Source organism: Macaca thibetana, chromosome 12 (genome assembly GCF_024542745.1).
Source record: "Macaca thibetana thibetana isolate TM-01 chromosome 12, ASM2454274v1, whole genome shotgun sequence".
Lineage (NCBI taxonomy): Eukaryota > Metazoa > Chordata > Mammalia > Primates > Cercopithecidae > Macaca > Macaca thibetana.
The window spans coordinates 56,884,608-57,023,627 of NC_065589.1; the positions used below are offsets into that span (position 1 = coordinate 56,884,608).

At 35.0% G+C, this 139,020-nt stretch overlaps 1 long non-coding RNA gene across 1 annotated transcript; it reads left to right on the plus strand.

Annotated features, from left to right (window-relative positions):
• Nucleotides 1-42,422: 42,422 nt before the first annotated feature.
• Nucleotides 42,423-121,625, plus strand: LOC126932673 (uncharacterized). The gene is made up of 3 exons (XR_007718274.1): nt 42,423-46,353; nt 52,434-52,694; nt 121,271-121,625. It is a non-coding gene; the product is annotated as an uncharacterized LOC126932673 (long non-coding RNA).
• The last annotated feature ends 17,395 nt before the right edge of the window (nt 121,626-139,020 follow it).

Genomic DNA, 139,020 nt, shown 5'->3' on the forward strand with positions numbered 1-139,020 from the left:
TGTAACGTTTAATAAAATTGTTAGCTTCTTTTAAATAAATTTGTTATTATCCACCTTCTGTAACTTACTTCTGTCAATTCATCCATCTCAGCCTCCACCCACTTCTGTGCCCTTCCTGGAAAGGTGTTGCAATTACTTGGAGGAAAAGAAACACTCTGTTCTTTTGCGTTTTCAGTGTTTTTTCATTGATTCATTCTCATCTTAATGAATTTATCTAGCTTAATCTTTGAGGTTGCTAACCTTCGGATGGGGTTTTTGTGGGGACATTTTTGTTGATGCTTGTTGTTGTTGCTTTTTGTTTGTTTGTTTTTCCTTTAACACTCAGGCCCCTCTTCCACAGGGCTGCTGAAGTTTGCTGGGGGTCCACTCCAGAACCTATTCACCTGGGTTCATCCTGCACCTGAAGGTACAATGCATTGTTATTCAATCTTTGTGTCCAGGAATTCCTTCTTTTCTTTTTGTCTGCATTTCCTGCTTCTCCCTTCTGTCTCTTCCCCACCATCCCTGTAGCCAATGGAGGACTGTATTAGTCAGCTTCGACTTCATACCAAAATATCAGAGTCTGGGTGGCTTATACAACAGATATTTGTTTCTCACAATTTTGGATGCTGGGAAGGTCAAGGTCAATGTGCCAGCCAGGTAGGTTTCATTCTGAGGCCTCTTTTTTTGCGTTACAGACTGCTGCCATATTGCTGTGTGCTTGCAAAACTTCTTTTACTGCTTGCTGAGAGTGAGCATGCCCTTTGATGTCTCTTCCTTATTATAAGGACATTAATCCTATTGGATCCGAGCCTCAACCTTATGATCTCATTTAACTTTAATTATTCCTATAGAGGCCTCTTCTCCAAATACAGTCAACTGGAGTTTAGAATTTAAACATTTGAATTTAGGGGAACACAAACATTCAGTCTGTGATGGGAACCAGGTCTAGGAATATTGGTAAAGATAATATTGCTATTGCTACTATCTTATTTAAGATTATTTCTGTCTCTTGCTTTAATAATGTCAAAGTTTATAAAGTGATCTACAATCTTTATTTCTTTCATTCTATCCTCATAAGTGCCTTGGATTGATCATAATATTAAAACTTGATAATTTACATCCATGCCAAACACTTCAATAGTTCTTCTCAATAAAGTAGAAATTGCATAGCATGGTACATAAAGACCTTCATCATCAATTTGGTTTTTTTTGGTTTTTTTTGTTTTTGCTTAACTGTATGGCATAACACATAGAATGCCCCTCATGTGACATATGACACAATTCATTGATAAATGAATAATTCCTCAAAGTACCTTGGTTTTATTTCTTTTTTTTTTTTATACTTTAACTTCTAGGGTACATGTGCACAACGTGCAGGTTTGTTACATATGTATACATGTGCCGTGTTGGTGTGCTGCACCCAACAACCCGTCATTTACATTAGGTATATCTCCCAATGATATCCCTCCACCCACACCACAACAGGACCCGGTGTGTGATGTTCCCCTTTCTGTGTCCAAGTGATCTCATTGTTCAATTCCCACCCATGAGGGAGAACATGCAGTATTTGGTTTTCTGTTCCTGCAATAGTTTGCTGAAAATGATGGTTTCCAGCTGCATCCATGTCCCTACAAAGGACACAAACTCATCCTTTTTTATGGCTGCATAGTATTCCATGGCATATATGTGCCACATTTTCTTAATCCAGTCTGTCACTGATGGACATTTGGGTTGATTCCAAGTCTTTGCTATTGTGAATAGTGCCGCAATAAACGTACGTGTGCATGTGTCTTTATAGCAGCGTGATTTATAATCCTTTGGGATATCCCCAGTAATGGGATGGCTGGGTCAAATGGTATTTCTAGTTCTAGATCCTTGAGGAATCGCCATACTGTTTTCCACAATGGTTGAACTAGTTTACAGTCCCACCAACAGTGTAAAAGTGTTCCTATTTCTCCACATCCTCTCCAGCACCTGTTGTTTCCTGATTTTTTAATGATTGCCATTCTAACTGGTGTGAGATGGTATCTCATTGTCGTTTTGATTTGCATTTCTCTGATGGCGAGTGAGGATGAGCATTTTTTCATGTGTCTGTTGGCTATAGAATGTCTTCTTTTGAGAAGTGTCTGTTCATATCCTTTACCCACTTTTTGATAGGGTTGTTTGTTTTTTCTTGTAAATTTGATTGAGTTCTTTATAGGTTCTGGATATTAGCCCTTTGTCAGACGAGTAGATTGCAAAAATTTTCTCCCATTGTGTAGGTTGCCTGTTCACTCTGATGGTAGTTTCTTTTGCTGTGCAGATGCTCTTTAGTTTAATGAGATCCCATTTGTCAATTTTGGCTTTTCTTGCCATTGCTTTTGGTGTTTTACACATGAAATCCTTGACCATGCCTATGTCCTGAATGGTATTACCTAGGTTTTCTTCTAGGGTTTTTATGGTTTTAGGTCTAACATTTAAGTCTCTAATCCATCTTGAATTAATTTTCGTATAAGGAGTAATGAAAGGATCCAGTTTCAGCTTTCTACTTATGGCTAGCCAATTTTCCCAGCACCATTTATTAAATAGGGAATCCTTTCCCCATTTCTTGTTTTTCTCCGGTTTGTCAAAGATCAGATGGCTGTAGATGTGTGGTATTATTTCTGAGGGCTCTGTTCTGTTCCATTGGTCTATATCTCTGTTTTGGTACCAGTACCATGCTATTTTGGTTACTGTAGCCTTGTAGTATAGTTTGAAGTCAGGTAGCCTGATACCTCCAGCTTTGTTCTTTTGGTTTAGGATTGTCTTGGCAATGTGGGGTCTTTTTTGGTTCCATATGAACTTTAAAGCAGTTTTTTCCAATTCTGTGAAGAAACTCATTGGTAGCTTGATGGGAAAGGCATCTAATCTATAAATTACCTTGGGCAGTATGGCCATTTTCACAATATTGATTCTTCCTATCCATGAGCATGGTATGTTCTTCAATTTGTTTGTGTCCTCTTTTATTTCACTGAGCAGTGGTTTGTAGTTCTCCTTGAAGAGGTCCTTTACATCCCTTGTAAATTGGATTCCCAGGTATTTTATTCTCTTTGAAGGAATTGTGAATGGAAGTTCATTCATGATTTGGCTGTCTGTTTGTCTGTTATTGGTGTATAGGAATGCTTGTGATTTTTGCACATTGATTTTGTGTCCTGAGACTTTGCTGAAGTTGCTTATCAACTTAAGGAGATTCTGGGCTGAGATAATGAGGTTTTCTAAATATACACTCATGTCATCTGCAAACAGGGGCAATTTGACTTCTTCTTTTCCTAACTGAATACCCTTGATTTCTTTCTCTTGCCCGATTGCCCTAGCCAGAACTTCCAACACTATGTTGAATAGGAGTGGGGAGAGAGGGCATCCCTGTCTTGTGCCAGTTTTCAAAGGGAATGCTTCCAGTTTTTGCCCAATCAGTATGATATTGGCTGTGGGTTTGTCATAAATAGCTTTTAATATTTTGATATACATTCCTTCAATACTGAATTTATTGAGGGTTTTTAGCATGAAGGGCTGCTGAATTTTGTCAAAGGCCTTTTCTGCATCTATTGAGATAATCATGTGGTTTTGGTCTTTGGTTCTGTTTATATGCTGGATTACATTTATTGATTTGCATATGTTGAACCAGCCTTGCATCCCAGGGATGAAGCCCACTTAATCATGGCAGATAAACTTTTTGATGTGTTGCTGGATTCGGTTTGCCAGTATTTTATTGAGGATTTTTGCATCGATGTTCATCAGGGATATTGGTCTAAAATTCTCTCTTTTAGTTGTATCTCTGTCAGGCTTTGGTATCAGGATGATGCTGGCCTCATAAAATGAGTTAGGGAGGATTCCCTCTTTTTCTATTGATTGGAATCGTTTCAAAAGGAATGATACCACCTCCTCCTTGTACCTCTGGTGGAATTCAGCTGTGAATCCATCTGGTCCTGGACTTTTGTTGGTTGGTAGGCTATTTATTATTGCCTCAATTTCAGAGTCTTGTATTGGTCTATTCAGTGATTCAACTTCTTCCTGGTTTAGTCTTGGGAGAGTGTAAGTGTCCAGGAAATTATCCATTTCTTCTAGGTTTTCTAGTTTATTTGCGTAGAGGTGTTTATAGTATTCTCTGATGGTAATTTGTATTTCTGTGGGGTCAGTGGTGATATCCCCTTTATCATTTTTTCTTGCTTCTCTTTGATTCTTCTCTTTTTTTCTTCTTTATTAGTCTTGCTAGCAGTCTATCAATATTGTTGATCTTTTCAAAAACCCAGCTCCTGGATTCATTGGTTTTTTGGAGAGTTTTTTGTATCTCTATCTCCTTCAGTTCTGCTCTGATGTTAGTTGTTTCTTGCCTTCTGCTAGCTTGTGAACGTGTTTGCTCTTGCTTCTCTAGTTCTTTTAATTGTGATATTAGGGTGTCAATTTTAGATCTCTCCAGCTTTCTCTTGTGGGCATTTAGTGTTATAAATTTACCTCTACCCACTGCTTTAAATGTGTCCCAGAGATTCTGGTATGTTGTATCTTTGTTCTCATTGGTTTCAAAGAACATCTTTATTTCTGCTTTCATTTTGTTATGTACCCAGTAGTCGTTCAGGAGCAGGTTGTTTTGATTCCATGTAGTTGAGCGGTTTTGATTGAGTTTCTTAGTCCTGAGTTCTAGTTTGATTGCACTGTGGTCTGAGAGACAGTTTGTTATAATTTCTGTTCTTGTAAATTTGCTGAGGAGTGCTTTACTTCTAACTATATTTTCAATTTTGGAATAAGTGTGATGTGGTGCTGAGAAGAATGTATATTCTGTTGATTTGGGGTGGAGAGTTCTGTAGATGTCTATTAGGTCCACTTGGTGCAGAGTTGAGTTCAATTCCTGGATATTCTTGTTAACTTTCTATCTCATCTGTCTAATGTTGACAGTGGAATGTTAAAGTCTCCCATTATTATTGTATGGGAGTCTAACTCTCTTTGTAAGTCTCTAAGGACTTGCTTTATGAATCTGGGTGCTCCTGTATTGGGTGCATATATATTTAGGATAGTTAGCTCTTCCTGTTGAATTGATCCCTTTACCATTATGTAATGGCCTTCTTTGTCTCTTTTGATCTTTGATGGTTTAAAGTCTGTTTTATCACAGACTAGGATTGTAACCCCTGCCTTTTTTTTATTTTTCATTTGCTTGGTAGATCTTCCTCCATCCCTTTATTTTGAGCCTATGTATGTCTCTGCATGTGAGATGGGTCTCCTGAATACAGCAAACTGATGGGTCTTGACTCTTTATCCAATTTACCAGTCTGTGTCTTTTAATTGGACCATTTAGTCCATTTACATTTAAGGTTAATATTATGTGTGAACTTGATCCTGCCATTATGACATTAGCTGGTTATTTTGCTCGCTAGTTGATGCAGTTTCTTCCTACCATTGATGGACTTTACATTTTGACATGTTTTTGCAATGGCTGGTACCTGTTGTTCCTTTCCATGTTTAGTACTTCCTTCAGGATCTCTTGTAGGGCAGGCCTGGTGGTGACAAAATCTCTAAGCATTTGCTTCTCTGTAAAGGATTTTATTTCTCCTTCACTTATGAAACTTAGTTTGGCTGGATATGAAATTCTGGGTTGAAAATTCTTTTCCTTAAGAATGTTGAATATTGACCCCCAGTCTCTTCTGGCTTGGAGAGTTTCTGTCGAGAGATCTGCTGTTATTCTGATGGGCTTCCCTTTGTGGGTAACCCGACCTTTCTCTCTGGCTGCCCTTAACATTTTTTTCTTCATTTCAACTTTGGTGAATCTGACAATTATGTGTCTTGGAGTTGCTCTTCTCGAGGAGTATCTTTGTGGTGTTCTCTATATATCCTGAATTTGAGTGTTGGCCTGCCTTACTAGGTTGGAGAAGTTCTCCTGGATGATATCCTGCAGAGTGTTTTCCAACTTGATTCCATTTTCCTGATCACTTTCAGTCAGACCAATCAGACATAAATTTGGTCTTTTCACATATTTCCATATTTCTCGGAGGCTTTGTTCATTTCTTTTTCCTCTTTTTTCTCTACACTTCTCTTCTCACTTCATTTCATTCATTTGATCTTCAATCACTGATATTCTTTCTTCCAGTTTATCAAGTTGGTTACTGAAGCTTGTGCATTTGTCACATAGTTCTCGTGTTATGATTTTCATCTCTGTCAGTTCTTTTAAAGTCTTCTCTGCATTGATTATTCTAGTTATCCATTCATCCATTCTTTTTTCAAGGTTTTTAGTTTCTTTGCGCTGGTTACGTAGTTCGTCCTTTAGCTCTGAGAGTTTGATTGACTAAAGCCTTCTTCTCTCAACTCGTCAAAGTCATCCTCCATCCAGCTTTGTTCCATTGCTGGCGATGAGTTGGTTCCTTTGGAGGGGTAGATGCGCTCTGATTTTTTGAATTTCCAGCTTTTCTGCCCTGCTTTTTCCCCATCTTTGTGGTTTTATCTGCCTCTGGTCTTTGGTGATGGTGATGTACTGATGGGGTTTTGGTGTGGGTGTCCTTTCTGCTTGTTAGTTTTCCTTCTAACAGTTAGGACCCTCAGCTGTAGGTCTGTTGGAGTTTGCTTGAGGTCCACTCCAGACCCTGTTTGCCTGGGTATCTGCAGTGGAGGCTGCAGAAGATAGAATATTGCTGAAGAGCAAGTGTTGCTGTCTGATTCTTGTTCTGGAAGCTTCATCTCAGGGGTGTACCCTGCCGTGTGAGGTGTGAGGTGTCAGTCTGCACCTAGTGAAGGATGTCTCCCAGTTAGGCTACTCAGTGGTCAGGGACCCACTTGAGCAGGCTGTCTGTCCATTCTCAGATCTCAACCTCCATGCTGGGAGATCCACTGCTCTCTTCAAAACTGTCAGACAGGGGCATTTACCTCTGCTGAGGTTTCTGCTGCTCTTTGTTTAGCTATGCCCTGTCCCCAGAGGAGGAGTCTACAGAAGCAGGCTGGCCTCCTTGAGCTGTGATGGGCTCCACCCAATTTGAGCTTCCCAGAGGCTTCGTTTACCTTCTTAAGCCTCAGCAATGGTGGGCACCCCTCCCCCAGCCTCACTGCCACCTTGCAGTTAGATCTCAAACTGCTGTGCTAGCAATGAGGGAGGCTCCATGGGCATGGGACCCTCTGGACCAGGTGTGGGATATAATCTCCTGGTGTGCAATTTGCTAAGACCCTTGGTAAAGTGCAGTATTAGGGTGGGAGTTACCCGATTTTCTAGGTGTTGTGTGTCTCAATTTCCTATGGCTAGGAAAAGGTATTTCCTTCCCCCTTGCGCTTTCCAGGTGAGGTGATGCCTTGCCCTGCTTCATCTCTTGCTCATCGGACTGCTCCCTCAGACCAGCGCCAACTGTCTGATATGCCCCAATGAGATGAACCAAGTACCTCAGTTGAAAATGCAGAAATCGCCTGTCTTCTCTGGCACTCACTCTGGGAGCTGGAAGCTGGAGCTGTTCCTATTTGACCATCTTGGGTGCAAGCCCTCCAGTTTTATTTCTTTATTTTTGTTTTGTCTTTGGAAAACCTCTTTATTGAAAGATATCTACATGTCATTATGTTCTTAGCTCATGTGTCACATCTATGAAGTCTCATCTCTTGTTCCTATAGAGCTTGACAGTTTTTTTCTGTCTCTAACTTTTTAATTTCTTAATTTTTAATATTTTACAATATGTAGAGTCTCATTCCATCACCTAGACTGGGGTACAATGGTGAAATCATAGCTTGCTCTGGTCTTGAACATCTGGGCTCAAGTGATCCTCCTGCCTCAGCCTCCTAAGTAGCTAGGACTACAGGCATGCACCACCTCTCCTGGCTACATTTTGTTTTTTGAGAGAAAGGGTCTCACTATGTTGCCCTGGCTGGTATAGAACTCTTGGACTCAAGTAATCCTCCTGCCTTGGACTCCAAAAATGCTGGGATTATAAGCATGAGTCACCACACCTGTCCCACCTGTCTGCCACTTTTCTTTGAAGACCTATTCTATTTCATATATGCATCTTTCATAGCATCTAAAATATTGTATCACACTTTTAATATGCTTGTTATTTTGTTAGACTATGTTCTTTAAAGATGGAGGCATGTCTACTTCGTTTTGTTATTTATAGGATCCAGCACAGTGTCTGACACTTATTAAACATTTGCTGAATTGGTGATGAAATTAATTAATTTAGGGGAGCTTACTTAGTTCCAGCTGCTATCCTGACTATATAAATGGATATGGAGAGAATATTATATAAATATTAAACAAAAGGTCTCTGCTTTCAAGGTGGTTATTGTTCAGTGGAGAAGAGGACATGTATATGAATAAATAGAGTAACAGTAAACATTAGTTTGCTATATAGAACATGTTATGGTAGTTGAAAGGAAGGAGAAATTACTCAAGTGTTTCCTAGGACTGTCAGGTTTTACATGGTGTTATAAAGATGAAGTTACATACTTCACTAAAAAAGAAAAAAGATTCCTGTTCAAAAGAAAACAAAAGAATAAAGTACAGAAGTCAAACTATCCCTTCCACAAGACTAATAAGTACCTGTAACTGTGAAAACAGACAGAGGGAGGGAGGGAGGGGGAGAGAAAGAGGGAGAGAGAGAGCAAGAGAAACAGAGAGACAGAGACCGTTACAGAAATGATCAAAGAATTATAGATACAGTGAAAACATAGTAAAGATGCAACAACTACCAAATATACTCATGTAGTCTAACAAAATTCTTCTCATTAATCATTGTAGCAAGGAAGTATATGCACACAACTGGAAAGACTGGAGAAACTCAGAAAGGAATGAGGTGTGTGTAGGGGTACTTGTTATAGAATTTGGGCTCATGTTCAGTGATTTTAGAGAGAGTTCCTGGAGGCTCAGTTGTTCTGGGTTTTGGTACTACCAGATAGTAATATATCTTAATTTTTTATTTAGGGGATGGAAGAAAGGAAGTGAGGCCAGAGTTGTCATTAGTAGTGTAGCAGTTGTCACTCAGTTTACCCAGGAGAGAGAGCTATTTGGCTTTTTTGTCTTGTTTTGGGAAGGATCATCATTCATTTCTTGTGGTTGCTGCAACAAATTTGTTAGTTCAAACCAACAGAAATTTACTTTCCCACAGTTCTAGTAGCCACAAATCCAAAATCAGTTTCACTGAGCTAAAATCTAGACGTCAGTAGAATTGTGCTTCCTCTCTCCCGAGGCCTCTTCTAACTTATGGTGGCTACTGGAGTCCTTGGCTTGTGGCCACATCACTCAAATATCTGCCAAATATCATCCTCACACTGCCTTCTCCTCTGTGTTCCTTTGTCAAATCTCCTTCTCTATCTCTCTTATACAAATATACGAGATGACATTTTAACTCATCTGGATAGTCTATGGTAATTTTCTCATCTCAAGATCCTTATCTTAATCTCATCTGCAAAGACCTTTTCCTTTTCCAAATAAAGTAACATTTACAGGTTATAGGGATTAGAATAAGAGGGTACTATTTAGTCCACTGGAGAGTCCTTTTGTTTTCTTGGCATTCAGATATAATTATGAAATAGTATTGATTTTATCTTTTTCTATCATAGTCACTGTCATGGCCATTTTTTATGTTGCATGAGGAAGACCATATTTAGTTATCTGTTACTAGCTGTCAGTTATCAGAACCAGTTTTTTTCATTCTCAGGACAGAACACAGGACTGATAAATTCAAGCACAATGAAATAAAAGAGAACATATGTTTAACACAATAAAAGAGATTAAGAGCAAAGGAAAATATACAATGACCACCTAACAGGAAAAATCGATATCTCTGAGCAAGTAATAAAATAAGAAAAATAAAAAAGTATTGTAAGTTATAACTCAAGAAAAATATGCAAGAATAAAATAAGACTTGAATCAAAAAATACTAACAAAATAATTGACATCTAGTGGTCAATGCGAAAATTTTATTGGACACTACAGATAAAAAAAACGAGGTATACATAAAAAATATGCAAAGTCACTTATAAATGAAAATGTCAAGCTGAACTTATACTTTCTAAGAATAATTTTCAAAGCTAGAGAAAAGTGGACAAATACGTGTATAATCCTGTAGGAACTACAGTGCAATCCAAGAATGTTCAAATGCAGCAAAAATAAAATTTGAACAGGAAAAATTTCAGAAAATGTAGTATTATGATGGTTTACTTTATATGTCACTTGACTGGGCCATAGGATGCCCCAATATTTAGACTAACATAATTCTGAGTGTTTCAGTTTGGGTAATTTTGAATGAGATTAACATTTATTTTATTAAAAGAGCTATTACAAAAAATTAGAAAGTAGAGCTTTATTTCCCTTAAAGGGTTACAGCCTGCAGGGTGGCCATTCTGACAGGCTGGAAAGCATAGCCTCTAGCCAGAAAACAGAAACAGACACTTCAATAGAGGGGCAAAGGGGATTGGGAATTTATCTCAGAATGGGGTGCCCAAATATACATATGTAATAAGCTATAGGAGGAACCGTGAATATCTATGAAAAAGGAAAGGTTCATGTGCAATTGAGCTTCATACCCCTTCATGAGTCCCATGTAATGGTAGTTAGCATGATCCCAGCATGGAGTTTTGGGTTCTCTGATGTCAAAAGATTAAGCAGAGGACATGAAAATCCTTATTGTGCATTATGCATAGACTGGCCAGAAGCACTCTGTGTCTAGTAGTCTTTTATCAGGCAAAAATGCTGTGCAGTTGTTGTAACAAAGCTACAAAAGAGAGGAGCAGCATCAGGTAGTTAGTTGAAATCAGCAGTGCAGAAAGTCTTTTGAAAGGGATGGTTTCTCTTTAGCCCTTAGAGAAGAAAGTCTAATGGCAGTTAGTGAGGGAGGGGATATAATGAGGCATGTCTGACCTGCTATCTTATCATGGCTGAGAACTTAGTTTTCAAAATCTCTCAGTTCCCTTTGGCCAAAGGATCATTTTTTCAGTCAGTTGGGGGGCTTAATTTTATTAATATTTTCATTTGTCATTTTCCTCCTTTTGGCCTAGATTTGTTAGAGGCAGCATCAATGACCAAACTTGTATTTTGTCCCATATTTTGGTTGAGGTAGTGTGGCTACCTTCCCTGGGTCCATCCTGTTCCCCAGTGGGACCCGTATGGCCACGGGATTTAGAGTCAAAACACTTACAACCAATTAAATATTCCAGACCTGGCAGGAATGGAATTGAGCAGGCACCAATCAACCCTTAAAATCTGTTAAGCAACATAGCAGCCAAAACCCAAAACCAAAAAGCAAGGTTACAAGATTGAGTTACCTATAAATTCTATGCAGTAACTTACTGCAGTCTTGGTCTTAGGTATATATTCGAAGTGATTAGCTATATAAAACATAAGAATTTTGCTAAAACTATTTAAGCTAAGGAATTTAGAGACTTTCGTTGTGCCTCAATGCTTTTTGTGATCTCTTTATTAATTTGCCCTAAGGTAGACAATAAATGTTTTCATCCTATCCCTATTTGCATAAGAGATTAACATTTAAATTAATTGACTGAATAAAACAAAGTGTCCTCTACAATGTGGGTGTGTCTCAACGTATCAAAGGCCTAAACAGAACAAAAATTTGACTCACCTCCTAGTAAGAGAGAATTCTCCTCTCTGAACGCCTTTGCACCAGAATGTCAGCTTCTCCTGGTTCTACAGCAACCTTCATACTTAAATGGGTCATTAGCTCTGCAGATCTTAGACTTGTCATCTACTATAATCATGTGAGCCAATTTCCTGTAATGTCTACCTATCATCTATCTATCTATCTATCTATCTATCTATCATCTATCTTTCTGTTGTCTATTTTTCTAGAGAATCCTAATGAATACATAAAGATTCCATAATCCTGTCTTAAATTAGCAGGAGGGGAGGTTCAGGCAGGAAATGGTTTGAGAAACTACACTGAAGGGTCTGAGGGTGATAATCTAACTCATTTAACTATAGGACAAGGCTAAAACTAATGTAAGTATTATGATTATAATATAGATGCATATTTTAAACTGTGCCGAGTAAAAAAGATAAAAAGAACAAAAATCAACAGGAGGAGAAAGAAAGAACCAGGGAGACAGTGTAAATATGCTAATTTCTGCATGTTTTAGAAGGAGAAACTAGAAGATATTTATTAAAACTCACACATCAAATAATAGAAATTTGTCTGTATTTATAGTATAACCACTAAAATAAAAAATAAACTAAAACTGAGTGGTAGAGAGAATAATAATATATAGAATGTGGAAATATATGCATTTTATCTTTGTTCTTCATAAATTAATATATGTTACTAAAATAACAAAATAATATATTCTAAAAAGTTATACTTAAATGTAGCCACTAGAACAAAAATATAAATATATCAACAGAAACACAGAATATGTCAAACATTTAGTGGAAAGTTTTTAAAAAATCAATAAAAAATGAAGTACAATATAAAATATGATGACAGAACTGAAACCGAATATATTTTATATTTATAAATCAAAATTGGTGAAATAAATCTATTTAAAAAGTACTATTATAATGAAACACAAAGCAAAACCCAACTAATATGCTAAAAGAAGATAAATACCTAAAACAAAATTATCTACAAAGTTAATTAAAAAAAAGTTGTCTCAGAGCAAGACCGACTCTCTGCATGCTACTTTTTGCAGAAGTCAAAAGAAGGCCCTGTTTTAGGAGTAAGGCCCCGCTATCCTATACCCACAGGACAACAAATCTCAACTAGCATCATTAACCCCAGAAGGCTTGACATACCTGCCAAACTCTTGTCACATTTCCTAGCTTCCATCCTCATAGCCATGTCACCTCTACCTAGCTTTGAATCACCAGGGCTAATTTTGTTGTACCATTAGTCACCCCTATTTATGTTAGCTCCAGGCAGTGGTATGCTGGTAAATGCTTCATAATAGCTCTCTGAAATGAAGTATGTATATATATACTTTATTATATATACACATATGTGTGTGTGTATATATATCTGATATGTATACATATCCCAGAGTTTATAAAAATTTTACTAATAAGAAAGAACTGCAATATACGATTTAAAAATAATTATAAAAACACAATATTTTTTATTTTAAGTTCCACATACTTAATTGATTTTCATAGAATGCTTTTGTCAATTATTGCCAAATGTTTTCATATAGTCTATCTCTGTTTGAAATTCAAACATGATTTCACAAATGGAATTGATTCCCAATCCTTTAACTCATTATCCAATAAATTTGTTTTCTTTATATTTCATATGTGTTCTACTGTTAAACTAATTCTCACCCTCAACAATATTTTGTTGATTAAACTGAAACCTCTTTCACTTCAGCACCAGACAAGACACCTGTATTAAATTTTACTCCATATTTTTATGTCTAGAAAATCAACAAAACAATGAATAAAGTCTTATCTGTTGCACTTATCAATTTCTTGCTATTGTCTGTTTTAATCAACCAAACTGACATCACTGAACACAGAGTTTGGAAGAAGTGTGCAGTAGCTCACCACTGTATAATATTCCTATTATACAGATCAAATAGATGTAAATAACCCTCAAGAGCATAGATAACAGTAAAATGTAGTAAAATTATTCAAAAGTAATTACTTTTGAATATTTATTCTTTCCCATCTTAACATGGTTTATTTAATTATAAATTTATACAAGTTAACATTGAATAATGACCACATTTAGTAACTGGTTCATGAGATTCCTGAAAATTGTAGACTTGGCTCTTGTGAGCTGCTAGAGTATCAGCCTTTTATGAGCTTACTCCAGCTTGCCACTGAACTCCAAAGTTGCTCCTCAAACTTAGGCACTCATTCCCATATGGCTCTTGTACATAATCTTTTCTGATCCATCCTGCATCCTGATCCATTGCTTAACTCTCTTTCATTCTGCCATCTGAAACTCAAGTTAAGTCATCAGTAAAATCTCCTATATCACCAGTCACTTTGGGATAGTATTTTTAAAAATTCATTCTCTGACACCCAGCATTTTCATGATGCCATTGTTTGTCCTGCAGCTCTCTCAGGTGGTGAATAATTTTCTCCTTCTTTTCTCCTTCTGCTACTAGGTCTAAACATATGGTAGATAACTGCTCTTTACTGTTACTTCCATAACATATTTTCATCTTCCTGAAATGTTCAGCTTTAAATCTCGTATCATCAAACTACACCGAAATAATCTCACTTGTAAATCCCAAAGCACTCCCAATAATTTCTTGAAAATAATAGTTTCCAATTCACTGTCGTTCTTCAACATGGAAGGAACACACAAACATGCTGTGTAGTTCTGATTCATGACCATAAAGTTCAAGTGAACTTCTAATGCTACTCAGAAATCAGACTATAATTTCCTAGATTATTAATTCTACCACTCTCCAAGAGGCCTGCTTCTCACCTTTACCTCCTCAAACTTCCAACACTATCTCCCCCATGCTTACTCTCTGCTAATGACCATGCTTCCTACCTAGAAGGCAGAGGAAAAAGAGGAGAATGAGGAGGAGGAAAAGAAGAAGAAGGAATCAGAAAGTGTCTCCTATAAGCTGCCAGCACCAAAACTGCCCATCTACCTGTATCTGTGTTCCTGCTCTTACCACAGATACATTTTTCCTGTTCCAATCTACAATTTAAAGTTAAACACTCCACTTGTGTACTGGATCTCATCCTGTCTTGCCTACTCAAAGTCATTACCCCAAGAATTTTCTTCTCTTTCTGTCCTACATCATTAATTTTTCCTTTTATTTTGAGTCATTCCAATAAACATATAATAGTAATGATATTTCTTCCTTCTTAAAAACTTTATAAATTACTTTACTTTGCCTCCAATTATGGTTCAATTTCCCTCTTGTCCATTACAGAAAATGTTTTGAAAGAATTTTATCTGCTTACAGAGTTTTATTTCCTCCTTACTCTCACTAATCTCTCGAATACACGTAAGTCAGAAAATGACCTTCATATCTCTATGAAATTACTCTTATTAGGGATACCAATGGCTCCTATATTGACAATTCCTATGGAAAATTCACAGTCCTCCTTTTCCTTGACCTTTCAGTAGCTCTTGGCACTATTGGTAATTCTTTCTTGGCTTTGATAATACTGACCTCATTTCCCTGCCTTTTTTTTTTTTTTTTTTTTTTTTTTTGTCAACTATTCTGTGTCTCCTTTGTTTGTATGCTTTCATCTTCCTCATCTATTACTTCTGGAGTGTTCGGGGCTTTGTTTCAAACTTAGTCTTTCTATCTATTCTCACTCTCTATATGAACTTATCCAGTCTTAAAATTTTAAATATTATCTATGCTGATCCTAACCAAAATTATGTTACTAGCTCAGGATTGATACCTTGAACCTTAAATGTGGCTTATGATCTTTGGGTATCAAAAGACAAATAAGGCTTATCATCTTTCACACTAAGATGCTGATATTGATCCTCCCTCACCCAAACTTATATCTCCCATACCCATCCCCAATTCAGTTGACAGTTGCTCATATCTTAAAGCTAGGTCATTTTTTACTCCTTTTTTCTTCTCATACCTCAACTCCATTGTCCAAATTCACCTTTAGCTCTACTTTCAAAATATTGCTAAAATAAAATGTCTTCTCATTACTTCCAGTGCTATCACTTTGGTCTAAAGGCATCATCCTGAACTATTGTAGAAGACTCTCCTTAACTAGTCTAAATTCTCTACCCTTGATCCATTTCCTTCTCTTCTGAACATAGCTACTATTAAAGATAAATTATTCACCAGACACATGTTGAAAACACCAAGATAGATCTTATTCTGAAATAATAAGAATTGAAATTTGAAATTACTCCTTCATCTATGCAGAATAAATGTGTTAGCAAGCATAAAAACAACATTAATCTTCTTGTACATCCCCATCAAAACTCTTGAAAGACTAGGTTCATAATCAATGAACAGTAATATTTTGAAAGGAATACTTTTTTCTGAGCAGTAAGTCTCAATAGAAGGGTTAAAATATTTGTTAAATCATGCTATAAACAGACATGCTCTCCTCCAGCCTTTGTTGTTTCATTTGTAGAGCACAGGCTGGGTAGATTTAGCATAATTCTTAAGAACCCTAGGATTTCTGGAGTAGTAAATGAATATTGGATTCAACTTAAAATCACCACCTGCATTAGCACCTAACAAGAGTCAGCCTGTCCTTTGAAGCTTTAAAGCCAGGCATTGACTTCTCTCTACCTATTAAAGTCTTAAGTGGCATCTTCTAATGTAAGTCTGTTTTGTCCACATGGAAAATTTGTTATTGAGTGTAGCCACTGTTATCAGTGATCTTAGCTGGATCTTCTGAATAACTTGCTGCAGCTTCTACATCAGCAGTTATTTCTGTGCTCTACACTTTTCTGTTATGGAGAAAGCCTCTTTTCTTAAACATAATGAACCAACCTCTGCTAGCTTCAAACTTTCTTCTGAAGTTTCCTCAGCCTTCATAGAATTGAAGAGTTAGGGCCTTGCTCTAGATTAGGCTTTGGCTTAAGGGAATATTGTGACTGGTTTGATAATCTGTTCATACCACTAAAACTTTCTCCATATCAACAATAAGGCTGTTCTACTTTTTTTCATTCATGTGTTCACTGGAGTAGCTCTCTTATTTTCCTTCAAGAACTTTTCCTTTGCCTTCATAACTTGCCTAACTCTTTGGCACAAAAGGCCTAGCTTTCAGCCTATCTTGGCTTTCATATGCCTCTCTAGAGCTAGAAAAGCTAGCTTCAAAAAGCTAGAAACTATTAAGCTTAATCTACTTCTAGCTTTTGATTTAAAATGAAAGATGTGAGACTCTTCCTTTTACTTGACCACTTAGAGGATATTGTAGGGTTATTAATTGCCCTAATTTAAATATGGTTGTATTACAGGGAATAGGGAGAGCCAAAAAGAGAAAGAGAGACATGGGGATGACTGGCTGGTAGAGCAGTCAGAACACACAAAATGTTTATCAATTAAGTTTGCTATCTTACATGAACAGTGTGTGACATTCCAAAACAACTACAATAGTAACATCAAATATCATCTATCACAGATCTCCATAACAGATATAACAATAGTGAAAATGTATGAAAAAATTGCGAGAATTTCCATAATGTGACACAGAAACATGAAATGAGCACATACTATTGGATAAATGGTACAATAGACTTGCTCAATGCATTGTTGCTACAGCCTGTCAATTTGTAACAACCACAATATCTGTGAAATACAATAAAGTAAAGCACTATAACATGAGGTATGCCTGTATAAAGATGTGCCATTTAATAGAGAGAGAGAAAAAAAAGCCAAGTGAGGCTCATGCTCATTCCACTGTGTGTAAATTGGTTATCTTAGTCCTGCTATTGAAATCAGAGTTTATAAGGAACCACATGATATTCCATGTATTTGTGTAATTTCTGGAGTATATTATAGAGCCACATTGTAGGTGTGAATGTCTTAGTTTTGCATATTCAAGCAATATTTTAGATTCTTACCCTTTTTATTTCCTTTGCAATATTTCAACCTACATTCCTTTTGATTTGGAATGATTTTCCTGTATTAAATGACTTTAATTCAGTTACTATATTATAATTTATGAATCCAGAGACTAGAATTTTAAAAGAAGATCATTGGAAATTTCATAAAGTAGATACATTGCAGGTAGATAATTGAGTTTTTTGTTACTCTTTCTGTAAACCGTGAGACACAATAAAACCAAGTTTAGATAATGGTATAAGAATTTATAATTGTGTATCCAATCAAGCCTGGATTTCAATGGAGGAATTATAAACAGAGATTTGAACACATTGCTTTGCCAGAATTTTCTCCTTGGTGCATTAATCATAGAGTTCTTTAGCTAGATATAAGAGAATACCTGTAGTTTAGCAATATTCTGTCATATCATATATTAATACTTCATTACATTTTCAAATTGTCATTTTAAACAGTATTTTCATAGGACATAATTTATACTTTGTACTACTATATGAGATTATGCACTAATATCAGATTTCAGAAACAGAACGTTTCTATCTACAAGAATATGAAGTACCTTTGATTTTTTTTCAAAGTTCAGAGAACATTTTTCTCATTAGATGCTCTCCAGTGTCCTTAACTTTGTCATGCTTTCAATTTTCTTTGCATGCTGAGAAGGATCACAGCCAATCTTTTTATCACTCTGGTATGTGTCCTGAGTTTCTGTTCCTAAAAAAAGTAAAATTCCCTTAAAATCAAAATGTCACAATGAAGTTGGTTAAAATTGTAGGGTTTTAATTTTAAGGCAACTAATTTTCACCAAAGTCCTGTACAAATTTTTTTCTTACTTTTTCTAGGTTCTCTCTGCTGAAACATAATAGAAACCTTGCCATTTGTGTGTACATATTTTAAATTAATCTATATTGTATTTCTGTGAAAAATTATTACCTTTTAGTCTTTTTATACTATTCACATTCTTAATTTTTTAAAAAGTTTACAAAGTACCTTTTCTTTAGTTTTAATAGAGCAAATATTTTCTCCGATTTGGTGGTTGTCTATACCCTTTCATGATGATGTACTTTAAAGTCCAAAACATTTTAATTTTGATGAAGTTCAATTTACCTATCTTTTTATTTTGTAGCTTGTCTTTTTTGTGTTGTTTCTAAGGATACATCATTGTTGAATCCAACGTTATGAAATTTACTCTTCTGCTTTCTTTTATGAGTTTTTATGGTTTTAGCACTTAAATTTAGCCTCTGATCCATTTTGATTTAGTTTTGTATATAAAGTGAGCTAGGAGACCATCTTCTTTCTTTTGCATGTAGATATGCAATTGTGTCAGAACCATTTGTTCTCAACTGAATGGTGTTGGTACATTAACAATGAAAAAAATCCCTGCACTTTCTCGTCTTTCGATTGTAAACATTGAATTATTCTGAATATATCTAGTGAAACTGAAATATGTGATTCATATGCTGTTTCAAAACCACTTTACTCCTTAACATATTATTTTGCCTTTGCAATATAATGGCAATTTTATATAATACGTATAGATAGGATTGTTTTGATGGTGACAAATTCAGAATCAGTAAGTCATATTTATAAAGGAAAGATAAGTGAATAGTGATGGAATAGACTGAATTGCATTTATTTTTTGTATTATAATTGCTTTGCTAAGTAATCAGTTATAAAGTTTTTGAATTAACTATAGAAATATTAAAAAATTGTTCTTTTGGGGATCAACTGATTAATCACAAATTGCATCATTTATCAGTTTGATTTTTAAAAGGTTGCTGCTAAGTAGAGACAATAAAATAATTTATCTTAGTATATATGAGAAATATTTTAAACTTACATGAATTCAGAAATAGTTTCTAATCTAGAAAGAAAAAATACCAACCCCTGAATTTCATTTTGTTATTTATTCATCCAGTTTTATGACTATATTAGTGGATAAACTAGAAAAATTAACAAACTGTAGTTTTCTTTGTGAGAAGCAGAACCAGATGAGTTCCTCTTTGATTGTCACTATACGCTCACAACTGCCGAATGTATTGGTGTTTTCTCAGACTTTATTTCAGGCTGGGTTCCTGAGATAAGAGACTCCAAAATGGAAATTTGTGTGTATGACTTTACTGGGTAGTTCTCCAGGGAATGATCTCTGTTAGGAAGTAAGGAAAGTAAGATTAGGCAGAGGAAGAAGTTTAACTGCTGTACTGTTACTACAAAGGCCTCAGCCAATTTCACAGCAAGCTCTGAAGCTGGAGCCAGGGTTTGTACTCACTTATTAGCAAGTCCTTGGATGTGAGATGCCTCTGCAGAAAGGGCATAACCTTGGGCAAAGCAGCAATCTTTGGGCAAGGACAATTCTTTGGGGATGCAGTTAGGTATTAGCCATTGGAAAACAATCCTTCTAGCAGCTGGGGGGATTAGGACCTTGATTCTCAGAGATACCAAGCAGCATACCACCTCAGCAATATACATTTCCAATCCCGCTTTGCACTACTCAGATCTAGATACTAACTTCACTCTTTCTGGAAATATCTCCTTTATCATTCTGGTTTCTTAGAAAAACACACAGAAATAATATTAGTGGGAGTAACTACAGCCCTGTCACTGCCAATTGGTTTCTGGGCCATGATGACACTTATTATCTTCTTCCACTACTACTTTCCACATGCTAACAGCTCTGCTGGTATACTTGTCTGACCTGGCAGGGTAATACATACCCTCATCCTTGAAAGCTTTGAGCTACCATATATTTGTGTTGTGTTATAAGCTGTAGCAAGATCTGTAATTCTGGAAAGAATCTCCAATTGAGAATTCTTCTTGGATGAACTTGTGATCATCCATTGTTATCCTTCAGGATCTCTCTGAGCTTTTGTTGTAGACAAATTCATGAATTCACTAGGAATAAAAATGGGGGCAACTACCACTGCACCCTTTTAGATCTTTAAGAGTTGCATTAATTTCTGCTATTTTCTCCAGGAAGTGATATTGTTTTTAGCTTGCTGACTCGACAAGTGGGCAGTTTCAAAGCTGCAGATTCACCTTCTGCACTATGAGAGAACTTACCCCATAATCCAGGTAACAATATGGGGGTTCTGCCAAGCACCAAGTATATCTATTTCAATTACACATTTGTAAATTGATTATATGTCTACTGGGTGAGTCCTAAGACCTGGTGGTTCCACTCTGCACTGATCCTGGCTCAGGATTACCTTTAGTACTTGCCCACCATAAGTTTCCATTGTAACTGAAATTTGTGTTCTAGATATTAATGTTGACTTGGACTCAAACAGTCCTTAGGATCTTTAAATACTGCTAGTACATTTCTTCTCAGTACATTTACCCTTTGGAGAAGAATGGGGAAATATTTATCAAATATACTTTTTTATGGTTTTGTAAGATTCTTCCTACTTTGGGACTTGAAAGCTAGCTTAGATACAGAAATTAGGCAAAGAATACTGACTTCTTTTGTGGTGGCTACCCTAAGCCTTTGATCTTTCATCCTGCATTTATTTTGGTTGTACACAGTGAAAATTATATCTGTTGATTTCCATCTGTATTTTCTCCAGAGATGCTGTGTTCTATGTTAACTGTCTCCATAGTGCTGTACCAATGAGATCCCCTTGTTGCCATTCAAAACTTTGATGCTATTATGGTAATTATGCCCAACTTGTTTCTGAATTTTAGATACTGTTACCTGATTTCTGTTATTTCAGGATTTTATTCCTTCCATTGCTTTCAGGTAGGCTAGTCTGGTAACAGCATCTTTCATGGTCATCCCTTGTCCAAAGAGTGTACAACTGACCTTCTTGACAGTACTGATGACTTGTTCACCAGCACATTCTTTATTACTTTGATAAATAAGTTTTTTCTTGAATTTCTAATTCTCTTGAAGAACATAAACATCTTACCAGGTTTCCAGTCTTATTTAGTTTATCCTCTTCTCTGAATCTTTTCATGCATTCTTCCACCATCTCTTATGACTACACTGGCATTTCCAAGTCACCTGTGGACCATCACTTTGTCCAACCTTCCAAGATCCATCCTAGCAGCGTGCTAGCACTTTTCAGGATGTTTACATTTGTATCATGGAAGAGTGCCTCCACATCAATAGACTCTCCCTAATCAGGGTTTTAGAGCTTTATGTTCTATTCTCCTTGATCAGCACTCTCAGGATCCAGTCCCACACATGCTCTGCCAGCTTCTTCTGGTACATTTTGGCTGGATCCTTCAGTTCCTCAGATATATAATTCATTATCTCCTTTAGAAAGTCTAGCACTCCCATGGATTGGTTAATTTGTGATTTCATTCTCTTATTTCTGTGGTGACCAGGAGAGGAGGGATGGGGGAGGATCCTAAGAAGGTGCAGCATTGAACATCAGATCATTTTCTATGACACTAAAGAGGTCTGCTAGCTTTCACACTCTGTCCTACATAGGTAATTAATTACCCTTTGCCACTCACTGACTTCCTTTGGAGCCTCCATGACATTTAGCAATCATCATATTCTGACTGTATTAAGTAATGTATACGAGAAATATGAATAGGTCAGGTATTTAAATTGTAGCCAGTCTTATACAGTTAAGGCATAAGCAGATAACAAAAGCTCTGTTACAGTTGAGGATTAAACCCAAAACTTGACTACTACATATAGAATTTAAGTATCATTGAAATCATCTTAATTTGAAAGGAGTGGTTGTTTATTTCAATTAAATAAACACTTGGCCTAGTTAAGGTATTGCTTCTTTGGGTTACCATGCTTCTTCCAGCTACTTGATAACTTATAAAATATTTATTCACTACCATGTTGCCTCATACAACTTTGCTTCTGAACATGGTTATTATATTATAGCAAAGTACACCAAATAATTAGTTTATGCTAATTGAGTTCACTGGTCCTGCCCTATACTCTATCACTTTAAAGCAGCTGGCATTGCATAACATAAGAGTGGCCAACTGAAGATATTTATTATGCCATTCAGAGACAGTATCGTGCAAAGTTGAGCTTCTGTCCTACAGGTTGTAGTATTTATATTTGACTGGATACATTTGACTGGATAAATCTAGTCAGAATATATGGGTCTGAAATCAAGGGTTGGAAGTGGGAGAGATTCCTTTTACTGTTTCACTTAATAAAGCACTTGAACAATTTTATTCCCTTTCTTGAAGCTTGATTAACAGTGTTATTTTGCAAGGGTTGAATGCTTTTATCAGGGAACACAATGGTTGGCATGAACTTGAAGGTATTTGGCTCTCTGGCTATTTGGGGCTCTCATGTCACTGAATCAACAAAGTAAGGAGTGATTAAATAAACTGGAGTGGAAGTTAGGTCTCTGCTAAATAATGCAAGCAGGGAAAGCCATGACTAGAACTCAAGACATTCTTTTATGTACCACTTAATGTTTCCATATTCAGCAGTAAAATTAGTGAAAGACAAAATGATCTGGCAGTACCTACTAATACAAAACATGTGCATTTCCTAGAATACAGCAATTCTACTTCTTATTCTGTGTTGAAGTCAGTCAAGAAATTTCCATCATTATGAAGATAAGTGAAAAAGTCTCTTCCTCATTCACACATGAAATATGATAATATAAAAATCTATATTTTCTCAGAGATATTCCCAAGCTTAGTTAGACTATTTAATTTACTAAGTGATAAAAGTATAATTTTATTATACCAAAATTGATAACCTTAGTGTGGCATAATTTTTCATTCCCAATTGACATACATTTGTCAATGTCAAGGGTAAACTTATAGGAAATTAAGTAAGGTATGTCTTTTGAATTTGTGATGTACTTATTAACAGTAGATTAAATTGAAATAATAAAATCTGTATTATTTATAATTTATCAGTAATATGATGAGTAGATTATCATCTATAGTGGTCAGTGTTTATATATAACATAAATAATATATTAATCCAATTTTATGTGAAAATTATTTTGAGACCTAGTAGCTTTCTTGGTCATAACCTTTCAAACAAAAAAATTTTTTAAATTAATTTTTTCTCTTAATTAAGAAAACATTTCCTTAATGTGTAATAGCAAATACCTTTGAATGGGTCATAGGTAATCAATGCTTTCTTTAAATAAAGTACTGGGGTGGGGGAGCAGAGCAAGATGGCCAAATAGGAACAGCTCTAGTATACAGCTCCCAGCGCGAGCGACACAGAAGACAGGTGATTTCTGCATTTTCAGCTGAGGTACTGGGTTCATCTCACTAGGGAGTGCCGGACAATTGGTGCTGGTCAGCTGCTGCAGCCCGACCAGCGAGGGCTGAAGCAGGGTGAGGCATCGCCTCACCTGGGAAGCACAAGGGGGAAGGGAATCCCTTTTCCAAGCTAGGGGAACTGAGACACACAACACCTGGAAAATTGGGTAACTCCCACCCCAATACTGTGCTTTACCAAGGGTCTTAGCAAATGGGCACACGAGGAGATTATATCCCACACCTGGCCGGGAGGGTCCCACGCCCACGGAGCCTCCCTCATTGCTAGCACAGTGGTTTCCAATCTAAGGGCAAGACAGCAGCGAGGCTGGGGGAGGGGCGCCCGCCATTGCTGAGGCTTAAGTAGGTAAGCAAAGCCGCTGGGAAGCTCGAACTGGGTGGAGCTCACAGCAGCTCAAGGAGGCCTGCCTGTGTCTGTAGACTCCACCTCTGGGGACAGGGCACAGTTAAGCAACAACAACAACAACAAAAGCAGCAGAAACCTCTGCAGATGCAAACGACTCTTTCTGACAGCTTTGAAGAGAGCAGTGGATCTCCCAACATGGAGGTTGAAATCTGAGAATGGACAGACTGCCTGCTCAAGTGGGTCCCTGACCCCTGAGTAGCCTAACTCGGAGACATCCCCAACTAGGGGCAGACCGACACCCCACAACCCCATACCTCACACGGTGGAGTACACCACTGAGAGGAAGCTTCCAAAGCAAGAATCAGACAGGTACACTCGCTGTTCAGAAATATTCTATCTTCTGCAGCCTCTGCTGCTGATACCCAGGCAAACAGGGTCTGGAGTGGACCTCAAGCAATCTCCAACAGACCTACAGCTGAGGGTCCTGACTGTTAGAAGGAAAACTAACAAACAGGAAGGACACCCACACCAAAACCCCATCAGTACATCATCATCAAAGACCAGAGGCAGATAAAACCACAAAGATGGGGAAAAAGCAGGGCAGAAAAGCTGGAAATTCAAAAAATAAGAGCACATCTCCCCCTCCAAAGGAATGCAGTTCATCGCCAGCAACGGATCAAAGGTGGACGGAGAATGACTTTGATGAGATGAGAGAAGAAGGCTTCAGTCCATCAAACTACTCAGAGCTAAAGGAGGAATTATGTACCCAGTGTAAAGAAACTAAAAATCTTGAAAAAAGAGTGGAAGAATTGAAAACTAGGATAATTAATGCAGAGAAGGCCATAAACAAACGGACAGAGATGAAAAACATGACACGAGAAATACATGACAAATGCACACGCTTCAGTAACCGACTCGATCAACTGGAAGAAAGAGTATCAGCGACTGAGGATCAAATGAACGAAATGAAGCGAGAAGAGAAATCTAAAGAAAAAAGAAGAAAAAGAAATGAACAAAGCATGCAAGAAGTATGGGATTATGTAAAAAGACCAAATCTACGTCTGATTGGGGTGCCTGAAACTGAGGGGGAAAATGGAACCAAGTTGGAAAACACTCTTCAGGATATCTTCCAGGAGAACTTCCCCAACCTAGCAGGGCAGGCCAACATTCAAATTCAGGAAATACAGAGAACACCACAAAGATACTCCTCGAGAAGAGCAACTCCAAGACACATAATTGTCAGATTCACCAAAGTTGAAATGAAGGAAAAAATCTTAAGGGCAGCCAGAGAGAAACGTCGGGTTACCCACAAAGGGAAGCCCATCAGACTAACAGCAGATCTCTCAGCAGAAACTCTACAAGCCAGAAGAGAGTGGGGCCAATATTCAACATTCTTAAAGAAAAGAATTTTCAACCCAGAATTTCATATCCAGCCAAACTAAGTTTGAAAAGTGAAGGAGAAATAAAATCCTTTACAGAGAAGCAAATGTTTAGAGATTTTGTCACCACCAGGCCTGCCTTACAAGAGACCCTGAAGGAAGCACTAAACATGCAAAGGAACAATCGGTACCAGCCATTGCAAAAACATGCCAAAATGTAAAGACCATCAATGATAGGAAGAAACTGCATCAACTAATGAGCAAAATAACCAGTTAATATCATAATGGCAGGATCAAGTTCACACATAACAATATTAACCTTAAATGTAAATGGACTAAATGCTCCAATTAAAGACACAGACTGGCAAACTGGATAAAGAGACAAGACCCATCAGTTTGCGGTATTCAGGAGACCCATCTCACACGCAGAGACATACATAGGCTCAACATAAAGAGATGAAGGAAGATCTGCCAAGCAAATGGAGAACAAAAAAAAGCAGGGATTGCAATACTAGTCTCTGATAAAACAGACTTTAAACCATCAAAGATTAAAAGAGACCAAGAAGGCCATTACATAATGGTAAAGGGATCAATTCAACAGGAAGAGCTAACTATCCTAAATATATATGCACCCAATACAGGAGCACCCAGATTCATAAAGCAAGTCCTTAGAGACTTACAAAGAGACTGAGACTCCCATACAATAATAACGGGAGACTTCAACACCCCACTGACAACATTAGATAGACCAATGAGACAATAAGGATATCCAGGACTTGAACTCATCTCTGCAGCAAGCAGACCTAATAGACATCTACAGAACTCTCCACCCCAAATCAACAGAATATACATTTTCTCAGCACCACATCGTACTTAATCCAAAATTGACCATGTAATTGGAAGTAAAGCACTCCTCAGCAAATTTACAAGAACAGAAATTATAACAAACTGTCTCTCAGACCACAGTGCAATCAAACTAGAACTCAGGACTAAGAAACTCAATCAAAACCGCTCAACTACATGGAAACTGAACAACCTGCTCCTGAATGACTACTGGGTACATAACGAAATGAAGGCAGAAATAAAGATGTTCTTTGAAACCAATGAGAACAAAGATACAACATACCAGAATCTCTGGGACACATTTAAAGCAGTGTGTAGAGGGAAATTTATAGCACTAAATGCCCACAAGAGAAAGCTAGAAAGATCTAAAATTGATACTCTAACATCACAATTAAAAGACCTAGAGAAGCAAGAGCAAACACATTCAAAAGCTAGCAGAAGGCAAGAAATAACAAGATCAGAGCAGAACTGAAGGAGATAGAGACACAAAAAACCCTCCAAAAAACAATGAATCCACAAGTTGGTTTTTTGAAAAGATCAAAAAAATTGATAGACTGCTAGCAAGACTAATAAGAAAAGAGAGAAGAATCAAATAGAAGCAAGAAAAAATGATAAAGGGATATCACCACTGACTCCACATAAATACAAACTACCATCAGAGAATACTATAAACACCTCTACGCAAATGAACTAGAAAATCTAGATGAAATTGATAATTTCCTGAACACTTACACTCTCCCAAGACTAAACCAGGAAGAAGCTGAATCCCTGAAAAGACCAATAGCAGGCTCTGAAATTGCAGCAATAATTAACATCATACCAACCAAAAAAAGTCCAGGACCAGATGGATTCACAGCTGAATTCTACCAGAGGTACAAGGAGGAGTTGGTACCATTCCTTCTGAAACTATTCCAATCAATAGAAAAAGAGGGAATCCTCCCTAACTCATTTTATGAGGCCAACATCATCCTGATACCAAAGCCTGGCAGAGATACAATAAAGAAAGAGAATTTTAGACCAATATCCCTGATGAACATCGATGCAAAAATCCTCAATAAAATACTGGCAAACCGAATCCAGAAGCATATCAAAAAGCTTATCCACCATGATCAAGTGGGCTTCATCCCTGGAATGCAAGGCTGGTTCAACATATGCAAATCAATAAACGTAATCCAGCATATAAACAGAACCAAAGACAAAAACCACATGATTATCTCAATAGATACAAAGGCCTTTGACAAAATTCAATAGTCTTTCATGCTAAAAACTCTCAATAAATTCGATATTCATGAAACGTATCTAAAAATAATAAGAGCTATTTATGACAAACCCACAGCCAATATCATACTGAATGGGCAAAAACTGGAAGCATTCCCTTTGAAAACTGGCACAAGACAGGGATGCCCTCTCTCCCCACTCCTATTCAACATAGTGTTGGAAGTTCTGGCTAGGGCAATTAGGCAAGAGAAAGAAATCAAGGGTATTCAGTTAGGAAAAGAAGAAGTCAAATTGCCCCTGTTTGCAGATGACATGATTGTATATTCAGAAAACCCCATTGTCTCAGCCCAAAATCTCCTTAAGCTGATAAGCAACTTCAGCAAAGTCTCAGGATACAAAATTAATGTGCAAAAATCGCAAGCATTCTTATACAACAGTAACAGACAAACAGAGAGCCAAATCATGAATGAACTTATATTCACAATTGCTTCAAAGAGAATAAAATACCTAGGAATCCAACTTACAAGGGATGTAAAGGACCTCTTCAAGGAGAACTACAAACCACTGCTCAGTGAAATAAAAGAGGACACAAACAAATGGAATAATATACCATGCTCATGGATAGGAAGAATCAATATCGTGAAAATGGCCATACTGCCCAAGGTAATTTATAGATTCAATGCCATCTCCATCAAGCTACCAATGAGTTTCTTCACAGAATTGGAAAAAACTGCTTTAAAATTCATATGGAACCAAAAAAGACCCCACATTGCCAAGACAATCCTAAACCAAAAGAACAAAGCTGGAGGTATCAGGCTACCTGACTTCAAACTATACTACAAGGCTACAGTAACCAAAACAGCATGGTACTTGTACCAAAACAGAGATATAGACCAATGGAACAGAACAGAGTCCTCAGAAATAATACCACACATCTACAGCCATCTGATCTTTGACAAACCGGAGAAAAACAAGAAATGGGGAAAGGATTCCCCATTTAATAAATGGTGCTGGGAAAATTGGCTAGCCATAAGTAGAAAGCTGAAACTGGATCCTTTCCTTATTCCTTATACGAAAATTAATTCAAGATGGATTAGAGACTTAAATGTTAGACCTAAAACCATAAAAACCCTAGAAGAAAACCTAGGTAATACCATTCAGGACATAGGCATGGGCAAGGACTTCATGTCTAAAACACCAAAAGCAACGGCAGCAAAAGCCAAAATTGACAAATGGGATCTAATGAAACTAAAGAGCTTCTGCACAGCAAAAGAAACTGCCATCAGAGTGAACAGGCAACCTACAGAATGGGAGAAAGTTTTTGCCATCTACTCATCTGACAAAGGGCTAATATCCAGAACCTACAAAGAACTCAAACAAATTTACAAGAAAAAAACAAACAACCCCATCAAAAAGTTGGCAAAGGATATGAACAGGCATTTCTCAAAAGAAGACATGCATACAGGCAACAGACACATGAAAAAATGCTCATCATCACTGGCCATCAGAGAAATGCAAATCAAAACCACAATGAGATACCATCTCACACCTGTTAGAATGGCAATCATTAAAAAGTCAGGAAACAACAGGTGCTGGAGAGGATGTGGAGAAATAGGAACACTTTTACACTGTTGGTGGGATTGTAAACTAATTCAACCATTATGGAAAACAGTATGGTGATTCCTCAAGGATCTAGATCTAGAAGTACCATATGACCCAGCCATCCCATTACTGGGTATATACCCAAAGGATTATAAATCATGCTGCTATAAAGACACATGCACACGTATGTTTATTGCGGCACTATTCACAATAGCAAAGACTTGGAATCAACCCAAATGTCCATCAGTGACAGACTGGATTAAGAAAATGTGGCACATATACGCCATGGAATACTATGCAGCCATAAAAAAGGATGAGTTTGTGTCCTTTGTAGGGACATGGATGCAGCTGGAAACCATCATTCTCAGCAAACTATCACAAGAACAGAAAACCAAACACCGCATGTTCTCACTCATAGGTGGGAACTGAACAATGAGATCACTTGGACTCGGGAAGGGGAACATCACACACCGGGGCCTATCATGAGGAGGGGGGAGGGGGGAGGGATTGCATTGGGAGTTATGATGTAAATGACGAGTTGATGGGTGCTGATGAGTTGATGGGTGCTGAGGAGTTGATGGGTGCAGCACACCAACATGGCACAAGTATACATATGTAACAAACCTGCACGTTATGCACATGTACCCTAGAACTTAAAGTACAATAATAAAAATAAATAAATATATAGATATATATAAAATAAACATGTCAGCTTACTGCAAAAAAATAGTAAATAAATAAAGTACTGATACATCCCTGAAGGCTTACAAATATTTTATTTCAAGTAGCTCACCCTCTGATCATTATTCTGTTGTTTGATATCTACTCCCTAGCATTTATCCATGACACATATTATTTGATTGTATTTAATAGTTTATTGGCAAATAGTTTTGGTTTCCTTATAACTTTTTTCCCATTGCATTTTCATTGCAAAACCTGTACCTTGTTTAAATTCAGTAGTTCACTTTTACTGAGCCTACCAACAAGCAACAAAACATGGTTGGAGAAAAACACATTATGATAACTGGTCATACTTTAATTTATGACCAAGAATGAGTGGTCATTCAGCATATTATGGCAATCCTATCACAGATCTTTATTTTCTTCTCAGTCTCTAAGAAGCTTTACGTTTAAACATTCATTCCTTGCCACAAAATTCTAACAAGTGTCTTGCCTTCCTCAGTCTCAGCTGATGACTCTGCTTTATAGTGTAGAAAAAGGTAAACCACCTTTTCATACAACAATATCTACTCTTCTATCTTCGTGGGAACTCATGTATTTTGCTAAGGTAGTTAGCCCCCAAAGATGACCCTCAATAATTCCACCTGTGGGCCTTATACATCATTGTGTAACCCCTGCTCAAATTGTACCAGGGCTGTTCTGTGTGACCCATAGAATACAGGAGTAGTGGTATGTCACTTATAGGATCAAATCATGTAAGTTTTTACTTTCCCCCAGTGTCTTTATCTCTCTCTCTTTCTCCACTTTTCTAGAAGAAGCCAGGTCATGGGCAGTCTTATGAGATGACCCACAGCGTGAGGAAAAATAACTTCCTGCTAAGACCCATGTGAGGGTGCTTAGATTGGATCCTATGGTCCCAGTCTTATTTTCAGAGACCATATTTATGGCTGAGAGCTTAACCACAACCTCATGAGAGATGCCTTCTGTAGCCAAGGCCCAGGCTGTACTTTGGCTCACTTTAGCCACAGCTGGAGTAGCTGGGATGCAGGACACCAAATCCTGAAACTGTGCAAAGCAGCAAGTCTGTGCGCCTGCCTCATGAAACCATCTTTTTTTTTTTCCTCCTTGGCTTCCTGGCTTGTGATGAAATGGGCTGCTTGGAAGTTTTGTGGTCATTAAAGTCTCAGCATTGTAATATTCTAAGCACATGGTAAGACTGTACATTCCAGTGCTCTTTTGTTTGCATAGTATCAAGTGATTAAATCTGACCAATGAGTTATAAACAGAAATGATGTATGTCATGTCATTTCTTGTTTTGAGATTTTTATTACTGGTATTAAATCGTTCAGAGTTTCTTTTCCCTCTCATTTTACCATGACAATCAGCAACATTCCAGATAGATTTTGGTCAGTCAGCCTGGATCCCAGAGGGAGAAGGATGTAGAGCAGAGTCCACAGCCTAATCACATTGGAAATGTACATAGTATGAAAAAGAAATACATTTTTGTTACCTTAACTTCCTGACATTAGGATATTTTTACTGTAACTTAACACTGATTGTTACTGACGTAAGCAACATGTAAGCTAACAGAAAGCAGAAAAAAATCTAAACACCTCAACTGGAGAATAGCTTTTGAGGTGGTATTAGTCTATTCCATCAAATAATATGACACTAAAAACACTGATTATGAAGACTATGTGATAATAGTGTGAACATAGGTAAAATATTGTATACAATTATAGAACAAAATATTAAGTTGAAACTCAAAAAATGATGTAAAATTGTATATGTTCAATCCTATTTGATGATTATTTACTTCCAAAAACATTGTATAGTTATGGTTCCTTTCCCTTCTCACAGTTTGGTGGCCATCACAGGGTTAGTTCTTGCCACAAACTGTAGAAGAAGGTAGCTTTGGACTGCAGTATTTTATAGCTGGTGTAAGACCTTCAGCTTTCTTTCTTCTTCCTGTCACCATGATCATTTAGTGTCTCCTATCCATATTAAAATGGACATGTAATACGACTGGTAAACAAAGATTTAAAAATTATTGTATGGCTCTTCATTATTTAAAAGTACGCTTCATTATACGCTAGTGCACCCAGGCTGATACAGGATGGGAGCTAAGCTATGAAGGTGCAAAGGCATAAGAATGATACAATTGACTTTGAGGACTCAGGGGGAAAGGGTGGGAAGGGGGTGAGGGATAAAAGACTATAAATTGGGTTCAGTGTATACTCCTCGGGTGATGGATGCATCAAAATCTCACAAATTACCGCTAAAGAACTTACTCATGTAACCAAATACCACCTGTTCCTCTAAAACCTATGGAAATAAAAAATGTAAAACAAACAAACAAACAAAGATTGGTCCCAAAATTAAAGTGTAGCACTAACAAAATCCTTAATAATGGGTCAGTTGTTTATTTGGTAAAATAAAGACTGGAAAATTGGTGATTTGTCTTATATAATGGCAAAATATTTTGTAAAGCTTTCATTTGAGGTAACTGAGAATACAGACTTAGAAATCCAGGGCAAGGTTTCTCAATATTCTTAGTACTATTGACATATGGGGCCAGGTAATTCTCTGTTGTTAGGAGTTGTCATTTATTGTAGGATGTTTAGTAGCAAACCTGACTTCTACTCACTACGTATGTTTTTGTTCTCAAAGAACATCAGCATAACTTCTACTCCTATAGTTGTGAAAGCCAAAAATGGCCCCAGAAACTGCCAAACACCTTCTGGGGAGCAAAATTGACTCAAACCTCTAGTGAAGAGGTTAGAAAGGATAAAACTAATAGGGAGGATTGATAATTTTTATTGCCTTTAGCATGTTACAATTAAGAGATAATTAAATATGCTATAAAATTAGAAAGGTAACCAAAGTTAGAGTTCTCACAGAATTAGAAATTCAACCACTATCAACTCCAAACATTGGTTTACATGTGAAAATAGTCACATCTGTAGAGTTCTCTTTAGATATATTTCTTATATTTTTAAATACATCTTTGTATTCTAGCCTTATTGCCCCACCATCATATTTTTTGTTTTGCCTTAATTTTAAATAGATACAGTATTTTAAGAACAGGCTTTTTTTTTTTTTTTTTTTTTTTTTTTTTTTTTTTTTTTTTTTTTTTTTTTTTTTTTTTTGGTTTTTTGGTTTTGTTTTGTTTTGTTTTTTGTATTTTTTAGTAGAGACAGGGTTTCACCGTGTTAGCCAGGATGGTCTCGATCTCCTGACCTCGTGATCCGCCCGTCTTGGCCTCCCAAAGTGCTGGGATTACAGGCTTGAGCCACCACACCCGGCCTTAAGAACAGTTTTAGATTTAAAGGAGAACTGAAAAGATAATACAGAAATTTGCTTATTGTATGTCAGTATGGACTCATGAATATTTAGTTTATACTTTGGGTTATAATCCAATGCTTTACTCCCTTGCTCAACTTATTTCGGCATAACCACTGGGAGCACTTTCAATTGATTCCTGTGTTCCTTTGACATACTCTTATCAATATGGTGGGTTTCTAAAACTTTTTTTTTTTTTGAAATGGAGTCTCGCTCTGTCATCCAGGTTGGAGTGGCACTATCTTGGCTCACTGCAACCTCCGCCTCCTGGGTTCAAGCAATTCTCTGCCTCAGCCTTCCTAGTAGCTGGGATTACAGGCGGTTGCTAGAGTGCCGGGCTAATTTTTGTACTTTGGGTAGAGACAGAGTTTCACCATTTTGGCTAGGCTGGTCTTGAACTCCTGATCTTGTGATCTACCTGCCTTGGCCTCCCAAAGTGCTGGAATTGCAGGCATGAGCCACTGTGCCTGGCCAAAACTTTTTTGAGTACTTTATTATCTAGCACTGATATCAAAACCAGATAAAGACATAAAAGGAAGATTATAAACCAATGCTCTTTGTAAGTCTAAATGCAAAACCCACTAACAATATACTAGCAAACTGAATCCTACAGCATATTAAAAGGATTATACACAAGGATCAAGATGATTTATGCTAGGAATGCAGGGAAGTTCAATATAAGAACATCAATCAATGCAATGTATCACATTAATAGCACTAAGGGGAGAAAACATAATCAGCTCAATCAATGCAGTTGAAAAACTGCCTGATAGTTATCAGGTACCATGTTCACTAACTGAGTGATTGGTCAGTTGTACCCCAAACCACTGCATCACATAATATACCCTTGTAACAAAACTGCACATGTACCCCATGAATATAAAATAAAAGTCAAAATTATTTTAAAAAACACAAGATTAAAGAAAAAGGCAATAAAATTACATTTAAAAAAGAAAAGACATTTGACAAAATCCAACACCTTTTCATGGAAAAAAATTACCTTTCAGAAAACTAGGAAAGAGAAAACTTTCTCAACATGATAAAGGGCATTTATGAGGAGTTACACTTTATCATTACAGAGTTGCTGTTTGGGGTGATAAAAACGTTTTAGAAATAAAGAACAGTGATGGTTGTACAACTTTGTGAATATGATAAATGAACTGTACACTTAAAGATGACTAAAATGGCAACTTTTATATTATATGTATTTTATAAAAATTTAAAATATTATTAATGTAGTAAACTAAAAACTGTTTAATTGAATGGTGTAATAGGTAAATTTTATGGTATGTGAATTATATCTCACTAAAGCTGCTTTAAAAGAACTCCTGGGCTTTGACATTACAAAAAACAGTTTTAGCTCCAAGTTTTATCAATCAATAGCTCAAAGTCTTTGAAAAAATTACCTAAATGCTTTATAGCTTCAGTGTCTCAAGTGTCCAGCAATGACCCAACATTTCCAGAGTTATTATGAGAAACATTGGGATAATCATTGTAAAATAACAAACACAGTGACTGGCACAGAGTTGGAAATGAGTAACTCCTGGCTCAGGTGGTAATCATGATGAGGACAGTGATGATGCGGTCAATAGTGATGATGAAGATGGTGGGGTGGAGTTGAGGGGAGAAGAAGGGCAAGCTGGAGAAAGATGCCCGTCACGATATAAACCAGGATGTGGATTAGGATAGTACACTTACAGATGGAAGATCTGAGATAGAGCCCTAATCTTCCAGATTTTAACTGTGTAGCTGATATTTCTTAAATGTCTCATTTTCTTACCTGGGAAATTACTGAAGGCCTGGAAATGACCACCAGTATCTCATAGGACTTTGTTCCGTCAGTACTGTGGGTAAGCCCATTATAGATCTTTTTTTTTTTTTTTTTTTTTTTTTTTTTTTTTTTTTTTTTTTTGAGACGGAGCCCAGGCTGGAGTGCAGTGGTGCGATCTCGGCTCACTGCAAGCTCCGTCTCCCGGGTTCACGCCATTCTCCTGCCTCAGCCTCCTGAGGTAGCTGGGATTACAGGCGCCCGCCACCAGGCCCGGCTAATTTTTTGTATTTTTAGTAGAGATGGGGTTTCACCGTGGTCTCGATCTCCTGACCTTGTGATCCGCCCGCCTCGGCCTCCCAAAGTGCTGGGATTACAAGCGTGAGCCACCGCGCCCGGCCTCATTATAGATCTTTATCAGTGATAACACACTCACTGAGGCTGTGCAATGTGTACTATGAGGTAAGTACAAGACTGTTTTTGAGCTTTGCGGATGAAGAAATTAAAACACAGAGTTTAAATAACTTATCCACAAACAACCAGCTATAAATGTCAGAGCTAAGATTTAAACCCAAGTATGTGATTCCAAAGCCTCTTATTTAAACACTTGTTAAACCAATGGGCAATGATTTTGTAATGCAACATAGGAACATAACTCTTGGTAATAAAACAACACCATATTGTACTTGTTTGTAATTGAAAACTGATGGTTTTCTAAAATTTGAGATTACTGGTTGCATTAAGCAGCTAATGTCAAACACAAATTACTTCTGTTTAGTCTTTCTTTTTGTGAGGTACAGGGCAGAGGAATTGATTGCATAATTTTATTGTTCTTTTGTTCTCATTAGAAAAATCATTTTAGCTCAGAAAACCAAATCTTCTAGAATTGTCTTCAGGGCAAAGTATAATAAACCAATACTACATATTTAGAATATTATAATAAAATACTAATAATCACTATGATTTTTATGCAATTATTTCATTACTCATTACTTTTATATGATATTCATTTTTATAGATGATTCTTATGACTTAATGGCTGAGTCTACTCAACGCCAGATTATAGAAAATAAAAGGTAAAAGCCAGCATTCTTAGTGTCTTGAAGGTTCAAAGTATAAATTATAGTTAGGGTAACACAAATGTCTGACTTAAAAAGAATTGGAAAGGTGAAAGAAGTTGCTTCCTCTTACTAATTCTTTCATTATGAAAACTACCGTCTGAAGCCCTCTCACTTTTTGAAGATCTTCATTTGATACTAGTGGTTTTTTAAAGAAAGGTGAAGTACACCTATACAAATTACTTCATTTGAAATGTGAGTTTAATTTTGTTCCAGAATTTTAGGTTATTATGTCTCGAAAATCACTTTTTTACTTGTTCTGTTTTTTGATCTTTTATTTCAAGTTACAGTATCTTATCTTCAAATATCATTAAGTAAAAAGCAAAGATTAAAAAGAATAAGATTTCAAGAACATTTTAATAAAATGGATTTATAATAAAACCCATATGGGCTGGGCGTGGGGGCTCACACCTGTAATCCCAGCACTTTGGGAGGCAGGCGGATCAGAGGTCAGAGGTTCAAGACCAGCCTGGCCAACATGATGAAACCCCGTCTTTACTAAAAAAGTACAAAAATTAGCGGGGCAGAGTGGTGGGCACCTGAAATCCCAGCTATGTGGGAGGTTGAGGCAGGATAATCACTTGAACCCAGGAGGCGGAGGTTGCAGTGAGCTGAGATCATGCCACTGTATTCCAGGCCTGGGTGACAGAGCAAGACTCCATCTCGGGAAAACAAATAAACAACAACAACAAAACAAAACAAAACAAAACAATAAAACCATATAAAGAACAGATAAAATTCTAAAAAAAAGAATTCTAACATACTCTTCGAAGGATATACTAATCTTGCATTAGTTCTACAGATTGCTTGTTGCTAAATTATTTGCCCAACAATGTTCCTCTACCTTTACTTCACATAATCTCCCCAATATTATTTATGCATATAGCATTATAAAGTTATTTCCAAAGGAATTAACTCATGCTAACATTTCATTTTAGTTCGTGAAAAACAAGGGAAATTAATTCTACATATATTCTAAATATATTGATTACATACTCCACTATCTATTAATTTGACACATATGTATTTTTGGACACCTACTATTTATTAATTTTCATCCAGATTCACGGTGACATTGGATATAGGCTTTCATCCCTATCTTTGCTAAGTGCTTTATCACACTAAATTGTAGATATTATTATAGCATGTCTTAAAGGCAGAGATCTTATAAATTATCTTTTTATAGTAAAATTTTAGAGCAATACTGGGTATACAGCAAAAGTTAACAAAATATTTATCAAATGACTAAACAGTTGATGTAGGTAATTCAGTTGTTCCGAAGAGGACAGCCCTGAAAAAGACTGCCTGTGAAGTCAGGAAGGCCAGTGGGAGCATGTTGGAAGTAAAATATGACTGGAATACAACATTGAGAGTTCATTTATTCCTCACGCAATTTAGTATTAACCTTCCGTTGATGTTAATTCATTTCAAGAAGAATTTCTAGTTTGTTTTTCTTTTAATAATGATTCAGACTTTTCCAGAAGAACAGATTTAAATTTTGATTTTGATCATCACTGGAAAGATTTAGAGGCACTGATAACTTATTAGAGAAATGGTGTGAAAACTAATACTTTTAGAAAATAAGACCATTTAGAAATTTGAGAGTCCAGGTTTAATGCAAAAGCTTCATTATACCTTCATTGAAGTAGCTTTGAGATTAAAACTCAAATTTATATTAAAACACTTGATTCCAGAACCTATCTTTCAGACCAAGAATGTCAATAAATGTCATATTTTTACAATAAGAATGGGTAAAATTATTTTGTCTTAATATTAAATTATATTTAAAATTACATATGATTTTTAGATTGTAGCACAAAATTATCTACAGAACTGTATCTAAACTAGTTATAAAAGTAATGTATGCTTATTTATAGAAAATGTGAAAAATAAAGCCAAGAAAATGAAATTATCCTATATTCATTTCATCCAAAGATAATCATGTAATTTTAATGTATTTCCTCTAATTTTTTTTTCTCTTTGTCTCTTGCTGAGTGTCTTTCCTCTCATTTTCCTCTGTCTGTTTATTTGTTCATGTCTCTATTCTTCTTTTCCTCTCACAGGTCCTATCTGTATATCTTTACTTTTCTGTCTTTCTTTCTCTACTGTTGTCCCTTTCTACTTTTCAGTTAAAATGTCCATGGTGTTTCACATTTGTCACTTGGCTTTATATTGCATCAAATCACTGAAACTGTTGAAGAGTGACATAAAAAACGGCAAGTCACCCATCCACTGGAAATATTCTGGAATGTATCACATAAGTGAAAAATTCTTTGCACTGTATCAGGAATCTGTAAGGGCAGGAAATATTTTTAAGGTCTGTTTCATTTTTAACAGCCTATGGCAAATTGATGAGATCTCATACTCTATTTCAGTCAGTTTTATTGAAGAATTTTGAGCTGGATAAACTGAAAGTGGCTATTGAAGTGATGATTTATGTCATGGACATTGTTGGAGATAAATGGAGGGATAAGGAATACAGTGGCACTAGGAGAGCAAGAACCACGTGTGAAAATAGGAGTAAGGATAAAAGAGAGAGACTGAATCTATTAATAAGATATCATGGGAGTAAAAGTTGAGAATAAAATTCTGAGGGTGGTGAGAGGGAGGTCATATAAAGAAAAGAGTTCAGTTTGTAAGAAATAATGGGAAAACGAAGGGAAAAATAAAACCAAAGAAGAAGAAAAGAGAAAATAAATTAGATAAAATGGAAAATAAATGAGAATTGCTTGTTGAGTGAGAAATGATGAAAATTTCTAAAAGCCACTTGTGTTTGCCAGGACTGCTTTTTTCTTATTCATTTTTGTTTGTGTGACTGTTAAAAGAATAGTTTTGTTTCCAAGTCATTACAGGAATTAGTTTATATGCATATCCATATTATCTTCACTAGGTAACTTTGTGTAAACTAGCCCGGGTTCCAGAAAAACCATGGAATATTTATTAATTATAAAATTTTAGGCCAGCATTTAGTTCTATAAAATATAATCTGTAGGGAAAATCTACATTTTCAACAAGAAATCCAAATTTTGTTTTGTGACCATGTAACTTGGATATCTAACTAAAGTACCCAATCACTAAGTTAAGACAATCATTTAACTAATATATTCTCATATAAATAATATATTCTCTCTATATATGCCCTTGTAGGTCAGTGACAATGGTTTTGGAAAAATAAAATAAAATAAAAGAAACACACACACACACACATTATGGGTTTTTAGTATTGTTGAATATTGTTGAATAATGTGTCTACTTAAACCTTCTAATTTAGGTATAGGAGAAATTAAACTGGCAAAAGAAGACGACATAGGTTTTGGGTAATATGAATTTGTTTTCACTTTATTCATAGTCTAAGGTTGTTCCGCCCAATAAGATAGCCAACAGATACATGTGGTAATTGAGCATGTGATGTTTGGCTGGTCCAAATTGAGATGTACTATAAAAAGTATAAAACTCACACTACATTTTGAAGTTAGTACAAAAGAAAGAAAAACAAATGTAGAGATTTTTTAAAAGATGGTGTTTAAAATATTTTTAAAGCATGTAAAAGATAGTACTCTTATAGAAAAATTACTATAAAATAACAATTTTATTAATTGAGTACATGTTGAAAAGTTAATATTTTAGATATAGTGGGTTAAAGAAAACAGTCTCAAAATTAATTTTACCTGTTTCTGTTTAGTTTTTAAGTGAGGCCACTATAAAATATAAAGTTAGATATGCAGGATCACATTATACTTGTAGATGACAGTGCTGCTCTAAGTCAGGGGTCTATAAACTACAGTGTGCAGATCAAATCCAGTCTGCATACGATTTCTGTAAAACAACCCGCCCATTTGTTTCCATGTTATTAATGGCTGCTTTCATGTTGCAGTGGTAGAGTTATGTAGTTGCAGTGGACAACATTTGGCCCACCGTCTAAAATATTTACTGTCTGGCTCTTCAGAGAAAAAGTTTGCCAACCAGTGCTTTAGAGTAACTTAGCAGACTTATTTAACCTTTATCTTCAGGTTTTTTTTTTTTTTTTTCTGTATTCTCGATAGGAAAATCAGTGGGTGAGAATGGGAGCTAGAAAGTGGAAAGGAAGCATATCTTAGTAAAGAAGGCCTGCCCATCATTTAAAACGTACAAATTCCACTGCCTAAAATGTTAGTTATATCACTTAAAGAAAAAGAAAATGAAACAAGGGATAACAATATTAACAAAAACTTCAATAATCTATGCTTTGTTAATTCATACTCCCAAACGAGAATGATAACATATAATCCCTTTCTCCTCTAATATGCTCCTGTTACATTTCCTTACTGCTAACTTCACTGCTGCCACTTTTAAGACAGATGGATTAAAAACTCTTATTGGCTAAAGAACAAGTAGGAGAGTGAAGTAGTGTTATACATTGAGAGGAAAAGCCATTATACATTGAGAGGAAAGGTTTAAGACAAAGTAAAACTCAGTTGAGAGTTTTGAAGAGAAAGGGGAAAGAATAAAGCTGAAATAGGAGATAAGGTTTTTCCACATTTAGGGGTGGGCTCTCATCTAGGTTTTGTCATTTTGATTATATTTAACTACTGTTATGTTAAAAGGGAACATTTGCTTTTACACTATTTTTAAACTACGAAAATTGAATAAAACAAAACAGAAACCCTAGTTTTTAATTTTTTTTAAATGATAGTACTTGAGGAGTCTAATATGAATCTCATGGATGGACTTTGAGCCTGAAGCCATTTCTGGCAAGACTTGTCTTGACAGGCGAGAAGGAGTTTATTTTGCATGTGGTAGGGATGTGAATTATTGAGATCACAGAAAAGATTGTGGTAGTTAGTTTTTAAAGATGTTTAAAATGGTTCCTCCCACTGTCCTTTGAGTTGTAATTTTCTGTTCCTTCCATTAAGAGCTGAAATTTATTTCCTCACTCCTTGCACATAAGCTGGCATTCTGGCTTGTTTTGACCAATTGGAGGATGTTATTTGACTTCTGAGTCCAGACCTTAAGAGATCGTGCAGCTTTCAGTTTCATGTCCTTGGAATGCCTCCCTGAGGCCATGCTGTGGGTAAGATAGTATATTATTTATGTATTGCTACATACCAGTATTACTACAAGCTTAGCAGCTTAAAGCAACATGCATTTGTTTTATCACAGTTTTTGAGATCCAGGAGTCCAGGCCTAGCTTATCTCAGTTCTCTGATTAGGATCTCACAGGACTGCAATTAGAGGGTTGGCTGGGGCCGCAGTCTCATCTGAGGTTTGGATGGGTAAAGATGTTCTTCAAGGCTCATTCAGGTTGTTGGAGAAATTCAATGTTTCACTCTCAGAGATTGACTGCTATTCCTTGCTATTTTTTGGCTCCTCAATATGGCTCCTTGCTACCTTAAAGCCAGCCAAGAAGAGACTCAAAAGGTGAATATACAACCTTATGTTATGTATTATATATGTAATCATATACTTTTGCCATATTCTATCAGTTTGAAGCAAGTCACAAGTCCAGCCCATACTCAATAGAGTGGAGGGTATTCCACAAGGGTGTGAACAAAAAGAGGCAGCAATAATGCAGGCCACATTAAGAGTCTGTCGTCACAGCTAGTCTAGTTTATTGGAGGATAAAAATTGTCAAAAATTGTGTAAGGTCTGAAATTTTACCCTACTTGAAATCCAATAAGTAAATTTACCACAATTTCATGGTTGCTGAAAGCAGAGACATGATTTCTGGGTCAGAGATAAAGAATTTTAATTTTTACAGAACTAGCAGTAGCCAGAATATCATTTTTTTCTACTGATTTTCTGAGCCCCAATCTCCCTGTGGAGTGTACCACGTAATGTCTATGCAAACACCAGTTGTGTTACATGAGCGCTCTGAGCTTATGACACCTGAATCTTTCACAGCAGCCAGTAAGTATGCTTACCTTTTGTTCTGGAGAGAGCAAGGATGTTGGTACCACAATTTCTCATACTGGTCTATTGGTAAACAGAAAACAAAAATTGTACTTGGAGAAAATGTGGTTGTAGTACTTAAAAAAGAAAAGGCAATAGAAGTTTCTTTGTTTTGAATTCCATGTGGCAGTTCATTTCCAAACTACTTAAAATATTTCCATAATAAAATATATGTAACATATTTGAATTTTAAAAAGTAAAAAAATGACAAAAGTCATTTATAAGTAGATGTGAGATTCTTAACATAGCTAGCCAGACTTTCCAAAGGACTAAAGTAAAATTTCCTTTTAATTGGAGTCAAGAGAATAATAAGGGTGAAAAGAAGCATCTCCCAAAAGCAAATATTTTTGTAAAAAAATTCAAGACTTTTTTCCCCAGTTAGAAGTAGATTATAATAAAGAAAAATTTTTCTTGTCATGTTATTTTAATTTTTTCAAGGCATATAACTTTAAATAATAATTTTAGGGGAGATTAACTTTGGTAATTTCTTTTCAGAATTATGTATATGCATACATATGTGTTTGTGAGTCTGTGTTATATATTTTGTTTTACTATTTCTATAAAATATTACTGATAATTTGTGATGTGGATGAGGGGGGTAGTTAGAGAAAAGAGAAGTCCTTCATAAGAGGAGTAAGTTTTTATTACAAAACTGAACAAGGATAATGGGAATGTGTAGTAAATTTTACAACATTTATATACAAGTCACAAATTTACATTAATAAGTAAATTAAGGCATTTTCCCTAGTATATAGAAACAACTATAATGACATTAGAAACTAAAACAAAAGAAAAAAAGGAAGAAGAAACAAAACCAGGCAATCATCAAAGGAAACATCTATCTTGTGTTCAAAATTACTTTTAAAATGTGTCACAGTGATGAGAATGCTTTGTGCAAATGTCCAAAATATAACCCATGGTGAGTTCCAACTAGAAAACCACTTTATTCTGCCTCCCCCAAAACTGACCTTTTTAAAACTGTGCTGAAGCTAATTTTTCCTTTTTCTCTGGGTTTAAGTTTGAGAAGCCTATAGCTTATCTCTTAACTTTTCACTTGTGTCTTAGTCTACTCAGGTTTCCATAACAAAATAACATAGACCGAGTGGTCTAAACAACAGAAATTTTATTTTCTCACAATTCTGGAGGCTGAAAGTTCAACATCAAACCAATTTGGTTTCTGGAGAGGGCTCATTTCTTGGCTTGCAGTTGGCTTCCTTTTCACTTATCTTCATATGTTCTTACCTCAGTGTGAAACCACCTCACCTCAGGATTTTATAAAATCGATTAAGAAAAAAAAATCCAGCTAATCACAGCAGCAATCATTATGCCAACTTGCCTTTTGGCTCACTTACTTGTAGAGTCACTACTCCAGTGTAATGTGGCCCTTGTCACAAGACTCTTTTCATTTTCTATTCTATAAAGTCTAAGACATTGTGAGATGATAAGCCTTCTATTGGAGCTTCTTTCCTAAGTTCTTCATACTAAGAAAACTACAGATGCCAGCTGGTCTGGCGGGCCCAGTAAGAAGCTGACTCATGAAGAAATGCAGTTGCTGCATCTTGATGATTTCATGTCCCTTATCCTGACCAATTGATGACCTCAAATTTTCCAGCCCCTCACTCTCCACAAATCCCCTTGAAAACCCTTGCCCACAGCCCCTTGACAAAATGGATTTGAGGCTTGAGAATTCTTCTCATTTCCTCATTGGGTGAGTTGTGATTATTAAACCCTTTCTCTACTGCAACCCTGCTGTCAGTGTATTGGTCTGTGGCTGTGCAGTGGGCATAGAAAACTGGCAGTCCTGTAACAAGTGGGTGTGCAGCTGAGGGTAGAAGTAGGGGTGGCAGGAGAAGACAAAGAGTTAGAAAAAAAGAAAAAGAACGCTTTCTCTGGTGTCTCTTCTTATGAAGACACTTATCCTACTGGATTAAGGTCACACTCTTATAACTTCATTTAACCTTAATTACTTCCTTAGAGGACATGTCTCCAAATTCAACCTCACTGTGGATTAGGGCTTCAACATATGAATTTGTAGAGATGCAAACATTCAGTTTATAGCAGTCAGTAAATAGAAAGTTTTATTCCTCTTTAACCTCAAACATTCTCACTTCAGTAATTTTTATGTCCATTCGAGTACAAAAATTAAAAATCATGAAATTCCTTCAAAATTGTAACATGTGCTTTCTCTGCCCATCTTACTTTTCTTACCCCTCCTGTAGCTTACTGGCAACGATGAGGGAGGATAATGAATTAAAAATAGGCAAGGAGCAAGAGTGGCCCAGTTAGTCTCATCAGTCAAGGGTCGGCAAACTTTCTGTAAAGCGCCAATCAGTTTTGCCAACATAGTCTTTATTGTAGTTACTCAACTCCAACATAGTAGTACAATAGATGAAAAATAGAAACCATAATTGTGTTCCAGTAAAATTTTTATTTACAAATGCAGGCAGGCCAATCTCTTTTCTAGATAATTAAAGAAAAAGGAATCCATTTTTATCATCCTGCTACTTGGTTTGGTATAGCAACAGATGAGAAGCTGCAATCTTTGGGGATGGGATGGGTAGGAATGTACATTTATTCTAAGCGTGTTTTCCTCACTCAGTGAATTTCAACATTTGCTGCATGTTAGAAATCTCTGGGACACTTTAAGAAAATCAGATTTTAAAATGCGATGCCCAGGCTACAAGGAGATAAGTTAAATCAGAAGGTGGCGATTTGATACCTAGTACTAATATTTTTTTAAAGATCCAACATGCCATCAAGAGTAGAAATAACTTTTTTAGCTGTAGCTTACTGAAAATAGTCAAACACCATAAACACATTAGCACCTCGAACATATAAATGTTACCAGAAGCACCTTGGCAGAAGTTCCTCAGCAGTATTTATCCAGGTTTTGTATTATCTGATTCGTTCTTTCTTTTTTTTTTTTTTGGTGCCTGCATTGATTCTGCTCCATGAATTCATCTAGGCAACTTCATTAACTTATTTTTTGAATATTTATCTCAGCTTTTACCTGAAACATTTCTTTCACAACATGTGGAATATTTCTCCTAGGTTCACAGTCTACTGAAGGTGCTTTTGCAAACTTACTACTGAGAGCTATCTCACATAGTTGACTCCGTCTTGCTTCTGACCCCTAAGTCGTCCTTGGTCATTCTTGGGCATAGGCCAAGCTAACTTTGGGAGGAATTTAGTTTACAGTTTAACTTGAACACAACAATAACAACCCCTCCTTAAACTACTCTTCTCTTTGCTCAGAGACCCAAAACCACCCTTGTGAAACTAATGAAAAGTCACAAGAATAGGATTATGGGAGGGGCCTGAACTCTGCTAAGATGTAGGCATAGTGTCTATAATCCTTTACTGCTCAGGAGTTATGTGACCAGAGGTCACAAGATTTGTGACTTGACCAGTTACTACTATAGATAACATCACTATTGTAGAACCTAAGAATGGTTTTTTGAGATACCTTTCAGACTGTTCCCACCCAGACTCATGACTCAACTGATCCTGTAGCCCCACCCAGAGGTGTACTCAGCATATGAGTACCATTTTCCACACCCCTATGATTTCATCCTCAGTCAGTAAAGATCACCCATTCCCTAGCTATGATATGAGTGCTAACTTCAGTTCTCTCATGTGGGCCAGCCTCACATCAATTAAACCACTTCTCTACTGCAATGCTGTAGTCTCAGTGGATTGATTTTTGTCTATGCAGTGGGCAGGAAGAACCCATCTGATGATTACATGACTAAAATAAGTAAAAGGCACTCTGCACTCATGCCTTGCTACAGCCAATACTTAATAGAGCCACAGGCTAAAATGTTCTGAAAGTTGTTACTCTTAATTAGCTCTGTGTGTGGGTGTGTATGTGTCGAGCATAGTTTTGTGTTGACTGGAGGGCAGTCATTCTTTGCTGATACAAAATTAACATTTTTTAAATCAGCATTTATCAGCATTTAATTTTTTAATTAAAATCAGCATTTAATGCTAATTTTTTATCAGCTTTATAATTTTTTATCAGCATTTCTCAGGGTTTACCTATTTATTGTTGTTATTTTTAGGTGCAGATGTTTGCTGACACAGCCTCAGCCTCATGGGAGGGACTCAACAAAATGGAATTTGTGGTCTCTTCATTATAGGCAGAGGGTGAAGAAAAATGGGCAGCTTAATATCAGTCTAAGTTTGTTTAGATTATGTGGACTTCTAGATGGCTTGAGCAATTGGTTCTGGAGTATTTAATGTCATATGATTTACAGCAATGTCATATTCACAGAAGCACTGACAACACCCTAGCTCTTCGTTTCCGAAACCACGAGGTTTCTGGAACACAGGTTAAGATCAGGCTGAGCCCTGTTCTTAGTCATAGAGTGGTGTTTTCTCCTTTTTAATTTTTAGATGAAATAAATCTGTTTTTTCCTATTCAAGGCAATTATAAATTCAAGACATCAGACAGCTTCCAGGACTGAGCCTACCTAGATAAAGTGTGAGGAGGTTAGTGCTGCCCATAATTAAGTTCATTGTTTCCTTCATATATCCCAGCTGAATCACATGACTCTTACACATTTAAGAAAATTAATACTTTTTTTACTTTAGCATTATGTGACCCACACTTTATTATGTTTCACGAGACTCTTTCTGTAGTCTCAACTTTGTATATTGCCTTAAGCCATGAATACAAGTAAACACTGCAGAACGTGTGAGGCATTTGATGTAACTGAGTTTTAGAAGATACCTTATTTGATGTTCTGGATAATTATAAGAATATCGTGTTTCTTTTCAGCAGACTGTCATCTCATATTCACCCTGAATGAAGAATGAGTAAATTTAAGAATGTTCTTTTCCTATCAAATTGAAATGTTGCTTCTTTTCATTTTGCATATTTTTGCTTTTTGTGTTCTTTTGATTAGGTGAACTAATGTTTTTTTTTTAATCTTATGGTTTGCTTTTATTGCCAATAGTCAACATTTGGTTTTATTTATTATTTGTATACTTTTTATTATTTTCTAATGTTTAATGTCTGTATTTCTCTTTAGTAATTACTTTCATCAAATTTTCTTAGGTTCATTTGGTTGTCTTTTTAAAAACTATTTTCTTGAATTAAGTATGTAATTAATTTGTGTTCATTTTTTGTTTTTAGAAATGAAAATATTTAAAGCAGAATTTTCCTCTGCAGTGTTCTAGTTGTATCCCATGTTTTCATAACATTCTCTATAACTTCTGTTTTGTCCTTTCTTTGAACTTATGTAAGTGTATCACTTTAAAAATTATCTCATTTTTAGACAATCCAAAATTCCAATAAATCACAGTGTAGACACTATTCTGACTATAACATAACAAAGCTAGAATGTAGCAAAAGAAAACTAAAAACAAAAGTAGAGACACATAGAATCTCTCTTTCTATCTTCTATCTCTCTCAGATACACACACACAGACACACACATACACACAAAAATACTTACATTAACTCCAAACAAGGACTTAAAAGTATTAAACTAATAAAATGTTACAAATATTTCTTATGAATCAATTAATATTTTAAAAATCCTTTAAAAAGCAAAACCCACATATTTTAATGCAAAAGAAAAAAAGGAACTATATATCTTGTTCCCAATCAATGTTTTGTAAATGTTAGAATAATTGTAGTTGCATATATAAAAAACACCAATACCTCTTCTCTTAATTGTTAACAAGATAAAGAATGGATAATAGGAGTCAAAGAAATGTAGCACATCTTAATAACTAATATTTGTTTACTAAAACAGAAAAAATTTTCAAAGGAACAAAGATACCTACGTGTAACTATTCAGGGATAAATTCAAGTGAAGAATATTTTCAGAAGTTGAGAAAAATACTATAACATAAAGGAAAGGAAATGAGTAATAAACTACAATTAGACTGAAGAAACCCACTCAAAAAATAATATTCAGAAATAATGTAGAAGGATGTATGTTTTTCTCAAGGGGATTTTATAGAGATATTAATTGAAAATAATATAAAATATTATAAAACAATGGATCTAGAAAACCAAGTGGGAATTAGAAATAAACATTTTAAGATATACTGGCAGTATTGAGCTATGTGAGTTAATTAGTTTTACAGTATAACTTAAAAATGATGAATTAACCTCCAGGCTGATTTAAGCTGATCCATTACACAAAGGAAAATATGAGGTAACCTCAGGTGCCTGTTTACCAAAGACTTTTAAAAAGCAATGTAATAAAGATCATCTTAGTCATTCTAAAGTAAGAATAAATGTCATAAAAAAGAGAAAGTGAGAAATTGAATTATGAAAAGAATTATGCTTTTATTTATGAAATTCTAATTTAGCTTGGAATTAATAATTCTTTTTATTCCGATAAATGAGAAAATGACATAATGCTTATGATGTCCAAGAGAAAACAAGGTAGCAATGCATTTAAAATTTTTATTATTTTATCCTCATGCTACAAGAAATTAGAAGTCTTTAAATAATACATCTTGTCTGGAAAAGCACTTATATTTTGGATAAACTTAGTGTTCTGGAAACCATGTAAAATGTCTAGGTACTTAATGTTTATAAAATCTTAGAGAAGTCAAATTTGTGTATATAACAATAATATACACAAATATATTTATACATCTATATCCATCTACTTACCTATCCCTGTGCCTTTATATCTGTATCTATGCCTTCAAAGAGACAAGATAGGATGTAAACATTTGAATAAAATTTGTAATGCATGGAAGCATTTATTTAAAATTGTTATATTTCAATAATAGGCAGAATTATTTTCAAAATATTAACTTGATAAAGGATTTCTTAATATTCTCACTGAATTCATCATGGTTCTCCAGAGAAAAGGAATCAACAGGTTATCTATCTATCTATCTATCTATCTATCTATCTATCATCTATCTATCAAGAGATAAAAATATATTTATTATCAGGAATTGGCTCACATGATTATGGAGGCCAAAAAGTTCCTTCATCTATTGTCTATAACCTGGAAGCCCAGAGAAACCAGCGGTATAATTCTAGTTCATGCTCAAAGGCTTGAGAATTAAGGAAGCCAATGGTGTATGTCCTAGTTCAAGTCTGTGGGCAGGAGAAGATGGATGCCCTTACTCAAATAGAGAAAGTGAATTAAACCTTCTTCCATCATTTTATTCTATTTTATGCCCTCAGCAGATTGACTGATGCTTGTTCACACTAATCAAGGCAATCTTTTTTACTCAAACTACTGATTCAAATGTTAATATCTTCTAAAATCACCCCCATGGATACACTCAGAAATGGTGTTTTGCTGGTTTGGCTCTGTGTTCACACCCAAATCTGATGTTATATTGTAATCCCCAAGTATTGAAGAAGGGCCTGGTGGAAATGATTGAGTCATGGGGACAGACTTCTTCCTTGTTGTGCTCATGATGGAGTTCTTATGAGATCTGATTGTTTGAAAGTATGTAGCACTTCTCCCTTTCTCTCTCTCTCTCTCTTTCTCTCCTGCTTCACCATGGTAAGATGTGCTTGCTTTCCCTTCACCCTCTGCCATGACTGTAGGTTTCCTAAGGCCTTCCAGACATAGTTCCTGTATAGCCTGTGGAACTGTGAGTCAATTAAACCACTTTTCTTCATCAATTACCTAATCTAAACTAGTTCTTTATAGCGGTGTTGGGATGGACAAATCCATCGGCTATCTGGGCATCCCTTAGTTCAGTCAAATTCATACATAATGTTAGCAATCACATTATCACATTCACCCATGGTGTTTTTTGTGTATTGTGTTTTAAAATTTAATTTTGGATGTCTCTAAAACCATATTTATAATTTTATTTAAAATATCAACAGTTTTCTAAATTCAAATGAAATTCAAATGAAAAATGCATAAATAAATGTTCGTTTTTTGATATTTATAAAAATACATTTTCAAAGCCCATAGCAATTGAAGGACAGTAAAACCATTGCACACACAAACAAACACACAGAGGAATGTCTGGCACACTTATATTAAATGAGTTTCAGTTCACGACACAGGAGCTTAAAATTTTAAATGCTATCTATGTTTTTACACTTCTCTCAGTCCTAATTGTCACAATTTTGAAAGTCAATATAAAATCTGTCATAATTGAGGGAGATAATGAGAAAAAAATATACACTCAAGAGACTTTTCTAAAATTCTGGAACTTAATTTGAAACAGTAAGAAAATATTCATGTAACTATATAGAAAAGGATATATGAACACTGCAATCATTTAATTTACTAAATAATTGACGCTTATAAATTTCTTATACTTGAGACTAAGGCAAAGTTTTAGGTATGATCGAACTAGTCTGATGTTCAAAACTCATTTTCTAATAATTTTTTCCTTCGAATAAACAATTAGGGTCATCTAGTCTTTGCTATAGCCTAAGATTATTTTTAGATATGTTTTGACATTTTCAAATTCACAGGCTCCAAATGCCTTAAGTAATGAATCCATTATACCATTTTTTTCATTTATTTAGAACCAGTCTTATATCTAAGTCAATTGAAAGTCAATTTCTTAAATGATTTGAGAAGTGTCAGAAATGTCTACCTGTCAAAAGAGTAATTTTTCCACCATTTCTACAATACTTAAATATTTCAAATTAGAGAATAATTTAAATGACACGTAATTATTCCTGGAAATGTAGTAAATTTTGACATCACTAGTTCAAGTAGAAAAGAAAAATAGAAAATATTTTAAAAAATTTAAAACAATTTTACTTAGAATTATACCTAAATGTATTAGAAGTATATATTTATATTAGTCCATTCTCACACTGCTATAAAGAACTACCTAAGACTGGGTAATTTATAAAGAAAGGAGATTTCATTCACTCACAGTTCCACAGTCTGTACAGGAAACATGAGTGGGGAGACCTCAGGAAATTTACAATCATGGCAGAAGGGCAAAGGAGAAGCAGGCACATCTTCACCTGGGGGGAGGAGAGAAAGAGAACGTGAAGGGGGAAATGCTACACACGTTTAAACCAAAAGATCGCATGCGAACTCACTCATAATCACAAGAACAGAAAGGGAGAAATCCACCTCCATAATCCAATCACCTCCCACCAGAACCCTCCTCCAACTTTGGGAATTACAATTTGGGATGAGATTTGAATGGGGACCCAGAGCAAAACCATATCATTTTGCCCCTGGCCCCTCTCAAATTTTATGTCCTTCTCATATTTCAAAACACAATCATGCCTTTCCAATAGTCCCCCAAATTCTTAACTCATTCCAGCATTAACTCAAAAGTCCAAGTCCAAAGTCTCATCTGAGACAAGGTAAGTCCCTTCCACCAATGAGACTGTAAAATCGAAAACAAGCTAGTTACTTCCAAGATAAAATGGGGATGTAGGCATTGGGTAAATACTTCCATTTCAAATGGGAGAAATTGACTCTACAGCTCCACTAGGCAGTACTCTATTGGGGACTCTGTGAGGGGGTTCCAACTTCACATTTTCCCTTTGCACTTCCACAGTAGAGGTTCACCATGAGGGCTTCACCCCTGGAGCAGACTTCTGCCTAGACACCCAGGTATTTCCATACATCCTCTGCAATCTGGGTGGAGGCTCCCAAGTCTCAATTCTTGCTCTCTGCACACCCACATACTTAAAACCACATGGAAACTACCAAGTCTTCTTATGACTTGCAGCCTCTGGAGCAGTAGCCTGAGACATATCTGAGGTCTTTTTACCCATGGCTGGAGCTGGAGCAGCTGGGATGCAGGATGCCAAGTCCCAAGGCTGTGCGGAGCAGCGAGACCCTGGACCTGGCCCACAAAAACAGTTTTCCCCCATGCCCTCCAGGCCCATGATGGGAGAGGCTGCCATGAGGTCTCTGAAATGACTTTGAGGCATTTTCCCCTATAGTCTTGGCTATTAATAAGTGGCTTTTCTTTATTTATGTAAAATTTCTGCAGTCTTAAATTTCTCACCAGAAAAAATGGGTTTTTCTTTTCTACCACATGGTTGGCCTGCAAATTTACCAAACTTTTATGCTCTGTTTCCCTTTTAAATATAAATTTCAATTTCAGACCATTTATTTATGAAGTCATAACAGCCTACACTGTTAGAAGCAGTGAGGCTGCATCTTGAGTGCTTTCCTGCTTGGAAATTTTTCCACCCTAAGTCATCTCTCTGAAGTTCAAAGTTCCACAAATCTCTAGAGCCATGGCACAATGCCACCAGTCTCTTTGCTAAAGCACAGCAAGAGTGACTTTTACTCCAGTTTTTAATAGGTTCCTCATCTCCATCTGAGACCAGTCTGGACTTCACTGACCATATCACTATCAGCATTTTGGTTACAACTATCTTATAAGTATCTAGGAAGTTTCAAACTATTGCCAATCTTCCTGTCTTCTCCTGAGCCCTCCAAACTGTTCCAACCTCTGCCCATTATCCAATTCTAAGCCTGCTTTCACATTTTTAGGTGTCCTTATAGCAATGCCCCATTCTTCTGGTACCAATTATCTCTATTAGTTCATTCTCACATTGCTTTTAAGAACTAACTGAGACTGTATAATTTATAAATAAAAAAGGTTTAATTGACTTATCTTTTGTTCCACAGGCTGTACAGGAAGCGTGGCTGGGGGAGGCCTCTGGAAATATACAACTGTGGCAGGAGGTGAAGGGGAAGCCATCATGTCCTACATGACTGAAGCAAGGGGAAAAGAGAGCAAATGTAGAAGTGCTACATACTTTTAAACAAACAGATCTCGTGAGAAATCACTCACTATCACAACAGCAAGAGGGAAACTCACCCCTATGATGTAATCACCCCCTACCAAGTTTCTCCCCCAACATTGGGAATTACAATTCCATATGAGAGGTGAGTGGAGACACAGAGCCAAATCATAGATTATTTTAAAAATAATTGAAATTTAGGGTTGGTTAACTTGAAACATAAATAATTTCTGAAATTACCTATTGAACTCTTCTTTGATGTTTTTGTTGGATCTAGGAAAAGGAAAATAAGTTTACAAGTTGGAGGTACTGATATTTTTATGAAACTTGAATTTCTAAACATTTCAAGATATAAAAAATTATATATGCTTAATATTTTTAAAAAGGTGAGAAATTTGTAAATGATGTATCCCTTTTAGAAGTGTTAGCCCGGATGAGACTGGGGGGATTCACAATATCTACAGGATACAAATTATTCATTGCCATTTGTACCCTTCAAAACTATGATGATTTTTATGTGTCAATTTGACTGCTCTATGGAATGTGTATATAAACATTATCTCTGGATGTGCCTGACAACATGTGCCCAGATGAAATTAGCATTTTAATTGGTGGGCTCAATGATAGACTGCCATCTCCAATGTGCATGGGAAATCAATCATCCAATCTATTAAGGGTTTGAACAGAACCAAAATGTAGAAGAAGGAAGAACTAACTCCTTTTTGCTTCCTGCCTGCATAGTTGAGCTGGAATATCACTCTTCTGCCTTTGCACTGGGTTTTACACTATTAGTTCCCTCAGTTCTCAGTCCTTAGAACTTGGACTGAAATTACACCACTGGCTTTCCTGGGTCTCCAGCTTGCATGCAGGCAGTATATTGTGGGATTTCTCAGCCTCCACAATACTGTGAGCCATTTCCTCATAATAAATCTCATACACACACACACACACACACACACACACACACACACACACACACGTTCTGTTGGTTCTGTTTCTCTGGATGATCTTGACTAATACAAGACCATGGAGTAGAAATGAAAGCTTCCAAATTTATTTTATGAAGCCATCTATTATTCATATAAAAGCTTCAAAAAAACAGTTTAATTTAGGAACATAATTGATTAAAAAAACATATTTGTGAATTTAATTGGTTAGCATATCACATATTGATATACCAAAACAAGTGGGGTTTATACCAGGAATGCAAGGATGATTCCATGTTCATACCTTATTAGTATAATTTGCTTTGATATCAGTAATCTGCCTGCTCATTTTCCCTATAGTTTCTCCCACCACACTGACCTATCTCCTGCAACTCTCCACACTGGGGTGGTAGAGAGAGAATGTGTAGGACTATATAAGTAGTTTTCCTGGTGAAGGCCTGAAAATGTGTCATAACACTTCTGCCTATATTTGTTAGTCAGAACTTAATCACATAGAATACCTAACTCCAAGGTGGGGTGTGTGTGCGCGTGCATACGCACACACACATGCACTGTGCCTAAGAGATGCTTTCTGTATATTCAAGATGAAAACCAAAAAATTTGTAGACACCTAGTAAATCAGGCCATGTTCTGCAGATAACTTTTGAAATACACAAATAATAAACTACTTATTTAAAAATTCCAGTACTATTAGAAAACACCTTTGAAGAACAAATCCAGTTTACAAGAGCCTCAAAAATAAAAATAATTTAACTAGAAATGTTTTAAGTCTATGTAAAAAATTAAGGAATAGCTAAGAAGACCTGAATAATTATACTCACAGTGTGATCTTGAGACAATATAGTATCAGAAAGATACTCTTTATCCCTATTTTAATCTATACTTTTAACATATATAACATATATCTAATAATATGTCAGTGTGAACTTTGCAGTTAGCAAAGTTGATTCCAAAATTTACATTAAATAATAAATATTCTTAAGGAATTTTATAGAAATAAAATAAAATAAGGAAATACTGTTTCTATTGTTAAAACTAATTTAAAGTTTGCTATAATAAAAATAGATTTATCCAGTAATTTCACTCTTAGAAATTTATCATACAGATAAGCACAAAACATAGAACATTTGTAGCCAGTACTATAATGGAACTGATTCATCAAATTGTATGCCCACTCTTTTGGAATAGATGACCACTGTAGCCACCTATTATGAATGTACTGTGATAAGCACTTGCTGATATCCGTTCTGTAAACTACATTTATTACAACAATGTTTAGTATACCAAAAAGTCAGAAAAAACCCCACAAAATACCAAAGGATTCTGGACCAAATAAAAACTGATATAATACACAGCCATAAAAAGAATTAGGTAGTGTGGTATAATCCCCAGGACAAATTGTTAATTTTTTCCAGGTGAAAATAAATGAGTACATTATGCTAACATTTTTTGTATAAATATTTTAATTTTGGTATAATTATAGATAAAAAATAATTACAAAGATAGTACAGAGGGAGGTCCCCTGTACTCTTCACTGAATTTTCCATAACAGTTATATCTTACATAACTATAGTATAATAATATCAAAACCAGGAACTTAACATTGGTACACTGTATATATATAGTTCTATACCATTCATTCACATAGGTAGACTTATGTAACCACTACAGTCATGTAGAGACAAAATTACTCTATCACCTAAAAGATCTCCATCATGCTACATCTTTACAGTCACACCCCTACCCACCATACCTAACCCCTGAAAACAAATCAAATATTTTCTAATTCTATAATATTGACATTTCATGAGCGATTTATGAATGAAATCATACTGTATGTGACTTTCTGAGATTAGCTTTTTTGTTGTTTTTAAACTCAGCAGACATGCTGGAGATATATCCAAAGTGCTGAGTATATCAATAGTTTCTTCTTTGTATTATTGAGTAGTATTTTACAGTATGAATGTACTGCAGTTTGTTTAACTATCATTCGTTAAGGGATATTTTGGCTGTTTCCAGTGTTAGGCTCTAATTTCCGAGGAAAAGTTCCCCCAAAACTGCTATAAGAAATCATGGGAACATTTAGGGCATAGATCTGCATTTCTCTGCCATGAATGCCCAAGGAGTAGTACGCATGGTAAGTGTGTGTTTAGTTTTTTTAAAAGAAATTGCCAAAGTAGTTTTCTATAGAGACTGTACCATTTTACATTTCTGCTAGCAATGTGTGAGAGACCCAGATTCTCTGCATCCTTTGGTTATTACTATTTTTATAGTTACTATTATTCAATAACATAAATTTACTAAATATATTTAAATTAAATCACTATATTTATAATATTTAAACATCACTTTTATTTTAGCCATGCTAGTAAGTATGTAGTGATATTTCATCCTGGTCTTAATGGCTAGCAATGTTGAACATCTTTTCCTATGCTTGTTTTCAATCCACATATTCACTTCTGTGAAATGTCTTTTTATATCCTTTACACATTTTAGAATTAAATAGTTTGGTTTCACAGTTGAGTTTTGATAATTATTTGTATATTCTTATATGAATTCTTTGTTAGATATATAGTTTTAAAAATATTTGCTCCAAATCTGTAGTTTGTCTTTTAACAGGGTTTTTCATGGAACAAAAGTTTTAATATAAATGAAGTTCAATTTAGCAATATTTTTAAAGAATTGTACTTTGATATCATTTTAAAGGATTCTTCACCAAGACCTATGTCTCAAATATTTTTTCTTATGTTATCTTATAAAGTTGTTTTAGTTTTGTTTTACATTGAAGACTATGATCTATTTTGAGTTGATATTTGCACAAAGTGTGAAACCTAAATCAAAATTTGGGGGTTTCTTGTTTGGTTTTGTTGTTGTTGTCTATGGCTATTCAGTTGCTCCAGCACCATTTGTTAAAAACATTATCCTTGAGCCTGTTACCAAAAAACTAGGGGTTTGGTCTAGATCCTGTTGCCTACCAGACAGAAGCCTAATCACAAGACAACATTGCAGCAGAGAAGGTGACAAATCAGTCTCAAATCCATCTCCCTGACTGAGTAAAATTGGGGGTTATTATATAGTACGGAAGAAATGTAACCATGTATGGGAAAACAGAAATTAGAGAGTTAAGGAGAAGAGTTGGTCAACAGGAAGCAGGTGGTTGGTTAGGCAATCATGATAGTTGAGAGATCTGGCATCTCATGGTACAGATGCAGTGACCTGGAAAGAAATGTATTAGTTTAAGTTCCTTGATACTCCCAGATGGGAGGCCTGATGGTTGATTTTCCTGACAAAAGAACTCAACTAAGATAAATTTAACTTTTTCAATTTTTTAGACTGGAAGGGTCTATTTATATGTTTATTCATAAGAAACGATAAATATCAGTCCTGTGGGACAATTGAGCCAGTTTCAATCTTTTAAATTGATTTTGCACCTTTGTCACAAATCTGTTGGTTGTACTTTTGTGGCACTATTTCTGAGAGTTCCCTATTCTATTCAATTGACTGTTTCTATCCCTCTGCCAATACCTTAGAGTCTTGATTACTGTGGTGATGATAAGACTTAAAATCAGGTAAAACGGTTCCTCCTACTTTTTTCCCCCAGAATTTGTTTTAACTATTTTAGTTCCTTAGCTTTTCAATATCAAATATATGTTATTTTGGAGAAAACTGACATCCTTGCTATGCTGAATCTTCCAATCCATGAATATAGAATATTTCTCCACTTACTTAGAATTTATTTGATTTTTTTCCAACAGTTTTATAGTTTTCAGCATTCAAGCCTTGTAATTGTTTTGTTAGATTAAAACCCTTGCATTTAGTTACTTATGAATGACTATACATAAAACTCGATTTTTAATTTCTGTTTTCATGTATTCATTGCTAGTATATAGAAATATAATTTCATGTGTTATGTATAGCCACCTTGCTGAACCCTCTTACTAATTTTACATTCCTTGTGATTTTCTTTGTGGAACATCATGTCATCTTAAAATTGAAGCAGTTTTAATTAATTCTCTCCAAGCAGTAATTTTTTTAACTCTCATTTTATTGTCCTACTATGCTTGCTAGAAATGTCAGTACTGTGTGGACTAGTAGTAGTGAGGATTGACATTCTTATATTATTTCTAAGCTTAGGGGGTAAGCATTCAATATTTCACCTTTTAATATAATTTAAACTATAGGTTTTATAGATTCTCTTTCTCAAATCGACAAACTTTTCTTCCATTTCTAGTCTCTGAATTTTTTTTATGAATGAAAGTGAATCATGCCAAAACCTTTTCCTATGTGATTGATATGACCATGTGACTTCCTTTTTAGCTTGTTAATATAGTGGATTACATTGATTGATTTTTGAACATTGAATCAGTCTTGCATATCTGGAAATAAATATTCTTGGTTGATAATGTACAGTTATTTTTCCACATTGCTGACTTCTATAAAATTTGTCAAGAATTTTTGAAACTGTATACATGAGGGACATTGGTCTGTAATTTCCTTTTTGTGTGTGTGCTGACTTAGTCTGGTTTTAGTATCAGTGTCAATACGAGGTACATAGGATAAATCGTGAAACATTCCCTCCATCCCTATTTTCTGAAAAGATTGTGTAGAATTAATGTTAATTCTTCTACAAACAATTGGTAGAATTAATTGTCCATTGAAACCATCTGGGGCAGGAGATTTACTTTCTGAGAGTTTAAATAACAATTTAATATCCTTAGTAGTTATATAGCCACTAAAAATTTTATTTTGGATACATTTTATTTTGGATAAATTTTATATTGGATGAGTTATGGTAGTTTAGACTTTTTGAAGAATTTGTCTATTTTATGTAAAGTGATCAATTTCTGTGTGTAGAATTTTCTTTTTATCCTTATACTGATAATATTCCCTTATTATATTTTTACTATCAACAGGGACCATGGTGATATCCCTTGCTTTGTTCCTGACATTACCAATATGTGTCTTCTTTCTGTTTTCTTTGTCAGTCTTCATGGAAATTTGTCAATTTTATTAATCTTTTCAAAGAACAAGCTTCATTTTTATTATTGTGCTTTTTTTTCTGTTTTACATTTTATTGGTATCTACTCTTATTGTTATTCTTTACCTTCTTTTGCTTGCCTTGGGTTTATTTTTCTATTCTATTTCCAGATTCTTGAAGTGGGCACTTTGATAACTAACTCACTCAAGACATTTCCTATTTACTAATTTAATTATTTACTACTACAATTTCCCTCCAGCAAGCATCACTATAACTTCTACCCACAAATTTTGATGTATTTTATTTTCATGTTCATTTTATTCAGTGCATTTTAAATTATCCATTAAGAGTTGTTCTTTGACAATGCATTGCTAAGAAATTAGTCATTTAGTTTCCAAATGTTCGAAAATTTTTCTGTTATCTTTCTGCTATTGATTTCTGTATCAGTATCATTTGATCCCATTATAGTCAGAGAACATATTCTATATGATTTTAAATTTGCTTGGTTTGTTTTATGACCCACAATATAGCCTATCTTGGTATATGGCTTATGCTAGGTTGCGGGGAAGTGCATATTCTATTTTTGGGGGCATAAATGTTGATTATACCCTGTTGCTTCAGTGTTGAGTTTTTCTATATCCTTGCTGATTTTCTGCGTTCTTTCACCTGTTGAGAAAGGGTGTTGAAGTAAACTCTCCAATTATAACTGTGCATTTGTCTATTTATCCTTTCAGTTCTACCAGATTTCAATTCCCATATTTTCCAGCTCTGTTATTTGTTACATACACAATTAGGATTTTCACATCTTTGTGTTAGATTGGCCTTAATTTTGTATCTTGAAACTTTGCTGAATTCATTTACCAGTTCTAGGAGCTTTCTGGATGAGTTTTTAGCATTTTCTAGGTCCTGATCATATCATCAGCAAACAGCAACAGTTTGACTTCCCTTTTACTGATTTGAATGCCCTTTATTCTTTCTCTTGTCTGATTGCTTTGGCTAGGACTTCCAGTGCTATGTTGAACAGAGGTGCTGAAAGTGGGCATCCCTGTCTTGTTCTAGTTCTCAGGGAGAATACTTTCAACTTTTCCTTGTTCAGTAAAATGTTGGCTGTGGGTTTGTCGTAGATGGCTTTTATTACTTTAAGGTATGTCCCTTATATGCTGATTTTGCTGAGGGCTTTAATCATAAAGGGATGCTAGATTTTGTCAAATGCTCTTTCTGCATCTATTGAGATAATTATGGGATCTTTTTAATTTTAATTCTGTTTACATGGTGTATGACATTTTTTGACTTGCATGTGTTAAACCATTCTGGTCTCCCTTGTATAAAACCCACTTGATTATGGTAGATTATCCTTCTGATATGCTGTTGGATTCTGTTGACAAGTATTTTGTTGAGGATGTTTGCATCTATGTTCATCAGTGATATTGGTCTGTACATTTCTTTTTTTTGTTATATCTTACCCTGGTTTTGGTATTAGGGGGATACTAGCTTTACACAATGAGTTGGGGAGGATTCTATCTTTCTCTATCTTTTGGAATAGTGTCAATAGTATTAGTTCCAACTCTTCTTTGAATGTCTGATATAATTCAGCTGTGAATCCATCTGGTCCTGAACTTTTCTTTGTTGGCTTTTTTTTTTTTTTTTTTTTTTTTTTTTTTTTTACTACCGTTTCCATCTCCCTGCTTGTTATTGGCCTGTTTAGAGTTTCTATATCTTTCTGGCCACCAAAATAGCATGACACTGCTATAAAAATTGGCACATAGACCAACGAAACAGAATAGAGAAACCTAGAAATAAAACCAAATACTTAGAGTCAACTGATCTTCAACAAAGCAAATAAAAACATAAAGTGGGTAAAGGACGCCTTACTCAACAAATGGTGCTAGAGTAATTGTCAAGGAACATGTAGAAGAATTAAACTGGATCTTCATCTCCCACCTTATACAAAAATCAACTAAAGATGGATCAAATACTTAAATCTAAGACCTGAAACTATAAAAAGTTTAGAAGATAACATCAGAAAAGCCCTTCTAGATATTGGTTTAAGGAAAGACTTCATGACCAAGAACCCAAAAGCAAATGTAACAAAAACAAAGATAAATAGATGAGACTTAATTAAACTAAAAAACTTTTACACAGAAAAATAAATAATAACCAGAGTTATCAGACAACACACAGAGTGGGAGAAAATCTTCACAATCTGTACATTCAACAAAGGACTAACATCCAGAATCTACAAAGAACTCAAACAAATCATCAGGAAAAAATTAAACAATTCCACCAAAAAGCGGGCTAAAGACATGAATAGACAATTCTCAAAAGAAGATATACAAATGGCCAACAAGTATTTGGAAAAATGCTCAACGTCACTAATTATCAGGGAAATGCAAATCAAAACCACAATGAGATACCACCCTACTCCTGCAAGAACGGCCATGTTCAAAAAATAAAAAAAAAAAAATAGATATTGGCATGAATGTGGTAAAAAGGGAACAGTTTTACATTGTTGGTGGGAATGTAAACTAGTACAACTGCTGAGGAAAACAGTGTGGAGATTCCTTAGAGAATTAAAAGTAGATCTACCATTTGATCCAGCAATCCCACTACTAGGTATCCACTCAGAAGAAAAGAAGTCATTATATGAAAAGGATACTTGCATATGCATGTTTATAGCAGCACAATTCACAACTGCAAAAATATGGAACCAGCCCAAATGCCCATCAATTAATCAATGAGTGAATAACAAAATGTGATATATATATATCATATATATCCATATATATCCCTATATATCCATATATATCCCCATATTCAAATATATCCATATATATTCATATATATCCATATATATCCCTATATATAGATTAATATATATCCCTATATATGGAAATATATATAGGGATATATATACACACACACACACATATACACACACACCAATCAGTCATAAAAAAGAATGAAAATGGCATTTGCAGCAACCTGGATGGAACTGGAGACTATTACTATAACTGAAGTAACTCAGTAATGAAAAGCCAAACATCATATGTTCTCACTCATAAATGAGAGCTATGTCATGAGGACACAAAAGTATAAGAATGATACATTGGGCTTTGGGGACTTGGAGGAAACTGTGGCAGGAGATGAGGGATAAATGACAACACTTTGGGTACAGTGTACACTTGCTCCCTAAAAACCTATTGAAATAAAAAAATAATTTTTAAAAATCTTATTTTATGAGATATCTTCTGAGATCACTCTGGTAAGTGAATAAGGATAATACCTTGTTACTGTCTATGAGAATAAAAAAGTCCTAACTCTCAATGGTTTTTCTTTGATACTACATTAGAGGGCCAGGATAATGGATATGTCTTGGTACAGCTGGGCAAGAGTTGAAGTCTAGACTCTCCCCTCAACATTTGCTGGTAGGGATGAAAATGAGGCCATAATTTTTCTGCACTGTTTAGCAGGAATACAGTGATTATCTAAAAGTTTTCTATCTTTCTAAATTGCTCCATTCCAGGTTCTCTAACTTGAGAGAGTATGCTTTTCCTGGGGACATTTTTGTCTGCTGCTTTTTTTTTTTTTTTTTTTTTTTTTCTGGTTTCTTCAGTACCCAGCCTAGAGTATATGAGGCAAAAAGAAACCCCAGTAAAATTCCCTTCATGTCATTGCTTGTGTCCCAAGTTACTGTATAGTCTGCCTTCTTTTCTCTATTTTTGCAAATATTCTTATATTTATGTTATATATAATGCCTGGGGGGGGGTTATTGTACTTAATGAAAGGAACAGAAAAAAAATGCCTCGCTCTATCTTCCCAGAAGTGCAAGTCCTGCCATTTGCTTTTTAAAAATAATTTTTACATATACAATGCGCTTACATACATCCATATAAAGTCATAACAGATTTCCTTTTGTTATAACTCTATATTTATATAAATATAAAAATATGAAAAACTTTATATTTGCATAGGTTATCACTGAAAGAGTATACATGAAACTTATAGCAGAAATTATTGCTGAAGAAATGTGTTACAAAATACTGTGTACTATTTAAAACATTACTCACACTTTAAATTTAGCCTTTCAGTTAGAACCTCCTTCTTCCAGTAATCCGCCAAAGTGATGAACACAAAGGGAAAGAAGAGGAGAAGCACCCAATATATGTTCTGTAGGCTTTTTAGAAAACATGGAGGTGCTCCTATGGCCATATACATGTGAATCTTTAAGAATGGTGATACTGCAGACATCAAAGGAATGCATACTGTTCAGAAAGGAATGCCCCACAAATGTTACCATGGAAAAACTGGAATATTCTCTCTACAACGTACCCAGCAGACTGTTGGCATTGTTATAAACAAACAAGTTAAGAGCAAGATTCTTGCCAAGATAATTAGTGTACATATTGAGCATATTAAGCGTTCTAACAGCCGAGATAACTTTTTGAAATGCAGGAAGGAAAATGATCAGAAAAAGAAGGAAGCAAAAGAGAAACACATGTGAGTTTAACTGAAGTGCCAGCCTGCTCCACGCAAATAAGTATACTTTCTGAGACCCCGTGCGAAGCCGAGCTGCTGGAAGCTATTTCCTATGAATTCATGGCATAATAGGTGTAAATGAAAATAGAAGACCTCTTGACTACAAACAAACAAACTGAAAAATATGTATGTCTAGACAAAACACTTTAAAAGCCCTTTACAAGGGAATATCCAAATGGGCAATAAACGTAAGAAAAGGTGATCAACTTTATTATTTATCAGGCAAGTGCAGATTCAAATCACATTACAATTCTGCTGCATACTCACAATTGCTCAAATGAAAAAAAGAGAAAAGGAAAAAAGGTAGACATATGGAGCAACTAAAAATCCACACATGGCTGGTTGTACAGTAATTTATTCTATCATTTGGCAGTGTTTACTAGAGGAGAGCATATCCATAACCAGCCTTTTAACTTCTAAGTATATTCCTAACAGAAATGCACATACATGTTCAAATGATATGCACAAGAATGAAAGTAAGAGCCTTAGTCATAATGGTAGAATACTGGCAACTACCATAGGTAAAATGTAGGAATAAATTTTCAACTGCTTATCAATTAGAATACTGTAGAACAATGAAAGTGAATGAATTACAACTACAAACATTATGAATGTATCTCACAACATATGGTTGAATTAATAAAATTCAATCTTTATTTGTATGGTTCTCAGGATAAAAGGTTTTTGAAAATCTAATATAATATATGGCATTAAAAGGAGAATAGTGGTTACCCTTTAGGCACAATGAATAAAAGGGTGCATTAAAGGGACTTCTGGAGTGCTGTCAATGTTCTGCTTTTTGATCTAGGTGCTGGTTGCATGGGGGAATTTAAATTGTAAGAAGTCATCAAACCATACACGTACGATTTCTCAACTTTTCTATATATTATACTTCAAAAAATTCAAAAAGGAATGAAAATTTGCTTATAATTAAACTATGAAAATGTAAATGCAGTGAAGTTATTGGAACACTTCTTTTTTATACGTACTTATAAACAAAAAGAATTTTCTGTTTTTAATTATCATTTTGTAAAAAATAAAGTGAAGATTATTTTCTCTTCTCTCTGTTTTCCATATTTTAAAGCATTTCAATTAAACATCATTGGGCAGGGGGTATATGGGCAAGGAGTATGTGAAGATGCATTTGGCACAAATAAAATCTCAATTCAATGTTTTAATTTAGACCACGTTTTACAACCATAATACAATTAAGTTAGAAATTAAAAGTTCCAATGAGTCAAATGTTAAGAGTATGCAAAAATTTATAAAACTTATACAGAACAAATAAAATAAACATTAAATTACTGACATTTAAGAAAATTAAATCAATCTTAATTAAATTAAGAAAATTAAATTACTAATATTAAGGAAAATTAAATTAAATCAACTAACATTTAAAAAAATTTAAAAATGTGTACAAGAAAAGGAAGATCAATAATGTCTCAGACCTAAAAATCTGGAAATCAGACTTTGGCTCCCCCTTTCTGTCACACCTATGTACCTAATCTAGCAAAAATTTTGCTAGACCAGGGTTTCTCAACCACAACACCATTGAAATTTTGGGCTGGATAATTCTTTGTATTTGTGCTTTGTAGGATGGTTAACATCATTCCAGGCATCTACCATCTAGATGCCAGTTGTACCATCTCTGTCTCCGGTTGTGACAATCAAAAAGGTATCCACATATTGTCAGATGTTCTCTAGGCACAAAATAAACCAATTTGGAATGACTGCATTAGACCCTACCTCTTTATTTTGAATCCTTCCATTTGTTTTCCATTCCACTCCTAACTCCCTGTTCAAAGTCAGTATCTTCTCTTGTATGGACTGTTTTCTTGTATGCAATTTCTTGTATGTAATTTCTCTTTGTTTTCAATCATGGCTCTTTACGATTAATTCTTCACACAGAAACCATATAAATATATTTTGTCACTTTTTAATGGCTTCACTGGGGACTTAAAATAAATGTTAAACTTTTCACCTGTGGCTATGAGGCCTGAATTACTTGGCATCTCTTCATCTTTCTGGACTTATGTTCTGTCTTTCTTACCCAATCCCATGACATTTTCGACATCTGGAATTTCTTCAGTTTTTCGATGTGAACTTAGCTCATTTTCATCTTTGGCTCTTTTGCCAGGTCTCTGCCTGGAATGCTCTTCTGGAATGTTGTATCACTCACTTTTCAGTTCAAAATTAAACATTGTCTTCTCAAATTGTCTTTCTCTGATCACAAGCTCTAAATCAGTCACATTTTAAAATTCTTGAAACTGAAAGAATTTTAATTATCTGCATAGTAGTTATTATCAGATATTTTCTTTAGTATTATTTGCTATCCCTCAAATTAAAAACAAACAAACAAAAAAACCAGGCCAGACTCATGAAAATCAAAGAGATCTGACCAATAAGAAATGTTACTAGAAATTCAATGGATGGGCCGGGCGCGGTGGCTCACGCCTGTAATCTCAGCACTTTGGGAGGGGGAGCCGGACGGATCACGAGGTCAGGAGATCGAGACCATCCTGGCTAACACAGTGAAACCCTATCTCTACTAAAAATACAAAAAATTAGCCAGGCGTGGTGGTGGGCGCCTGTAGTCCCAGCTATTCGGGAGGCTGAGGCCAGAGAATGGTGTGAACCCGGGAGGCGGAGCTGGCAGTGAGCCGAGATGGCTCCAGCCTGGGCGACACTCCAGCCTGGGCGACAGAGGGAGACTCTGTCTTAAAAAAAAAAAAAAAAAAAAAAAAAAATTCAATGGATACAGGCAATCGCATGACCAAGGAAGAGCATGTCTAAAACAGTCTAAAACCATCAGCACATATCCCTATGTCTTCTTTCATTGGGGACATTGGATTGAGATTTAACATATGAGGTTTAAAGCAATGCATTTGAAGCATCGTTTATACAAAAGTAACTTTACTGATCATAAAATATATGCATTTTATACCTAATAATTACATGAGATATAATGTTTTCCAGGATACTTTGCTCCATAATTCCATCAATTCCAGATTTATGTTTTATAAGCAACTAGAGCAGGTCCTGAGAAAAGCATCTCACAGATAAAGACTCTGTTTTCTTCTGGTAAATACCATCAGAATGTCTGATAACATGTTGTCAAGATGAGTTGACCTGAACATTTTTCTTTTTCTGACTGCATGTATGTCCTCATGGGAATGGTGATAAGCTGTAGGCTGGCTACTAACCCTTTTCTTCCTACTCCAGATACACTCCCCATCTCCCAACACAAACCCACTTCTTCAGAGCAAGTACTTTCAAAGACGTCACTTCTGTATCTCCAGTACCTAAAACTACACTTAGCACTTAGTAGCTTGTGAAGTTCATAAATAAATGAAAAAATTTTAAAGTTACAAGAAAATCTAATCCTCATTGATGATGCAAGACAAAATTTCATTTAATTATAATGTAATACTAGAATTATGCAAAAATAAAATAGCAATGAAGAGATCTGAACATGCCTCTATCAAAATTAAAAACAAATTATTGGTATGTAAAAATAAAATATGATTAAGAAGAGTGTTCTAGCATAAACATGCTCTCTCACATACAGAAACAGACACGCATGTCAAACCACTTGTATGCTGGAGCCAGCTCATAGCTTGTAAGAGCCAACCGTTACATTAATTTTGTGTCAGTTGTTAAATACAGTCATTATTATGAAAATTATATAAATATAAAATTAAATAAGAAATAAAAGTAGTAAACATGGAAAAACATCACTTTCTAATTAGTTTACTGCATTGTACTATTATCTATGCTTTCAAGTTTATCTTTATTGTATCTTTGGCGTGGAATTACTAGATAATGGTGTATTACTGCTCATCTCCTTTCTAACTCCACATTTAATTACATTACTTTGGGAATGTGAGATTGACCACAGTAACAGCATTTATGCCATAAATATTAAAAAATGCTACAAATTAGGCTCTTTCATTTTGTGATGAGAGCTAGTTGTTAAACATTTACCAGCACATCATTATACCAAACTGTATAATAATATAAAGAGGAAAAAATAGAGCAGGTGAACAGAAAAATGGACCAAAAAGTAAAAAGGTTAGAAAAAAAAAAGAACTATAAAAGGTTAATGAAATAGAGATTGATAAACTATCTAATGTCACTTACCTTTTTTCTTAATAACAGAAACTGCTTTTTTTGGGACAGTGATGGCACCAGCTGGATATGATTCTCGGGTTCCTTTGAAATTAGGGAGGGCCTTATGACAGTTCTTGTCCATCAGCCATAGGTAGAAATGTTGGCCATTGGCGAAAGCTTCGCTTTTATCACATAGGTGATAGATAGAGAGATAGAGAGATAGATAGATAGATAGATAGATAGATAGATCGATCCTATCTGTATTATATATATATATATAATATATATATATTATACATCTGTATTATATATATATCTGTATTATATATATATATTATACATATATATCTGTATTATATATATATATTATACATATATATTACACATATATATTATACATATATATTATAATGTATATATAATGTATATATATTATACATAATATGTATAATATATATTATACATATATATTATACATATATATACATCTGTATTATATATATATATTATACATATATATATATATATATATATATATATGTATGTAAAAGTCATTCTACCTGAAAGGGGAACTTGATGCATAAAGCTATTATCTCCTGGTTTTTATGGAAAATAAATCAACCTCTAAATAACTTACTTGTTTATTTCACTGTGCTAAGAGTTCTCTGTTATATGATGTCACATCCAAATATCAAATACACACATGTTAAGAAATAGATGGGTGGGGTGTGGTTAGTCATGCCTTTAATCCCAGTACTCTGAGAGGCAGAGGAGGAAGAATTGCTTGTGTCCAGGAGTGCGAGAGCAGCCTGGGCAGCACTAGAAGACCCTGTCTCTACAAAAAAAAAAAAAAAAAAAAATTTAAAATTAGCTGGGCATGATGGTGCACACCTATAATTTCAACTGATCTGGAGGCTGACATGGGAGGACCCTTTGAGCCCAGGAGTTTCAGGCTGCAGTGAGCTACAATCACACCACTGTGCTCCAGTCTGAGTGATGGAATGAGACCTTGTCTCTAAAAGAAAAGAAAAAAAAATAGATGAAGTGATATCAACTGAAATACATAAAGATCTGGAAAATAAAGAGAAAGAAATAAAATTACCTCTTTTTTTTGGCAAAATAATAAAAACTCCAGAAAACATTCTCTGTTTAGTATGTGTAAAAAAGTATTCCAATAGCTCTCATATTGCTTCAGGGAATGTTAATCATCTAAAACTACTTAAAAATAGTTAAGATGACAAAATTTAAAACCCATAATTTTGGCTGGGCTCAGTGGCTCATGTGTATAATCCCAGGACTTTGGGAGGCTGAGGTGGGAGGATCACATGAGCCTAGGAGTTTGAGATCAACCTGGGCAACCGAGAGACACCCTGTCTCTAAAAAATAAATAAATGAAATAAAATTGACCACATAATTGGAAGTAAAGCACTCCTCAGCAAATGTACAAGAACAGAAATTATAACAAACTGTCTCTCAGACCACAGAGCAATCAAACTAGAACTCAGGACTAAGAAACTCAATCAAAACCGCTCAACTGCATGGAAACTGAACAATCTGCTCCTGGATGACTACTGCGTGCATAACGAAATGAAGGCAGAAATAAAGATGTTCTTTGAAACCAATGAGAACAAAGATACAACATACCAGAATCTCTGGGACACATTTAAAGCAGTGGGTAGAGGGAAATTTATAGCACTAAATGCCCACAAGAGAAAGCTGGAAAGATCTAAAATTGACACTCTAACATCACAATTAAAAGAACTAGAGAAGCAAGAGCAAACACATTCAAAAGGTAGCAGAAAACAAGAAATAACTAAGATCAGAGCAGAACTGAAGGAGATAGAGACACAAAAAACCATCCAAAAAATCAATGAATCCAGGAGCTGGGTTTTTGAAAAGATCAACAATATTGATAGACCGCTAGCAAGACTAATAAAGAAGAAAGGAGAGAAGAATCTAATAGACGCAATAAAAAATGATAAAGGGGATATCACCACTGACCCCACAGAACTACAAAATATCATCAGAGTATACTATAAACACCTCTACGCAAATAAACTAGAAAATCTAGAAGAAATGGATAATTTCCTGGACACTTACACTCTTCCAAGACTAAACCAGGAAGAAGTTGAATCCCTGAATAGACCAATAGCAGGCTCTGAAATTGAGGCAATAATTAATAGCCTACCAACTAAAAAAAGTTCAGGACCAGATGGATTCACAACTGAATTCTACCAGAGGTACAAGGAGGAGCTGGTACCATTCCTTCTGAAATTGTTCCAATCAATAGAAAAAGAGGGAATCCTCCCTAACTCATTTGATGAGGCGAACATCATCCTGATACCAAAGCCTGGCAGAGACACAACAAAAACAGAATTTTAGACCAATATCCCTGATGAACATCAATGCAAAAATCCTCAATAAAATACTGGCAAACCGAATCCAGAAGCACATCAAAAAGCTTATCCACCATGATCAAGTGGACTTCATCCCTGGGATGCAAGGCTGGTTCAACATACTCAAATCAATAAACATAATCCAGCATATAAACAGAACCAAAGACAAAAACCACGTGATTATCTCAATAGATGCAGAAAAGGCCTTTGACAAAATTCAACAGCCCTTCATGCTAAAAACGCTCAATAAATTCGGTATTGATGGAACGTACTTCAAAATAATAAGAGCTATTTATGGCAAACCCACAGCCAATATCATACTGAATGGGCAAAAACTGGAAAAATTCCCTTTGAAAACTGGCACAAGACAGGGATGCCCTCTCTCACCACTCCTATTCAACATAGTGTTGGAAGTTCTGGCTAGGGCAATCAGGCAAGAGAAAGAAATCAAGGGTATTCAGTTAGGAAAAGAAGAAGTCAAAATGTCCCTCTTTGCAGATGACATGATTGTATATTTAGAAAACCCCATTGTCTCAGCCCAAAATCTCCTTAAGCTGATAAGGAACTTCAGCAAAGTCTCAAGATACAAAATTAATGTGTAAAAATCACAAGCATTCTTATCCACCAGTAACAGACAGAGAGCCAAATCATGAATGAACTTCCATTCACAATTTCTTCAAAGAGAATAACATACCTAGGAATCCAACTTACAAGGGATGTAAAGGACCTCTTCAAGGAGAACTACAAACCACTGCTCAGTGAAATAAAAGAGGACACAAACAAATGGAAGAACATACCATGCTCATGGATAGGAAGAATCAATATCGTGAAAATGGCCATACTGCCCAAGGTAATTTATAGATTAGATGCCATCCCCATCAAGCTACCAATGAGTTTCTTCACAGAATTGGAAAAAACTGCTTTAGAGTTCATATGGAACCAAAAAAGAGCCCGCATTGCCAAGACAATCCTAAGTCAAAAGAACAAAGCTGGAGGCATCACGCTACCTGACTTCAAACTATCCTACAAGGCTACAGTAACCAAAGCAGCATGGTACTGCTACCAAAACAGAGATACAGACCAATGGAACAGAACAGAGTCCTCAGAAATAAAACCACACATCTACAGTTATCTGATCTTTGACAAACCTAAGAAAAACAAGAAATGGGGAAAGGATTCCCTATTTAATAAATGGTGCTGGGGAAATTGGCTAGCCATAAGTAGAAAGCTGAAAGTGGATCCTTTCCTTACTCCTTATATGAAAATTAATTCAAGATGGATTAGAGACTTAAATGTTAGACCTAAAACCATAAAAACCCTAGAAGAAAACCTAGGTAATACCATTCAGGACATAGGCATGGTCAAGGACTTCATGTCTAAAACACCAAAAGCAATGGCAACAAAAGCCAAAATTGACAAATGGGATCTAATGAAACTAAAGAGCTTCTGCACAGCAAAAGAAACTACCATCAGAGTGAACAGGCAACCTACAGAATGGGAGAAAATTTTTGCAATCTACTCATCTGACAAAGGGCTAATATCCAGAACCTACAAAGAACTCAAACAAATTTACAAGAAAAAAACAAACAACCCCATCAAAAAGTGGGCAAAAGATATGAACAGACATTTCTCAAAAGAAGACATTCATACAGCCAACAGACACATGAAAAAATGCTCATCATCACTGGCCATCAGAGAAATGCAAATCAAAACCACAATGAGATACCATCTCACACCAGTTAGAATGGCGATCATTCAAAAGTCAGGAAACAACAGGTGCTGGAGAGGATGTGGAGAAATAGGAACACTTTTACACTGTTGGTGGGATTGTAAACTAGTTCAACCATTATGGAAAACAGTATGGCGATTCCTCAAGGATCTAGAACTAGATGTACCATATGACCCAGCCATCCCATTACTGGGTATATACCCAAAGGATTATAAATCATGCTGCTATAAAGACACATGCACACGTATGTTCACTGCAGCACTATTCACAATAGCAAAGACTTGGGATCAACCCAAATGTCCATCAGTGACAGACTGGATTAAGAAAATGTGGCACATATACACCATGGAATACTATGCAGCCATAAAAAAGGATGAGTTTGTGTCCTTTGTAGGGACATGGATGCAGCTGGAAACCATCATTCTCAGCAAACTATCGCAAGAACAGAAAACCAAACACTGCATGTTCTCACTCATAGGTGGGAACTGAACAATGAGATCACTTGGACTCGGGAAGGGGAACATCACACACCGGGGCCTATCATGGGGAGGGGGGTGGGGGGAAGGGGGAGGGATTGCACTGGGAGTTATACCTGATGTAAATGACGAATTGATGGGTGCTAAGTTGATGGGTGCAGCACACCAACATGGCACAAGCATACATATGTAAGAAACCTGCACGTTATGCACGTGTATGCTAGAACTTATAATAATAAAAAGAAAAAAAAAGAAATGAATGAATAAATAAATAAATAAATAAAACTTAAAATTTCACTTACAAGAATTAATCCTTGAGCAATATTTGCATAGACATGTTTATCTATTATATATTTGTAATGACAGAAATTACAACAGTAAGGGAAGGAATAAAATTATTTATACATATAAAATAATATTTTGTTATAAAATATGGAATGATAATAATACCAACAACTCAAAAACTACTTAAGATATTTAACATTCATCTCTTAGATAATGTGCTAAAAGCTTTATGTGTATTATTGCCTTAAATTTTTATTAGAATCCTATCCAGATAATATTATCTGCATTTCATATATTAGAAAATTGGACTTTGAGGAGTTTACATAATTCTGCTTCAAGTGACACAGACAATATGTGGTAGAATTTGAATGCAGTTTATTATTAACAAGTCTATGCTATTTACTATTTTACAAAATTTTAAATAGGTATAGAAATTGTGTGTGTGTGTGTATATATATATATATAGTGGAAATATATGTATACATATATATGGTGGAAAAGTCGTTTTATACTTTTTGTAGTATGACCAAATAATATAAACTAACAGACAGAGAGAGAGAGGACAGTCACAGATGTCTAGAAAAACATATATTTTAAAAATTATTAATAATAGTTATACTTTGTAGGTGATTTTAATGGGGACTTTCGCTTAGAGCAAAATAGTGGCTGAAAATGTTAGAATTTGTACTTCTATTAATTTATATTCAGGAAAAACAATTAAAATCAAAATTCAATGAAATGGCGTCATTAATATGGAGATTATGAAATAATAGACTTACAATATCTTAAGACTTTACTATACTCAATCAGTCATATTCCCCTTTGTTCTTGAGAGTTTGAAGCTTATATTGTCTAAAAAATTGGGATTCAAAGTGACAGTTGATCCTGACTCACACGTCAAAATAATTCAAGAGATTTCCCTAAGCCCCATCGTGCTTTAAAATCAACATGCCTGGGAATGTAAATTAGTATAGTCATTAGAGAAAACAGTATGGAGTTTCCTCAAACAATTAAAAATAAAATTAGTGTATGACCTAACAATCCCATTACTGGCTATATATTCAAATGATATGAAGTCAGTATATTAAATAGTTACCTGTACTCCCATGTTTATTGCAACATTATTAACGATAGCCAAGAAATGGAATCAACTTAATTGTCCATCAACAGATCAATGAATAAAGAAAATGTGGTATACATACACAATGAAATACTATTCAGCCTTAAAAGAGGGGGAAATTCTGTCATTTGTGACAGCACAAATAAATCTGGAAGACACTATGTTAAGTGAAATAAATCATGCACAGAAAGGTAAATACTGCATGATCTCACTTACATGTGCAATCTGAAAAAAGTCAAATTCAGAGCAGAGAGTTGAATGGTGGCTACCAGGGGTTGGGGGTGATGGAGGGATTGGGGAAATATTGGTCAAAGGATACCAAATTTTACTTAGACAGAGGTTCAAGAACTCTGGGGGTGAAATATTGCATTCTATACTTGAAAACTCAAAGGTGCTCTCATACCCAAAAGACCACGTTTTACAGTAAATAATTCATTTATTTATATTTTTTGCTCCTCATCTTCCCCATATAATTGAAGTATTATGTTTATCCCCTTTTAAATATGGCAAAAGTAATTTTTTTTGTGTATGTGTTTTTTTAGTGTGCATTTCCGATTATTTTCCTAGTCAAGTTTTGTTCCCCCTAGACTTATTGAGGTATAATTGACAAATAATAATTGTATATGTTTCAGGTATACATCAGAATAATTTAGATGGATGTATACACAATCAAGCTAGTTAACATATTCATCAGCTGATATAGTTACTTTTTGTGTACATGTGTGTAGTGAAACACTTAAGATCTACTTTATTAGCAAATTTCAAGTATACAATACAATATTATTAACTATAGTCACCATGCTGCAATGCTGTAATGCTGTAAAATACTCTTTATTTCTATAGCTACCATAAGTTTTTTTAAATTTCTTTTATAGAAAGTTCATTTTTAGCATGTAAAAACACTACTGATATGTTGTTTTGTATCCCGAAACTTTACTGAACTTCCTTATTAGTTCTAACAGCATTTTTATGGAGTCTTTAGGACTTTTTATATATAAAATCATATCATCTGCAAACAGCTACAATTGCACTACCTTCCTTCTAATTGGGATGCCTTTTATTTCTTTCTCTTGACTAATTGCTCTGGCTAGGACTTCTAGTACTATGTTAAGTAGAAGTGATGAGAGATGGAGCATCTTCATTTTGTTGTTGATCTTAGATATAGCTTTTAGTTTTTCAACATTAAATTTGATGTTAACTCTTGGTTTAGACAAGTTTTTTTTTTTTTTAAGGTAAATTAGTTCTAAGATTATAGCTGCTCGAAACCTAAGAAACCAGCTATTTAACATAATGCTATTTGAAACCAGTAGTTACTTGAAAAAGGAAACACTTTGCTATTCTGACAGATTAAATTGTGCTTTATTATTTTACATTGAATAACTTGTACTTTGATGCTAAGAATCACATATTTTCTTTGACTTTTTAATGTTCCATACCTTACAGCTGAATTCAAACCATGGTAGCTTTGTATTAAGGTAAACTATGTCTATAACAATTGCTTTGATTTCCATAACCATAATAATTATCATCATGATCCTCATCAGAATAATTATCAAAAGTTTGAGAACTAAAATCTTAAATGATAATATTCCATATTTTTAATGCTAAGCTAATGTGTGACATCCCCTACAGAATATTTTGTTAATAGACTTGTATAGCATCAGTGTCAAATCTCCTTTTCTAAGAAAGTTACAGGTGGAAAAGTTGAAGAATGTATCCCTCTTCTCTAGCATATATGATTGTTATTAAGCAATTTTGTTATAGCCTCTTTAATACTTCTATTATTCAGGGCTCTCCAGAGAAAAAAACTAAGGATGTGTGCATGTGTACTTGTTTATTATAAAGAATTAGCTCACCAGATTATGGAGACTAACACGTCCTAAGATCTGCAGGGAGAGTCAGCAAGTTGGAGTCTCAGAATTGCTGATGGTGTGATTCCAGCCTAAAGACCTGCAGCCTTAAGACCCAGGAATTGCCAATGTTTCAGTTCAAGTTTGAAGGCAGGAAAAAGCTGAAGTCTCAGTTTAAAGTCAGTCAGGCACAAGAAATTATCTTTTACTTAGAGATCAGCTTTTTCTCACTATTCAGGCCTTCAATTGATTAGATGAGGCCCACTTACATTGGGGAGGGCAATGTGCTTTACTCAGTACGCCAATTTAAATGTAAATGTTATCCAAAAAAACACTCACAAAAATACCCAGAATAATGTTTGAACAAATATCTAGGTACTTCATGGCCAATCCAGTGTACTTATAAAATTACCCATTACAATATTCATATCTATTGAGTAATCACTGTATGGCACTTTTCTCAGGACTTTATGTATAGTAACTTATTGAATACTCATAACAAGCCTATGAATTCTTATTATGTTTTTCTCATCTATTTTAAAAGTAAAGATCAGGTCATTTGACCAAGAGCAAAAAGCTGAAAAAAGTAGTGTTAGGATTTCAATTCCAGTTTTCACAAAGCTTGCATTCTTACAATCCAACACTGCTTCTCCTGATTGGGCAATTTTCGTTACAAAAGGAATTGTCAAAACTGTAGTATTCACTTCTGAATACTTCCCAGAATGAAAAAATGTGCTAACATTGTGTTTGGACAATAGGTATAAATTGAGATAATAAGTTGCAGGTAGACTCGCCACAAATAAATTTTTGGTAAAAGAGCTATTCCATAACTATGTAAGATTGCATGCCTTCTACTCCTCCTTGTAGTAAGAGTAAGAATTTTAAAATAAACACCCTCACATTTGACTCAGTATGCAGAGGTGACATGGCTAACTGAAAAATATGAATTCAAGGCGGGCTGATTAATTATAGAAGGGCGTGTAGGGCCAAACACATAAACATTCTCAAGGACCACAACTAAAGCAGAGAGCTGGCACTTTGTAGCAAACATTAGGAGATCCTGAATTGAAAATCAACGGATAAAGATTCAGTGGTTAAGATGTACTTGCAGCATTGAATATACAAAGGCTAAGAACTTAATAGTAAAGACTTTAAAACAATGAAGTTGAATTCTAGTATTTAGGATATAAAGAAATAAAGGAATGTTGGATCCTCAAAATAGAATCCGCAATAATGAAAAAGGTATGAAATCGAAACTAGCCCAGAAAAGATACCCATCCCTTGAAAAGTTTCCTAGATTTGTAGTAGTCCCTTGGCATCTGTGGGGAATTCATTTCTGGACCTCCCACAGATGTCCAAGTCCATGGATGCTCAAGTTCCTAATATAAAATATTTTAGTGTTTGCATATAACCTATGCACATCCTCCTGTATACTTTAAACTATCTTTAGATTACTTATAATACCTAATACAATGTAAATGCTATATAAATAGTTGTGATTTTTAGGGAAAAATGACAAGGAAAAAGTCTGCGTGTGGTCACTATAAACACAATTATTATTTTTTTTTCGAGACAGAGTCTGGCTCTGTTGCTCAGGCTGGAGTGCAGTGGTGCCATCCCAGCTCACTGCAACCTCCGCCTCTCGGATTAAGAATTCTCCTGCCGCAGCCTCCCAGGTAGCTGGGACTACAGGCGTGTGCCACAACACCTGGCTATTTTTTTTGTATTTTTAGAAGAGACGAGCTTTCACCACGTTGGCCAGGATGGTCTCGATCTCTTGACCTTATGATCTGCCCACCTCAGCCTCCCAAAGTGCTGGGATTATAGGCGTGAGCCACTGTGCCTGGCCTTTTTTTTTTTTTTCTGACGGAGTCTCATCCTGTTGCCCAGGCGGGAGTGCAATGGTGTGATCTCGGCTCACTGGAACCTCTGCCTTCCAGGTTCAAGTGATTCTCCTGCCTCAGCCTTCCAAGTGAGTGGGATTACAAGCATGCCACCATGCCCAGCTAATTTTTTGTATCTTTAGTAGAGATGGGGTTTCACCATATTGGCCAAGCTCATCTCAAACTCCTGACCTCGTGATCCGCCCACCTTGGCCTCCCAAAGTTCTGGGACTACAGGCGTGAGCCACTGCATCCAGCCAAAAATTTTTTAATATATGGTTGTTTGAATCCATGGATATAGAACACATGTATTCGGAAACTCTACTGAAGTTTTCAGTTGCTTTCTAAGAAAATTTGGGATATTGCCATCAGAAACACAGTCTATATCTCTTATAATTTTGTTTATTCATTGTAGAAGTAATATATTAGTTATATATTGTTGCAAATTACTCCAATATTTAACAGCTTAAAACTGCAAGCATTTATTATCTTAGAAATCCTGTAGATCATAAGTTTGGGAGCAGCTTAGATGGCTGGTTTGGCTCAAGGTCTCATAACTGTGTAGTCAGGCTGTGAGCTGGGCCTGAATTCTCCTCTAAATGCTTGGCTAGGGCAGAATTTGTTTCCAAACTCACTTGCAAGATTTTTGGCAGACATCAGTTTTGTGTGGGCTGTTGGATTGACAATGTCAGTTCACCATTGGCTGTTGGCTCCATGGACCTTTCTGTAGGACACCTCACAACATGGTAGCTGGCTTCACCCAGAGCAAATGATCTAAGACAAATTGAGGAAGAGTGCGCCTCAGACATATGACCTAATCTCAGAAGTAATATTACTTCTGATGTATTTTTAAAGAATGCTTTATTGAAATGATCTACACAATTTGCAAATATTTAATGCAATACATTTTGATGAATTTGAACATATGTATACATCCATGATATCATCACCACAATCAAGGTATTAAACATACCCATTACTTCCAGAAATTTATTTGTGTTCTGTTGTGTTTTCTTGTATGTGTCTCTCTGTGTGTATATATGTGTGTGTGTGATAAGAACACCATAACATGAGACCTATCTCCTTAATATATTTTAAACTGCACAATATTGTACTGTTATTTATAGTTACCATGCTGTAAAATATATTTCTATAACTTATTTGTCTTGTACAACTGAAACTTTATATCTGTTTAGAAACAATTTCCCATTTCCTCCCCCCCCATCTGCTAACAACCAGTATTCTATTTTCTGCTTGTCTGAATTTGACTATTTTAGATTCCTCATATAAGTGGGACTATGCAGCATTTGCCCTTCGGTGACTGGCTTATTTAACTTAGTGTTATATGCTCTAGGTCCATTCATGTTGTCCCAAATAGTAGAATTTACTTTTTTAAGGCTGAATAAAATTCCACTGTATGTATACAACATTTTCTTTATTTATCTTTCGATGGATATTTGAACTGTTTCTGTACCTTGGTGATTGTGAATGATGCTGCAATTAACAAGGGGGTGCAGATATCTCTCCAAGATTCTGATTTCAATTATTTCATATATATATAATCAGAAGTAGAATTTCAGAATCATAAGGTAGATCTATTTTTAATTTTTTTGGGGAAAAATCTATATCATTTTCTATGTTATCTAAACCAGTTTACATTACACCTAATAGTGTCTAATGAATTACAATTTCTTTACATCTTCACTAGCACTTATCATTTTCATTGGAAATAAGTCACTGAATCCAGACCACACACAAGACGAGGGAATTATATACAGGCTTGGATACCAAGAGGTAGAGATGATTGGGGTTCATCTCAGAAGCTGACTTCCACAAGGTCCCCTGTAACTCCTAATGATTCATATCCCTCTTACATTTGAGATATACTGTCTCATTTCCAAGGACACTCAAAGTCTCATTTTACTATAGCATCAGCACAAACTCCAAAATCTTATTCTTTAAATGAGGTCCAGGTGTTGATAAGGCTTCTCAGGTGTAATGTCTTAAATACAACTATTTGAACCCAATTTATCTTGACCTGTGAAACTGAAGATATAAACTGTTTCCCTGTCACACACCTGCCATACAATGGTGGGATAGACACAGGATAACCACTGTGGGCATTCCTATTAAAAACCCTAAAACTAGGAGGCTCAAGTGAGTCACCGGTCCATAGAATTCCTGAAATTCAAGTGGACTACTGTTGAGAGTTTCTTAAATAGTCTCAAAGCCTGGGAATAAATCTCCATGGCTCTGAATTCTACCTTTTAGGCTCTTTTAAGTCATGTTTACTTTTGTATGAAATATGGCATATATTCACAGCTGAGCAGTACTCTCCACCTGCTTTGCATTTCCAATATTCATTGGAATTTGTTCCCATTCTCATTGTTAGAATCTCATTTCTTCCCAATCAATGTCCTAACTTTAATACAAGAGAGCCTAACATGTTTAAGAGTTCATTGTGCTTGTGGTCAGCCACCCAAAAGATTAAACTTTGATTTTTAGAAATATTGGTCTTGTGGCTTCAGAAAGAGAGCTCTTTTTCTCCAGGTCATTCATAAAGGCTTTCATGTCTCTTATGTAAGGCCTTGAGCTAGGAATTTAAAGTAACAAGCTTATCATCATCTTTTCTTAAGCATTCCAGTGCAGTTAGATGCAACTAAACAACCAACCACATAATTCTCCTTATTTTAACTGTAATATTCTGTGGGGGCAAATGCATCATCACCCAGAGTCTTGCCTTTATTAGAAGCATCTTTGCATGATAATTTGAGTAACTGTTTTGCCACTGCATGCCATGGACTATCAGCACTTTCCTTACCATTGGAAGCATAATCAATCTTTTTATATCAAATCAGATTAGAGAACTTATGTTCTATGGTTTGAATATGTCCCCTCCAAAATTAAGGTGTTGCTAATGTGATAGTATTGAAGTGGAACCTTTAAGAGGTAATTGAGCCATAAGAGGTCCTTCCTCACATATGGGATTAAAGTCTTTACTAAAGAAGCTTCACACAGTGTTCAGTCTCTTGCCCTTCCACTTTCCACATGAAGACACAGTGTCCCCCCATCCAGAGAGTAAAGCCCTCACCAAATAACTGAACCTGTCAGCACCTTTATCTTGGATTTTTCTTTATAAACTACCCAATTTATATTTTTTGTTACATTAGCGCAAAATGGACTAAGCCATTATCTCATAAATCACAGAATCAGTTTAGAGAACTCATCCTTAAGAGTCTGTTTTTCTGGAATCATTCCCAATGCTGAATTACATGTCACTTGGGGTTCAATCAGAGAAGTGGAATCAATAGTAGATAATATAGATCGCTACTTACACCGTTATAATTCCCTAACCCAAAACTCCAAGGTCCACATGTCATTTTCCCCAAGTAACATCAGTTGTGTAAGAAACTTTATGTCCTTTGGTTAGGCTCAGGTAATCGATCCTGACTCTCCTCTCATGGTCAGTCAATTAATATCATCTAGCTTGTAATGTCCCTTGATCAAGGATACTCAGATTCAGCTGACAAATTTCTAGAATTTTGAATTTTATGGAGAGAAAGATTGGGTCTCTACCACCAAAAAGACCTCTAGCTAAATAAACTGGTCCATACTTTCCAGATCTCTGAATATTAATAACAAGGTGTAGTGCAGTCATGCCATGTTGAAACAATTTTTCTCTTAAAGTGTTTACTATATTTAATTTGTATAAACTAAAATGAGTTTCTCTAAAGTCTCAAAAAACCAAAGATATATTTCTACAAGGTGATATCTTTCTGCCTATGCAAAGAATGTGCTAGAAACTTGTTCAAATTGAGAAAGACCAAAGGTCTTTATTGTGTTTGGTAAAGAAGAAGAAGAAATATTCCTGCTTCCCTGGTCTTACTATTATCAAAATCTCTCACAGTTTCTCAACAGCGTTTATGAAAACAAATTCAAAATAGTGGAAGAAGTGACTGACACACCAGAGGTACAGATATTAATGTAAGGACACAGGAAATATAAAAAAGCAAGAAAATATGACACATCCTAAGGAATACAATAATTCTCCAGAAATAGATCCCAATAAAAAAGAAATTGACAAAATTCTGTGAAAAATAATTTAAATTATTGATTCTAAAGAAGGTTAGGGAGATTTAAGAGAATTTTGAAAAACAATTCAAATAAATTGAAAAAACAATTCAGGATATAATAATAAATTAACTAAAAAATAGATATCATAAAAAAAGAACCAAACAAAAATTCTGGAACTAAAGAATTTATTGAATAAATGCAAATAGATACATCTGAAGGCTTCACCAATAGACTAGATCAAGTAGAATTAAGAATCTCATAACTTGAAGACAGACAATTATAAGATAAAATAATTTAAAAAATGAATAAAGCCTTTGTCATATATGGGACACCATACAGCAACACAATTTTTGCACTATTACAGTTCCAAAGAACAAAAGGAAAAGGAAAATGTTAGAAAACCTATTTAAGAAATAATAGGTGGAAACTTCCTAAGTTGAGCTGAATATTTAGACATCGAGTTACAGAAGGCTCTGAGATCACCAAGCAGACATAATGCAAAAAGGTCTTCTTCATGGCACATTATAGTCAAACTATCTAAAGTCTAAGACAAAAGGAGAATTTTAAAAACTGGAAGAGTATAATGTCTATAAAGAAACTTACATTAGACTAATGGAAAATTGCTCAGCAGAAATCTTACAGGCCAGTAGAGAATGGAATAATATATTCGAAGTGCTGAAAGAAAATAAAAACCTGCCAACCCAGTGTAATATATGCATCAACATTAGCTTTCATAAATAAAGAAGAAATAAATTCTTTCCCAGACATGCAAAAGCTGAGAGAATTCATCAACACTAGGTCAGTCCTATGAGAAATACTCAAGAAACCCAGAAGTGAAAGGATGGCAATACGATCATGAAACCACACAAAGGTATAAAACTCGATGGTAAAGCATACACACAAACGAGAAAGGGAGGATTCAAGTGGTACTAACAGAGAAAACTACCAAAGCACAATGACAAACAATGGGAGAAAAAGAAGGAACAAAGAATACACGAAACAACCAAAAAACAACTAACAATATGACAGGAACAAAACCTGTTGTATCAATAATATCAGTCATAACTTTGAATGTAAATGGATTAAATTATCCATTTAAAAGATAGAGACTGAATGAATTAAAAAAATCATGATTCAAGTATATGCTGCATACAAGAAATGCGCTTTACCTGTAAAGATACATATAGATTGAAAGTAAAGGGATGTAAAAAGATACTCCACACAAGCAGAAACCACAAGTGAGCGTAAGTAGAGATGCTTATATCTGATAAAACATATTTAAGCAAAAAACAGTTAAAAAAAAAGACAAAGAAGGTTGTTATATAATGTTAAAGGAATTAATCTAGCAAGAGGATATGAGAATTCTAAATATATATGATATATATGCACTCAACATGGAGCATGGAGATTCATAAAGCAAATATTATTAAACTTAGAGAGATTCCAATACAATAATGATGGGGGATTTCAACATGCTACTCATAGCACTAAACAGATCAACTAGATACAAAATCAACATGGAAACATTGGATTTAAACTGGACTTTAGACCAAGTGAACCTAACAGAAATGTATAGAACAGCTGCTGCAGAATACACATTCTTCTTGTCAGCACATGGAACATTCTCAAAGATAAACTATATATTATGCCACAAAACAAATCTCAATAAATTGTTAGAAATCAAAATCATATCAAGTGTCTTAAAGTATTTTCTCAAACCGCAAGAAGATGAACTAGAAATAAATACCAAAAATAACTTATAAAACTTTACAAATACGTAGAAATTAAACAATATGTTCCTGAATGACCATTGAGTCAATGGAGAAATTAAGATAAACATTTGAAAAAAAATGTCTTGACACAAATGAGATTAAACCACAACAGATCAAAACCTGGGGAATACAGCAAAAGCAGTACTAAAGTAGAAGTTTATAGTAACAAATACCTACGGCAAAAAAGTAGAAATATTTCAAATAAACAATTTTATGATGTCCCTAAAAGAACTAGAAAAGTGAGAATACATAAAACCTAAAATTATCAAAAGGAAAGAAACTGTAAAATCAGAACAGATCTAAATAAAATATAGACTGGAAAACAATACAAAGCATCAAGGAAATGAGAAGTTGTCTCTTTGAAAATATAAATAAAACTGATAAATTCCCTCCCAGACTAACAAAGAAAAGAGAACACCCAAATAAGCAAAATCAGAACTTTAAAAAGACGTTGCAACTGATACCACAGAATTACAAAAAATTATCAGAGACTAGATGCCAGGTATGAGGCTAGGAATCAGAGGCTATATGCTAGATGAAAAACTATATGCTAACAAACTGAAAATCCAGAGGCAATAATTTCTGGGAATCTATAACCTACCAATATTGAATCAAAAAGAAATAGGAAACATAAATATACCAATAATAAGTAACAAGACTGAATCTGTAATAAAATGTCTCCCAATAAAGAAAAGTCTAGGATCTGATGAATTCACTGCATAATCCTACAAAACATATAAGAAAGAACAATTACAAATCTTCTGCAAACTATTCCAATAAAATTGAAGAGAAGGAAATACTTCCTAACTTATTCTACAAGTCTAGCAAAACCTTAATAACAAAAGCAGATAAGTACGCAACAATGACAACAAAAACTACAGGTGACTATCCCTGATACACATAGATGCAAAAATTCTCAATGAAATACTAGCAATCTGAGTTTAGCAGTGCATCAAAAAGACTATACACCATGATAAAGTGGCACTTATCCCAGGAATGCAAGAATGGTTTACCATATGCAAATCAATAAACATGATACATCACATAAATAAAATAAGGTCAAACACCATATGATTATCTCAACAGATGCAGAAAAAATGATAAAATTTAATATCCCTTCATGATAAATACTCTCCATAAACTAGTCATAGTCAATATATTAAAGGCTGCATATGACAAACCAAACAGCATTATACTGAATCGGGAGAAGTTGAAAGCTTTTCTTCTAAAAACTGGAACAAGACAAGGTGCCTACTTTCACCACTACTATTCAACATTGTACTGGAAGTCCTATCCAGAATAATCATGCAATAAATAAAACGAAAGACAACCAAATTGGAAAGAAGAAAGTCAAATTGTGCCCTTTTGTAGATGACATGATTTGAAATTTAGAAAAGGATCCCACCAAAATCTCTTAGAGCTGATAAGCAAATTTGGTAAAGTTTCAGAATATGAAATCAACATACGAAAATCAATAACATTTCTATGTATCAATAATGAATTAGCTGAAAAAGAGATTAAGAAGGAATTCAATTTACAATAGTTGCAGAAAAACACTTAGGAAATCATTTAACCAAGGGAGTTAAAGCTCACTACAAGAAAAACTACAAAACATTGATGAAAGAAATTGGAGAGGACACAAACAAATGAAACAAAATTTCATGCTCATAGATCATAAGAATTAATATCATTATAATAACCGTACTACCCAAAGCAATATATACACATATATATATAATTAAATCTCTACATAGTTTCAATGTTATTTTTCACAAAAATAGAAAAACTATAAAATTCATATGAAACCAAAAAAGTCAGAATATTCAAACTAATCGTAAGCAAAATGAACAAAGCTGGAGGCATCACACTACTTGACTTCAATATATATTACAAGGGTCTGGGCATGGTGGCCCATGCTTGTAATACTAGCACTTTGAGAGGCCGAAGTGGCAGGATTGCTTAAGCCCAGGACCTCATGATCAAGCAATATGGTAGGAACTCTTCTTTACAAAAAAATTTAAAATAATTTGTGGTGGCATGCACATTTAGTCCCAGCTACTTGAGAAGCTGAAGTGGATCGCTTGACCCCTGGGAGCTCCAGGATACAGTGAGCTGAGACTGTGCCACTGCACTCTAGCCTCTGTGACAGAGTGAGAGCCTGTCTCAAACACACACAAGCACACACACAAGCCCGCACGCGCGCACGCGCACACACACACACACACACACGCACACACGTATATATAACAAGGCTTTAGTAACCAGAACAGCATGGTGTTGGTATGAAAATAGAAACACAGACAGAGGGAACAGAATAGAGTACCCGAGAATAAATCCACATAGTTATAGCTAATTGTTTTTCAACAAGGCACCAAGAACATACACTGGGGAAAGCACATTCTCTCCAACAATTGGTGCTGGGAACATTGGATATCCATATGCAGAAGAATAAAACTGATGGTCTGGGCAACGATTTTATGGCTAAGACCTCAAAAGCACAGACAACTAAAACAAAAATAAACAAACAGGTCTATATTAAACTAAAAGGCTTCTACATAGCAGATGAAACAACAGAGTGAAGAGGCAACCTGTTGAAAAGGAGAAAATATCTGCAAACTATTGATCCAAACAAAAGACTAACATCCAGAATATACAAGAAACTCAAACAACTCAACAATATAGAAACAAACAATTTCATTAAAAAGTGGGCAAAAAAATGAATACATAATTTTCAAAAGAGGATGACGAATATTTAACAGTATATGAAAAAATGATCAAAAAATGATCAATATCAAAGCATCAGAGAAATGCATACAGTTGACCATAGTTAACAATACTATACTGTATATTTCCAAATAACTGGAAGAAATGATTTTGAACCTTCTTACTACAAAAAAATGACAAATGCCTGAAATAATAGATAAGCCAATCACCCTAATTTATTGCAAATTGTATTCAGATTTTAAAAATTACATTGTACCTCATAAACATGTGCAATATTGTGTGTCTAATTAAAATAAATTTTAAAATCCTGCCAATCTTATAAAATTTGCATAAAAGTCTATTTCAGATAATGATATATAGAGATATCTGAAGCTGACAAAACACTAGCGTTCAAAGTAGATACAATCAAATGTGGAGATCTGCTTGTAGAAAGATCTCTCAATCTGGCGTCCAGAAAAAAACCTATACGATCCACTCAGGAGAGTTAGTTCATACTTTTATTGCACTCTTAAAAGCATTTGTGAGCCCAGAAATTATTAAAAACCACAGATTTAGTGCATTCTATCTTGGTGTTACAACCACAAATAGACAATGTAAGTTTCTGGATGTTAATCAGATTACATGAACACTGGAGTGGGTGCTGGAACAAATTAGAGAATATTGAAAGGAGACTGGTTAACAACAAAGACTCTAAAATTGTGTAATACAATTGATAAGGAACACAAAGGAGAGACAGGACCCACAGACATTTGGCCTAGTGCACACGTTTTGGGAGACAAGCAGCGGTTTTCCAATTTATGTTAGAGTCTATTTCTGCCTTTCTCCCTAAAATGTGAATATAATATAAAATTTAGAGAAATGAGAAAAATGTTTTATTAGAATGAAAGGGAATTAGTATAGGTGTCTTACAGGAGTTAGACATTATCTACCTAGTAATATTAATGTCATCATGAGTGAAAAATATTTAAACGGATGATGAATTGACTTGTGCTTCAATTTGGCCTTTGGTTACAGTTATGGGCAAAATTCACTCTCAAGCAGTGAAGGCGTAGATGCAGGCCACTGAGCTGCATGATTAGATCTTGATATATAAGACAGGAGGTTGTCTTTTTGAAAATGACTCTGGAAACATCGAGCAAATACACTGATTTTTTAATGTTTTTATTTCCATAAGATTGTAAACGAATATATGCAGTCATCATGATGAAAGGAGGTGTTTTATTTTTTAATTATTTGTATATTTCCACCCCCAAATTAGAATCATGCATCTTTTCTTTGACTAACAAGTTTTTCCCCTCTGCTTGCTCTAATTTTGGATTTATTTTCAGAGAACTTGAAATTCATTTTTGAAACATCAATTAGTGTTCATACTAGTTACATACTAGGACTAGCAAAAACATAGCTTGATTTTTTTTCATATTTTATGGCATATGTTAAGAATTTAATACTATCTCAAATATTAGAACATATTTTAAAGTGAAATAGTCACAGATTTTTTTTTCAAAGACATCCACCCATATATTTCTATACTATCTTTAATTACTGAGGTATAAGCAACATCCAAGAAAATCAACAAATTTTTAATTGTACATTTTATGAGCTCCGCCACTTTCCCATCATCTCAGAAATCCTTGTTGTTTTTTCTTTCCACCCAATATCCTTACCTCATCCAAAGCAGTCAGTATTCTGACTTTTAGCAGCTTAGCTGAGTTTTGCTGTTTATAGAAATTCATGCAAATGCATTTATATCGTATGTGTTCTAATTGGACTTAACACAGTGTTTTTCAGATTCATCTAGGTTGTTACATGGATCAATGGTTTATTTATTTTTATTTCCAATAAATATTACATTATATGAGTATGCTTCAAATGTTTTTTCCTTTGTTATTGTTTGCTTGTTTTCTGAGATAGAGTCTCACTCTGTCACCCAGGCTGGAGGGCAGTGGCACCGTCTAGGCTCACTGCAACCTCCGCCCCTTCCAGGTTCAAGCGATTCTCCTGCCTCAGCCTCCCGAGTAGCTGGGACTACAGGTGCATGCCACCTCGCTCGGCTAACTTTCGTATTTTTAGTAGAGTCAAGGTTTCGCCATGTTGTCCAGGCTGGTCTTGAACTCCTGACAAGTGATCTGCCCACCGTGGCCACTCAAAGTGCTGGGATTACAGGTATGAGCCACTGTCCCCGGCTGTATTTCAAATGTTTTATCTATTCATTTATTAATGGGCATTTGGGTTGTATTCAGAATCATAAAAATCAATTTTACTGAGGTATAATGTACATAAAAAGAGCAGATTTTAAGAATACAATTTGGTGAGTCTTGACAAATATATGCATATCTGGAACCACAATATAAATTAAGATAAAAATTACTTCTGTAATCATTGGAAGCTTCTTCTGATACTTTGCCTTCAATGCCTTGGCCTCCAGTAACGACTAATCTGATTTTTATCACCATTAGCTTAGATTTCCTTATCCTGTAACTACATATAATATTGAATCATAAAATATTTTCTCTCATTTTTCAGCATTGTTAGCTTTGTTTTTTTTTAAAAAAAATTTATCATATATACATTTATATATAAATTAATCATATATAAATTATATATAAATTAATCATATATAAATATATATATTTTGATTTTTCCATGTTGTTGCATGAATTAGTATTTTATACCATTTGCTACTTAGTATTAAAATATAAAAATATGCCAAAAGTTTTGCATCCATTCACTTGTTGATGTGTACTTGTGTTGTTTCCAGTTTTTAACCATTATGAATAAAACTGCTATGAATATTATTTTACAAATCTTTTTGTGAGCATATACATCCATTGCTCTTGGGTAAATACATATTAGTGCTATTGTTCCATCATAGCATAAATCTATTTTAAACTATATAACAGTTTTCCAAAGTAGTTTTGTCAGTTTACATACTTGAAATATAGAGAATTATAGTGTTTCTACCTTCTTGGCAGCACTAAATACACTTTTATTTCCACCATTTTAGTGGATATAAAGTGGTAAAAACTGGTTTTTATTTTTACTTCCTTGATAAATAATAATAATTAGTCAATGCTTAAAAAGTTTGACACATATTCTTTTAATTGATTTGCTTGTATTTTATACTCAAAATAACTGTATAATACAGTTACTGAAAGTAGTGATGATTAGACACATTAAAAAAAACCTCAGATGATTGTATTATCAGCTCCAACTCTTTCGACTTCCCACTTTATAAGTAAACTTCCAGCTTTTTCAAGGCAAAGCACTATACTTATTATAGTAATGCATTTTTAATCATGTAACATGTAAAACTATGTTGCTTTTTATTCAGATCAACATCATGATCACTAACAAAGTTTTTGAGTGTTGTTCCTGTAACTCCATTTAGCCATAATTCCTATAAATTTGTAGTGGGATTTTGCAGAGCATGGCTATTTATATATGAACACATATGTCTCATTTTAGCAGAACTCGTTTTCTCTTTTTATTATTGACGCATCTAAAACATTTTTCTTTCTTTTTGCTTTCATCAATTTTACTATGGAGAATTAGGTATTTTTGACATTTTTCTTCCAGTTTGGTGTTCCCAGTGCTCATAGAATATATAGATTGAAGCCTTTTATTAGAATTAGAAGTTCTCAGTGATAAACTCTTTTAAGTATTTATTCTGCCACATTCCTTCTCTCCCCCTTGTCACCATCTCAACTGTACTTTATGTTACACTTTTCTACCATATGCTGTGTATTCCTTTTGCTTTTTTCTATATTTCTCTCTCTCTCTTTTTTTTTTCTGAGAGTTTAGAAACTGAGTTTCGCCAGTATCTAACTTAACAGTTTACTTACTCTTATTGTCTACTTGTAAGTTCAATTTTCCTGTAACAGCTTTTTGCATAAGGGGAAAAAGCAGGTAAGTCCCTCCCTCCCAGAAACTATGTGGAGACAACTAACCCTAAAAGAGTCAAATATCATACTTTCTGTTTTTCTTTTTTTTTTTTTTTTTTTTTTTTTTTTTTTTTTTTTTTTTTTTTTTTTTTTTGAGACGGAGTCTCGCTCTGTCACCCAGGCTGGAGTGCAGTGGCCGGATCTCAGCTCACTGCAAGCTCCGCCTCCCGGGTTCACGCCATTCTCCAGCCTCAGCCTCCCGAGTAGCTGGGACTACAGGCGCCCGCCGCCTCGCCCGGCTGGTTTTTTGTATTTCTTAATAGAGACGGGGTTTCACCGTGTTAGCCAGGATGGTCTCGATCTCCTGACCTCGTGATCCGCCCGTCTCGGCCTCCCAAAGTGCTGGGATTACAGGCTTGAGCCACCGCGCCCGGCCCACTTTCTGTTTTTCACTTCGTATACTTATTAGAGACCTTTATGCTTGTTCACTAATTATCTGTCCCTGCCAAATCTTCAAGCAGCACACCTTGCCAGCTCAAATGTCCATGGGGGTTGTGGTGGCTCCTGTGGCTAGGATTCCAGAAGTCTGTGGTGAGAATGAGCCATTTCGTTTTTATTTAACTCACCTCTTCCCCAGTAGCCCATCAGGGCCAGGAATTGGTGCTCTGCAACCCCATTCAGGATTCCAATCTTCCCCCTTTAGCCTAGAGTCTGCATCCTCCCTCAGTCCCCCAATGCTGTCCACTTTTAATGCCTTCCTTCCAAAGATCTGCGTGGAGTGTTCCAGTCTTCTTGATGGTCTGGTCTCTCAGTGGGAGAAGCTCTTCCTGACTGCACCTAGTTTGCCATCTTTACCATGGCTCAAACACTCTCGATTAATTTTTAGAAAATGTCCTCTTTCAACTTCAGATTCAGGAAATGCTGGTTGAATTATATTACCAAATATTTGTTTTCTCCAGTTGTTCTTTTCCTTTGGAAACTCCAAGTATGCCTATGTTGGCTATCTTTTCCCTGCTCGTCTATCAATTTCTTACCAGTAGCTTTTAATCTGTATTTTTGTTTCAGTTTACTAATTTAGTATTTATATCCTTTCTGTTCCCTATATTGCTATTTACCAGGTCTATATATCCTGTGTTCTTTAAAAATTTATCTTTATTTTTGTGAATGTTTTACTTTTCTAAGAAACTAAAGTTTGCCTATTTCTCACTCAACAGTTTGCTTACTGCTATTATCTGCTTCTAAGTTCAATTTTCCTGTGCCAGCTTCTTTTTGCACAAGAGGAGATGGCAAGTAAATCTCTCCCAGAAACTTTGTGAAGGCTACTATTCTCTTTAAATATGGTTAATCTAGACAGTCAAGCTTGATTTTCTGAACCCAAATATGTTCCAGGGAGCTTCCAATGCTCTCTAGTTCCTTCACTGATTGCTGTCACCAAAATTCCTAGCCCCTGCCTTGTAAGATCTCTCTCTCTCTTATGTATTTATGTATGTATGTATGTATGTATGTATGTATGTATGTATGTATGTATGTTTGTATGTATTTATTTATTGAGACACGATATTGCTCTGTGATATGGGTGTCCCCATCCAAATCTTATGCTTAATTGTAATCCCCAGTGTTGGAGGTGGGTCTGGTAGGAGGTGATTGGGTCACGGGTGTGGATCTTCTATGAATGGTGTAGCGCCATCCCTTTGGTGCTGTTCCAGTGATAGAGTTCTCATGATATCTGGTTGTTTAAAAGTGCGTGGCACCTCCCCACTCCCTCCTTTCCCCCTGCTTCAGCCATGTGAAATGCTTACTCCCCCTTTGCCCTCTGCCATGATTGAAAGCTTCCTTAGGTCTCGCCAGTCATGTTTCCTGTACAGCTTGTGGAACTATGAGCCAATTAAACCTCATTTCTTTATAAATTACCCAGTCTCAGGTATGTCTTTATAGCAATGTGAGAACAGACTAATACAATCTGTCACCCAGGCTGGACTACAATGGTGCAATGACTGCTCACTGCAGCCTTAATCTCCCAGGGCTCACTCAAGTGGTCCTCCCACCTCAGGCTCTTGAGTAGCTGAGACTACAGGTGCATGCCAGCACATGTGACTAATTTTGCATTTTTTGTAGAGATGTGGTTTTGCCATGTTGTCCAGGCTGGTCTTGAACTCTGGGCTCAAGCAATCTTCCAGCCGCAGACTGTCAAAAAGTGTAGGGATTATAGGCATGAGTCACCACAGCTGGCCCCTCTCTCTTTTAGAAGACATTTATTCCTCATACTTCATGTGATCTGTCGCCTTCCTGTTACTGAGCTATTTTTATACCTTCTTTTTACACCTTCATATGTACTTATGTGCTGTGCAAATGCCACACATGACTCAAACCCGTGTTTCCTTTTGATTTCAGACATCTACTATTCAGTGCCTCATTGTCTTTCCCTATTCTATTCTGTCACTGTCACTGCTACTTCTTAATAATTCTAAAGTTCTCTATTGTAGCTGCCAGCAGAGAGAATTTTAGGATTTCCTTTCAGCATTTACTAGGCACAAGTGTGTTTTTTCCTGAGAAAGAAGTGTTTCTTTTGTGTGTGAATGTGTGATCATTGTTAACTGTTGTTTTATGTGCACACATCAATATATTGAATAGGAAACCAAACATCTAACCTGCTATGTTGCTCATACCACCGACAACTTTTTAAAATTTTGTCTATATCACAAATTGTTGGGGAAAGCTGGGGAAAATGCCGTGAATCATCTGAAAGTTTTGATTAGGTTATACTTTATAAGACATTTTCTGTCTTCATCTATTGGGTCCTTTCCCCTGGGTGCCATATTTGCCTATAGGTATTTGGTGCCCCATTTTCATGTGTGTGTAGGAGCTTTCATTGCTCCCATAGTTTTTTTGAGTAGAAATTTATTTATCTAGGCTCAACGGACTTGAGTTAGTGGCTACGGAGCTGCTTTCTGCTCAACCTTTTTTCTCCTGTTCATCACATTTCCATTCACATTTCTAGTTTATACAACTAGATATCAAAAAACTAAGAAGCTTATATCCCACTTTATTCTTCCTTCCTAGCTATAATGCAGTATAAAAAGGGAAATATATGGGAATCACTTAACTTTCTTCTGCAGCAAGCCTAGAACTTACATTTTCAAAACGATTTTGTTGTTTGAATGGATTAGGGACATGCCAATTTCTTTTAGACAATTCTGCACTGTACATGAGATCTGTAATGCATTTATATGTCACGTTTTGTTATTTTCCAATGGTTGGTATCAAAATATTTTCTATGTGACACTTATTCACATATTAACTCTCTCTGTCTTCCTAATTGATTTCAGTGAGAAGCATGGGGTAAAAACATGACTACCTAGCTATTTTAATCTTCTAATCCATTTAATCTATACTCAGTGCACATGCACTAATTATGGACTATGAAAAATTACTACATAAAAGATTCTTGTTACATTTTCAGAATCATAATTTTAAAAGAGTTTGTAATAGTCTAAATATGTATGTTGGTTAAAATGTTGTAGTACTTAATACAAAAACAAAAGAAAGTATGTGAAACTGCTTTATTTCATATATAGTTTTTACTTGTTAGTACATTTCTTGGAAGCCTAATAAATTTACTTATTATCTGATGATGGGTCATAAGCATTCACCATTCTGTAGGGAAAATGAAAAGACAAAAAGGACTGGATAGCAGAAAAAGAAGGAAGAAAATAAAAAGGATAGAAAAGAAAAGCTACAAAAAGCAGATATGATAGGCAACAGAGAAACCAAACTGAGGACTGTCAAAAGTTTATCACAGCATACATCATGTTCTCCCTCTCTGTGCCAGTCATGCAGACTTTTTTTATTCTTTTGAATGTGTCGTATTTTTCAGAGGGCCCTTGTCTACGTTGTTTTCTCTGCCCAAAGCATTTTTTTTTTTGGTTTCTTTTTTTTTTTTTTTTTTTTAATTATTATACTTTAAGTTCTAGGGTACATGTGCATAACGTGCAGGTTTGTTACATATGTATACTTGTGCCATGTTGCTGTGCTGCACCCATCAACTCGTCAGCACCCATCAACTCGTCATTTACATCAGGTATAACTCCCAATGCAATCCCTCCCCCCTCCCTCCTCCCCCCCTCCCCCCCCCCTCCCCATGATAGGCCCCAGTGTGTGATGTTCCCCTTCCCGAGTCCAAGTGATCTCATTGTTCAGTTCCCACCTATGAGTGAAAACATGCAGTGTTTGGTTTTCTGTTCTTGCGATAGTTTGCTGAGAATGATGGTTTCCAGCTGCATCCATGTCCCTACAAAGGACACAAACTCATCCTTTTTTATGGCTGCATAGTATTCCATGGTATATATGTGCCACATTTTCTTAATCCAGTCTGTCACTGATGGACATTTGGGTTGATCCCAAGTCTTTGCTATTGTGAATAGTGCCGCAGTGAACATACGTGTGCATGTGTCTTTATAGCAGCATGATTTATAATCCTTTGGGTATATACCCAGTAATGGGATGGCTGGGTCATATGGTACATCTAGTTCTAGATCCTTGAGGAATCGCCATACTGTTTTCCATAATGGTTGAACTAGTTTACAATCCCACCAACAGTGTAAAAGTGTTCCTATTTCTCCACATCCTCTCCAGCACCTATTGTTTCCTGACTTTTTAATGATCGCCATTCTAACTGGTGTGAGATGGTATCTCATTGTGGTTTTGATTTGCATTTCTCTGATGGCCAGTGATGATGAGCATTTTTTCATGTGTCTGTTGACTGTATGAATGTCTTCTTTTGAGAAATGTCTGCCCAAAGCATTTTTATCATTCTTTTAATCTTACTCTTCAAAACTCAACTCAGTATCACATCCTCAAGGAAAATTTTTGGGGAGTTCTCCTGTTTTGTGTGCTAATCTTTTGTAAGACCATTATTTCATAGCAATTATAATGCTTGGTTATTTTTATTTTTATTTGTGTGATTGGTTGACTATCAATCACACTAGACCCTAAAATCCATGAATAAGTGAGCCATGTTTTATTTTTCACAGCATTATATTCTCAATATCTTACTTAGCATATCGTACATAGTCAATAAAAAGATTGAATTAATAAGAAAAAAGATCCACAAACTGATGCCAATGTCTGTATCTGATATAATCTCAATAATTTTTCGAGGCTTCTTCTGAAATGTTGACTATAAAGATAAATAAATGTTTAAATTTGGAAATATTTTTCTCACAGTTGAGGCAGGCATCAAGGAATGGCCTAGAAGAAATTACTCTAGTTAACTCCGGTAAGATTTCTCTAATAAATATCCACAAGTTTCTGAGGCTTGGATAACCTGAGAATGCTTGGGGAAGGGAGAAAACATAACAATTTGAATTACAAAGTGGATTAGATCATTGGGAAATTCATGGCCCAGTGGGTACATGCAGAAGAGAACTTCAAGACCTCAGCAAGAGGGTTATTTTGTTATTTATTTGCACCAAAGTATTTTACATTCAGGCTAAGTATGTATTTAGCCCTGGGAGAAAAATTAATCATTTTCAAGAGTGGGTTAGGGATTTAGGACACCTGCAAGGAAACTCATTCTACCAGGAGTGGAACATAATTTGTGATAAAGTAGTATAGACCTAAGATCAGAAGGCATACTTTGTGAAAACAAATGGGTCTAAGAGACCTTTGCCTGGCATCTGTGGCACGTGATGTCTTATTGTAATCTGAGGGTCATTTCAGGGAACATTCCACTTTGGGTTTTTCCTCTTTGTAAAAAATAGAAATTTTCCAAGAGATAAATAAATGGTGAGTGCTTCTTCTCCTCATTAGGTATTTTAGTCTGTTTGAGTTACTATAACAAAATGCTATAGACTAGGTTGCTTATAAAAAAAAAAAAATTTAGGCCGGGCGCGGTGGCTCACACCTGTAATCCCACCACTGTGGAAGGCCGAGGCAGGCAGATCACGAGGTCAGGAGATCCAGACCATCCTGGCTAACAGGGTGAAACCCCGTCTCTACTAAAAATGCAAAAAATTAGCTGGGCGAGGTGGCGGGCGTCTGGAGTCCCAGCTACTTGGGAGGCTGAGGCAGGAGAATGGCGTGAATCCGGGAGGCGGAGCTTGCGGTGAGCCGAGATCCTGCCCCCGCATGCCAGCGGAGGCAAAAAATGGTTCCTCACAGTACTGGAAGATTTGAAGTCAAAGATAAAGGCACCAATAGATTTGACATCTGGCAAGGGCCTGCTTTCTCATAAATCACCCTCTTTTACTGCTACCTCACATGGCAGAGGAACTAGGAGATCCTCTTGGATGTCTTTTATGAGGGCACTAATCCCCTTCGGGAGACAATGCCCCATGACCTAATCACTTTATAAGCCTCCACCTTCTGATATATAACTTTGGAGTTAAGAATTTCAACACATGAATTTTCAGGGGACATAAACTCCTTATGCACCATAGCACCAAATTTGAACTCTAATTGAGATGAGAAGCAAAATTTTACAGAGGAGACAGAGCTATTTATCCAGTAGGTAGTGTTTTGATATCTAAAATATGATGAAAGTTTAAAATTTTCTAAGCATGCTCAAGTTATTATCTTTAGCATGAAAGGAAAAGGAGCTAATTCAGTGGTCATCTGGCTGCTCTGACTTCAATTCACATGGCTGTTGATGAGCATGTGCCTTGATTATGACCACTAGATAATGAAAACTCATTACAATAGGGATTATTTAGCAATGGAAAGTACACAGCCTTTAAACTCATAAGATACGGTTAAGTCTGGGCTTTACCATTTATTAGTTGAGCGGCCTTCGGAAAATCATTTAGCCACCCAAACCTTCATTTTATCTATAAAATAGAACTGTGAATGTTTATCTACTAATAGACCTGTCCATATGATAAAAAGGTACTCTATAAACATTATAAATTATAAGCTCTAAGATTACATTGTAAGTATACAGCAGTAAAAATGTTAGTTCATGCTTCAGTACTCCATTAGCTTGATAATAAAAGTGGACAAAAATTAGCAACTGTTTCTTGCTTTGTACGTGTACTAGTTACATACAGGCACTCTTTATATGAGGATTTTTGTAATATAGGACTGTGAATGTCAATTACATAATAATAATTCTATATTTCTGCTGCTTTCTGCATTTGAACCTTCTGAACACTAGTAACTTAGTATCAAAGAATTCAAACTTAAAAGGCCATAAAGCCGATTCACAAAGTTAACGTGATGCTTGCCCATTCACCTTCCTCCCTTCCTCCCTCCCTTCCTCCCTTCCTCTCTTCCTCTCTTCCTTCCTTCTTTTCTCCCTCCTGTCCTCTCTCTCCTTCCTTCCTTTTTTGCTTTCACCTCCTCTCTCTTCTTTTTCCATAATCTACTCACTAGCTACTGGTATATATAAAAACATTATACAGTTTTCAGTAGAGGAAAAGAGTGAATATCTTTTACTTTCAAGTACTGGTATTATATGTGGATAGTCTATAAGTGGAAATATGAATACTTAAATGTACATACCTATGAGTATGAAAAAGGGAAAATTGATTAATTCTACCATATTATTTTATAACGCTATCATTTGTGTCAATATTGCCTATTTATATATCCTTTTTTTATTAGATAATATTATTTGTTCCTTTTTTTCTTAAATACAGGAATTAGAAACTAAACAGTGTAGGATAATCTATATAATAACTGTCTAATTTTCCTATATTCTATAATTATGATTATTTCTCATCTTTACATATATTCCTTCTTATATTATCCTAGTGAATAAATGCTTATGTAATAGTAAAATGTAGGGAAGATCTTATATAGCTTTCAACCACATAATTTGAGGCTGGGTGTCCTGAGCTATGCCTGAAATCCCAGCACTTTGGAGACTGAGACAGGAGGATCACTTGAGCCCAGGAGTTTGAGACCAGACTGGGCAACATAGTGAGGCCTCATCTGTTTTGTTTTTTTTTTTTTTTAAGAAAAAAAGAAAATAATAATAATTTAAATATGTTGAAAAATTTCAAAATATTTGTTACAGCAAATGTTCAATGTAAAGAGGTAAAAGTACAATATTGTTGAAAATTTTGGGAAAAAAGCAACCAACCATTTCTCTAAACTCATTTAGCATGTATTTTGTGAAATTATGAATTGGTATTCTTATTACCAGATCTGATTTCTGTCGTACAAACTATGCATAGCATCTACTGTGATCGTTTGCTTCAGAAAATGTTATTTGAGTGGTAATTTATATAACATTATGGTATAAAAGCACTGGATTAAAGAAAATGTATGATCTAGTCCTAGTTCAGGCAGTTTTTAGCTTCACTAAACTTGAACACATCAATTACCTTTTTATATCTCACCTATCCTAGATAGAAAATTGAAAAATAAGAACTAAATTACAGAGATTTCTAGAAATTACATTATGTGGATGTGCAAAATATTTTTGAATAAAGTAATGTAAGATTTTTTCAGCCTGTTCCTCTTTTCTTTGTTCATGTTACCATTTTAGCCAGCAATACTTTCTCCATTCTTGTTAAGAATAAAATATGAAGACTATCAGTGATACTGTCTTAAAGAACTATGACTCCTATGGAATATGCACTAATCATTAGCATTTAATCATCAAATCTTACCTCCAAAATTTATTTTAAGCACTATGGGACCTAATATGTTTGCTCAACTATTATTCCTTTCTGATAACACCAAAATATAAGGGTCATGAGGGCAAGAGTCACATCTATTTTGATCATCACTGTTTGTACCTAGCCTAGTGTTGGTAGATGCTTAAAAATGTTATTGATTTTATAATGAATGATTGAAACACAATTTAATTAATTGAAATTCAAAGTGTGGTATTGCAGAGGGAAAAAAATCTTTCTTAGAGATATGAATTACCAACTTTTCAAATCTGGCTGGTCCCTTTTATGTTTGAACAGCATTGCCAGCAGCTTCACATCTTTTGGGAATTAGGGCCAAAAAGGTCCCATTGGTGTCAACGCATTTTGCTTTTAATTCTGCTTCAATGTTTCTGAATCCTTAAGTATGTCAAGAAGGAGATGGCATGCACTTGGTCTCCTCATTAACTCCATCTGTTACCAATATAAAACAGTGCAAGCCATGTTAAGTACTGGGGACCTAGCACTACAGACAAATTTGTGAGCCAAAAGGCAATTTCTGAGCCTGTTTTTTTCACTTGAATAATCAACATAATTTTTGTTCCTGGACTACATATGCTTATTCCCCTAAAGAGTTTATTTCCTGGTTGCCATCTTACTTTCTTCATGTGACTCAATTATAGGTGGATATCAAACTTATGGTTCCTAACTCATTTTCTTACTTACCTTTAAGTGGACACAAAGTGCTTTGGTTTTTGAGCATTTATAGTGTTTTGTTTCATTTCATTTTTTAATGCTTTTTCTAATCAGGATATGTCAGAAGACAGAGAGTGTAAATCTAAAGATACGACATTTCTCTTTGTGTAAATCCACTTCTCTTTAAATGCTAAATAAATAAAGAAAATAAATTTCAAGCATTTAATATGATTTTCTCCCTAGGCATGTGACTTTATTTTTTACCGCATCCCACTTTTTTTTCTGAAATTAAATCCTAGATGTAAAATGCTATAAAACTTGCAGGATACACTTTACCCCAAAAACTATATTTGAGATGCCCCAGAGATCACAAATATATATGCTTTCATCTTACCAAAAAGGAGATGCTGAAAATAATTAAGTTTATTTGATATGTTATTATTGAAGAGTTGCATAGGAAGAAAGATCACATCAGAATACATGGTTAATATCCTTTAGGTTAAATTTCTATGGGTAACATGCTACTATTATAAATATTTTAGAAACTGTGCTATATGAATAGTGCCTAAAAATTTGTCAATGCTCTAGCTGTCCAGGATATGTTTCTATTTATAGGACTCCTGATGGATGTATTACCTGATATCAGACATCAATAGTATAATATTATTGGTCATTTTAGCTGTTTATTTGAATGATAACGTGGATGCTACTTTACTTCTTTAATTTGAATTTTGCATCTTCTTGGTTAGCGTTCCACAGTTCTCCAATTTATGTCACTTACCTGTTTAGGTTTATTAATATACACATATTTAGGACTTACTCTAGACTTACTGAATCTTTTTAACTGATATCCTTGATGTATTCTCAGTATATTCTAACTATATCCATGGTATATTCATGGTATATTCATGGCATATTATGTTTGGGAATATTATATCTGAAAATTTTTTGTTCATCTATTTTTTATAAATAAGATGTAATATATACTTTTCTTTAAAAATACGGTTATCTTTATTTTTATAGATATATAAAAATATAGATTTTTAAATAAAATACTTTGGGATTGATTTTAATATATTTTTTGCATGTAATAGGAACAATAAGATTTTGTTTAAGTTGCACTGTTCTTCATATGAACTCTTATCAGGTTTTTCATTTTTGAAAATCATCAGGTATAAGTTAACAACAGCCATTTTAAGTCTTTTGTAATCTACCAGTAGCTTTTGTTTTACACTGTTTCCCTGAAAGCAATTGCCATCAGCTACCGGCTATGGTGCTTTGTCTAAAACAAAGAAGGACTGTCTCAGAGTTCAGTGGAAAAGGACTATGTCAGGTATTTTTAGGTACCAGCTTCTGATGGTATCACTTAAATAAATTTGTAACTCTACGTTTAAACTGAGTCACAAATTCCAGAATTCTAGTCAAGAAGCAGATGGGTTCCTGAGACCACTAAATTCAAAATGGAGCAAAAAGAATTAATTACATGACATAAATGACTCGATGAGGGATGACTTTGGTTTTTATTTGGAATATTGCTGGGGTTTTAACGTTCTATTTTTGTATATATAGGGAATATATTTCTCCTCTTAAGATATCTATAAGTCATAACAGTCTAATAGACCATGCTTTTGTAAAGAGAAATAAAATAATCTGTCTTCTTTTCTCTGCTTGGCTTCTCCAGGTTTTGAAAGCCCTCATTTTCTTATTCTCATAACCTTGTAATTATGTGCATAGATTCAATAGGAATCTATATTCCTTGTTACCAGGGCATAATTGGAAATTCAGTTATTCCTAAATTTAACTTTATGAAGCCCATGCTTATAAAATCCTCTTGGAAAAACTAACTCAGTTCTTGGATTATAAGGTTCAGAGTCATGATAGACAGAATAATGCCCTCTGTACCCAAAGATGCTCACCTTCTGACCCCTAGAACCTGTGAATATGTTACCTCACATGACAAAAGACATCTTGCAGATATGCTTAAGGTTAAAGATCTTGAGATGGGGACATTATTCTGGATGATCTAGGTAGGCCTCATCTGATCACATGAGTCCTCCAAAGTGAAAAATCTTTCCAGGGTGTGGCTAGAGACAGAACAGAGAGAGAGAACAGGGCAGACTTAAAGCATGAGAAGATGGGGCCTGCTGTTGCTGGCTTTGAAAGTGGAGGATTCTCATGCTTTTAGGTGAGATAATCAGCTAATGGGGCATGCCAGATGTCTAGAGTAGCGGTTCTCACAGATTAGCATTTTGCAGAGACACATGGAGGGCTTGCTTATTTTTATTTTATTTTATTATTATTTTATTTTATTTTATTTTATTTTATTTATTCACTCTGTCACCCAGCCTGGAAGTGCTGAGGCATGAGCACAGCTCACTGCAGCCTCGGCCCCACTGAGGCCCAAGAGATCCTCCCACCTCAGTCTCCCAAGTAGCTGGGACTACAGATGTGTGTCACCATGCCGAGCGAAATTTTGTATTTTTTGTAGAGATGAGGTTTTACCATGTTCCCCAGATTGGTCTGAAACATCTGGTCTTGGGCAATCTGCCCGCCATGGCCTTCCAGACTGCTGGGATTACAGGCATGGAGGGCTTGCTTATTAAAACACATACCAGAATTTTTAACCCAGTAAGTCTTAGCGGGGCTGGAGCATTTACCTTTCTAACAAGTTCCCAGGTTATGCTGATACCTCTAGTGCAGTACCTTACTAAAGTACTAAAGAATGGTACACTGGAGTCAGCATCCTGACTGAGATTATATTCCGACAACCTATTATAACATCTACTAAGGCATCTTTGACTCCCACATAGCATACTTGCCTGCAGCACTCTTCAGAGATAGGAAAGAATTGTCGGCTACAGGCTTAACCGAGATGACTTATAAAATATCACAACCTTATATTTTAAAGATGTCAAGATAGTTATGTGTATTTAACTTTATTAAAAGGGAGTTTTCTTTTTAAATTGATTTTGTAATTTACATTTATAGTACTTTGTTTTTCTCTGTGTTTGTGTCGTAAAAGTAAGCACTTTAATGTCTTTTGATTTTTTTTACATTGACAGCAAATGTAGAAGTGCAGTGTTCATCATAAGGCACCAATGATGAGTAGAATTTTATTTCACTGTACTCAGAAAATTTAGCTTCAAGATATTAGAATGTCTGTGTAAATCAATAAACTGAAGTGAACATCAGGTATGAAAGTAGGATTATATACACTTTTAAATTTATTCCACAGATAGAGGTTTACTGTCTCTCAAAAGTAGATAATAGTTCTATGAAGAGAATTAAACATAGTTTAAAATTTAAAGTGGATGCAGTCATTTGCTTCAGAAATAAAAAGACCTTGATTTATATGGAAAATCCTGTGACTTTCATTTTTGGTTTTTTTGATTTTTCATTTTGAAACCATTTATAATTTATATTATAATAAAGCCTTTATAATTGTTTCATTTAATATCCTATGAGAGATGATTAAAGAACATGAGGGGTTTTTCCATAGTAGTTGCTTACTCTGATTTTTTTTTTTTTTTTTTTTTTTTTTTTTTTTTTTTTTTTGAGACGGAGTCTCGCTCTGTCGCCCAGGCTGGAGTGCAGTGGCGCGATCTCGGCTCACTGCAAGCTCCGCCTCCCGGGTTCACGCCATTCTCCTGCCTCAGCCTCCCGAGTAGCTGGGACTACAGGCGCCCGCCACCTCGCCCGGCTAGTTTTTTGTATTTTTTAGTAGAGACGGGGTTTCACCGTGTTAGCCAGGATGGTCTCGATCTCCTGACCACGTGATCCGCCCGTCTCGGCCTCCCAAAGTGCTGGGATTACAGGCTTGAGCCACCGCGCCCGGCCGCTTACTCTGATTTTTGAAGGAGCAGATTAACAATTTAATTTTTAATTTCCTTCTATATTAATTGCTGTTTTTCAAATGTTTTTACTTTTATAAGATAATGTCTTTTTCTAAAATTTTAAATGTTACTTTATAATATCCAATTACAAGATTGTTGACTGCACACACATGTAAAAGAATCATCACTGTGGCAGCAGTGAAAGCAATTAGGGTTCTTTTAATCAACAAATGTAATTTTGACCAAATATTTATTTTTTTTACAAAGTTATGATAACAATAGAGAATATGCTATCTTACTGAAATGCTTTTTAAAAATGCAATAGTCAATTTTTATTAATTCAAAAATATAATTATCTACCATATTCCAGAAACTGTGCTACTACTTAGGTTCAATATGAAGACAAATAATATTTGTGGTCATGAAATTTATCATTGGGGGAGGGCAAACTATAGAAATGATAAATGTACAAATAAATAATAAGTACTTCTGGTTTCAGCTCTAACGTAAAAAGTTTGGAAGTTGTCACTTTTATCCTTACAACAAGAAACAAGCTAAACAAACGGAATACCAATGCTTTTCTAAGGCCTATGAGAGAACTGAAATTTCATGGCAAATTGCTACCCCATAATCTCGAGACTTGGACAAATCTAGGGAGTCACAGCTGAGATCTCCTTACCTGGGGGAGAAGCTGCTGGAGCCATAAACTAGTAGGAACACTTAAGTAATTTTGATAAACTTCTGGAGGCTTAGTGTGGATTACTATGAGAATGAGAAGCTCCTGGAAGCCGTAGTCTCCATGGTGGCCCACACTTTTGTGTGGCTTCTCCTACTGCACTAGATTTTTACACTGAACAGCCAGGAAATGTCTCATCTTAGCTCTTATAGAGGTTGGGGAAGATTAACAATTGAGAAATGTGCCTGGAGCATTTGCTACTCTCCAGGGGAGAGGATCTTACCAGAGTGTTATCTCACAGCGCATTTCTCCCACTCAGCCCCTTGCAGCCTTCTGATTGCCAAAAAGTGGAAGAAATAACAAATATTTGAGGGGGGGTCGCAGACTAGATTCAAGGACCTACTAAAAAACCGAAAGTGATTTATAAGTTATAGAATACATCTCTTCCCACGTACCTTGCTACCACACCGATGGAGCTCCAGTATTACAACATTGGATTTCAGCTGAAAAAGCTGCAAGCCAGGCTGTCTCAGAGAAATACGTAGGGAAGTCCAAAGCCAAGGAAGAAAACAAAAACAAGGACAGTAGAAGAAGCTGAAATTGTAACCACAGGAAACATTAAACAAAGCCAAAATCCCAGATTAACAGAAAATCGCGTGGTAAACATTTAGTTACTATACTTCCTATTGCTCAAATATATCATGACTGACTTCAACAAAATATTTACAAGGCATATTAAAGGCAAGAAAAAAATGTAATCTGAAAATATAAAGCAGAATAAGAACTGAGCTTAGCTATGACACAGATGTTGGAATTAGTAGACATGGACTTTAAAATAACTATAATTAATATGTTAAAGGTTCAAATGGGAAAAGTAGAAAACATTGAAGAACAGTTGTTATTTTATGTGGAGAAGTGAAAACTGTAAGAAAAGAAAAAGAAAATGCTGGAACTCAAAAACAGTGTAGCAGAAATTTAAAAATGCCTTTAATGGACTCGTTATTACACTAAACATGAATGAGGAAAGAGTCAGTGAGTTTGAGAACAGGTCAACAGAAAGTTCCCAAACTGAAAAGTAAAGAGTAAAAAAAAGAATGAAAACAAACATAAGTCAGAACGTCTTGGAACTGTGGAAAATGACAAAAGATATAACATATAAAAAAGGGAATGAGACAACAGAGAAGAAATTTTGAAATAATAACGGCTGAGAATTTCTCAAAATTTGTGACAGACACCAAAGCACAGTTCCATGAAGCTCAGAGTAAATTAAGCAGAATAAATACCAGAAATTCCACACCTGGGTATAGCATATTCCTAATACAGAGAACACAAGACAAACTTTTCAAAGAAGCCAGAAGGTACTGTTTGTAACACAAAGGATAAGTGCTTGAGGTAATAGATAACCTCATTACCCTGATGTGATTATTACACATTTTATGCCTGTATCAAAATACCCCATATACCCCATAAATAAATATATATATGCATACTATGTCTCTGCAAAAATTAAAAATTAATTTTTTTAGAAAAATCTTATGTACAGATGAATAAGGATAAGAATTACAGCAGATTTCTCACCAGAAACCATGCAAACATGAAGAAAGTGAAATAAAATATTGAAAGAAAAGATTATGCCCATTTAGGATTCCATGTCCAGTCAAATTATTGTTCAGAAGGAAAGGTAAAATAAGAATGTATTAAATGAATCTATCACCGGTAGACTTTCTGTATACAATCAAAGAAGTTCCAAGGAGAAGAAAATTATATAGGTGCTTTTGTGGAAGAGTGGAGATGTTTGGTGAATGAATAGCAAAAATGGGAGTGGGGTGATCATTTTGATGGCATAGCCAGATAAAGTACCCTAAAATAATTATAATTAATCTGAGGTATACTTGCAAGCTATGCATCTATCAAAGACCTAATATCCAGAATCTATAAGAAACTTAAACAAATCAACAAGCAAAAACAAATGACCCTATTAAAAAGTGGGCAAAGGACATGAATAGATACTTCTCACAAGAAGACATACAAGTAGTCAACAAACATTAAAAAAAAGGCTCATCATCACTAATCCTCAGAGAAATGCAGATCAAAACTGCAATGAGATACCATCTCATATGAGTCAGAATGGCTGTAGTTAGAAAGTAAAAAATAACAGATGTTGGCAGAACTGCAGAGAAAATAGAATGCTTCTACACTGTTGGTAAGAGGGTAAATTAGTTCTGCCACCATGGAAAGCAGTTTGGAGTTCTCAAAGAACTAAGAGTTTAACTACTATTTAACCCAGCAATCCCATTACTGGGTATATACCAAAAGGGAAACAAATCATTTTACCAAAAATATACAGGTACCCATGTGTTGATTTCAGTACTATTCCCAATAGCAAAGACACAGAATCAACCCAGGTATCCACCAATGGTGAACTGGGTAAAGAAAATATGGTACATATACACCATGGAATACTATGCAACCATAAAAAGAATAAAATCATGTCCTTTGCAGCAACATGGTTGCAGCTGGAGGCCATTATGCTAAGTTAACTAACACAGAAACAGAAAATCAGATATGGCATGTTTTTACTTATAATTGCGAGCTAAACATTGAGTACACATGAACATGTGGAACAGGGATGCTGGGGAATACAAGAAGTAGGTACAAGGGAGGGGATGAAGGGTTGAAAAACTACCTATTGGGTACTATGCTCTCTTCCTGGGTGATGGGTTTAATTGTACTCCAAACCTTAGCATAAAGAAATATCCCTCTGATCGCCATTCTAACTGGTGTGAGATGGTATCTCATTGTGGTTTTGATTTGCATTTCTCTGATGGCCAGTGATGATGAGCATTTTTTCATGTGTCTGTTGGCTGTATGAATGTCTTCTTTTGAGAAATGTCTGTTCATATCCTTTGCCCACTTTTTGATGGGGTTGTTTGTTTTTTTCTTGTAAATTTGTTTGAGTTCTTTGTAGGTTCTGGATATTAGCCCATTGTCAGATGAGTAGATTGCAAAAATTTTCTCCCATTCTGTAGGTTGCCTGTTCACTCTGATGGTAGTTTCTTTTGCTGTGCAGAAGCTCTTTAATTTAATGAGATCCCATTTGTCAATTTTGGCTTTTGCTGCCGTTGCTTTTGGTGTTTTAGACATGAAGTCTTTGCCCATGCCTATGTCCTGAATGGTACTACCTAGGTTTTCCTCTAGGATTTTAATGGTATTAGGTCTAACATTTAAGTCTCTAATCCATCTTGAATTAATTTTCGTATAAGGAGTAAGGAAAGGATCCAGTTTCAGCTTTCTACTTATGGCTAGCCAATTTTCCCAGCACCATTTATTAAATAGGGAATCCTTTCCCCATTTCTTGTTTCTCTCAGGTTTGTCAAAGATCAGATGGCTGTAGATGTGTGGTATTATTTCTGAGGACTCTGTTCTGTTGCATTGGTCTATATCTCTGTTTTGGTACCAGTACCATGCTGTTTTGTTACTGTAGCCTTGTAGTATAGTTTGAAGTCAGGTAGCGTGATGCCTCCAGCTTTGTTCTTTAAAAAGTCAGGAAACAACAGGTGCTGGAGAGGATGTGGAGAAATAGGAACACTTTTACACTGTTGGTGGGATTGTAAACTAGTTCAACCATTATGGAAAACAGTATGGCGATTCCTCAAGGATCTAGAACTAGATGTACCATATGACCCAGCCATCCCATTACTGTGTATATACCCAAAGGATTATAAATTATGCTGCTATAAAGACACATGCACACGTATGTTTATTGCAGCACTATTCACAATAGCAAAGACTTGGAATCAACCCAAATGTCCATCAGTGACAGATTGGATTAAGAAAATGTGGCACATATACACCATGGAATACTATGCAGCCATCAAAAAGGATGAGTTTGCGTCCTTTGTAGGGACATGGATGCAGCTGGAAACCATCATTCTTAGCAAACTATCGCAAGAACAGAAAACCAAACACCGCATGTTCTCACTCATAGGTGGGAACTGAACAATAAGATCACTTGGACTCAGGAAGGGGAACATCACACACAGGGGCCTATCATGGGGAAGGGGGAGGGGGGAGGGATTGCATTGGGAGTTATACCTGATGTAAATGATGAGTTGATGGGTGCAGCACAGCAACATGGCACAAGTATACATATGTAACAAACCTGCACGTTATGCACATGTACCCTACAACTTAAAGTATAATAATAATAAATAAATAAATAAATAAATAAATAAATAAATATCCCTCTGAAACAATCCTGCACATGTACCTCTGCAATATAAAATTAAAGTTGAAAAGGAAAAGAAAAAAAGCACTTAAAAAAATTAGCTGGTGTGAATGCAAGGGAGGAACTTAGGTATAGGAAACAGCATCTACTGAGTCTTGAGGGAAACAACAGAGCAATAGGCAGTGCAGGGACAACACATATCTTGAGAAGTTTGTATTTTGAAAGGTTTTACGCAAGAGAGTGAAATGACTTGAGACTACCAAATTTGTATTTATATTTTTATTTGAAAATCCTTTAAGAAAAAAGAATCAAAATTTAAAACAAGAGCAAATGTAAATGTTAAACAATTCAAGCATTTATACATTTTATATAATTTTAAAAAGTCTCTGGAAGGATTTTGACTTGTGCTTAAATATAGCATAGGGACCAAGGCCCTTGGTTCCCTGGAGGTTTGAAAATTACTGGGCTAAGGCAGATTGATTAATAGGAGAAAAGGAATGTCAATTTATTTAATGTGTTTACAGGGGAAGAATCACAGAATGATTACTTACCTCCACAAAGGAGTTCAGAGGCTTATATACCATCCTGGCTAACAGGTTATGGAAAGGGGAAAAAGAAGAATCCTGTTGGGGGGCAATAAGTGATTACTAGCAAGAATGAATGAATTGGGAAGCAGAGATTAATTGGTAAATAATTCTTTGGGAATTTGAATGAATATGAGAGACAGGCATTATCTTGAGAAAGGGTCTGTTAAGGTGTAATTACATTCTTGGTCTTCTTTTCTGCAAAAGATAATGAGACAACAGAAAGGGAAAGAAAAAAATAATTGTTTTTCACTAAGAAAAGTCTGTATTTTAGACAGATAAAAAAACTTCAGAGAACAACTTTATTCTATGCTTTGGGCAAGACTAGGGTGAGAGAACTTCACAAGGACCTTGAGGATTCTCTAGTTCCGTATATCAAAACACCCTATTTTGAGGTATCAGCTTCTGAGCTCCAGTAACAGAAAACTGTGAGAGAACATCATTGTCATCCCAAACAAAGAGAAAAAAAATCCAGACAATGTGAAAAATCATATCATTAAGCCCCATCTCTACAAAACACAAACAAACAAAAAATAGTTGGGTGTGGTGGCACGTGTCTATAGTCCCAGCTACTCAGGAGACTGAGGTGTGAGGATCCCTTGAGTCTGGAAGGTTGAGGCTGCAGTGAGCTGTGATCATGCCACTGCACTCCAGCCTGAGTGACAGAGTGAGACGCTGCTTTTTGTTGTTGTTGTTATTGTTGTTGTTGTTGTTTTGTCATTGTTGTTGTTTGTTTGTTTTTAAAAACCATAAGAGATCTGATGTCACTAGGTTATCTGAGTTTCACAGAATGGCAGGTCTCTCCAAAGAAAGACAAGACAAATGTATTACTTCAATTTGTTAGAACATGTGAAAAAGACTGGGCTGTCATAAAAACAGGTGAGAAAAATTCTTTTGATGATGGAAAAACCAAATTCCATCAAAATATATTTAAAGAGGTTTATTATGAATCAATATGAGTGACTGAGGCCTGGCTTACACAATCCCAAGAGGTGTGAGATTTCTAATCTCCTTAGAAAGTGTGCCTGAGGTGTTTGTGTTATGTTTGGTTTTATATATTTCAAGGAAACAGGAACTGCAAGTACAACCATAAATCAATACATGGAAAGTATACATTGGTTTGGCCTGAAAAGGTGGGGCAACTACAAGTGGGGGCTGACAAATCATAGGTGGGTTTTAGGAATTCTTTAGTTGACAATTGGTTGAGAGTTAAGCTACTGTCTAAAGACAAAATCAGTAGAAAGAAATGCCTGAGGCTGGGCATGGTGGCTCATGCCTGTAATCCCAGCACTTTGGGAGGCCAGTGTGGGAGGACCAATTGAACCCAGGAATTTCAGACTAGCCTGGGCAACATAGAGAGACCCTATCTCTACAGAAAATTAAAAAAATTAGTCATAGTGGTACATGCCTGTGATACATGCCACTACTTGGGAGGCTGAAGTGGGAGGACTGCTTGAGCCTGAGAGGTTGAAGCTGCAGTTAGCCATGATTATGCTACTGGATTCCAGCCTGGGCAACAGAGCAAGACCCTGTATCAAAAAAATAATAAAAAAATAAGATTGCCTGAGTTGAAATAAGGGAATTTTGGAGCTCAAGATTCTTGTTGTGTAGAGGAGGCTTCATAGGTAGCAGCCCTCAGAAAGAATAGATGGTAAATGTTTCTTTTAAGAATTTGAAGGTATCAGGCTCTCAGTTAATCTCTCTTAGATCCAGGAAAGGCCTAGAAGAGAAAAGGTGTGGCTACATTAATACAGATTCTCTACAGGCGCAAATTCCCCCAACAAAAGACAGCTTTGCAGGACCATTTCAATCTGTTGACCCTGTGGCAGCCATTTTCAAATATGTCAAAAATATATTTTGGGGAAATTATTTTTATTTCTTTCAGGGTCTGCTGTCATGTGATACTATATGATACAGCGAGGCTGGAATAAGACACATTATATAAGGTTAATGAAAATCTGTCTAATGAGATTTTATGGTTTGTAGGGTGTGACTCCCAGGCCCCTTACATAGGAATTTGGGCAAGAGAAAAAGAAAAAAGGTCAGAATTTAGTCATCAAAGTATAATTTTTAACAGATTCCTAAATGTTGTGTGTGGGTTAGTATTTCAGGATGATTTGGGCTCCAGACATAGGAAAAGTTTATAATTACTTGGCAAATTCTTTTCAGTATTATCACTGGGGGCTCATAAGAAAGAATAGAGAGTCTTGCTCTATGGTTGGCACTGGAATACGAGAGGAGCTGCTTGGGGCAAGCACAAATTATTGCATTCTTTCCTAGACCTTTGATAGTTTGTATATTTCAAGTAATCTGTCCATTTCATGTACATTATAAAATTTACTGGAATCATTTCTTCATAATATTTAATTATTATCCTTTAATGTCTATAAGTATCTGTAGTAAGATTCTCTCAACTATTCTTTGTATTGATAATGTTGCTATTTGTGTCTGGTCCCTTTTTTCCTTGATCATTCTGACTAGAAGTTTGTCTATTTTAATAATGTATGCAGAGTGATAAATTTAACATTTTAAAAGTTATACCTTAATAAGGGTTATGATTCTGCCTGAAACTCTGGAGTAAATGTTAATATAAAAGAGATAAGATGTGAGATAAACATTTTAGCAGTTAGGGGTCGGATTGATGAAAGGGCATCAGAAAAATGGACCAAACAGCAGTGGTTGGTGATGGGGAAGAATACTAAGGGACCGATGTTCTGAGGGAAAGAATGTGTGAAGAGGAGGAAGACAACAACTATGTACAAACATGCTGATAGAAAAGAGGATATTAATTGCTGGATCTGTCTACAAGGAGATAATGGCATATCTAATGGATTTGACACCAGGAGCAGATTATTTCTTGACATTTCCCTCCTATATACAACAACATCATTTTTAGTTATTACCATGAAAATACACCCCAAATACTGATAATAGCCTTAAAAGAAATATTGACAGTGAAATTGTAGTTTATTGAACTTTGTACATATAATCACATTAGTGAAAGATTTTTTATCATAAATACACACAAAATATAACTGTAAATCAGGATTATACTTGAAAAATTGAGAATGTATAATAACCTTAGATACAGGGCACATATGGAGTGATTGGTCTTAGATAAGACCCAAAATAGGTTAAAAAAGGAAGAAAGGCAGAATTTATAGGAACAAATCTGAGTCTATTAGTAGACCAGGTGGCGATGGCAGTGGTGGGGTGTGTGTGTGCATTTTAATCAGTGAAATAGGAACCAAGGTCATCAGCAGAGATTAAGAAAAAAAAATATATTAAAGGTTTTAAAAGAAAACAAAGATTAGGAAAGTAGTTGAAGACAGTTGGAGAGTGAATGAAAAAGGAATATGTAAATAAAGAAGAAGAACTTCATAAATTATGTGTGTGTAGATAGATAAATAAATAAGTAGATGATCGCTAGCTAGATTGATTGATTGATAGACTGGATGCCTATTGAGGCATGTGGCAGAAGAAGGTATTGGAGTGGTTGTCTGCTCTTTGGTTTTATAAGCTTTGGAAAGCAGGAGCAATAACATTCATATTAAATAATAATATGAGAAAATAGAAAACACAACACGAAGTATGTTATGTGGATGTTTCAGATTGTACAGAACATACATTATTAGTGTTAGTAGAGATGGCCATGTTTTATTCAAGAAACATGTTATGGTACAGATGAGGTCTGTTCTGAGACATGAAAGACCCATAGACTTTTAATAACTAGAATCACCAGAGGATGTCATATGAAATGCATTAGATAAACAAAGGTGCTAAAATGATACCTGATACATAGTAGGTATTCAATATTTGAGTGAATTATAAGTGTTATATAACAGCAAGTAAGCTCTTAATCTTGAAGTGCAAATTGCCTGTAAGATACTAAGAGAAAATATAGTTGCAAATCTATTTGGGCAAGAGTGTGGAAGGCATTAAGTCAGTTAATAAGTGTAGACATCTTTTTTCCCGGAGGCAGTGAAGAATTGATGACTCTTGAACAGAGAAATCTTTGAGAGTGGTTTTGAAAGAATAAGCAAGCAACACTATACTGGAAAAATTCAAAGGACAGAAGATGGTGGCAGATGTTACAGTTAAGAAAATATTATAATATTCCCTATATGAGTATATATTGTCTTTGCCTCACTGGATGTGATACATTATGTAGGGTGTTTTTAGAACCTTTTTGTCACTTAGAAATCAGTACCAGTTTGCATTTGAATATAACATAGAATGGATGCCACAATATTACCTAGTTAGATCTTGACATCACTTTTAGGTTATTTCCAAATAAGTTAAAGTGCATATTCAAAACATCTAATTTTTTAAATATAAAACATATATCTTTATTGTACCTTGCCAGGTATGCTGGCTCACACCTGTAATCCTAGCATTTTGGGAGGCTGAGGTGAGTGGATTGCTTGAGCCCAGGAGTTCGAGACCAGCCTGGGCAACATGGAGAAACCCCATTTCTACACATAATACATAAATTAGTCGGGCATGGTGGCGTGCACCTGTAGTCCCAGCTACTTAGGTGGCTGAAGTGGGAGGATTACTTGAGCCCAGGAGGTCAAGGCTGCAATGAGCAGTGATCACATCACTGCACTCCAGCCTGGGTAACAGAGAAAGACACTGTCTCAAAAAAAATTATAAATCTTATAAATCTTATTCTAATTTATTAGCTTTTTTGCATTACTATGTTAAAAGGGATAATAAAATTTTAAATCAAATCTAAGCATAATGTTAATAATTTCTGTGGCTAACTTAGGGTGCAGTGGTTAATGTGATTTAATTTGTTGGCATTAGAGTCTTAATTAAAGGGGAAGAAAATAGTCTTTTGTAACATGTTAAATGAATTTCCTCTGGTGTGACCCATATGGTACGTGGCTTACGTAGAACTTTGCAGAATATAATCATGGTGTGGGGGAAAGCCTATACATTTTTATCAATGTTTAAAGCAACAGATTTGTCAGTCAACAGGCTTTTGCAACATTATACTTTTTCCTATTTATATTAAATTTAATTTGAAATGAATAGATGTTTTAAAGCAGTTTTTGAAAATACATTAGTAAGCTTACTTGATAGCATCATAAATGAAAACATAAAATTATTGAATTTATTCTTCATGCTTCTCTGAAATTAGGACAAGGTAACATATATATAGAACATTATTCTTTAAAATATACAATGTGGAAAAAATGACCAGTGGTTTCCAATTATTTTGAGGTATGTATTATATTCTAATTGGAATCAGAATTATTTTTAACATGTATGTCAACTTCTTGAAAACAGGGATTTTTTTTTTGCACTCTCAGCAGTACTTTTTAGATTTTAACATAATGCTTAATGATTACTGGTAAATTTATATTGACTATGAAGATTGTTTAGAACAAGTTAGAGTAGCTAAACGAGTATGCATTTATCATTATATTTTGTAGTTAATTCATCACATTTTATTTTGGAGTTTGTGTTTTTGAGGCCCTGTATAACAAATTTTTCCTATTCCAAAAAATCTTCTTTAGCTTCATCTTCTTTAGCTTTGTAATTTTGCTTCTCATGTCTAGATATTTAATCCATCTGGGGCTTATTTTCATATGTGATATGAGTTTATGATAATAATAAAGCTATTTTTTAATAAAGTGAGACAATTTTCCAAAGTCATTTATTATATTATTTTCGCTTTTATTTATGATGATATCTCTACATAAATTCACACTGATTTCTGAACTCTATTGGGTCTATTTGTCTTTGCAAGTTCCATGCTATTTTGATTGCAGTGGCTTCAGATAGCTTAATATCTGTTAGGGTGAACTTTCCTTGGCTTCCCTTATGTCTGTTCTTTTAAATTTTTTTTTTTACTCTTTGTAGGCACCTATTTTCCTATGCACATTTTGGACCTTTATATATAACTTTATATTTTGATTTGTATTGATTTAAACTTATTTATAATGTGGAGAGAAGAGCATCTTTATAATACTGATTTTTTTTATCATGCTATAAACATGATATATGGCTGTATTTGTATAGGTATTCTTTTATAATATGTTCTGTAATAAAGTTTTGAAATTATAAAATACTTACGTATTTTTTTGTTAGGTGAATCCATATATTTTTGTGGCAGTTCTTGCTACTATGTTAAATAATTTGTTGTTTTTTTATGTTGAAAACTAGTATTAATTTATATGTTCTTAGATCCAAGATTCCTCCTTCTTATAGCAGTTTTTTTCCACTTTTTTCATGGAATTTAACCTTTTTGAAGCCTTACCCATGTAAGGCTTATCATATTACATATTTGCAGACATACAGCATTAACCCCTGGGTTTCTCACTGATATGGGTTACTCAAGTTTCTTGAGAGCAAAACATCAATTCTGAGTCTGTTGCTAATTTTCTCTATGAAAATGTCACATTCTTCTACAGGGTGAAAACCTTTTTATAGTCAAAGATGCAGAATTTGCCAGGTGACAAATGTTACTTTCTTCCATATCTTATCTTTGCAGTGCAGACATACTACATCACAGCAAGAAAATCAGATAATTTTCCTCGTTTCAGCCACACTTGGCTGTAGTTTACAGCATCTCTCCCTTTGAGAAGTCAATTTTACACACCGAGCCACCCTGGTAAGGCACTCCGAGAGCCCTGACTTAGAAGTTTCAGGGGAACAATGACCCAGATCAGGTCAATTATTGTTTTTCTTTCCCTCTTCAACAATGTCTGTCAAAAATTGAGCATATAAACTAAAGAGTGACAATAATGTGTACTCTCTAATATTGATTTTTAAGAAACAAGAAAAAGGGGGAAATAATAAAAAAAAATCTCTAAACCCGTATACTGTGAAGACATGACATTGGATCCTCTCAGCTGTTTGAATGTTGGAACCTCATCTGTAAAGCTTATAAAAGGAGCTTCATACAGTAGGAAGAAGGGTAAAGTCAAAAGAAAAGGAGATATCCCTGAATTCATGTCCCCTCTTAATGTTCTTTTTTGATAAGCACTATATTTTCTTTTCTTAGAACTAGTTTGGGATGCATTGGTATCATCTGCAGTACTTAATGCTTATTCTGGTACTTGGAAGCAGGGTATTATATCTCACAGGCTTTAAAGTATGACTTTTTTGTGTCACTAGATGGATATGAATATTCTTCCACTAACAAGTAGGGACAATCCATATTTGATAGTGAAGCAGCTGGTTAAACAATCTCTTTGGGTATGTGTGTGGGAGAAGATCACATATCATACACCTGCAGGGGTTGGAGGTTTCAAAAACTAAGTAGAAAAGTGTCAAACTCTATAGTTGTGTTGGCCCATTTTTATGGCCTTTAATATTGTCTTAAAAGAAACAAGGACACAGCATTACCAAGAATTAGATTTTAGGCAGTAATGCAGGCCATTATGAGAACTTTTAGCTTTTGCTTTGAGTTAAATGGAAAGCCACTGAAGATTTTGTTTTCTTATTTTGAGACAGACTTTTGCTCTGTCACCCAGATTGGAGTGCAGTGGCACAATCTTGGTTCACTGCAACCTCTGCCTCCAGGGTTCAAGCAATTCTTGTGCCTCAGGCACCCAAGTAGCTGGGATAACAGGTGTGAGCCACCACACCTGGCTAATTTTTGTATTTTTAGTAAAGATGGGGTTTCACCATGTTGGCCAGGCTGGTCTTGAATGCCTGGCCTCAAGTGATCTGCCTGCTTAGGCCTCCCAAATTGCCGTGATTAAAACATTGAATGGTTTTGAACAGTAGAATGAGATGATCTGAATAATGATTTTAAAGGCTCACTCTTCTTTTTCATAGAGAACGAACAGCAGAAATGCAAGGAAAGACCACTTAGAAATGTATTATGATGATGTAGCTAAGAAATGGCAATAAAGGTCAGTTGTAGTGAATACAGTAAGAAGTGGTTGCAGTTTTAGATATATTGGTCAGTCTAGACACACTGCAACTACATAAGATGATTAACCGGTTAGCTATCCCAGACTGTTTGTATTGGTCTGTTCTCACACTGCTAATAAAGATATACCCGAGACTGAGTAATTTATAAAGGAAAAGAGGTTTAATGGACTCAGAGTTCCACATGGCTGAGGAGGCCTCACAATCATGGTGGAGGGTGAAGGAGGAGCAAAGACACATCTTAGATGGTGGCAGGCAAGAGGGAGTGTGCTGGGAAACTCCCCTTTATAAAACCATCAAATCTTGTGAGACTTACTCACTGTCATAAGAACAGCATGGTAAAAACCTGCCCAATGGCCAGGGGTGGTGGCTCACACCTGTAACTTTTGGGAGGCCGAGGCAGGCGGATCATGAGGTCAGGAGATCGAGACCATCCTGGCTAACACAGTGAAACCCCAGCTCTACTAAAAAATACAAAAAAATTAGCCTGGCTTGGTGGCAGGCGCCTGTAGTCCCAGCTACTTTGGAGGCTGAGGTAGAAGAATTGCGTGAACCCAGGAGGCGGAGCTTACAGTGAGCCGAGATGGCGCCACTGCACTCCAGCCTGGGCAACACAGCAAGACTCCGTCTCAAAAAAAAAAAAAAAAAACAACCTGCCCAATGATTCAATTACCTCCCACCGAGTACCTCCCACAATCTGTGGGGATTATTACAATTAGAGGTGAGATTTGGGTGGGGACACAAAGCTAAACCATATCACTGATCATCTGGAAAGACCAACAGATAACCCAACATCTATAAACACTGAACCCTTTCAGTTCCCAGGGAACTTTTGCCTGTGCTTTTCAGCTCATTCAGTAGGAGCAGTGCTAGACCGAGATATTTCACAGACTTTGCTCCCCAGAAGACAGAATACTTAAATATATTTCTCCAAGGTTCTACTCTACATAATTTCCTGTTGTTATTCAAGCCAACAATGGTGCAAATGTCCAGTGCTTAAATACATAGAGTTTATATATTTGTCTCTTCCAAATCTCATGTTGAAATTTGACTCCCAGTGTTGGAGATGGCATCTTTTGGGAGGTGTTTGATCACAGAGGCAGATCCCTCATGAATGGTTTGGCATTTTCCCATGGTATTGAGATTTTACTCTAATAATTCACATGAGAGCTGGTTGTTTCACAGAGCCTGGCACCCCTACTCTCTCTTGATTCTTTCCTCTTACCATCTAATGCCTACTCCCCTTCTTTCACACTATGATTGAAAACTTCCTGAGATCCACCAGAAGCAGATTCTGGAACTATGCTTGTACAGCCTGCAGAACTACGACTTAAATAAACTTATTTTCTTTATAAATTACCTAGCTTCAGGTGTTCCTTCATACTAATGCAGAATAGACTAAGACACATATTAAGGCAATGTAGTGATAAATGTGGACCAAAAGAGATGACAGGTGAATTGTGACTTTTAATATTTGTCCCTGTTTACTTATACCTAAAAAAAATTATATTAAATTTTTGTTGTATCTTTTTTAAACTGGCATTTTCTAATTTAAGCAGAATTTAAATATGTTTATAAGAATTAAATGAATTTTTTAGTTTTTTACAGAGATAAACTGTTAAAGAATATTTTCTTTTAATCATGCATAATTATATATTGTTCTTTCTTGATAATTGTGTGATCAAACTCAACCCATTAAATTGTACAGCTGAGAAGACTGAGTGCTAATTATATTTACAATAAAATAATAATATGTAAATAAAATATGCTATCACATTAATGAAAATTAAGAATATTAATTAGGGTCTATGCTATGCTTATTATAGCAAGTCCTGTTAATTTGGACCAACATTTTAATTTTCACCTGTAATCTAGTGAGAAAGATATTTTAATGTAAATTTAGAGTGATACCTAAAGAGAATTAGAGAATATTGTATTTCTTATATTTAGGAATAATTACTGCTGGATTTATGTATTTTAATGAAGAAAAATATTGATTAAAAAACAATTGGCCAAATGTTTCTCTATATTATTGTCTAGTGAATAATTTATATTTTCCTAGGTTAAACATCTTTGAAAGCTAAGATATTTTCTTATGTACACTATAAATATTTTGCAGACAACTGTTTGCAAACCTTACAAATACTAGATTCCAATAAAAATCTCAATGGGAGCTTTCCTCAGAGGTTGACAAGCTGATTCAAAAATGAATAAAGAAATGTGAAAGACCTAGAAAAGGCAAAATAATTTCAAAAAAGAAGAGTAAAACTGAAGGATTTACCCTACTTGCAAAGATGTATATAGTTTCATTTTTAAAATCTCCTTTTGTACAATTTAATATAGCTTTACTTTTTTTCTCTGTAAAAGACTCTTGCTTTCTTTGTTAGGTTGAGTATTAGATATTGTTGTTATTGTGCATAGTATTTTATTTTCCATTATATTTGCTGTTACTGGTATAGCATAATGCCATTACTAATAATTTTTTGTAAATTATTCATGTAGAGTAATACTATTCATTTTTCACAGATTTAAGAACTTTGCTGAACCTTCTCACTTGTTCTAATGTGCTATTGATTTATTTTAGTGTTGTACAATTATGCCATTGCACTCCAGCCTGGGCAACAAGAGTTAAACTTCGTCTCAAAAAAAAAAAAAAAAAAAGTCTTCCAAAGTGAGTCCTTGTTATATCACCTTAGATAGATAAGAGAAATGTGATAGTTTTTCTACTGTTATCCATAATATATATACTTACATATGCTCTAGATAGCTATTGACAGAGATATATTGGTAAATAATAGATGAATTCATAGATACATAGATAGAGAGAGAGAAACAGGCAGACAGAGACAACGGTAACGGTCTTTTTTCTTCCTTCTTTGTCCCTCTATAGTTCATACTTCAAAGAGCAGCCAGTGTAATCTTTCAGAATAAAATCAAGTCATTGCTTGGTTTAAAATACCTCGTAATTTCCCATCTTACTCTGAGTAAATTCCAAAGTTCTCATCGTGTCTCATAAGACTGTATGTGTTCTTGCCCGTCTATCTCTCCTATCAGTCATCTCTTTCCTTATTCTTTCCACCAAACTGGCCTTGCTATTTCTGGAACATATTAAAAATGCATTGAAGTGTAATGGATATTCCAAACTCCTTCTATCAAATACACTGCGTCTTCATGGGACTTTTTCCTCGTTTACTTCATGTCTCTGCTCCCAGGTTGCTTCGTCAAAGAGATCCTTTTGGACCATTCTATATAGAATGTACTTCTTTCCACTATCACTCTCTAGCTGTTATTTTGCCCTAATCTTCTTTAAAACATTTATATTCTTCCAGAATGCAACCTCAATAAAACGAAAGAACTCGTTTATTTGGTTTACTATTGAATCCCCAGTGTTTTAAATGGTGATTGTAAAGCATTCGACACTTGGTACCTATCACTCATGTAAATAACACAGTTATAGAAAACATTGACGAGGTATTAACAACCTACATGATAGGTTTTATGTTAAGTGTTTCAAATGTATGATACATAATCATGACAAGAATCCCATGTCATGAAGAGAAACTGTTAGCTTGTAAGTGACAAAGATAGGATTTGACCTTGGTAGTCTAATTTCAGAGACTATGCAATTAACCATCATACCAAACTATCAAAGCATGAGAAATGTGCTTTAGTGTTTAAAGTAAAATGTTACTATCTCTTCTCTGAGGTTTTGACGTTTTTCATTCTTTCACATAAAAAGAGCAATGCAATTTACATTTACTTTTACACTGGCTGAGAGACAGCCGGAAGTTTTGTTTGTTCTCTGATCGTTAATTTTATCAATACCTTGGAATATATGCCTTCTCCAACATGCTAAAACTTGCTATTCCACATATTTTTTTTCCTGAACACAGTATGATGAATTAAAAATTATAACTTATTAGGATCTAAGACCTGTTGATCTTGTATTTTGCCTTATTTATGATTTGCATTGCTATTCACTATGCTCCATGGAATTCCCGGCTCAGATTTTTCATCCTTAGTATTTTGTGGTATATTCATGCATATTGCACTTAATTTTCTGCTTTTTGAACATTTTTCTACTTTAACATGTAATTTTAATTCTAATTTTATAAGGTATGTTTCTGTTGCTTTCCATTTCATGTATAAACTCCAGTTTCCGGGAAGAAAATGCAAAAGAATATTCATTAGCTGGGCTTTATTCAAAAACCGACAGTATAATTTGGTCATAAAGTCCTGAGCTTATATTATACTGCTTTCTCTTTGAGAGACTGAATATACAACAGACAATAGTCACACCATATATAAAAAGAGAACTCTCTTATTCTGTAGCAACCGGTTCAGGAAGTGGAACAACAATCCCAGTAGCCACTGGCCCAAAGCAGCCAAGGCATGATAAATAACTGACATCATCTCTAATTTTTGCCCCTACTTCCAACTTAGAACTAATGAGAGAAAGCCAAATATGCCTCCATAACTAATCATAGAGCATGCCCTTGATTGTAGTTGGCCTGCCTACAGCTTTTCCATGGCAACAGACTCCAGTCAGAGCATACTTGTAGCCTTTCTTTTTTTCCATATAAAACTTAGCCACTTGTGTGCCTGCCTTTGAGTCTCTGCCAAACACGAGGAATGGTGTCTCACTCCATCGCTATATGGGAAGCTCTGAATCAATAGCCTTTGCTTGTTCTCATTTAAGTGGATTTTGTTTATTTCTACAGTTCCTTTATTAGTACACTGACAATTTAATTTTAGTTACTTTTAGATTATATATCCAGAATGTATTAAAAACGTGGACTTTCATGTATACATTGTATTTTTGATAGTTTAAATATAGAGGAAGTGCAGTCAAGGATGCAGCCCCCCACTCCTGGGCCAGGCATGCTCATGTGCTTTGCAGCATTCCTAGCACAGGTGCCTCCATTCAGAGACCTCATTATGAGGGGACTGAGGCTGGATATATTTTAGGTGCTTCTGCTGAAACCTTATCAGGGAACCTTGACTAAGATATTTTCTCCACTCTGACGTAACAGTTTCCACTCCTGGCACATTTCCCTCACCTTCCTCCTGGCTACCTGGGTCTGTAAAAAGACAGAAAGGTTTTCGTTGTTGTTTTCAGGATTATCAGCCATGAGATTATTCCTCTACCTGCCCTGCATGTCATCTGACTGACCCTTGACCAGAGCCATTTTGTAGAAGAAAATGGAACACTGGTAGTGAGCACTTTTTTTTTTTTTTTCTTTGCCCCTCACCTTCACTGTTAGTGTTATGGCTGTTCACTGTTGAAGTGTTATGGGCTGAATTGCATCTCCTCCCTCACCAATTTATATGTTGAAGTCCTAACCACCAGTAACTCAGAATGTGATTGTCTTTAGAGGCAGGGTCTTTAAAAAGGTAATTAAAGATAAATGAGATCACTGGGATGGGCCGTAATCTAATAATGACTGGTATTCCTACAGGAAGAGCAAATTAGGGTCAAACACCCACTGAGGGAGAAGTATGAAAGACAAAGGGAAAAGATGACCATCCACAAGCCAAGGAGGCACCGCTCAGAAGAAACAGTCCTGCCAACACATTAATCTCAGAAGTATAGCTTTCGTAACTGTGAAAAACCAAATTTCTGTTGTTTAAGCCACTCAGTCTGTGGTGCTTTGTTACGACAGACCAAGCAAATGAATACACGTGGTAAGTGAATAAAGGTTTGATTGTGACTTTTGGTTTAGCTCGCCCTAATTACCACCTCAACACCTGGTAGCTAAACTGCTTTTGTCTTAATCGTATAAATGGTATCTTTGGAAGAGCATTTTTTATGAAGTCATAATTTGTGTTTTTACTTTTATATTTCATGTTTTATTTAGCCTATGTAAAATTTTTTTGCAAGATCACAAATTTTTCCTGTCTTTTTCTTTTAGAAACTTTATAGTTTCTAGTTGCACATTTAGGAAAACTTTTCATTTGAAGTTAGATGTGTGCATGGTGTAAGATAGGGAGAATGCTATTTTTTTTTTTTTTTTTTTTTAAGAGAGGATGTCACTCTTGCTCAGACTGGAGTACAGTGGTGACATAAGGCTTACTGCAGCCTCGACCTCTGAGGTTGAGGTGATCCTTCCATCCCAGCCTCCCATGTAGCTGGGGCTACAGGTGGACACCCCCCATGCCCAGCTAATATTTGTACATTTTATAGAGACAGGGTTTCACCCTGTTGCCCAGGCTGGTCTTGAACTCCTGGGCTCAAGCGATCCACCGGCCTCAACCTCCCAAAGTGCTGGGATTACAGGCCCAGCCCTCAATCTTTATCCATACAAATTAAATTGAATAACTTTGGCACCTTTGTCAAAAATAAATTAACTTTACATGAGCAGGCCTATTTCTGTATGCTTCATTCTACTACATTGATCTACACATCTGCCTTTTTGCTAATAACAAATAGTTTTAATTTTTGTAGCTTTATTCTTGAAATCAGGCAGAATGATGCTTTCAACTTTTTCTTCTTATTTAGTATCATTTTCAGAATCAACTAATCAATTTGTGTAGGTGGAATTATATTTACCATATAGTTCAATTGAGATGGTTATCTTAACACATAGAGTGATTTAGTCCATGAATATTCTATATTACTCCATTTACTTAGGTCATCTTTATTTTCTCTCATTTATGATTTGTAGTTTTCATTGTAGAGATCTTATACATATTTTGTTAGGTTTCTTCCTATTTATTTATATATTGTGTTGAAACAGTAAATAAACTTTTAAATACTTTATTTTACAATAGTTTGACACTAGTCAATAAAAATACAACTTTTTTTTTGTATCTGTCATTCTACCCTTGGACTTTGACACATTCCTTTATACGTTCTAGTAGTTTTTTATTTGCTTGTTTGTTTTTATATTCCATAGAATTATTCTACTTAAATCATTATACCATCTATAGAAGGTTTACTTCTTCCTTTCCTGTTTCTATGTCTTTAATTTATTTTGCACTTTATTGTGAAAATTACAACCCCCACCCCAGGAAAAATGTGAACAGGAGTGGTAAAAGTAGGCATCATTTCCATTTTCCTGATTTCAGAAGGAAATGAGTCACGATTTCCCCACTAAAAAAATAAAGTCTGTAGGTGTTTCTTAGATTCATTTTATTAGGTTGAGGAAGAAGGTGTCTATTAATGCTAATTTGTTGAGTGTGTATTGTAAATGAGTGTTGCCCTTTTTCTCAAATTTTATGTATATATTTAAGTGAACAAAGATTTTTATCCTTTATTTCATTAATATTGTTAATTAAATCAATTAATATTTATTATTTCATTATAACAATATTATATTGTATAATAATATATTATTATATTATATTATTATTGTTATTATTATTGTATATTATTATATATATTCTTATATTATTATTATTGTATAATTGTTAATTAAATTGTATAATTGTTAATTAAATCTATTAATTTGTTAATTAAGTCAATTTTGAATATTAAGCTGATCTTGTATTCCAGAGATAAACTCTATATGGTCATGATATATTATCCTTTTAAGCAGTGGTGGTTTTTAATTTCGGTTTTCACGTGTTCACTACTAATACAGTCATCCCTCGGTATCCATAGAGAACTGGTTCCAGGACCCCTTCAAAATCCACGGATGCTTTAAATCATCTCTATATGGTACAATGTAAATGCTATGTAAGTAGTTGTTACTTACATAGTTTAGACCAGTGGTCCCCAACATTTTTGGCACCAGGAACTGGTTTCAGTTTCATGGAAGACAATTTTTCCATGGATGTGGGTGGGGGGTGGGGGTGGATGGTTTCTGGATGAAACTGTTCCACCTCAGATAATCAGATCATCAGGCATTATACTCTCACAGTTGTGACCTAACTGACATTTTGTAGGTTTTATAAAATCAAGAAGGAGCCTTTTAGGTTGCCTTTTAAGTTATTTTAACTTTAAATTAAGCTTAAGTTTTACTTTGTTACAATCATTTATTGTACCACTTGGCAATTTTGGAAACATTCTTTAGTTTGCTCTCAAGTCTCAAACCTCTGGGGATATAAAACTTGTGGTAAGTATGTATCTGCTAAGCATTTAGCAGCTCAGACAAGTTGACAAGAATGCTGACACACCCATAATGCAGAATTTCTCCAAATATAAGATAATAAACATGTTTAAATTAACATAAATCAATTTTAGTTCATATTATAAAAAGATATGGGATACAATATTGATGAGAACATATAAGTTAATTGGGAAGTCCTATGTAATCATCTTCTTCCTCTATTAATTCTATTTATAAGCTTTTCTTTTTTATTCTTTTCCTTCTCCTTTCATTAACTCACTTCCCAAACATGGTGTATTAGGGTAATAATAATGACTTAATTCTGACAGTTTTTCTGTGTACTTTACCCTTTTTCACAATCTAGCAAAACAGAAAGATTCCAATTGATTAGATATATAGTATTAAGCTATTAGTATTCTTCTGAAATTAGTGGTGTCACATCTCATGGAATACTATTTTCTGTCCTATGTATCTTACCTAGTTATTAAATATAGTGATATATATATATAACATTATATATATAATATACTATAAACTGTTGAGTGGCACACAAATATCAGCTGTAAGTATTTCAGTGAAATATGAACACAATACCACTCAGGCATTGTTATATGGAAATTTAAGATACATGCCTCAATTCATAAATAAATTATGCCTTGATTTTTAATATCCAAATATTAGTGAAAGAATGTGATTCCAGGTTTGTAGTTAACATATCACTGTGGAATAATTGTGTAGTTTCTCCAGTATCATTTTTTTGCATCAATAGTATGAACTTATTACGTTTCTTTCTCTATATCATTAAAGAATATTCCAGAATCTCTGCCTACATTGGGAAGTAGAAATTAATTGCCTGCAGTAGCAGAAATGGACTGCATTTTGTCACTCACCTGCTGTCAGTGACCTAAGTGAAATGAGATAGTTTCTTGGTAATGAATGCAAAAGCAAAGCTCTTAAATGTTTCCCACAGATATCTTAGTACACCCTTCTCAGTATAATATAGCTAATACGGTGGCAACTTAATTTCCCAGAGAGTATTCACTTAGCCATACCAGCTGCTAGGCTCTACCAATAGCTACAATTTTGATTTTAAATACTGATAGTAATTTTTGTAAAGAAGTAAATTGCTTTATTTATTACTGAGGTTGCTTGTCTCATTTATTGAAACATTTTATCACAGCTGGAGAATGCAGCTGCTTTTTTTTTCTTATATCACAATCAAAGAAATCATAGGAGAAATACATTAGAGAATAAATAGTTTATCAACTGTTTAAAATTGGCTGTCAGCAAGTTAGAAATCTATAATTTTCAAGAATTAAATATATAATTTAAATCAAGATATGCTGATAATGATTAATTATCCTAATTGTGTTATATTACTTTGAAACATTTGTTATTTTCGTTAAAGACAAACAAAATACTCATATTTCAAACTTTTAAAGAAAGTTGAAGATTGTCAATTTTGGAACTTTATTTGTAGTCATCTACAAAAGATGATCTGATGTAAAATTTATTTAAGCATACGTAATTGTATCAAGCCTGGCACATAGTAGTGACTGGAAACTTGAGAACATAAAATATGATGGTTGCTGTTTATATGATGAACCAGTCAGGAATATCAAAAAGTGATTTATCTAAACTTCACTTCTCAAGTCATTAAAAAACTAAACTCATACATGTTTATTTTGTTTTGTTTGTTTATTTATATACATCATTTCAGTTGTTTTCTAAGGTCTGGTATGTTTAGGTTTAGTGGGCTCCAGCTCAAAGGGAATTTATGCACACAAGAAAAGTATATAATACCTCTTCCCCTTCTATCCATGACAGAGTAATGGGTTAAATTTACCTTCCCTTTTTGATCTTATGCAAAAGTAAGATCAAAAGACAGAAAAAATATATGTGAAATAATTATCTTCAGACATTGAACAAAATGCAATTTAGGACGATGATTCTTTGAGAAGAGTAAAACAAAGGTAAGTCCTGTAAATTCTTTCGAATTATTACCTGAAATCAGTTTTCTCACTGCAGCGCAAGAAAGGGAATGCAAATAAAGCCTGACACATCACTGAGTTAAGGAAACAGAGCTTGGTGTTTAAGTAGCAGAGTGCTAGAGAGCTGGGATTGGGAGAGATTGAGAGAGAGAATTCTAAAGATCTGCAGAGAGATCCCCTTGACTCTTTGACCAGCTGGGTACTGATCTGTACAGTTCTATGTATGCATGAAAAGATACCATTGAACACTAAGGAAAGAACATTAGAAAGCAGTAAGTCAAACAATTCCTAGATTCCACACACAAAGAATAGTTTGGGACCAGTTCTCTTCCTGGTAGGGCAGCTGCAGCTGGCACTAGGATGCAACTGCTGTGGTCGAAGCCTGTGGCATTTCTCGTGGGCTTGAGCAATGCCTCTGCACAGTATCTGGACAACTTCCTATGTTAGTCTGGAGGCCCATGGGGATAGAAGGGGCTCTCCCATAGCTACAATTGTAAAGGTCTTTGGCCGGAGTGCGGAGCCTCAGGAATCTCTCATTTATTCAGCCCTTCCCTGTGTCAGGGAGCCTCTCCTAGCTCAATACTGGTTCCAACTCAGTGCGCTGCTTAGGTTCACTTTTCTCCGCTTCCCATGATTTCTGTTGCATCTTTGATGAATTCCAGTTTTCTCTCTTAGAAAATCAACTTGAAGTGTTAATATTTCCTTGTTCATTTGATTCCTCTCTGTGAGAGTGTACCCACGAGCTTCTTACAGTCAGCTATCTTGAACCAGAACAATTTTTTCTTATTCATTGGTTTCTCCTGTCTCTGAACTTTTTATGCATATCAATTTTAGATCAAAAGCTTAACACCAAATTACACATCTGTCTTAAATATCTCATTGGCTTTTAAAAAACAGCATTCTGAAAAGATATAATTAGACTATAATTATAATGTATAATTAATGTATAATTTTTGCCAATTATATATTTTCCTCAGAAACCTTGCTTTCTGCAAAAGCATGCACTAAAACTAACAGGTGTTTTAGAGGAAATAGATTTAGAAGCCTACTCAAAACCTAAGTAACTTTGTTACTAGAGCCCTTACAATAATAATTCTCCAGATCTGTCATTAAAATATATGATATCTTTATGTTTCTTTTTTGTATAATAATACTCTTCATATTCTTATATATTATAAACCTATGCTCATAATATTCATATTTTAATCATGCTATATTATTAAATGAATAAAAGGCTAACCATAGAAATATAATTATATATATACAATATATAACAATTTTAATGGTTTAGTTTTCAGTGAAACTGACATGCAACTGGATTATAATTTATTTAAACTCATATATTGGAAATTATATATTAATCGTTTTCTATTTAAAACTGTAACATGATACACATTCTTGTATATACATTCTTTATGTATTTGTCTTACTAAGTTTTAGAGGCATAATTTGTATAAACTTAAACCATGGACAAGATAAAATTTTATGAAGTCTGAGTGATAATATGACTGTGGAACCATTACCACAATTACAACAAACATCTCTATCATGCCAAACATTCCTTATACACCTTTGCAACCTATTTCTTTCTCTGCTCCTGGCTGCACATAAGCCTCTTGTCACTATGTATGTTTTAATTTTCTGGATTTTTATATAAGTGAAATCATGGAGTATGCACTACTTTTGTCTATTTCATTTCACACAAGAAAATAATTTAGAAATTCATCCATGTTGTTGCACTTATTAGTAGTAGTTCATTTCCTTTTTATTGTTGTATCATGTATCATCACATAGACATACCATCATTTTATTTTATTTTATTTTTTTAAATTTATTTATTATTATTATACTTTAAGTTGTAGGGTACATGTGCATAACGTGCAGGTTTGTTACATATGTATACTTGTGCCATGTTGGTGTGCTGCACCCATCAACTCGTCATTTACATCAGGTATAACTCCAAGTCAGGAAACAACAGGTGCTGGAGAGGATGTGGAGAAATAGGAACACTTTTACACTGTTGGTGGGATTGTAAACTAGTTCAACCATTATGGAAAACAGTATGGTGATTCCTCAAGGATCTAGAACTAGATGTACCATATGACCCAGCCATCCCATTACTGGGTATATACCCAAAGGATTATAAATTATGCTGCTATAAAGACACATGCACACGTATGTTTATTGCAGCACTATTCACAATAGCAAAGACTTGGAATCAACCCAAATGTCCATCAGTGACAGACTGGATTAAGAAAATGAGGCACATACCATCATTTTAAACCCATTTTCCTGCTAAACCTTTTATTATATGCTTGTTGGCCATTCATGAATCTTTTATTTGCAAAGTGTCTGTTAAGATATTTTGCCTACTTCTAAGAAAGCTTCTCTTACACTAGATGACAGAGAATTTCTCTAATATTTTTCCAGAAATTTTCTAGTTTTAGCTTTTACATTCAGATCTATGATCCATTTTGAGTAAAGTTTTATATGTTATGTAAGATAAGAGTTGGTATTCAGATTATTTTGGCCATATGGATATTTATATGAATAAATTTAAGAATAAATTTTGTGGTATCGATTTATTTGTTTTCTATATATGACTAGCTAACTATCTCAACTTGTCTGTGGACTTAATTAAATATCTGACTACTATTGAACTATGCTGTCACCAACATGCAAACTGCTCAGGGATTGAAAGCCTGTGATATTTGAACTATGAGCTATTGAACTATGAAGTGTATTGAACTATGTAGTGGCAAATGTAGCTCCAAATAAAGGACTTCCAAATTTTGAGATTTTTTCTTCCCATTACCACAGAATAATAATGTAGTGGCTGACTCCCGCTCCCCAAAACATTCTCTCCAAATTAACTCAGTTAGGCAGCCTTGTGTTTGTATTTTTTTACTTCATCTTTGCTCTAAACACTTCCAAAACGGTGTGAGAGTGGTGTTTCTTTTTCTCACTCACAACTCTATTCAAGTTAGCCACAATTGCCTTCTTTTCTAGATTTGGTATATAACCTCTTCCTGATAAATTATTCAGGAAATTTTCAAATCTTCCTTAACATCTTTTCCTAGTCTTTCATATTCAGTATTATAAAAAGCTTTCATAAATACTATTTTTAAAAGTTTCTACTACTAGTCATACAGATTTATATTTTCATTTATATTAATCTATTTTTGGCTTGATATGATAACTTAAAATTGTAACAGCTATCATATGCTAACAGTAACAGAATTTATCCTTTATTGATTTAGTGCTTACTTCATGTAATGCTTATGGACTAACTTGGATGAGAATATGTTGCTAACAGATCTCACATTTTATTAGACTCTAACTTGACACAGGGTTTTTAAATGTGTTGGCTTTGAATATTTATTATGAATTCATTAGAAGAGAGTTTTGAAGCATGATTTGCACCTATGAAATCTTGAAACTGAGGATAAATTATTAACATTGTCTTTTTGTTCTTACATAGAATTTTTAGTCTAAATATTAATAATCTTACTTTCAGTGAAATGCAATTAAATTTTAATTAGTTTATGTAAATGAGTTAACCATATTGATTATTGTGCTATAGTAAACATCAGCAATGCGCTTATCACCTAATATGCTGTATTAATAATTAAAGATGGACTTCCAGTTTATTCAAAACATAGCATATAAGCATAACCTTTAGCAGTTCACAAATCAGTTTAGAATGTGACAATTTGATGAAAGATACCTAGACTCTCCAATAAATTCATCAGAAAATGAAAGGTTTTTTTTGTTGTTGTTTATTTTGTCTTTGTGGTGTTTACTTCACTTGGAAAAAAGGTATTTATAAAATTCTGACTGTAAATCCAGAAACGTATAAAAAAAGCTCCTAAATTTTTCCCACTTTATGTGATTGTATAACCTATTGTTTGAGGCAGTATTACAACTAAGAAGCTAGAAAGCTGTGTAAGCTAGAAATACAAATGAAATTCCTGTTTCAGAATTTACCTACTCAAATGCATTTGATGTACTGAAAGACATGCAACTTGCAAGTATGCATTGTTATATAATTCTTTTAGTAAAATTGTTAAATTTACCATAATTTCAAGCATTTCTGTGGTTAACGATGTTTGAAAGTTTTGCCATTAAAACATATTATTTAACATTAAAAATCATACTATTTAACATTAAAAACCATATGAAAATAAATGATAAATAAGAAATGATGATTTCCATTCTATCAAAAATTTAATTTTATTTATTAATTTTAGAATCATAAATGCTTTAAAAAAGAAAAAAATAAGTGATACTCAGAGTTAACATAATTGTTCTGATTCTCCATAATTCATTTCAGACTTCATGCAAATTTATAAATGTTTCTTTATATCTTAATATGTGGCCTCCAGATTCTTTTTAACAGTGTTGATATAATGGTCATTTATGTTCTGATTTTCATTAGTATTTAGCCATATTTTTATTATAAAAGATATAACATTTATATTTCATTTTCTGAGAATTTGTTATTGTAATTTCTACAGAACTGGTTTTATATTTTAAAATTATGTAGTTTGGTACATTAGATATGCTTTTAAGGTACTTTTCTATTATGCGTTGCTTACATTAGTCATATCACTTTTTACAAAGTATTGTGATTATCTGTTAATGTGTCTTTCTTGTGTATTATAGTGAGCCAAAGCTACAAGTATTCAACTTATTCTTGTATCACCTCACTGTGCACAGTGCCTGAGACATAGTAGAAGCTCAGTAAATATTTCACATAATCTCCTTCAGCACATTAAATAGCATTATAATGTAAGTCCAAAATCCTATGTGGGATTCCATTTAGCTTTTAACTTAGTTTTTGAGATCATAAGCATAGCACTTGTAGTTCTTAAGTACTGTAGTTAAAAAGTCATTACCACTCTCTTATCTCTCTCACATCTGATCCTTCTAGGTGCAAACGGTAGTATTCTTTAAGGAAGCCACTGTTCCCACTAGGAGTAACTTATTCCATCAACATAACCCTTTTCTAGTTTTTTGGAGGAAAAAAGAACACCACAAAGACAAAATAAACAACAACAAAAAAAACCTTTCATTTTCTGATGAATTTAAATCTTTTAGCTATGTATAAACTGACATAAAGGATTAACAAAATGTAACTGATATGACCTTTCCCTAAGTGTATTTATTTATCATTTCTTTTATCACCAAAACTCTTACAAGTCTCCAAATTTGAGGTTTCACTTCACATGAAAAGATCATAAGACTTTTCTGCAGTAGTTCCCTTAGCTACCATTAAGTGCTTTTGAATGTAAAATTGCATATCTGTTAATTCTCCTATTGATCTAAAAAGACTTGGGTGTCTTAGATGAACCCCCATGAACCCTCATTTTTTTTTCAATGTGACATTATGGGTTATTTTAATTCTCCAGAGGAGAAGTGAGACATGTGAGGTTGCATGGAAATTTAGGTCATGCTTTTATTTGATCAATTTTAAGATTACTTTGTATCAGGTTTTCCTAAATGGTTTATACACGTTAAATCATTTAACCAGTGTACCTCTTATATCCTCCCCAAATCACCTATCTGCTGTCACTTTCTTAAAATTTCAGTAAGAACTTTGGAAATGTCTCTTAGAAATTCCAAATGTGTTGATTTTATTTCACCAGAGTAAAGAAGATAGTTATCTTATGGATTATCATAAACAATCTCCCTCACAAAAATTGATTTCACTATAATTTTGAACTTTTGGAAGTGTAATTAGCATTCCTATAAGGGCAACAGCATAAAAACATGTAATTAAGAGAACAAGATTTTTAAAATAATACTGGAAAATTGATAATTTATGTAGAAAAACTTCATATGACCAATTTAAATTAGTTTGTTGCAAATAAAGTCTCAGATATTATTAAAATGATGAGAAGTTTGAAGAGATTAGTGACTTTGACACAAATACTTCCATGATATTTCAATGTAAACATTTGGAAACAATTTTTAAAAGATGACTTTGTCTTTGGCTAGCAGGTTGATACTGCCTCATAAAATGAGCTTGGAAGTGTTCGTGCTTCTACTAGTTTAAAAAGAGTTTAAGAAGGATTGTTGTTAATCATTATTTGAATGTTTTGTAGGATTCATCCATAAAGCCATAGGTCCTGAGCTTTTTTTGTTGTTGGGAGGTCGTTAATTAATAATTAAAATTCAATCGTTATTGTCTGTTTTGGCTTTCTAGTTCATCTTAATTCAGTTTTGGTAGGTTGTATGCTTCTGGGAATTTATTCATTTTTTTATAGGTTATCTAATTTGTTTGTATATGAGTGTTCCTAAGAGTTCCTTATGATTATTTTTTTTCTTTGGCATCTGTTGTAATGTTGCCTGTTTTGTCTCTGATTTTGTTTATTTGAATCCTCTCTCTGTTTTCTTAGTATAGGTAAGAATTTGTTGATTGTGTTTATTTTTTCAAAAACTCTTAGTTTTATAATGTTCTTCTAAAGCTTTTCTATTCTCTATTTGGTTTATTTCTACTCTGATCTTAATTATTTTATTCCTCTTGCTAACATTGGATTTAGTTTTTTTTTTTTTTTTTTCTAATTTCTTGAGGTATGAGAAATTACAAGAACTTTCCTGGAGGGAGGAGGCTAAGGAAAAAAAAAATACCTTTCTTCATTTTTAATGTAGGCATTTATGTCTATACACTTCCCTCCAAGTAATTAAGAGATACTTTTCCTACATTTCATTATTTCTGGGATATTGTGTTTGTTTTAATCTGTCTCAAGGTAATTTGAAATTCCTTTTTGACTTCTTCTTTGGACCTATTGATTGTTTTGCTTAGTTTCTATGTGTTTATGAATTTACCCAATTTCTTACTGTTGTTATCATTTTAGTTTTATTTCATTGTCATCAGCAAAGATGCTTGGAAATTACAGGCCAATATCGCTAATGAACATAGATGTAAAAATCCTCAATAAAATACTAGCAAACCAAATTCAGTAGGACATTGTTACATACTACAAACAAGTATTACATGCTACGAACTAGTGAAATTTATCCCTGATGTGTTAGGCTATTCTCACACTGCTAAGAAGAAATACCGGAGACTGGGTAATTTATAAAGAAAAGGGGTTTAACTGGCTGATGATTCTGTAGGTGCCTACATTACTTGGCTTCTGGGGAGGTGTCAGGGATCTTTGACTCATGGTAGAAGGTGAAGTGGGAGCCTGTACGTCACGGTGAAATAAGGAGCAAGTGAGAGAAGGAGACAATGTTGGGAGTTGGGGAAGTGCCACACACTTTTAAACAACTAGATATCATCTGAACATGGAGAAAGAGTTCACTTTCCAATATCTAGGATCTCCTTTTAAATTTGTGACTAGTCTCTAATCCATCTTGAATTAATTTTCGTATAAGGAGTAAGGAAAGGATCCAGTTTCAGCTTTCTACTTATGGCTAGCCAATTTTCCCAGGACCATTTATTAAATAGGGAATCCTTTCCCCATTTCTTGTTTCTCTCAGGTTTGTCAAAGATCAGATGGCTGTAGATGTCTGGTATTATTTCTGAGGACTCTGTTCTGTTCCATTGGTCTATATCTCTGTTTTGGTACCAGTACCATGCTGTTTTGGTTACTGTAGCCTTGTAGTATAGTTTGAAGTCAGGTAGCGTGATGCCTCCAGCTTTGTTCTTTTGACTTAGGATTGTCTTGGAGATGTGGGCTCTTTTTTGGTTCCATATGAACTTTAAAGCAGTTTTTTCCAATTCTGTGAAGAAACTCATTGGTAGCTTGATGGGGATGGCATTGAATCTATAAATAACCTTGGGCAGTATGGCCATTTTCACGATATAGACCTAATACCATAAAAACCCTAGAGGAAAACCTAGGTAGTACCATTCAGGACATAGGCATGGGCAAAGACTTCATGTCTAAAACACCAAAAGCAACGGCAGCAAAAGCCAAAATTGACAAATGGGATCTCATTAAACTAAAGAGCTTCTGCACAGCAAAAGAAACTACCATCAGAGTGAACAGGCAACCTACAGAATGGGAGAAAATTTTTGCAATCTACTTATCTGACACGTATGTTTATTGCGGCACTATTCACAATAGCAAAGACTTGGGACCAACCCAAATGTCCATCAGTGACAGACTGGATTAAGAAAATGTGGCACGTGTCTTTATAGCAGCATGATTTATAATCCTTTGGGTATATACCCAGTAATGGGATGGCTGGGTCATATGGTACATCTAGTTCTAGATCCTTGAGGAATCGCCATACTGTTTTCCATAATGGTTGAACTAGTTTACAATCCCACCAACAGTGTAAAAGTGCTCCTATTTCTCCACATCCTCTCCAGCACCTGTTGTTTCCTGACTTTTTAATGATCGCCATTCTAACTGGTGTGAGATGGTATCTCATTGTGGTTTTGATTTGCATTTCTCTGATGGCCAGTGATGATGAGCATTTTTTCATGTGTCTATTGGCTGTATGAATGTCTTCTTTTGAGAAATGTCTGTTCATATCCTTTGCCCACTTTTTGATGGGGTTGTTTGATTTTTTCTTGTAAATTTGTTTGAGTTCTTTGTAGGTTCTGGATCCAAAGACTTGGAATCAACCCAAATGTCCATCAGTGACAGACTGGATTAAGAAAATGTGGCACATATACACCATGGAATACTATGCAGCCATAAAAAAGGATGAGTTTGTGTCCTTTGTAGGGACATGGATGCGGCTGGAAACCATCATTCTTAGCAAACTATCACAAGAACAGAAAACCAAACAACGCATGTTCTCACTCATAGGTAGGAACTGAACAATGAGATCACTTGGACTCGGGAAGGGGAACATCACACACTGGGGCCTATCATGGGGAGGGGGAAGGGGGGAGGGATTGCATTGGGAGTTATACCTGATGTAAATGACGAGTTGATGGGTGCTGACGAGTTGATGGGTGCAGCACAGCAACATGGCACAAGTATACATATGTAACAAACCTGCACGTTATGCACATGTACTCTAGAACTCAAAGTATAATAATAAAATAAAATAAAAATAAATAAATAAAAAATAAAAAAAATAATAAAAAAAAAGATAATGTGGCACATATACACCATGGAATACTATGCAGCTATAAAAAAGGATGAGTTTGTGTCCTTTGTAGGGACATGGATGCAGCTGGAAACCATCATTCTTAGCAAACTATCGCAAGAACAGAAAACCAAACATTGCATGTTCTCACTCATAGGTGGGAACTGAACAATGAGATCACTTGGACTCGGGAAGGGGAACATCACACACTGGGGCCTATCATGGGGAGGGGGGAGGGGGGAGGGATTGCTTTGGGAGTTATACCTGATGTAAATGACGAGTTGATGGGTGCTGACGAGTTGATGGATGCAGCACAGCAACATGGCACAAGTATACATATGTAACAAACCTGCACGTTATGCACATGTATCCTAGAACTTAAAGTATAATAATAATAATAAATTAATTAAAAATAAATAAATAAATAAATAAATTTGTGACTAGTCCTTTCTGTGCACCAATTATGACTGCAAACTAATCCTAGCAGAGTTGTAGGTTCTCACCTTTATCTCCTACTAAGTTTGCTATTATTGATTTAAAAAAAAAAAAAATCACCGTGGGTTTCTGCATTTTGCCCCAAATAAAGTGTGCCCTTTTTGACAGCAAAGCTTCTGGTTGTGGTGGTTAGTCATAACCTGGGAAAACTGTCCTTCCACCTGACAAAGATCAAGAGAGAGAAGGAAGAAAGCAGCTTCACACAAAACAGATGTTATTCTTACCTGATGCTCTGGCAGTTATCATGAATAATCCCTTCTCACTTCCTTGTTTTCTCTTTGTCTATTTCCAGATCCTTGATAGGATTTGTTCTGATAATTTTGTTCAGTTTTATACTTGTTTGGGGGAAGAAGATTCATTAAACTCCTGCAAGCTCTAGTAAAGAATCTATCCACAGTCATTGTAAATTTACTTAGACAGTACTCTGGCACTCAGAGAGAAAACACTGGTCTCTTTGTCTTTCTTTAGGTGTTCTAATATTTCCCTTGACCTCTCATGGGCTCTCACTCTGCTCATAGGAAAATAAATTTCTTAATTCGCCACATTTTAGGTTCTTCTTGTTTAAATAGTCTCTTTAGTTATATGTTCACACAGTTAAAAAACTCATCAGAAGGCAAATCGTCTTTTGGAGACATTCCTATTGATTTAAATAAATATAAAGTCAATTGGGTGTCTTCCAAGATTATAGCTCCTAGATTGGTCTAGTTCTCACAATGGTGACCGCTGGGTTGTGTCTGGTAAATTTTAATAATTTTAGACACCCTAATGGTAACCACCAATGAAATACTTCACCCAAATCTTTGGGTTTGGTCACAAAGCTTAAAGTTGTCTTATAGTCGTAATAATGTTTATGTGTATATATTAATATTTGTGTAGGTGCATTTAAAAGAGTGCAGGTTTATCAAAATCCCTAGCATTGCTAATTTGTAATTATTATTTTTTTTTGGAAACTTTATGCTATATGATTTTTAAAATTTAAGAGTCTCATATATTAGATTTAAGAGTTTAGTAAATGTTAGGAAGCATATGTTGACTAGATTGAGACGTAGATGTATTTAATTCTTGAGAAAAACAGACTAATTTTTTCATGTAGTCTGAAACATTTTAAGGAATTAATAACATTGTTAAACCATGGTAAATGTTTAAGGCAGTTTTCCATTGTCCAAATGATAAGGTAATTGAGCATTAAACAAAGAATACAAGTAAAAGTAAGCACTTGTAACACAAATTAGTATATTTACAAGTGACCATACCAGATTGTAAATTATGTTTACAAGTTTGAGTGAACTTAGATTTATAAAATGAATGAGTTGAATACTAAAGACAAAACATAAGCTATAAATCAGGGAATTTGGGGGCCAGTAGTGCAAGCACAGTAGTATAGTTGACTCAACCAATACTTGTCTCCCAATTAAAGAATCCAACACGGCCGAACGCGGTGGCTCAAGCCTGTAATCCCAGCACTTTGGGAGGCCGAGACAGGTGGATCACGAGGTCAGGAGATCGAGACCATCCTGGCTAACACGGCGAAACCCCGTCTGTACTAAAAAATACAAAAAAAACTAGCCGGGCGAGGCGGCGGGCGTCTATAGTCCCAGCTACTGGGGAGGCTGAGGCAGGAGAATGGCGTGAACCCGGGAGGCGGAGCTTGCAATGAGCTGAGATCCGGCCACTGCACTTCAGCCTGGGCGACAGAGCGAGACTCCGTCTCAAAAATAAATAAATAAATAAATAAAATAAAAATAAAAAATAAAAATAAAGAATCCAACACATTCACAGAAATTTGATGCATAGAGAAATAGGTATCAAGAAAATAAGTACAAATCAGGTAAACAGCAATGGGGAGGAGATGAAAAGGTGAGGTATAAGTAGTGACCATAGTAGGGAGTCAGGGAATGGAGAAATGGGAAAGTAGTCAGCAGAGATTGAGGGACTGAACAATGGTTTCCTAAAGGTGTAATCAAGACCTCTGTCTTGTCATATGTATAACTTAACATCTTAGATTTATATTTTTAAATTACTTTAACTGAATGTAACTAGCAGATCAAATCAGATCCTCATGGATAAATGAAAATGAATTCACAATTCTGTGTATAAAGCAACGTGTTGGTTCAGTAATACGTCGTCTTCTTTTGGAAATAAATACAAGTCCAGTATTAGACAAAGTAGAATCTGGTATTATCTAGGGAAACAGCATAGAATTTACTTGTATTTCTATATAACAGCATCTCTGGCCATGTTGTAGGAAGAAACTGCACTTTGGAATTGGTCATGGAATCTGTGCTTTTCAAAAATAGAGTATGAGATAAACTTGTGCAAGAAATTGGCGTTTGGATAGCTGAGTTTGGGGCAAGGTAATAGGGGAAAGAAATAGGGTACATAATAGGGATGTGAAAATGTAGGGCTTATATAATAAAAGCAAAATAAGATAGAGTGAAAGAAGTCTAAAGTTTAAAGTCTAATTAATGTTAAAATATGAACAATATTACTGTGGAACATTAACTTTGAGGATTTAAAACTACAGAAAATATTCATTTGTCTGATATTCTGATTACTGGCACCTTTGCACTCCTAGTGTGCTATAATAATAAGTTTCATGACAAAGAGCTATAGAAACTAAGAGATCACATTTCTTCTAAACAGCCAATGAGGATTAAAATGTCAAAACAGTCAGTTTTACTGTATTCCCATTACCAGAACCCAGTGTAAGGAAGGCAGTCGATAATGTCTCACTACACATTCATTTATTCTCATCACTACTTTTCTCATTTACCTCTAAGAATTTTACATCCAATTATCTAGATTACTCAAGGAGATAGGTCTTTTGTTTTCTTTTCTTCTTAATTCATTCTAGGAGACCAGCATTACCCAGCCTAATAAGTAACTCTTTCCACTTATTGATGCTCTTCTCGATTCAATTGTGTTATGTCCTGCTCTTAATAAATACAACTGTCTTCAGTTTCCCAAGAAGTTGAGGATTAAAAAAAAATTTTTATTGTGGTAATACTTGCCATTTTAACCATTTTTAATTGTAAAATTGAGTAGCGTTATGTTCATAGTGTTGTGCAGAATCAACACTTCCAAAACTTTTTCATCATTCCAAACAGAAACTCCATCTATCAAGCAGTAACTTTCTGTTCTTACCCTCAAACCTAGCCTGTGGTAACCTCTCATCAACTTTCTGTCTACAAGTTTGCTATTTTAGATATCCCATTTAAATGAAATTATATATTTATCATTTACATCTGGCTTTTACTTAGCATAATGTTCTGAAGATTCATCTATGTTGTAGTATGTATTAGGGCTTCATTGCTTTTGATGGCTAAATAATATTCCATTGTATGTATATATGACTTTTTTTTTGTCCATTGATGATAGAATTTTGGGTTGTTTTCACCTTGTGGCTATTGCAAATAATACTCCAGTGAGAATTAATGTATAAATACTTGATTGAGTTTATATTTTCACTTCTTTTTGGTATATGCCTAGAAGTGGAATTGCTAGGTCATGTAATAATTCTGCATTTAGCAATGTATGTGTTCCAATCTCTCTACATGCTTGACAAAACTTACTTTCTGTTTTTATTTTTATTTTATTTCTTTATTTATTCCTACT